Source organism: Canis lupus, chromosome 6 (genome assembly GCF_003254725.2).
Source record: "Canis lupus dingo isolate Sandy chromosome 6, ASM325472v2, whole genome shotgun sequence".
NCBI classification, from domain to species: domain Eukaryota; kingdom Metazoa; phylum Chordata; class Mammalia; order Carnivora; family Canidae; genus Canis; species Canis lupus.
Genome location: NC_064248.1, coordinates 19,333,731 through 19,477,909, shown reverse-complemented (window position 1 = coordinate 19,477,909; position 144,179 = coordinate 19,333,731). Strand labels below are relative to the sequence as shown.

At 46.7% G+C, this 144,179-nt stretch overlaps 1 protein-coding gene, 1 long non-coding RNA gene and 1 pseudogene across 5 annotated transcripts; 1 reads left to right on the top strand and 2 right to left on the bottom strand.

Moving 5' to 3' along the window:
• Positions 1–76,554: 76,554 nt before the first annotated feature.
• On the bottom strand, positions 76,555–109,108 carry LOC112640006 (uncharacterized). 4 transcript variants are annotated; one of them, XR_003123807.2, is made up of 8 exons: positions 108,931–109,108; positions 108,034–108,252; positions 107,547–107,663; positions 107,175–107,302; positions 105,955–106,059; positions 82,286–82,396; positions 80,162–80,251; positions 76,555–78,844 (listed from the first exon to the last, which is right to left on the bottom strand). It is a non-coding gene; the product is annotated as an uncharacterized LOC112640006 (long non-coding RNA). The 4 variants fall into 4 exon arrangements; XR_003123804.2 differs by having other exon boundaries at positions 82,084–82,396; positions 108,931–109,107; XR_003123805.2 differs by lacking the exon at positions 105,955–106,059 and having other exon boundaries at positions 82,084–82,396; positions 108,931–109,107.
• Positions 109,109–112,484: 3,376 nt separating this feature from the next.
• On the top strand, positions 112,485–116,293 carry C6H16orf82 (chromosome 6 C16orf82 homolog). Its single transcript, XM_025478531.1, has 2 exons — positions 112,485–112,581; positions 114,242–116,293. Exons 1-2 carry the CDS (start codon positions 112,485–112,487, stop codon positions 114,775–114,777), a joined length of 633 nt encoding a protein of 210 aa, XP_025334316.1. The 3' UTR covers positions 114,778–116,293.
• A 9,538-nt stretch (positions 116,294–125,831) lies between these two features.
• Positions 125,832–126,990, bottom strand: LOC112640005 (proliferating cell nuclear antigen-like; annotated as a pseudogene).
• Positions 126,991–144,179: the final 17,189 nt, after the last annotated feature.

Sequence of the window (144,179 nt, the reverse complement as noted above, 5' to 3'; positions counted from 1 at the left end):
TATACATAAATACTACCCATCCATTAAAAATTATGTTGTAAAAGGCAATAGCAAGGAGAAATCATCACAACTTTTGTAAGAAAGACCTGAAAGACCAGGCTACAAAGTAATATGTAGAGAATAATTTCAATATTGTAAAACAAAATTACTGAAAATATATACTTTAAAATATTAACAGCGATTTTCATAATGTGACAGGATAATGGAAGATCATTTTTATTTTCTTCTTTTTTCTGCATTGTTCTAATTTTCCGTAGAGAACATGTACTAGGCTTCTCCTGACAGGGAAAGTAGAATTTTAATGTGTTTCGGATTTTCCGCTTACTTGGCCCATCCTCTCATCTAAGGTACAGTGACTGATGGGTTGTAAGAATTGAAGCTCAAGAATCTCTGAGTTAATTTCTGTGATGCTTCCCATCCCTAAGATTACGACTGTGATACTCTATCCTTAGACGATTTCTTTCTGCAATCCACCTAAGGCGTTCACAAAGACAGATTCTTCCCATTTTCTTGTAGACTCCGTGGCCCCCCACTCGCCAAGAAGGACAAGCTACGGTCTTGAAAAATAAGGTTATTCAGCAGTCGGGTGGGGAGGTTGTGGAGGACAGAACATTGCAAGATGAGACCAGGCGAACCCTGCAGAGACCTGGAAACGATTTTTCTCTCCCAAAATATAATTAATCAATTATGTCCAAAGAAGTGGAATCAATATTTTTATAAATGAGATGTTCATACGCCAAGAAGGGATTGTTGCAATGGTCACATCATCTTTCACCTGCTAATCCAATGTAAATTATGGGCCCTTTAGCTGATGTCTTCGGCATTTGCCAACTGAACTTTTTTCCACTTTGGCATTCTGTTCACGAATTTCCAATTCTTCTACCCGGCCCCCGGCAGATGCAATGTGCCAGGGTCTCTTAATAAGCAATACACCACTAATAACGAAACCTTGTATTCACTGGCTGCCTTCCTCTCCCGGGCCTTGGTAATATCTTTGCATTGATCTTCCCAGCATCCTCTAGGACACAGGGAAATGATGTGTGATTGGGAGCACTGGCAAGGCTTAGATAAATTGCAGCTTGATTGAATCTTTTTAATGCAAGAAACATTTATTAAGTGCCTACTATGCACTGCAACTACTCCAAGCACTGGAGTCACAAAGATAAATCCCATAGTCACTGCCCTTCGGGGCTCACAATTTAGTGGAGGAGGCAGGAACGGGGATAAGTCGTGGCCTTACATCATCGGAGGCTCTGGGTTGTAGATCAGAGCATGGCATTATGGGAGCATGGAGATTGAACAATGATCTCTTCCTGTAGAGAAGAGGCTTCGTTCCCCACAGTTCTCAAGGATGAGGAACTGCTCAGCCCTCCCATAAGGGTAAGAAGGTGTTCTGGTAATAGAAGGGAAATCGAGAAAAAGGGGTATCACCTTCAAGGAATACAATTAAGGAAGGCTCCAGAAAGGTGGAAATAGTACAGAACAGGCTGCCCTCATGTACCCCCTTTATAGACATCTGTCGTTTTGCCTATTTTGCACCCACCCCTCCTTCATCTGGTATACTCTAACTTGCCTGTGGGGCTCCATCCTTTCCATCTCCCAGTCTGGTGAGGCTGATGGCATGCAACACCATCATGGATTACACAGCTTGATAGGGAACTGCCACCCTCATTCTGGTCAAGGTCAGTGCCTCAGGCAGGGGCACATGATCCAGTTTAGCTCTGGAGAAGTGAGTCTGGGATTTTTGATAAAAGGCACTGTCTCTATGTTGGTTATATATAAATAAAACTGGAGAAAAATTTTAATTACAAATGTAAAATTAAAAAGTAAGAGAAGAAACAACAAGTGTTGGCAAGGATGCAGAGAAAAAGGAACACTCGTGCACTGCTGGTGTGAATGTAAACTGGTACAGCCACTCTGGAAAACAGAGTGGAGGTTCCTCAAGAAGTAAAAAATAGAACTACCCCACTGTCCAGCAGTCATTACTAGATATTTACCCACAGGATACAAAAACACTAATTCAAAGGCATGCATGCACCTGTATGTTTATTTTCATTTTTTTTAAGATTTTATTTAGTCATTCATGAGAGGCACAGAGAGAGGCAGAAACATGGGCAGAGGGAGAAGCAGGCTCCCCACAGGGAAGCTGATGTGGGACTTGATTCTAGGATCCCGGGATCACACCCTGAGCTAAAGGCAGATGCTCAACTGCTGAGCCACCCGGTGTCCCGCACCTCTATTTATCGCAGCATTATCTACAATAGCCAAGTTACGGAAGCAGGCCAAGTGTCCATCAACAGATGAATGGATAAAGAAGAGGTGGTATATATATACATATATATATATATATATAATGGAATATTACTCAGCAGTAAAAAAGAATTAAATCTTGCCATTTGCAATAACATGGGTGGAGCTAGAAGGTATTACACTAAGCAAAATATGTCAGCCAGAGAAAGAAAAATATATGATTTCACTCATATGTGGAATTTTAAAAACAAACTAAAAAATGAGCAAAGAAAAAAAGAGAGAGAGACAAACCAAGAAACAGAGAACAGACTAATGGTCACCAGAGAGAAGGTGGGCAGGGGAATGATGGAAATAGATGATGGGGTTTGGAGGGCATTTGTCATAAGCACAGGGTGATGTATGGAAGTGATGTACACCTGAAACTAATATAACACTGTATGCTAACTACACTGAAATTAAAATAAAAACTTAGTTTTTAAAAATAGTAAAAAAAAAAAAAGTAAAAGAAAAAAGGCCTCCATCTGTGGTTACTAAGCTAGTAGATTGAAAACCTAGAGCTTGCCAGCACCTTGGGAGAGCCTGAGAAGGAACCAATACAGAAAACAATAAAGTTGAGAAGGGGACAGAATAGCAACCCTAGTGACTTCATTTTGTGAACAACAAAAACCTCTTTTGCTTCAGTTTGCTTTTTGTTTTTAATTACTTACCACTGTACAAGTATTAGTGAACTGATACACCATTCCAGGATTTTGAGAATTAGGCCTATAGAAACAAGGAAAGTCGTAAAGAGAGCCTCCGGATGACTTCAAGTGAGGAAGCTGTCACCTAGAGGTGGTAGGGGCACCAGATCACACATAAGTTAGTTGCAGGGCCTGGAAAGAATTAGGTCTTGTGATCTGGGACAAGTACCCAATGTTGTACAGCACTGTGCCCTACAGATGGTAAGAACAGCTACAGCAATAATAGTACCTAACACCACATGCCAGACACTGTTAGGAGCCCTTTACAGATGTTAACCTAAAATCCTCCGAAAGGTAGGAATCACTGAGAGAAGTAAGGAATTTGTGGAACATTTCCAACTCTCTGAGCTCACCATCCACAAGAGCAAGCTAGGATAGGGGCTAGAGGTGAACTCAAGGTCAATGCAGGATGTCCTAGGGTCCCACAGGTAGAAGGAGACCTAATGGTGATGCTGAGCATGCCTCGGGTGATCAGAGTCTCAGGACTCTATCAGAGACTCACGAGTCACTTTAGGGGGTAGAGGAAGGGGTCCATGGAGGATATCAGGCCTCTAGTCAAAATGATCTGGGCTTATATCCTAGTGAAGGAAACAAAGGCAGAATTGTAGTCAGGGGGCTAAGACTCACAAGTGATCTTAGCCACTGCTAGCTCATTGCCACGGGTAACCTTAAGTGCTGCTGCCCTGGCCCAGCCCCTGGAAATGAACTGGCTTGCCTCATTGCATTATGGGTAATCTATGCATTATGCACTGTTATTGCCCGCCGCCCATTGCAGGGCTTTGAAAACCCCTAGAAGGCCCCCATCACCCAGCTCTCATGCTGGTCAGGCTGCCTGCCTTTGCCAGCAGCTTCTTCTCCTCAACTCAACCTTCACAGGTTACCATAACAACTCATTTAGCTTTGTGTCCCAATCTGCCTCCTGCCTCTTGATTGAAAACATATTTTAAACTCACCTTTTGACACTCCAATATTCTCTTTCAGATAAGGACTTAGACATTTGCCCACTTGTCCTGTGATGGCAAAGTGAATCTCCTATATCTTTTGAAAGTGCAGAATCAATGAATGTGTAAATGAGCCTCCATGGTGTTTAGCAAGGGTCTGATACTTAATGATTCTGTAAAACATTTGTCATCTTGAATGAACTACTAGATAGAGTGGGTGGGTGGGTGGATGGATGGATAGATGGATGGATGATGGATGGATGGATGTGTAGCTGGACATTAAGTAGATGTAACCATGGGTGGATGGATGGATGACAGATGGTTGGATGGATGGAAGGGTGGGTGAATGAATAGGTAGATGGAAGGATGGGTGGATGGATGGATGTATGGATGGATGGGTGGATGGATAGGTAGATGGTAGGATAGATAGCTGGATGGGTAGACAAATGGATGGATGAATAAATAGTTGTGCGGAAGCATGAATGGATAGGTGGTGTATGGATAGATGAAAGGCAAGAATCTTTGCCATTGTTTTACTTTTTAAGATTTCTGGCAGAGTGCACCTCTTTCTCTTTTTTTCAAGAAATACACTGTATATCCTCATAGAGTTTAAAGACCAGCAAGGGAGACAGAAAAAACATAAATAATTATCCCAATAAGTAATTAATTTCAACCACATCAGTACTTAATGGAACTTCTAGGTGCTAAGGGAACATATAATAGCAGTCCAAAAAATCAACTAAGCCCTCCCCAAAGATAGTTCAGTAAGCCAAGACCCAAAGTGCCACTAGGAGCTGGCCTAGGAAAGAGGAATAAGGTTGGGGGGAAATAGGTGGGAGTTTCAAGCAAAAGTGGTTCAGGCTGAAGAGATGCCAAATAGCATGCGAGAGGCCTGAAAGAGCATGGTTTCATAGATTGAATGAAAGAACAAGGTAGCAAGAGCTGAGGGAAGCTTAAATGTCAAGAGAAGACAGTGGAAAGGTAAGTAGGACTCTAGGTCATGAAGCAATTTTAATGCCAGGTTAAGGATTTCGGACTTGCTTCTGCCTGAGACAGTGAGCAGTTGAAGGCTCTAGCATAATCAGACCATGAGCATGCTGTCTGGAATAGTAATGAAGTCAAGAGAATGGTGTCCATTGTGTTTCCTTCCATCCATTGCCTCTGACAAGGTGAGCAATGAAAGCAAGGTTTCTTGATCATTTTTGTGTTTGATTCTCATCAGCTTCACAGGGTTACAGTTTGGCCAAGGTGTAGTTGTTGATATAATCTCTGCCCTCCCTTTAAGTAAATGACTGCTGGCGTATTTGGAAGACCCTTGTTTCCATGCTCCTCAACACATTGAGTGCTTACTCTATGCTCGGCACTTACTAAAAGCTCTACATGTATTATCTCATTTAATACCCCCAGTATTTTAGGGTAATATTTGATGTGTTACCGACTTTACGGATGAGATGGTGGTTGAGAGATACCATGTCACTATGCACAGTCACACAAACCCAGGTATATTTTTAAAACAAAGGCTCTTTTAGCTAAGCTACATGGACTATGGCCTTCCCTTTGTGCCTTAAACACTGCTCAAGAGAAATAATTTTCCTAGCCACTGTTTTTGCCAGACATAGGGTTCAGAGAGCTGTTTATTAACACTGGAAAGGCATATGTCAATGGAAATGGCCTACAAGTTTCTAAAGAGGCCCTGACTCTATAGGCCTAATTTAAATTCTTTGAACTAACCATATACTCAGCCTGGGCCTGATGCCTGACCTTGTTGGATGTCACCATTTATTTGGCTGTGGTGTTTAATCAAGCCATTAATTCTCCATATGTATTTGCCCCTACTTGGACACAGAACCTTTTGCTGTAGAGAGAGTCCAATATCAGACCCCAGTCCTTATCCAAGGTAATTCTCACCCACAAATAAGGGCTGGCATTTCCCCTGCATCACTGCCCCACCTTCATATGAATGGCTGGGATGTGTCCTAACCTAATGATAAAAGTCATCAGGAGGGCTAGCCTCATGATGATGCTGCATAGACTACACCCAAACTTGTCCTGTTTATGCACCAATCTGATTTTATACACCAGGGAAGTGGCCTTCTGCTCCTACTACACTACCATAGGAATGCTGCAGAATGGAAAGGACCCCCATCTTGTCCTCCTTGGTGATGATGGTATCTCTCCTGCCAGATAAGGATTCAGCAAATATTCCCCTCATCCTCCTTGAACTCAAGTAGCAGCTGTGCCTGTAATCACTGGGAAGATCTGACACTTCCCTTCTCTAAGCTTCTCAGATGAAGATACAAGATGAGCCTTTTCCATATTCATCCACAAGTGTCTCACCAAGTAACTAGGGAAGTTAGCAGTCTCCCCATTTCAAATATCTAGAAAATAGAGCTGCATACAAGAAAATTTCACCTACCTGTGTCTACTTCCATTTTCAGCCTACAAAATTTCCTGAGCTCTCAAGGAATTGTCCAATAGTATCAATTTTCTCTGTATACCTGATGAAAACTGCAACATTTATGTTTGCTTGTCCAGCATCCATATAACACATCCTCCTTCCCCACTGCCTAGAAGGTTTTGTTTAAAATCCTACCTCTTCCACATGAATCCACAGGACCCTTGGGAAGCTTACTTCATCCCCAGCTCCAGGCATAGAGTCTAATTCATTGTCAGCCAACCATTTTCACACTTTCCTGTGCTGACTGTGGGCACATGACTTAAGTTGGCCAATCAAAGGGAATGGCTGCAGTGATACTTGGAAGAGTGGTTTTGCTCTCTTCTGCTAGATATGAAGAGAGAAGTATGTAGTCCACATGGCCACCAGCAGCTGTCAGATGAAGCCTGACCAATGGAGAACAGAAAAGAGAGACACTAAAAATGTCATTGTTTCCTGACCTAAGAAATCTCCCTATTATTGTGGCAATTGGGACTGGAGGGTTGTTGTGGGTTTTTTCTGGTTATTTGGAGGTGCCAGCATCTCACTGATAATTCTCAAACTTCTATCTCCAGCTCACAGCTGTCTCCTGAGTTCTGGACTCTCCAGATGGCATCATTCCTATCAGCATAAAACATGTTGAAATAGCTCTTGTGTCAACTGAAACTAGCTAGACTGCAGATCTCAGCTTCCTACAGGAAGACTCCTTGAAAGTGCTATCAGTACTCATCACATCCGACTCTAGATTCATTCCCTTCTACATCCTCTCCAATGGACCATCTCAAACTTTGCCTACACCAACCACCACCTCCATCTTGCCACATCTTCTGATTCCACTGCTCTGCAAGATGTGGCTCAGTTGGTCACCCTCTTCTTCCTGTAATACTTCTTTCATGATGCTTCTAAGACATCATTCTCCTGCATTTCCCCCTGCCCCAGGCCTCTCCATCTTGTCTTCTTGGTGGCTTTGTCTCCTACTTCTTAATGTGACACAAAAAGCCCCAAGCATTTCTTCTTAGATCTCTTCTCTGGCTACACTCTCTCCCAAAGTGATCTGACCAAGCCCTATGTAAATATTACCGACAAGCTGATAATTCCCAACTTCCCCTCTGAAGTCCAGACTTTTTAATCTCCACCTGGATCCTTCACACCTAATTTAACCAAAAGGGGAGCTGAGCTGACACCCACACCTGCTTCTCTGGCAGATATCCCCGTCTCAGCAAATGGCCCCTTCACTCTGCTGTTGGGGCAGAAAAGCCAAGACCCATCCTTTACTCGTCTTTTCCTTCCACCCCATGTGCCACACAACACAAAGAAAGCCCTGTTGGCTTGACCGTGAACCATGTTCTGAATCTGCCTGCTTCCCATCACCTCCACTGCTGCTTCCAAACCACCAGCAATACCTTCTATACCAGAATCTCTGCTTCCTTTCTTCTCCCAGCAGCCAGAGTAATCTTCCAAAGAGGTTAAGAAGTAAATAAATAAATAGTAATCCTATCATCCACCTACTCAAAACCATCAATGACCACCCATCGCACTCAGAATTAAAACCCATGGTTGAGGGGCTGGTGCTGCTTCCTGGTCTCTGGCCTCCCTTCAAGCCCATGGCTGCCTCACTGTCTCTCACTACCATGCCAAGGGTCTTCCTGCTGCCCTTCCTGCCATCACTCCAGACCTATTTCCATCTTGGGTCTCTCTGCCTGGAACACTTCTTTCCCAGATGTCAGCGTGGCTGGCTCCCTCCCTTCATGCAAGTCTTAACTCAGACGCCACATCCTTCAAGATGACTTAGCCAGCTCCAGCTCAGCCCCTCAAGCTCCATCCCCTCCCCCTGCCTTAGTTTCCTTCCTTGCATTTGTTGCTACCTGACATTGTGTTATAATTCACTTGTCTGCTCTCTGCCGCTGGAGTGGGAGTCCCATGAGGCAGAGACGTAATCCAATGGGACCCTTGTTATCTACAACAGAACCAGACTCATGACACACATGTTACAATATCATGGAATCAACACCCAACTTACTAAGGAGGCTCTCTGCTCAGATGAGCTAGCCCCCTGGTGACCCAAATTCAGTACGTCCCAAACTAACTCTGACTCGCCCCGTTACTGCTCTGCCCACAGCCCCTACATCCCTTCTATAATTGTGTTCATACCATTGGCCTGTGCCTTCCACTCCCGACAGCCAGCACACATGTTGCTTTGCCAGAGGGCTGCACCCAGGCTACAGGAAGCCACTTTTTCTGCACGCACAAGGGGCCAGAAGTGCTCAGGATTTGTCTCCACTAGGGGCTGTCTTTAACCAATGATTGACACATGCAAGTCTTGGACCTGCACTATTGATGGCTCTGAAATGTGACCTTCACTGTCTTCAGGTCTGAGGCTCAGTTACCCTGGACTTTGCCACCACACCATTGCTTGCCTCCTTCCCTGCCACGTCCTATTTTCCCACTTCTCTCCCATTTTTTCTTCCTTTTAGAGATTTCATTTACTTATCCATGAGAGATACACAGAGAGAGACAGAGACATAGGCAGAGGGAGAAGCAGGCTCCCTGCAGGGAACCAAATGCGAGACTCGATCCCAGGACCCCAGGATCATGACCTGAGCTAAAGGCAGATGCTCAACTGCTAAGCCACCCAGGTGTCCCTGGGAATCACTTCCTAATAAAACACTGAGTATGCATCATCTTCTCAAAAGCAGCCTCTGCTTCCCAAACCTGTTCCTTCCATTTCCCCAACTCAGGGATGAAACCTCTGTCCATTCAGTGATTCAAGCAGAAAGCCAAACCTGCTCCACCCTCCTTCTCCAACTGATCCTACCCAACACACCCCCTTTTCCTGACAGTTGTCCCTTCTCGTCCACTTGTCTCCATCCCTGCTCCCACTGCCCCCTCAGCCTGGCCCCAAACGTGTTCCTGGCTTATCAAAGCCTGATGGAATGAAAAAAACCTGCAGACTGCTCTTTCTCACCTTGCTAACCAGAGCAATCACAGCACAGCACTTAAAATTGTCCACCAGGACCAGGTCCATGAGATCACCTCCTGCTTCCTTAACTACACGACCTAACACCAACAAGTGTACTTATAGTTCATTGCAGGTGGCTTCTTTGCATTTTGTTACAATAGAGTCCTCCTCTGCTTGAAGAGAACCCGTCAAATACCTGCATTACCCAGGCACTGACTAGGCACTGGTGAGATGGTAATAAAAGGCACAGCTCTGTGGAGAACATAGACATGCAAATACTTTAAACAATTAGTTAAAATGCCACACTAGCTAATTCTGGGATCCACTTGGACCAGAACTATGTCATGTCCATCTCTAAATCCCCTCGCATCGTGCCTAAAACACAGAGGCTTATAATGAATGGATGGACTTGGCCTGGTAAGTAAAGTAGAAGTATTTCCAGAAGTGACACTTTTGCTGCGCTTTGCAAAATGACAAGGGAAGAAAAGGACTTGCCAGGTAGATGTCAGACAATGTGCAAAGGCATGGGGAAATGAAAGATTGGGGTGTTTTAAGGAAAGAGAAATTGCACCAAATATCTGGAGAATCACATGCATAATGAAGAGTAGCTAGGTTGGAATAGAACCAGGAGTGAAGGAATGTGACTACAAAGTTCATGAGTCTGGACTGAATCTTAAGATAAGACGGAGCCAGGGAAAGTTTTTGAGCTTCACTACTGGGTCAGAGCCCAGGGAAGTAAAAGTGTTAGACTGTCCCAGTCTCCTGTCATAGAAATGATTCTTTAAAATTCCACTGTTTGGGCAGCTCCGGTCGCTCAGCAGTTTAGTGCCACCTTCAGCCCAGGGCGTGATCCTGGAGATCTTGGATCAAGTCCCTCATCGGGCTCCCTGCATGGATCCTGCTTCTCCCTCTGCCTGTGTCTCTGCCTCTCTCTCTCTCTCTCTCTCTCTCTCTGTCTCTCATGAATAAATAAATAAATAAATAAAATCTTTAAAAAAATTCCACTGGTTGTTCATGCTCTTCTAGCCTAAATATCTGTACTCCGAGTTCCATGTGGGCACTGTTCTGATGGTGCCAAATCTTGCATACTTAGAAACCCATCATGGAAAGCTGTCACCAAGGTTGGCAATCACTAAGGGAAGTCATCATTTGGCCAACTGTTTAGTCCAAATGGACAAAAAATGGGATCTGCTATCAGATCATACCAAACCAAGATACTCAGCATTGGGAGACACATTTGTGCTTGTGTGTATGTGTGTGCACCCATCGACATATGCATGTGACTGTGTACTTGGTTCTGTGTGTGCCAAGGATGGGTTTGGGGTATTTGAGTGCATACGATGTGAAATTGCATGCATGTGCATTTCGCTGGGCGGGTTGAACTTTTTGAATGTGTGTGTGCTTGTGCATGAATGTTTAGTACGTGCATGTTTGCATGTGGACCTGTGCGTGTTCACATATTTGTGCCTGCGTGTGCATGTGCCCATGTTGGAGAGGCATGTCTGTATGTGCAAGTCTCCACAGGTGACATGCAGATCTTCAGCCTGGCATGTTTTGTTTGCAAGGTGCGCAGAGCCTGCTTTCTGCCAGAGCCAGCCTCGTCCCTTCCTGCTGCACGGCTCCCCATTGCTCATTAACGCAGTCTGCATTGGTTACGCCCCTGGCAATGGGCCTCTGTAGAGAGTGTTAAATATCGCAACTGTTTATTGCTTAATATTTTTCATGCTAATGGCAGACTAATTCACAGGGATTCAGGGCAGTGTATAAAACACCTTCTGCTGACTGCTCATTTCATGCCAAGGAAGGACTTGGCAACCAGCAGCCCCTGCCCCAGGCCTCTTTGACTCCACATGTGATGCCATACCACCCCCGATTTGGTCTTCCCTGAATTAATTTGCAGCCAAGCTGAGTCCACAGCAAACAGCAATATTTGCATTTCTCTGCTGAGTGGGTGGTGGGGAGAGGGAAGCTGCGGCGAAAGCCTGAGAGGTCAGCGCACTTGGCCCTGGAGAAATCAATTTTAAGAGGAGAAAATGGAGATAGTACCAGAAGAGATTCTGGAAATGACCCAGATCAAACCATGTCCATGTTTTGCTTGGCCATAATCCGGGACCATGGCCATGGCAAAAGCCTGCTTGACAATGAGTAGTAAAAAAGCATGTGCCTTTCACACAGGAAACTTGCAAGGGCCACAGCTTATTTTCTGGGCATTTACTCTTTGCTGGCAGGGCACCAAGCTTTTGTCTAAGAATTTTCTCATTGAATCTTCAACATTAACACTTCTAGGCAAATAGTCACGTCTTCTTTTCACTGATAAAGAACCTGAAGTTCCAGGCAGTTTAAATGACACTGGCAGTCAGAGCCAATCAACTAATTAATGACAAAATTAGGCGTCCGGCCCTGGGCTTCCTGACTCCATATTCCAAGCCCATTACTAATGTTCTGCACTTCAGAGATTGTACATCTGAGCCCCAAATGATCCCACAGATGTGTTCTGTTTGGCTCCGAGAGTGGGTTTTTTTTTTATACATTTGTTAATTGCCAATTGTCAAAAATTGGAAGATTTCTTATAAAAATCAAGTTCTGACCTCTCTTTAAAAATCGAATTATCTGGTGACTCTATTCCTGCTAGGCAACTACTAGCTGGAGCAGTTTCAGCTGCCTCTTCTAGATGATGGGCGTGCGCTGCTTTGCCACCCTCCTCACCACTCTCTATGATCGCATGCCCAGCCCTCTTTAGTTATTTCTATTACTGGTCCAATACTTGCCAACCCCATTACATCTTTTCTGCTGAGAAAATATCACTCCTTTTTTTTTCAAGGAGGAAAAGAATCCTATAAATGATTCTTTAGGTTCACCTTGTTGGACATTTGCTTATAGACTATTCTATGGTCAGGCCAATGTTGCCAACAAGACAGGTGGTACAAACCAGAAAAGTGGAGCGGTGGTAAGTAACTTTTCGAGGTGCAGGCAAGAGCAATTTATGAGAAAAAAATCTGCACATTTATGTATATATTTATAGCTTATGATATTTCCTACATTCAAAATGGAAAGCATATAATGAAGTCTCATGTTGATACGTAGGTATTTTAAGGACTTAGATCACCTAGTAATTAAACTGAAGTTAAAATGGCTTATGTGTGGGCCCATTTAAAAAGCAGCAACATGGGGAATCTTAATAACCTTTCACTCTGAAAAATTGAGGTAGTCCTTTGGGGAAATCAGTAGGCACCAAGTGACCAAGGGTGGCGGGGTTGGTCAGAAAACCATAACCACAGCATGGCCTCCTATCAGTCGAAGGTAAAAGATCACTGCATGGCAAGACAATGGATTTCGTGAGCTCGATCCTGATGAGCATCTTGTGAGAAAAGACCAGGTCTGCAGCCGCAGCCTCTGAGACTGAGGATATCCCCAGGGGCCTGTGGCTGGAGGCTGGGAGACCCAAATGCCCGCAGAGTCGCACTGTAACAGCCAGAGTCGCTACTCAGCCCAGCCATCGTTGTTGTGCAGAATTGTGACCCTACCGATGCCAGCTCCTCAAAAGAAGCCAGAATCCTGCTCTTTCTATGAAATCCCCAAATGGTTATATGCTAACAAATAAAGTGCTCTTTGAGGAGTCACTTGCTGATCTCTGGAAGAAATAGTAATCATCCCTACTGTGTGCCAGGCACTCTTCTCAGGGTTTTGTAGGTATTAACTCATTTAATCTTGTGAATAACCTTGTGCAATAGGCACTCTTTTTTTTTTTTTAAGATTTTATTTATTTATTCATGAGAGACACAGAGACAGAGGCAGAGGCAGAGGGAGAAGCAGGCTCCCTGCAGAGAGCCTGATGTAGGACTCAATCCCAGGACCCCGGGATCACGACCTGAGCCAAAGGCAGATGCTCAACCACCGAGCCACTCAAGTATCCCAACAGGCACTCTTATTGGCATCCCTTTCGGACAATGCAGGAAACTAAGGCACAGAGAGCTTAAGTCACATAGCTAGAAAATAGCAGAGCTGGAACAGGCATCAGAGGGCTCTGGGTCCTAGCTCTGGCTCCTAATCACTCCTCTATACTTCCCCAGTGAATGTTCCCATCACCTCTTTGAGGTACGCCTGGTAACTGCCCCCATTTCATAGCAGGAGATACTGAGGCCAGGGAGGAACAGCCCCCTGCCCGAGGTACATTCTAGACCCCTCCCTTGTTTGTACAAGGCAAGGGGGGTGTGGTGATTAGGAGTGAGGAAAAGATTGGCGAAGGGCCCAAATGTCATCTTTTTTCCTGATGAAAGAAAGGCTATCTAGCTGTCAGACCATAAGCAGCAACCTTTATGTTTACCAAGCACAAAGGGCAATTAAGTGAAAAAATAAATATTCTCGGGCCTCTGTCGATGGGCCTTGCAGGTCTGCGATCTAGGGGGCTGATTGACAGGACACATTACATTCAGGAGTGGACCGGCCGCTGGCATTTCCTTGATGCAGCACTCAGGCACCAGGGTCCCTGTCTCAAAGCACCCCTGCTGCTCTCTGGGCTCAGGGATCCCCAAGGCAGGGGTGCCATGGAGCCACAGAGGGGAGGGCAGGTGTGATGCTTGGCTGAGACAGGAGGTGACAGCCACGTTCCCGGTGAAAATAAAAATCTCAATCCCGAGGGCGCCGGGAGAGTAGGTGCACTTGGCAGTCCATCCTCTGCAGGGAGGAGAGCCTCTGGTCTTCCTTGACTCGTTGGCTAGCCTTCACTCGGGATGGTCCTCCTTGGCGTCTCAATTGTCCCATTTCACCATCAGGATGGCCTCCCCTGTTGGCACAACCAGTCCCTGTTTTTAGCACTGCTCTGCAGATGGAGCCTGTTTATCTCTCACGTTTCCTTTCTTGAGGGTGGGCATCGGGGATGTGAGACATTGGTACCCAGGGGTTGGAATTCGATTCTGTTCACAGACTCAATTGATCAATTGGGGCTGACCTCTGCCTCCATCTGGAGAGGCAACATAAAACTCAGAGTTAGAGGAGCCTGGCCTCACATTCTTGGTGTCTGCACAAATGAGTATCTGACCCCCAGCGGGCCGCCTACTGTGCTATGTTCAGCTTTCTCCTCTATAAACTGGAGGGACTCTGGTGGAGCCACAAGAAGTCAATGAGATCAAGTGTGTAAAGTGCCCAGCAGCACGCCAAGCACGTGGGGTTCTCGATAGCTGTCAGTTCCTAATCACCTAGTTACTGTTGCTGCTGCTGCTGGAAATGATGTTGATGACAACAAGAATGAAGGTGACATCCTCCAGACATCTCCTACCACAGTCTCAGAGGGAAGATGTGATCTGGTGGGTCCCTGGCACCTGCTGTTTTGTATTTTCTCAGTAAGGCAGATGGACAATAAGGCCATCTTTGGTCAGTGGGGGCATAAAGGGTCCAGATAGGGCTTGAAGAGTGGAGTTGGGGGAGCACAGGGGCCTGAGCAGGCACCAGGTCCCTTTACTGGTGCCCCTGGAGAGCCAGAGTTACTGGGGCATCACCTAAAGTGATCACTCTTCCTGGACTGTTCTTCACATGTGACATTGATGTGGATGGATATGCTACCCTGGACCAAACTGGTCACACCCAGCCCTCTGCCCTTCAAATGCTACAGACCTTCATGGTGGTGTGGAAATCCACCTAGCCGTGACCCAGCCACTTCACTGTCTTGGGTCTAAAGACCAAGAGGCAAGATTTCTATGACTCAAGAAGAAGAACATTCAGGTCCCCAAGTCTGAACATCCAGGTATGTTTTGCCTGGCTGAGCCTCCCTGGCTGAGCTGGTCCTACTGGTCATGGGATTGCTCTAGATTCAGGAGGGATGTGGGAAAGCCAGTACTTCTAAATCATGACTGTAGATTCCGTGGTGTCCTTTTGTTCTGGAAAGAAGTAATGAAAAATCTAACGTCACTGCCCAGAGTTTGCTCCAAAGAGACCATCGTGCTTAGTGATACTACAATAGAAGTCTGGAGACCTGAGTTTGAATGTCTGCCATCACCTGGATGACCAGGGCAAGTCACTTCCGTCCACTCCTTTGTGCTTGAAATGGGTAAAGGTCCCAGCTCAGACCATCTCACTAGGTTGTAGTGAAAACCAAATGAGATAAACGGGGTGCAGGACCTCTGAGATGCATAAAGTGCTGGGAAAGCACTTGCTTTATTAATAGCCTGTCTGTTCTCTCTGACAGTTTCTTAAGGAGGAGCAAGAAGCCCATTAAGGAGAACTCCTCCCCCTGCCCCAGCAGCCAAGCACAGTCCTTAAAATCCCTGTACTCATATCTAGCCAACATACAGTAACACTTAAGGAAAAAATATGATAATGATAATGAGGAGGAGACAGATGGTATGAAGAACAAGGGGTGACAGAACATAACTATCAGGATGTTTTCAGCATCAAGTAATTGACTCAAAGTGGCTTAAACAATACAATTCATAATCTTGTGCAATTGTGTAGTGGAGGAAGAGGATGGCTTTCAGGTCCAGTATGATCCAGGACTCAACAATACCACCAATGTGTTTCCCATCTTCCCACTCCACCATTTATATCGTGTGGGACTTTATGCTGCCCGCCCTCCTCAGGGACTCAAGATGGTGCCCATGGCTCTAAGCTTCACACCCAGTACATTGTCAGAGCAAAAATGGAGGAAATGCACAAAACAATGTAGGAAAAAGAAAAAGGGGCCACCTCTTCCTGTCTCCCTTTCTTTTTTTAAGATCTTATTTATTTATTCATGAGAGACACAGAGAGAGAGAGGCAGAGACATGGGCAGAAGGAAAAGCAGGCTCCCTGAGGGGAACCTGATGTGGGACTCAACCCCAGGACCCCAGGATCATGCCCTGAACCAAATGTAGATGCTCAACCACTGAACCACCCAGGTGCACCCCTGTACCCCTTTCAGGGAGTAAGATTTTACCAAGAGGAACTCCAGAACTTTCTCCTAACTGGACTCTTGCTCCCTGCCAAGGGAAAAAGAATTTCTATTGCTGGGAATACAGTCCTGTCCAGTACAATAGCCTCCAGTCATATGCAACTACTTTTTAAGTGGAAATATAATTCACATATCATTAAATAGCCCTTTAGAAATGTTTGATTTGGTGGATTTTCATATATTCACAATGTTGTGCAATGATCACTACTAATTCCAGAACATTTTCATCATCCTAAACAGAAACACTGCACTTATTCCCTCCTCCCCTTAGCTCCTGACAACCACTTGTCTACTTTCTGTACCTATGGGTTTGCCTAGAATTATATCATATGTGATCTTTCACGTCTCGCTTTTTTTTTTTTACTGGCATGATGTTTTCAAGGTCCATCAATGTTGTAGCATGAATCTGTACCTCATTTCTCTTTGTGGATGACTAATATTCTATGGTGTGGACATACCAGAGTTTCAGTGTGCTGCATTTATTGGTTGAAAGACAGACAATTGGTCTGTTTCTGTTTGGGGGCTATTATGAATCACACCTAGGAGTGGAATTGCTGGATCATATGGGTCCTCTATACTTAACTCTTGGAGGAACTGCCAGGCTGTTTTCTGAAGGGGCTATATCATTTCACATTTCCTGCTGGCGATGTAGGAGGGTTTTAATTTCTCCATATCTTTGCTGACACTTGCCTCTCTTTTTTTTATTATTGCCAGCATGTAACTTTTTAAATTTTAAATTGGTATTAATTAAACTGAAATAAAATTTAAAATTCAGTTTCTCAGTGGGACTAGCCACATTTCCAGTGCCCTATAGCCACATGTGACTACTGGCTACTTTTCCACATTGCAAAGCAAAGAGCATGGTCCTTATTGCAGGAACTTTTGTTGGATTAGCCCTAGTAAAGGCCAGTCAACATCTTCCCACTGGAGCTGGAGATCAGGTCAACTTCCCCTACTGCACTATTTCCAGCTTTTAGGGAAGGGGGAAGGAGGAAATGAACAGCAGGAGGCAACCAGTTGTCTTCTTCATTAACATTTTACATAGGCCTTCATCATGTATTTTTTAAAAATTCTGCTTGCACATCCTTCTCTACTCTCATTCTTACAACATGTATATATTATCTGCCCTATTTTGAAGATGAGGAAATTGGATCTCAAAGAAATTCAGTGCCTTGGAGAAGGTTGTAGTTAATAAGTGGAAGGACCAGGAAGAGGTCCTCTCGTGGCTTCATATATCATACAAAAGGCCACTGTTGTGGAGGTAAAGCCCTTGGTTTAGGAAAAATGAATTTAATTCTGGCCTTTCCTACCCCAACTCCCACATCACCCATCTTCCTCACAAAGCCAGCACATTCAATTCCTAAGAACTCTCTGAAAGGCATCCAATGCTCTGCAGGGGACAAACTTAGAGAACATGAGACTAGGTCACTCAACTCCAAACTCATTTATTTGTCTAAAGATCCATTCACCCAAAAACTCACCCCTGGATGTGGATGTCAAAAAGATGGCAGACTAGAAAACCCAGTCTCCTTTCCCCCATGGGAGTAACAAACAAACAACTACAGACTAATTACAATAACCTTATGGGAGCCCTAGACCAAAGATTGATAGCAACAAGTGAACACTCAATCAAAAAATAAAATAAAATAACCCAATTCAAAATGGAAGAAAATTTCATTCAATTTTTCCTCACTTACAGCAAGGTGCAGTCTAGAGGAAGGAGCTCAATCCCAGTTTCCCTCACTCAAGCCAGAAATAAAAATGGAAATTGCAACATTTCTCCCTGCCTGTGCGCTGCCCGTGGGATTGGTTTCTGTCTTACTGACTTGAACTCAGACAGGAATGGTGGAAAACTTTGGATCTCAGGTTAGACACTACAGAAGACAATGGTGGGCTCCACAGTGCATGAAAACTGAAGGGGGCTACAGACCTATGGGCACCTTAGGGCAAGAAATTATAAGCAGAGGAATATAATAGGACATCCAAAGCCCTGAGAAGAAACTAGGGTAAAACATTTTAGGAAATTAAAGCATTTAAAAGAAGCCAGGGGAAAATCAGGGGAGCAGAGGAGAGGAGGGAAGAACACAAATCGAGACACAACACATTGCCCAGAAAGAAACCTGAGAACAACTTAAGCCATCACCACAGGCTGATCTCAAGGGTCAGGAACCACTAATTAGTAAAACTCTTCATGTCAGTGTGCACAGATTGCAAAAGAGAACTTTTTTCAGATGCTCAAATTTGAGCAAAAAAACCACAAAGCTTACAAAAACCAAACAAAACAAAAAACCCACAAAAATGTGGAAATATGATTCATTCAAAGGGAAAAAATAAATATTCCGGGGCACCTGGCTGCCTCACTTGGTAGAGCATGTGACTCTTGATCTCAGGGTTGTGAGTCCAAGCCCCACACTGGGTGTAGATTTAAAACTCTAAAATAAATAATTTTTAAAAAGATAAATATCCAAAAATAGACTCTGAACGTATATATGAACACATGTATCAACTAGATCAACACTTTTAAACAACTATCTTAAATATGCTCATACACCAAGACCAAGTGGAATTTATTTCTTGAATGCAAGGATGGTTCAATATATTAAAATCCGTCATTGTGATACAGTATATTAATATATGGAGGGGAGAACCTACATGGTCATTTCAACTGATGCAGAAAAAACCTGACAAAATTCTATTTCTTTTCATGATAAAAACACTCAACAAACTAGGATTAGAAGCAAACTACCTCCATATAATAAAGTCCATCTATGAAACACTCATAGCCAACCTCATACTCAGCAGTGAAAGACTAAAGATTTTCTTCTAAGATCAAGAACAAAACAAGAATGCCATTTCCACCATTTTTACTCTGCATAGCACTGAAAGTACCAGCTAGGACAATTATGCAAGAATAAGAAATAAAATACATACAAATTGGAAAGGAAGAAGTAAAATTATCTCTGTTCACTGAGCACATGGTCTTATATATAGAAAACCCTAAAGAGGGCACACACACACACACACACACACACACACAAAAACTGTTAGAATTAATAAATGAATTCAGCAAACTTGCAGGATAAAATCAACACATAATAATCAGTTGGAATTTTGTACATGAACAGTAAATAATCTGCTAAGGAAATTTAAAAAACTTTGTTTATAATACCATCAAAAATAATAAAATAGGATAGTAGACCAAATCAAAAGTTTTAGAATTCACCAAAGATATGCTTTGTTTTTCTTTTTCATTAAATAATTTTAGGCATCACATTATAGATATTACATTTGGGGCATCTGTGTGAATAAAGGTGGGCTTTTTATTTTTTACCTTTAGAGATGTGGCAGTGATAGAAATCTTGCCTGAGACCATGAATTTTTTGTAATAGCCAGATGTCTATTCAACTCAGCACTCTAAATCTATAAACCTCAGCTATGATCCAAGCAAGATTGAATGGAAGTAATAATTGACAATATTTCACTAACCTCTATCATGTATGCACTGCCACTTCCTTTAATTTATTTTTCATGCATAATCATTCATCTATACAGTAAAAACAAATCTGTTACACAAAAATACAAATTCACTTTTCATCAAGTGGCAAATCCCATGTGTTTTTTTCTTTAAAAAGAAAAAGAGTCCTGTCTTTTTTCTAAAAAAAAAAAAAGAGAAATCATTTTCTAAATTTTATTATTTTCATTTTGTATACTACTTTATTTTACACTTTAAATTCTGACTCAATATCATATGATTATTATTATTATATTAAGTCTGTATATTTATTTTTAAAAATTTTTAGAGAAAGAGTATAGCAGCAGGAGAGGGGCAGAGGAAGTATGAAAAAGAAAATCTTAAATAGGCTCCACATTTAGGGAAGAGCCTGCCTCTGGGCTCAACCTCACAACCCTGAGGTCATGGATCATGACCTGAGCTGAATCAACTGAGCCACCCAGACACTCTTGTATATTTTTTTATCTTTAATGGCAACATGACACACAATTTTATTACACACACACACACACACACACGCACACACTTTTATAAAGATTTCTCAATTTCAATCATACGATACATCCTTAATTTCTAATTTTGTGTTATTATTGATATCAAAGTTCTAACACCATTGTAAAAACTTGGACTTAGTTTATATTCTTAGGTTATTTTCTTAGGTAAAATTGTATCTAATATGGCATTATTTGGTATAAGATATGAAAATGTATGACTCCATGAAGTATTTTATATTGCCTCCATCCCTCAAAATAGTCAAATTACACTTTTTCTATTTTAATAAATTAGAATAGTATTCATCCTTTCAAGAAAAAAGAATAAAATAGGAATAAACTTAACGAAGGAGGCAAAAGTTTTGAAAACTACAAGATGCTGAAGAAAATTAAAGAGGACACAAATAAATGGAAAGACATCCCATGTTCATGGATTGGAAGACTTAATATTATTAAGATGTAAATAATATCCAAAGTAATCTATATACTCAATACAATCCTTATTAAAATCCCAACATTTTTTGCAAATATAAAAAAAAATCCATCCTGAAGTTTGTATGAATTCACAAGAGATCTCAAATAGCCAAAGCATCTTGAAAACAAGAACAAAATTGGAAGTCTCACATTCCCTGATTTCAAGCTCACTACAAAACCACAGTAATCAAAACACTGTAGTACTGGCATAAGGACAGATATATAGACCAATAGATTAGAATAAAAAGCCCAGAAATAAACCCTCACATATACGGCCAAATTATTTCAACAAGTGTGCCATTTAAGGGAGGAAAGGGCAATCTTTTCAGTAAATGACATAGGGAAAACTGGATATCCATATTTTAAAAATAAAGAATCTGGATCCTTGCTTACACTATATACAAAAAAAAAGTGTATCATAAAACTCTTATTGAGTGGAAAAAATCAGAGAGGGTGACAAAGCATGGGAGACTCCTAACTCTGGGAAATGAACAGGGGAGGGGAGTAGAAGGGAGTTAGGCAGGAGGATGGGTGACTGACTGGGTGATGGGCACTGAGGGGAGCACTCAATGGGATGAGCACTGGGTGTTATACTATATGTTGGCAAATCGAACTCCAATAAAAAAATATGCAAAAATAATTAATAAATAAATAAATAAATAAATAAATAAATAAATAAATAAATAAAACTCTAGAAGAAAACAGAGGGAGAAATTTTCATGATATTGGATTTGGTAATGATTTCTTTCTTGCAAGTGACACCAAAACACAGGCAATAAAAGAAAAAAATAGGCAAACTGAACTTTATCAGAATTTATAACTTGGTGCATCAAAGGGCCCTATCATGAGTGAAAATACAACCCATGGGAAGCCAGAAAGGATTTGCACTTTATATATCTGGGAAATGATCGATTTCCAGAATAGGCCAAGAACTTGAAATAGACATTCTCCAAATAAGATATACAAATGGTTAACAAGCACATAAAAATGTGCCTAACATCATTAATCATTAGGAAGATGTAAATAAAAACCACCATAAGATACCATCTTACGCCCATTAGCATGGCTACAATCAAAGAATCAGAAAATAATAAGTTAGTGAGGATGTGAAGAAATTGAAAGCCTTAAGTATCACTGGTGGGAATGTAAAGTGAATAACCCTTGTGGTATTTGGTACAATGATCCTCCAAAATATTAAACCCGGAATTACCAGATGATCTAGCAATTCCACTTCTGGGTATGAACCCAAAAGAACTGAGAGCAAGGATATGAACAGATATTTAAACCTCCACATTCACAGAAACTTTATTAACCACATCCAAAACGTGAAAGTAACACAAGTGTCCACCGACAGATGAATGGTTAAACAAAATGTGGTGTATACATTCAGTGCGGTATTAGCCTTAAGAAGGAAAGTAACTGACACATGCTACCATGTAGATAGATTTTGAGGATGTTATGCTGAGTGAAATAAGATAGGCACAAAAGGACAAAAATACTGTATGCTTCCTCTTTATGAGGTTTCTACGATAATGAAATTCATAGAGCCAAAGAGTAGAATAGTGGTTTCCAGGGGCTCAAGGAAGGAGAGAAAGGGGCATGAATGTTTAATGGAGACACAGTTGAGGGTGATGAAAAGGTTCTAGAGATGGATGGTGGTGGTCATACAACACTGTGAATGCAGTTAATGCCACAGAAGTGCACACCTCAAAATGGTGAAAATAGTTAAATTTATGTTATATATATTAATCACATTTTTAAATATCTAGCCCCCTAAGAGTTCTTTTGCATCCATTCCATCATGCTATAAAGGCAAATATAAAGTACTCAAAAGCAGATAAAAGGAGAGGGAGGGAATGCACCCACATGGATTCAAGAGAATCCTGCCTTTCATAAAAGTGTAGAAAAACCAATACTCAGCAGATAAGAGAGACATTTAGATATATTGGTTTAAAATATCCTTAACATGTTGAAAAATGATGAACAAAAAGGAAACATGGGGGCAGCCCCGGTGGTGCAGCGGTTTAGCACCGCCTGCAGCCCAGGGTGTGATCCTGGAGACCCGGGATCGAGTCCCACATCAGGCTCCCTGCATGGTGCCTGCTTCTCCCTCTGCCTGTGTCTCTGCCTCTCTCTCTCTAGCTGTGTCTCTATGAATAAATAAATAAAATCTTTAAAAAAAAAAAAAAAAAGGAAACATGGGCAGATACAGATATTCCAGAGGCTGGTGTATTTTAGGCCCACTAATCATTAGAGTAATTGATCGTTAGAGAAACTGATGTCTTGTGATAGACCCCACCAGGCCCACTCTTGACGATGCTCCTGCCCAAAAGTGGGGCAGCCAGGGAATGTGGGGGAAGGAGGTGAAACATGTGCTGTGGCCAAGTCCAGTGAAAACAGCTACAGGAGGAGAGACAAAGGGTCAAGGATGTTGGACTCACCTGAACCACGGACATGGCTTCCATCTGAGTGAGGATGCTGCTAATGAGCACAAGGTGACACAACCATACTGCAGAAACAGAAGACCAGCCTGTTTTTCCCTTTGCCTGGAACCCTTACTCACCGAGGCCTTCCACACTGAGGCCACCCTGACACTTCTTACCTTCTTCTGAAAATCAGCTCAAACATGAGATTAACCCATGATCCAGGATGAGTTAGGGACCCCCCCTCCTTGCTACTGCAACAGCATTAAGGTCACTGTCATATTGTATGCCAGAGTCTGTTGCAGCTGTTAACCTAGCCCTCTCCACCCCTCTGAGCTTCTTGAGTACAGAAATAACATGCTTTTCATTCTTGCACTCCCAGTGTCTGGTACTGAGTCTGGCACCAGATACACACATGGTAAATGTTTGATGATGGAGGGACGTCTAGGTGGCTCAGCAGTTGAGTGTCTGTCTTCGACTCAGGGCGTGATCCCCTGGTCCAGGGATCAAATCCCACATCAGGCTCCCTGCACAGGCCTGCTTCTCCCTCTGACTGTCTCTGTCTCTGTATCTGTCTCTGTCTCTCTCTCATAAATAAATAAAAATCTTTTTTAAAAAATGTTTGATGATGGAATCGATGAGTAAAACAAACGTCATCTGTGTGTGTGCCTCAATACCCCCATTTGTTAACCTAGGAAAGCAGACCAGATAATAACCACTGTGGCATCCTGCGATTCTATGAATCTGTGTTTGGTTGATAGAGCCATTAACGGCGTTAGAAATGGATTGTTATTAGCTCCTGTGAGTCAGGCGGGAGGGGATGGGGATAAAAGAGGGGAAATACCCATACTTCTCTTCTTCAGACAGAACTTTTACCAAAAAGAGGAATTACTGACTCATGATCCAAAGTTTCAGGGCTGGTTTAAGGCAGGACAGAATGCAGGGGCTCAAATGGTATGGCTAGGACTCTGATTTCTCCATGTCTCAGCTCACTTCTGGATGCTGCTTAAATTCTTAGTCAAGTTCTGGCTTTGGTGGGCTAGATGGCAGCCCGAACTCTTAGGTGCCTGTCCTCCATTGTTAAAATCAGTGGGAGAGCATGATCGACACCCTCAATAATGGTTCTTGACTCTGACTGGTCTAACCTGGCTTAGGTGCCCATCTCTGAGTCAGTTGCTGAGGCCAAGGACATGCAGTGGGACTGGCAAAGGCATGGATCATGTGACTCCCCCTGAGATGTGGATTCCAGAGCCACCATGCTTGCTGGGGACAAAAAAAAAAAATGAGATGTGGCTCCTCTAATGAACCCCAGAATCTGTTGGTGCAGGATGGGGATACCATGTAGACCACCAGGTTTCTACACTCTCACTCTGGTCCCTGAGCTCTTCCTAGCCAGGATGTGGATAATAGAAATCCCATCTCCATCAGCAGTTCTGGAATTAACCTTGCTGCTCCAAATCTATCCCCCAGAAGGAGAGCAACCCCATATACCCTTGAGTTCCTAGAATCTCAAGATTTTTCTGATTGATCCCTGCACCCTCCTCCCCATGTCTGTGTTGTTAAATCCTGCTCTGGCATCAAGCCAGGAGCTTCCGATGCAACTCCCTTCTATCCCCATCTCACAGTGGCTTATTCTGATCTCCCATCTGCGTATCTGTCTGCCTGGAATGGTCCAGTCACCTAGAATAATGGTGCTGCCCCAGCTCACTTAAAGACCACTTTCTGGATTTACCCCAATGCCCAGCCCAGTTGACCTTTGGACATTAGATGTTGAGTGATGGTCACCACCCTGAAAGCCAATAAAAAGCATATTTATTTGTCCTCAATAAGCCTCACTGGTTCCTACTGCCTCCTTCTGACCAGCTGGGCCACCAGGCGACAAGAATACATAGGAGCACATTACAGCCGCATATCCGATGGGACATCCTCTGGCTTCCACTGACATTCATTCATTCAACAACATGGCTTAAGTGCCTTTTGTGTGCTAACTGCTGTGCTAAGGGCTGGGAACACAACACTGAACAAGTCTGATATGGTCCCTGCTTCCTAAGAATTTTTCAGGTTAGAGACGGAAGTGGATATTTACCAAACAACTATGCAAATGATTGTTTAATTTCAGCTGTGCCCAGTACTCGAAAAGAAAGTTACAGGTTGTAAAAGAACATACAACTTGGCTTAAAAGATCTCCCTGAGGAAATTATATGAAGCTAGAACCTTAAGGTCAAGTAGGACTTAGCCAGGCAAAGAAGAGGAAGATGAGTGAGACCGAAGAAGCAGCTTGTGTAAAGGTTCTGGGGTTGAAAGATGATGCAGATTCAGTGGCCCTGCAAGCCAGGAGAAGAGGACCAGGCTGGGAGGTGCACTTAAGTCTGTTATCTTCCAGAGATGTGAAGTTTTAAAATTTCTACATCTCCTTTCATTAGAAATGGAAAATCTCTGTAAAGCAGCCAAGACTGATTTTTTTCCCCACCCTTTCTTTCTTATTCTCATACAATTCAGACTTCAAACAGCCATTCTCCACACTGCCTCAGGGCACCTAACCTGGAGCATCCCTGAAAGTCTGCCAATTACAGCAGTCCACTTATTAATTCCTCCACCGATAGGGTATCCCTAAGAAGCAGCCAGGCGCCTGGGGGTACTGAGAAGTTGGCTCTTAAAGCACACTCTCTTCCGGGCGCTGTCCTTGTGCTGAATCCACGGGTGTGATCTTGCTGCTCCCAAGCACTTAATAATGCAAGGTCTGAACGTCTCTCCCATTTAAGGGGGAGGGAGAAAAGGTTCTGTTAAAACACACGCGCACGCACGCACACACACACACACCCTGCCACTCAAACTCTCTCCAAACATGCTGTCACAGGGGCTCTGTCCCTCTCTCTGCCGATGCGATTTGAACGCTGTCACAGCACCAGCCAGATCCCCCGCCCCGCTTGGCTGCCTCGGCGACCTCCATTATTTATGACGGGGCGTGAAATTGATTGTGGTTGAAAGATCCACACTGGAATCAAATGAACTCTTCAATTATTGCTGCACAAATAAATCTCTGTTTCCAGAGTTCCCCGAGGGAGCAGGCATCTAACCCCGGGTTCAAGGTAATAGATATTTCTAGATGGCAAAGTACAGGTGACTCTATTGTAATGATTGTCAAGTGATAAGATTCCCAGGGTCAAGCGATTCTTTCTCTTCCTTTCAGGCCCCCCTCCTTTGAACAATTCCGAAGGAAGCATATTCCAACAGTCTTCCCATTGTGCATCTACACGGCTTTTCCCCGGCTGCTGGGTGCATGACAGATCTTTCTGTGCTGCGGGCTCTGGTCATTTCCAACCCTTTTCACAGGAAATATGCAGTGAGTGTTAATGGGGTTATAGAAAGATTAATGGAGCTTTCAGGGTGTTCGGGCTTGGCTGGTATTTCTTCCACAGAAAGCCATCAGCTCAGGAAAATTTAATGATGAGACTTAACCCATTAAGACAACAAAAAGACAACTTCCACCCATCTTGGGCTTAATCTTATTTTCCTTCCTGATAATGCAGAGCCTTCCTGGAGAGGGAAGAGAAGCAGAGAGCCCAAAGGCTCTGTCAAAGGCTTACTGTGGCCCACCAAACGTGGAGCTGGGTTTTTCACAAACATCAAGTATCAAAAACTGGCCATCACGGGCTGCGTTTGGCCCACAGGGGCCTTCTGGTTGGTTCACCCAGTGTTTGGGGGAGATAAGAATTGGTCGATTTCACACACGACATCTGGCTTTCCTTGAAATGAACTGGACCACACCTGCATTGCATGTGGCCCCCCAGTGGGCAGGGACAGAGGGGTATCGCCCCCTGTAGGTAGCCAAGGGCAAACATCTTCAGAGCATCCTTAGGCCCTACTGGGCCCCAGTTCATTAATTCACCTGCCTGGACACTGAACATTTGAATGTGCGGTCCCTGACATCTCCTAGCTCATCGCCTTGTCACCACTACCAACATCTCCCCTCAGTAGCTGTGACCACATGCTGTCCCAGCACAGTACAGTGATGGCAGAGGTGAATCTGTCTCGTGTAGAGGCCTCATGACAGCTTCTGGCTTTACAGATAGACAGGATAGACAATATCTCAAGTCTAGCTAAAAAAAATAAGATAATGTAACATAAATAAAATAAAAATAATAAAATAAAGTAAATCCGTTCTTTAAGATTTATTTACTCATGAGAGATAGAGAGGCAGAGACTCAGGCAGAGAGAGAAGCGGGGTCCCTGCAGGGAGCCCAGTGTGGGACTCGATCCCAACCCCAGGATCACGCCCGGAGCAGAAGGCAGATGCTCAACCGCTAAGCCATGCAGGTGTCACAAATCCTTAATTTTTATTTCCATTGCAACATTGTATAATCCCCTCCCAATTTTGACCTCTCATGTCACTCTCATGGTCCCCATATTATGGAACAGTTTGAGGCTGCTGGGAGAAGCCAGAAGACTGGGAAGGAACTAGGTCCTTGAGACATTGGCCACCTGTGTGCCTGCCAGGGGCCCAGGGGACCAAGTAAATTATCTGCGGAGATAGAAGAACCAATGCCGTCACTGATCTTCTCCCTCAATTGAGAGGTGCAGCCCTTGCCGCTCACATCTGGGAATCTCACCACCTTCTTGTAGAATCCTGCTGTTGCATGCTATGCGGTGCCTAGTACCCAAGGAGGAGACGGTAAAGTCTCCAGCTGTGTCCAGGTGATCTTAATGTCTTATGACCAAAGAATCCACTTGAATCTCTCCCTGTGTTTATTACCAATAGAGTCGACTATTAACTGTGTCCCACAGGCCCAGTGGTTTTACTGTTGCCTTGATGTCATGCCAAGCCTCGATTTCAGAAACAAGAACATGGTGAAATCAAGTCAGTTTACGTTCCGGAAGTAAATGCACCATGAAGCCATGTACCATATCCTTCGCACAAAATTTAAATTGGCTAATATGAAGCAGACCAAGCTGGGGGTCACTCTGAGCCCTCAGGGCCCTGAAATGACCTTGTGGGGACAGTAGACCCTTTTCCTGCCGCTTGATCTTGGTCACCTACATTTCCTAGAAACCCTGGCTGAGTTCATAGCTCCACGAGACTATAAAAGAACATAGTTCTTACATCACCTTCCCCCACCTCTCTCACAGGACCTCAAAAACATTGTAGAAGGCCAGGAAGAGAAGAGATACCATAGTCCATCTCTGCATTGGGATACCCCAAGATCTCCAGCTCAAGCCCAGAATGGCCCATGAGTATCACTGCAGACACCAAGAATTTACCTGTCTCCAAACAATGAAACGTACAACCCCAAGGGTATGTTCATGACAGAAGGCAATCAGTATGTTTGCTTCCCTATGGATTTGACTAAAATATATTTAGTACAGTTGACCCATGAACAACACAGGTTTGAACCACACGGGTCCACGTACATGCACATTTTTTTTCTAGTCAATAAACCAATAGCACTGTAAATGTATTTTCTCTTCCTTACAATTTTTTTTCTATTTAACACTTCCTTCTCTCTAGCTTACTTTATTGTAAGAATATAGTATAGAATGTATATAACATATAAAATACATGTTCATCTACTATTTATGTTATTGGTAAAGCTTCTGGTCAATACTAGGCTATTAATAGTTAAGCTTAGGGGGACTCAGAAGTTACAGTGTGGGTTTTTAGCTGTGCAGGGGGTTGGCGCCCCTAACCCCCACATTGTTCCAGGGTCGACCGCGTATGCAGCACATGTTCATATTCTATAGCTTTCTCCTCCAAACCAAGAAGTTCCCACCCTCGTTCCTCTCCTACCAGCTACAAGTCTTCCCCAACATGGATGGGCAACAATGAAGGAAACTCTTCCACTGATTGTCCAACTTTTTTTATGCCTCATTCCACCTCTCCTCTCTCCAACTACTTATGAGGACATTAACACCTGTTCAGAATGCTCTTAATTATATTTCTTAATGATTTTTCTTCTGGAATTGGGTGATTTATTTCATCATCTACCACACTTCAACAAATATTCACCAACTTCTACTCCATAACATTCTGTCAGATTGTTAACTACAACACTAACTAGCTGTGTGACTGTGGGCAAGTTACTCACCTTCTCTGTACTTAATTACCTCCTGTGAAAAATGGGAATTAAAATAGTGACTGTATCAGAATGTGGTTATGAGTATTAAATATATTACCAGAACAGTGCTGAGCATACCTATACTCTTAATGTCTTATGACATTAAGACCATCTATAGGCACTTGTGTTTTTATAATCTTGCCCTGCAGACATTCCCAGTTAAGTGAGGAAGAGGTGGGACAGAGAGGAACTGGGGGAGCCTGGCATCCCCAACCCATCACTGAAGGGAGAGTGGCAGATTCTGGAAATGGCAGATCCCTATGGAAATGATACCCAAATCAAATCCTTAAAAGTGTATAGGGATTAGTCAGGGGAATAGAGCTGGGAAGTGCATTCCTGGCAGAGGGAATGGCCTCTGCAAAAGCACAGAGACTCAGAGAGGTGTGGAGCTTGGGATGGTTAATTGTGTCACCTTGACTGACCCCAGTGTGCCCATGTCAAACACTACTTCTAGGTATGCCTGTGGCAGTGTTTCTGGATGAGATTATGCATTTGAATCTCAGTAAAGTAGATGGTCCCTCCCAATGCAGGTAGGTGGGAGTCAATTCGTGAAATAGAACAAAAGGTGGAGGGAGGAAGAATTTGCTCCTTTTTTTCCTGCCTTACTGTTGAGCAGGGACATCTCATCTCATCTTCTCCTGATCTTGGACTGAGATTTACACCATTGGCTCCCCCAGTTCTCAGGCTTCCTGACTTGGACTGAATTACACTGCCAGTCTTCCTGGGTCTCCAGCTTGCAGATGACAGATTGTGGGACATCTCAGCCTCCATAAACACATGAGCCAATTCCTCATATGAAATTTCTCTCTTTCTCTTACTCTACATAGATGATAGACAGATGGATAGATAAAGATATATGATAGATAGATAGAAAGATAGATAGATAGATGACAGATGGGTAAATAGATGATGGATGCATAGACAGATGATAGATGGATGGATAGATAGATGACAGATGGGTAGATAGATAATGGATAAAGATGGATGATAGATAGATATAGATAGGTAGATAGATAGATAGATAGATAGATAGATAGATAGATAGATAGATAGAGATGGATAGATAGATGATAGATGGGTAAATAGACTTCAACAACTTCCATTTTGACCTCAAACTTTCTAGCTAAGTTTTTGTTTTTTTTTTTTTCCTGCTTATCTCTTAACTCAGGCAAAAGACTCTGCACACAAAGAATCTTGTGATGGGAACTGAAACTACCCCTTCAAGCAGTAAGGACCATCCTGAGCCAACAAGACTCCACCCATGATTGACCCTAGACAATAATTTGACTTTCACTGCCCACCTTTGTCCCACATTTTCCTTATATAAACCTGGAAGTACTTCCGGCACTTGGAGACAGTCTTTGAGATGCTAGTCCACTGTCTTCCTGGGACTGGCCTCACTGAAAAAAAAAAATGTGTTTCTTTGCCCACCCCTCAGCTCTCTGCTTTTGGATTTTGCCAGTGGTAAATGGCCAGACCTGGTCTGTTTGGGTCTCCCAGAACCAGATGTTCTTGCAGCCCTGCACCCCATCTACAGACCGACTAGAATTACAAAGTGCGACCTAGCAGAGCTAGGTTGAGGGTAATGTGGAGACAAGAGTCTGGATATCCTGCAGGGGCCAGATCATGAGGGCCTTTTCACCATGCTACATAGTTCGGCTCTACTCCTGAGGATAAGCGGGGGCTTTTGGAGGGAGCTGGACTGGTCTCTGACCTGCCTGTAGTGTGAAGAGGCTGGGAGGAAGCATGCTGGAGTCAGGAAGGCCAGGTGTCAAGCTGGGCCGGCTCCCAGGTGGAGGTGACAAGGATTGAGTAATGCAGATGTAGAGCCACTGACTTGCTCTCAGGCCTTAGCAATATTTCTACAATTCTGGCAATTTTAATTCTTTGGAAAATACTCCCTTGCAATTCCTCTCTTGTGGTCAGAAACACCAAGGAAGGGGCTGAGGCATGCTGAAAAGCAGAGGTTCAGAATCCCGGCCTGTGACTATACATATAGCGATGCCTGCTTTACAGATGGGGAAACTGAGGCACGGTCCAATAAAATGACTTGCCAGAGCTCACACAGTTGTTAAAGTGAGGAGCTCAGAGGAGAAATGCCTGATTATCTGTTCCTGCTCAAGAGTTAGCGTTGAATGAAGGTATTTCTACTGTCTTCAAGCCTCAGTGAACCCTCTCAACCATCCCGTGAGGTCTCAATAGTCTTTCTCTACCATGGATGGGAAACCTGAGGCTACAATCACAGGGAATTTTAGCATGGAGACACAAGTAATACTCTAATATTCAGGCTCACAGCCAGTGTCCATCATCCAGCGTTCAGTGTGTAGAATGCATGTGAACTCACCTAATCCTCCCCGAAACCCTCAGAAAAGAAAACCAAGGACAGAGGGTAGGTCGCTAATCTGAAGCTCCATGGCAAGTGCCAGCAGTGGGCCTTGAACCCAGGTGGTCAGACCCAGAAGCCTGTATTCTTCATGGCTCTGCTGGTGGACTTTCACATGGTGATGGAAGCAGCCGGGCCGTGAGGGCTGATCCACTCTCCTGCACAGGGTTTCCCAGCTGTGCGGACTTGGGACATCATTACCAACTTCACTGGCATGTTTTTGGCCAACCAGCCCCAAGTGGTTGGCTTGGGGTACTAGGCACTTCCCTGGAAGATTCTGAAGAGCATTCAGAGTCCAAATCACGGAGCTGGAGATGTCAGCTCAGGTAGGAAATGCCTGTCTAGCTTATAGACAAAGACAAGTGTGTCTTATATTTCAAATGTGGAACCTGAAGCCAGATGGTGATAGGATTTGCACTGGATCCCCAGGCCCGTGCACCCTCTTTATTCTACAAGCCCGTTCATTCATTTGCCTATGTGATTCCAAGCCCTCATTAGTTTGTCACAGTGCCATGCCAGTTATTCATGCTATTAGCCAATATTTCTGGTTTTCTCCCTCAAAGGACCAAATACATTGAACTTCTCCAACTCCTTCAACTTAAATGGAGCCATGGGGCATGTCCAATGGACCATGAACAGAAGTGACTCACAACTGCTGGGCAGAAGGGTTTAAGATCCAGGGTGAAATTGCCACATTTCCTTCCCCTTCCCTGGCGACTGGCAACAGCCCAAGTTCGTTGTAGGGAGCTCCATCAGTCACCCTGGATGCCAGAGTGAGAATGACATGGAGCCCAGCCCTAGCTTGACCCCTGATGGACCGACCCATAGTGTGAGCAAGACACCAACCCTTGTCCTCATAAACTACATTGTAAGGCTTCAAGCTGGCCTGCGACAACAGCCCAGCCTCTCCTGATGGACACAGCGGGTATGATGCGAGGAATACAAGATGGCGCTGCCCTCAAGGTAATCACAGACCAGTGGATGGGAAAATGAGTATACAAATAACAGTCACTCTGGTCAGACTTCAGAGGATCTATCTCAATTACTACACATTCCTACCCCAAAGCACTCACTCACTCATGTGACACACACAGCCATGGGGAGCTGGCTGGAGGGGTCATGGAGATGTGAGTGTAGTTCTCTGATGAGAAGAACGGGTTCTCCTCCAAACGCAGTTTCTTGAAAGGCCCATCATGAGAATGTGTGGCCCATCTGGAAAATTCATTATTCTCTAGCCGAGTGATATGGCCCTATTTATCCTGGAGTCAAGAATCACCCTGTGGGCAGCTGTGTAAACTCCAAGGGAAATGGGATATCGATTTGCAATCTCTTAGATACACACAGACACACACAGACACACACACACACACACACACACAGCCTCCTTCAAAGCAGTGGCTTCTAACCACTTTGTCACCAACACTTTCTTATTCTTTTATTCTTTTTCTCCTTTGGAGCCATATTTGGAAAGACATTTTCTCCAAACCAACTGGTATATGTGAAATGATAGTTTCTTCTTTCCAGCTGGGTAATATCCTCTTTTTCTGAATGTCCCAGAGTTTTAACTCACAGTCCTTATTCACTGACTCGTCATTATGATGATCAGTGTTGGTGATTCACAAACTTTAGATGCTTTATAAGCACTCTAGGGTCCCAGCCCCAGAGATTCTAACTGGCTATGTCAGAGCTGGTGCCTGGGAATCTGCATTTTGGCAAAACCACACAGGTCACTCTGGGGCTGGTAGTTGGTGAGCCAAATGGAAGAAGTGCTGGTTTTAATGCTGCTGCAGAAAGGCTTTGTGCATTCCCAACTCTGGTGGCTGCCAAGGGCCTGAAGACATCCACTGGCTCCTCTCAGCCCCGCTGGCAAGACTATGCTCAGATCCCCATCAACTCTCTGTAGTGCCACCAGGTAGGCTCCTGAATTATCTCCCTGTCTCTAGCTCCCCATCCCCAGTCCATCTCCTGGCAATAGCCACACATCCAACATGGGACTCTAACCACCAAGCCTCCTTGAGAGCCCTGTTGTCTACCACAAGCCCTCACTGAGCACTTAGGCTAGGCAGGCAAAATGCTGAGCCCTTCACATCTGATGTCATATCTAGTATCCACAAATCCCTATGACATAGGGGCTACTTTTAGTCTTACTCATAGGAAAGGAAACTGAGAAGCAGGTAGTTTCAGTAACAGTCCTTCACTTGATATTTATAAGAGGGGGCCTTGAGCACAAAACCCCCTTGCCTTCTCTTTCCGTCATGGCTCCAACCTGGCTCCATCCCATACTTGAGGAGGCTTCGTCATGCACACGTATGGACACTCCAGCTTGCACATCAAAGCTTCATCCGTGTCTCCTCAAGACCACACAGCCTTGGCCATTGCTCATCAGTGAGAATGGGCACACGAGCTGCATGGTGCATCCTCAGGGGATGGTCTTGGCAGAGGGGTTTTTGCAGGCTCCTGGAGTCGGTTAGAGGATGCTTGGACAGGAATCACTGGTGGCATGGTCTAGAATGAGGCAGCTTGGGTTCTGGGCAGGCACATCCCCTGGGCCCTACTGACTGCTCTCCCCCCACAAAGGCATAGCCAGAGGATGGCCACAGAAGGCCCTCTACGATCCTCTCTGCCAGATCCAAAGGTACTGCTGAGAAGCTGTCACAATGGCAAGGTAACCATGGGAGCCCAGCCTGAGTCCAAGGCCCATGACCTCAATTAACACTTCACTCTTCTTCCTCCCTCCATGTTCAGACAGCTTAATATGTAGTTTGCAATCTGGTCCAGGCTGCCCCGAGCAGCTTCCTGCCTGGGCCCTCCCTCTTCCATAGGCAGATCCTCCTTCTCTGTTTCAGACCCAAGCTATGATTTTCCAACTCTAAGATATGCCATGCTCTCTCATCTCCCTCTGGCTTTGTGAGCTCTGGTTCATACATTTGAAATGTCCTTCTTTTACTTTTCATCTGGACAGTTTCTATTTACTTAAAGCTCAGATCAGGGACACCTGGGTGGCTCAGCAGTTGAGCATCTGCCTTCAGCTCAGGGTGTGATTCTGGGATCTGGGATTGAGTCCCGCATCGGGCTCCCTGTGAAGAGCCTGCTTCTCCCTCTGCCTATGTCTCTGCTTCTCTCTGTGTGTCTCTTATGAATAAATAAATAAAATCTTAAAAAAAAAAGCTCAGATCAGATGTCCTCTGTAAAGCCTTCTCCACTTCTCTAGCTACCGTGGGGCAGGATTTTAACCCCTTTTTTATGATCACCATCACGCAAAACACAGATTACACTCTTCATGAACCTGAGCCCCTCTGTAACCACAGAAGCCAGCACAAAGTCTAGAATGTTCAGTGCTAAGTAAATGTTTCTTACAAGAGTCATGATAACACTGGTGGCAATCATTCTTCGCTGCTTCCTAAACCCAAATAGTTTTCAAGAGATAAAAACCTATCCCTCATGGAAAACTCAAAGAGTATATATCCTAAGCAGGAACGATGTTCATCATTAGCAACAACAACAAAAAGATAAAGTACATTTATTTGACATGAGAAAATGAAATGAAAACAGAATACTACAGGTAAGAAGAGAATGCTCACCTTTAAAACTATATACTTAAAATACATAAGTGTACTCAAATAAAAATACATAACATTATACGTACCAAAATATTAAGTGTCATTCCCCTCTGGTGCAGGGTCTCATTTATGTCCTGCTTTAATGAGCAGTTAGATTGTTTTGTATTAAGGATATTTATTTTGTCTTAAAAATAAAAGTACATTCTTAAAAGTAAGTGGCACAGAACTGGAAACCTCCCAGGAGTGCCAGATTTATTGGAAGGTGTGAGTGCCTCCCTGGGTCAGTGCTTTGAAAATGCCACTCCTCATCCTTATGCAGCAGCCCTGACCACCATCGGATGAATGGATAAAGAAAATAAGGCATCTATAGACAATGGAATATTATTTGATCATTAAAAAAGAATGAAATCTTGCCATTTGTAACAACATGGATGGATTTTGAAGGCATTACACTAAGTGAAGTAAGCCAGATAAAGACAAATACTGAATGATCTCACCTATATGTGGAATCTTTAAAAAAAAAAAAACGCTCGTAGATATAGAGAACAAATTGATAGATTGATGGCTGCCAGAGGCAAGGAGTGAGTAAAATGGGTGATGAGAGTCAAAAGGCACAAATTTTCAGTTATAAGATAAATAAGTCCTGGAATGTAATATACAGCATGGTGACCATCATTAATCATCCTGGACTAAAGATTTGGAAGTTGCTAAGAGAGGAGATCTTAAAAGTTCTTATTATGAGAGGCATCTGAGTGGCTCACTCAGTAAAACATCCGACTCTTGATTTGGGGCCAGGTCATGATCTCAGGGTTGTGAGACAGCCCCACATGGGCTCACTGTAGAGTCAGCTTGGGATTCTCTCTCCCTCTCTCTCTCTGCCCCTTCCCTCCCATTGATGATTATTTGCTCTCTTTCTTTAAAAAAAAAATTCTCATCATAAGAAAAAAAAATCTGTAACTATGTGTGGTGGTGGATGTTGACTAGATTTATTGTGGTGACCCATCTGCAATGTACACAAATATCAAATCATTATGCTCGACACCTGAAGCCAATACTATAATGAATGTTAACTCTATCTCAATAAAAAGTATATAAGCCCTCATCATTGTTCTGTTCTCCAGCTGCAATCTCATCAGTGTAGAGTAGAACGGGGTCATGTGTTTTCTATTTCTTTTAAGGCAAGTGTGAGTCATGGTTATAGTCTTACGAGCACAATGACATCATCATCATTATTGGCCGATACTGGCTTTGAGCTCCACAGCAAAATCTTCAATCCTGTTACCTGTGAATTGTCCCTTCTCCATCTCTCTCATATCCACCAGGTGAGTCAAGAATGTTTTGAACCCAAATCTTGCCCTTATGCGCACACTCGTCAGATCTCATTTGGACAGCTGTAATGTGGCTTTCCATTTTGAAACCCAGGCTGAACCACCAGGAAGCAGAAGCGCTGAGGTGTACATTTTGGGGATTATGCTAGTGAACCTGGATCCCCTCACCCCAGAAAAGCCAACACTGATTCTTTCTTTCATTAGCAATCTGTATTTGGTCAAGCACTTACCTATGGCCCCATCTGGGAGGGGGACTTACAAATAGCTGGGAACCTCTGACTATATTCCAAAGCCAGAGTAAGTGCAACATGGCTGCCTTCACTGGCCACTTACCTTTCTCTGCCTCTCCCAAGGACCCAACTGTTGATGATCACTATAGACAGCTGATTCCCGACCTTCCACCCAACACTACTTAAAGAAATCCACATTTGACTCCCAAAGAAAAGAGGAAAACAAATATTTAAGGTTCAAAATATCTGACAGTGATCCTATGGAAAGGTGATAGACCATAATGGTGAGGAGCATGAGCTTTGGAGCAAATGCTGGATTTGACTCCTGGCTCTTGTACCTGTCCAGCTATGTGACCCTTGACTACCCACAAACCTCCCTGAGCCTTCACATCCACAACTTCAGAGAAGAAATAGTAATACTATGTTAGGGGTAATTGCGAGGTCAAGAGGTTGATGACATAAACACGTCAGACACTTGTCTTAGGCTGAGTTCCTCAGGAATAGAGCCTGAGATGGGGAGGGGGGGAAATGGAATGAGGGCATAAAGAAAAGCAAGCATGTGGTCTCAACCCAAGACTTTCAGTCTGATCCCACAGGGAGCTCTGAAGCACAAATTGAACCAAAAAGCTAGTCCCAGATTGAGATAAAGAGGCCAACCTGGGTCAGTCGGTCACTAACTGCTGACAGGGGCAAATGAGAGGCTCTTATTCAGCCAGAAAAGGTGGATCCCATTTGGCCAAGCGAGGTGGCTCCTACTTGGCCAGGTGGGGTGGCTCCCATTCAGCCAGCTGATACGGCACTCATTCATCCAGGTGAAGTGGCTCCCATTCAGCCTGATGACATGGCTCACATTCAGCCAGGTGAGGTGGCTGCTATTCAGCCAGGTGACGTGGTTCCCATTAAGCCAGGAGGGGTGACTGCTATTCAGCCAAGGTGGCAGCTGTGGGCTGTTAGCAGCCAGCACTCACAGCAGCTGGAGGGGGTTTGTACAGACAGTGGAAGGTTCTTGGCAAGGCACCAAGTTCATCCACTACAAAACAGAGCCTGGCAAGTATAAGTGTTCGTTTGATGGTGGCTACTATTATTATTTTAAATTGTTCTCACAATTTTGGGCTGAGCCAGTTTCACGTCCTGTAACAAAAACCGTGACACATCTTCGGCATCTGTTTTTGGCCCCAAGACCTAAGGCAGTAAAGACCCGGTCTGCAGTGATAACATAATGACAGGAAGAAATTTTCCCTCCTCTGATGTGGAAACCAAATGCCCTGGATTGCCCAACATCAGAAACCTCAGAAAACCCTAACAGGATGTTTTGACATATATAGTTCAGGCTTCAGACAACCGCTTCCCAGTGGAGATACTAACTGTGTAAAGAAGGGAAGGGTTAGGAAGTCAAAATGACAGGACAGATCAATTTGAAAAGCTTAACGTGTAAAGCTTGCTATGCAGAGCAATTATACTGAAATGACAGTTTCTCCAAGCAAATTCTCTCGGCCCTTCTGGGGCTGCAGGAAACTGAGGTATTTTCCCCGAATCACTAGGAAAATAGCCCAGTGCCACCTGCGCCCATCACCTCTGGGGCCCAGACTTCGGCAGAGCAAACAGCTGTAAATGCAGGGTGGAGCTGCAGGCTGCAAGAAGAAGGCACCTGAGCTCTCTGTGCTCTTCTGTCCCGTGTCCATGCACCCAGGCCACCTCGGTGCCGATGACCCCTGAGCAGAAGCCCCGGTTAGGACCCTCCCATTAATTCTAGCCTCAGATATCCAAGAGTCCTACTGGATATCCAGTAGGCGTCTCAAAGTCAACATGACCAAGCAGACCTCCTGAGGTCTCCTCAGCTTCGTCCTCCCCAATTCCCCCATCTCTATATAGGGCAACTCAGTTTTCTCAATTGCTCTGGCCCCAAAGAACATCACCACCTCTCTCATTCTCTTGCACGGCACATACGTAACTGGTCAGCAAGTTCTGCTTGCTCGACCTTCAAAATACACCCAGAGTCCAACCACATCTTCTGTCATTTTCCCTTACCAGGATTCTGCAACAGACCCCCGCCTTGGGTCTCCCCATCACTGTTCCTGCTCCCCCCGAGTCTGTTCCTAACACAGTGATCACAGGAATGGAGTTAAACTCTGTTGGGTCAGGTGACACCTCTGTGCAAAGTCCTTTGATGGCTCCCCATCTCACTCAGAGTAAAAGTCGAATTCCTGGGACGCCTGGGTAGCTCAGTGGTTGAGCATTCGCCTTTGGCTCAGGTCGTGAACCCAGGATCCAGGATCGAGTCTTGCATCAGGCTCCAGCAGGGAACCTCCTTCTCCTTCTGCCTATGTCTCTGCCTCTCTCTGTGTGTCTCTCATGAATACATAAATAAATCTTTTTTAAAAAATCTGAATTCCTGACAGCGTCCCCTGGGACCCTGCATGCTCCTGTTCCCCTTTTCCCCTCTGATTTTTTGTTGTTCTATTCTTCTCCTTGTGCTCTGCATTCCAAACACACCAGACTCCATGCTCTTCTTTGACCAAGCCAACCATGTGCTCGCCTCAAAGCTTTGTCTTTGTTGTGTCCTCTGTTGGGGGTGCTCTTTCTCAGACACTGGTGTGGCTGGCTCCCTTGGAGCCACTTATAAATGCCACCTTCTCCAGGAGGTGCTCCCTGCCACCCTATTTAAAATGTGCACCCAGGGCACCGGGGTGGCTCAGTGGTTGAGCATCTACCTTTGGCCTAGGGTGTGATCCCAGGATCCCGAATCGAGTCCTACATTGGGCTCCTCGCATGGAGCCTGCTTCTCCCTCTGCCTGCGTCTCTGCCTCTCTCTGTGTCTCTCATGAATAAATAAATAAAATCTTAAAAAATAAAATAAAATGCATCCGCACCCCTGCACTGCTTCCAATCTGCCTTTTCTGCTTTGCTAATTCTGTAAATAAATAACTTGTCATCACCTCGAATACTTCCTACTTCACCTACTTACTTTGTTTCCTACCTTCCCTGCTAGACCACCAGCTCCAGGAAGGCCTGTCTCTGGATCTGTTTAAATTCACTGCTGTATCCCCAACAGCGTCCAGTAAGTAGTCAATGCTAGATAAATACTTCCTAAATAAATGGAGGAATAAACTCACTTAAACATTTCTTGCAAAATTGATTCCCTTTTCAACATGCATAAATTCATTTGTAAAGGAAATGTATATCTAGACCGTAAACGAACCTGCATCAACAGTCGTAGAGAGAAGTTATCCGGAAAAAGAAATTCAGTGCAAAGACAATGCTGATATTAAATCTAGCTAGATATTATAAATGGCCCAAGTCTCTAAGCCTGAGGCATAATCTCTTTTCTAAAAAAGGGATCAGCAAGTGTTTAAAGGCACGCTAGCACCAAACTCCGACTGTTTTTTAACTAATCAAAAGAGTCAATAAAGAATTGAAAGATAAATAGCTTTCTAACTCTTTGATTCACTGTTAACTGGTGTTGGGTCTGTGTATCATCTCCTCTACCACCTATAAATACTGAGCGTCCCACACTTCTGGAAGCAATGAAATGGATATTAATGACCTTCAATTTCCTGAGCATACATTCCTCCCACAATTTCCCCCATCTCTATATAGGACAACTTAATTTTCTCAATCGCTTGGGTCAAAAGTAGCATCATCTCCCTCATTTTCTTACATAATGCATATCCAATCTATCACCAAATCCTGTTCTCCCTACCTTCAAAATATACCCAGACTCTGACCATATATTACCAAGTGCCATATCCTTTTCTACATTGATTGGTGGGAAGGTCCTAAGGCTGGCTGCACACGGAATGTGCCCTGAAGACATTCACAGTGTGGTCGAAAGATAGAGTGTGTGTGCAACTGATGTGCATATAACAAGTTGAAAGTCATAGACTCAACAAGGAGTGCTAGATCACGTGCAATGGGGACCTGTGGCTCACTTGGTTAACGTTCAGCAAACATGTTTACCCGCATATGTGTAGCTTCCCTGTGAGAAGGAAGTGCTTCCTTGCGTGCTGCTGTCAGTGGCTTGCTTTGTCCAGTAAGATGTGAATGGAAGCAACAGTTTGTGAATTCAGAGTCAGGGCCTTCAGAAACATGGCACAATTTGGCTCGCCCTCTGAGAGTGGCCAACCTCTTTCAAGGGAAGGACATGGCTCAATTGGCCACAGCGGTCACAGCCTGAAATGCGTGGAGCAGAGCTGACCCCCAAACCTGCAGATACATGGGCAAGAAACAAATGCTTATTTTTATATGTTGCCAAGTTTTGGGATTGTTTGTTATGCAGCGTTGTTGTAGTGAGAGCTGATTAAGATAGAAACTTACAGGAAGGAGAGGCGACTTCGACTAGAAATCAGTCAGGGGTATTTCCCAGTCAGGGCGGCATTGCAGGTGGATTTCAGACCATACTCAGTGTTCACAGCAATCTCACTGGGCTGCATACCAGTAGGGTCTGAGAAGAAAATAGCCCCAGAGAAGCCTATGCCAGGGATGTGAAAATGCCTCTGAAAACCCTTATGACCTCATAGCCCATAGAGCATAAAGCCAGAAAGAAGGAAGAAAAGAAGGCTGATGAGAGTTTCCTCCTGAGTATTTGGTTGTCAGTGTTTGCTCTTAGGTGATCTGTTCCTTTGTGTATCTGAGGGGAAACTGCCTCTTCTTCCTCTGCCTGTCCTTCAGGTATAGGGTGTTGTCTTCTGTCCTCATGCTCCCCACTCTTCCCAGGAAATCTGCTGCTGCCCTCACCCTCACCCCACTCTGCAAGTCACTGTCCCCCAACACCATTTTTTCATGTCATGATCGCTCTCTGAGATGCCCTTGCTTATGGCTGTTGACCTGTTAGTTGCCTGTTGTCCACACCAAGAACATACCTTCAGAAAGTAGAACCCTCTCTTTATGGTTCACACCTGCATCTCCAGTGCCTAGAATAATACCTAGCACACAACTGGTGCTCAGTAAGTGTGTGTTAAGTGAACAGGTAGCCATAGAGAGAGGGTCCCACGAGGCTCACCAAGGCAAAGCTTAATCAAAAACTACGTGGCTCACCGTCCCTGGGTCTGTCCCTTTCTGTCCAGCCCCACTTAATATAAGGGCACATGTGAGGCATGAGGTCTGCACCAGCCCCTGGGATGGGGAGGAAGGCCGTGGAGAATTAAAGAATTCTGTACAGAACGTCCAAGTCAAAAAAATCTGTTATGACCACTGGGGTTCAACATATTACTTGCTTTTTCTTTTTAGCTGCACAATTTCACATCTCAGTGAATTTGCAGGGGGGTGTCAGAGCAGTCAACAACAGTGACTCCTGGCCTTGGCCCATCTCCCACCCACTCCCACTGCACGCCAGATTCTCAGCCTTCCCGGCTCACCCACCAGCTCCTCAAGGACACTCACCATCAATACTGGACCCCAGGGAACATTTCTTTTGCTGGTGCAGCCGGGATTTCCTCCCTGAGAGGAAAACATAAAGATTAACTAGGTGAGGAAATTTTTCCCTTGGCTCTGGAGCTGGAGACATTTGTCTCATACAGCACATATTCTCCAGGAGACAGGCTAAATTAAAATACTAATGGACTGCTGTATTTAAAATATATTTACCAATGATTAACAGCTCGGTGGGTGATATATGTTTCAATAATTTCTTATTACAACGTGGGAAAACCTCAATAAATATTCTCAGGGTAATTAGCGGGTGTTTATTTAACATTCAGCCGTGTTTTCCCCGCACGCCCAAAAGGGTGTCATTGTGACAGCCAGGCCCCTCCCATGTACAGAGGGGGACCCGGACCCGAGGAGACACCGGCCTTGACAGAAGAGAGGGCCTAGCCCTTGGGAGCCAGTCCTCCTGCAGACATGTCTGGTTTCGGCCACAGTACTGCTGAGTAGGTTTTAGAGGATTATTCATTGTTAGCATTAAAAAAGAGGGCATATAAAAGTTTTGACTTGCTGCTTTTCTGACATTTCTGAAAATCTGGATACAACAAGCTTCCCTCCAGAGCCACTCGCAGTGGGACCCGAGCGGGCAATCCTCTCCAATCTGACATCCACTGCGCCACATTTTTCATTTAAGGATCAGCCCAGGTCCCGTAGATATTTAAGTTTGCAACACTGTCACACTCTGAGCAGTCTGTCATTGGGCCGCCCCAAGGGTGATGTCCCAATTCAGTACAAATTCCATAAGCAGAGATGCTCACAGAGGAATAGGGAGAGGGGGTACCACTGCTCAGACTTCTGGGAGGTGGACAAACTGGACCAGGCCACCCAAGGCGTCTTTCTCTCTCCCCAGCCACACCCTAGAGCCTCTCTTCCCTTGACCCACAAATCAAGAAGTAGAGGGCACTGGTTGGTGTGCAGCCAAGACTCAAAGCCAAGGGTGTCTGGATCAAAACCCAGTGCCATTAATCACATCTCCATGGCCTAGAACAGCTAGATGCCTCCCTCATATCTACACACACACACACATACACGCACAAATACACGTGTATACACACATACATGCACATATACATACACACATACGCATATAGACATGAATTCATATACATTCATACATATAATACACATATACACATGTGCACGTGTGTACACATATACACACATGCATATGTATACGTACACATACATACACGTGCATACACACATATGCTCACATATACACGCACACATTCACATATGTACGTGCACATATATGTGCATGTGAATGCATACATGATACACATGTGCATACACACATGTGCGTACATACATATATGCACGCGCACACACATCCTAAACCCAGATTTTGTCCAGGGCAGCAATGTCCTCGGCTAAACCGTTATCCCAGTGCCTCCTTTGTACGAATGCCAACTGGACCCAGTTCTGACCAGTGGGTCCTAGGTGCCAATCCCTTCCCCAGTAACCAGGCCAATTCTTCCTGGGACGAAACCCTCCACCAGAGGAATGTGGGCACCCTGCTGTGTGCCACCTCCCAGCCTGACCAAAGGTCCCCATGCCATGCTCTCGCTCTTCGTTCACCTAAGCTGAGAACCCAGAGGAGTGCAGAGCCTTAAAGTGGACGAGATGTGGGTTCCTGAAAATGGAATGGAGCAGAGGCCCTGTGCTAGCCCCATACTGGCCCATAATGTGAGAAAGAAATCTTTCTGTTGCATTAAAGCCACTGGCATTTGGAAACTCTTACCACAGCCTGCCTATCCAGTCGAACATACCCATTTGTCTCTCTTACCAAAGCGAGGGGAGTAGACAGTTTTCTGAAGATCTTCTCTTCTGCCCCGTGCTGAGCTCCACAGGTGCAGCCTCCCAGTGTGGGAAAGCCATCTTCTGTCGATTCCTTGAATACGGATCCACCCGCCAAAAAGGGAGATGCAGCCGCTCCCCCACGTTAGAAGATAGAAGCATTCACCTTGGATTAGCCTTCATAGAGCCACTTTCCTGGCTAACATGGGTCAGGACCCAGGAGGCAAGCCAGAAACACTGACTCTGTTGCTCTTAGCCTCAAATTGCAAAGTCCTGAATCTCATTTCTAACCTGAAGGCTACCCTGAGCTTTCCCTCCTTCAGGGGCTAATCCTTGACCCCATTCCTCCTCTAACCAAGGAGGGATTGCCATTAAATTTCACAATCTGGGGTTGTCCCTGTGCTAACAGCTGGGTTTTCTCAACCTCTTCACTTCCAAGGAAATAAATATGCTCTGATGCACTTTGCAGGAGCATCACTATTGACCCAAGGGTGAATGTGTCTGACTTGGATGAATAACTTCATCTCTCCTTAGGGAAATCCCTGGGAACAGGCCCCATTCAGGGCAGATGGCAGGTGGCACTCCCCACCTGAGACTCATCCTGAGGGCCTCAGAACTGGAGGCAAAGACTGGAAATGCCCAGCTGGGGAAGCCCAACATCTATGCTACCTCCATGTCATCATCCCAACCCAAATGGGACCACCTCTCCCCTCTTTCATGCAGGCCAGCCCCAAAAGGGAGCAGAGTAAAAGAGGATCTAGAAGAACTCTGGTCATCAATGGGGCCCCAGAGAGGAAGTGAGAGACTAAATTCATGTCCAGGCTGTCATTCCAAGAATGGGGGGAGTCTTGTCCAGGGAATGGCACAGAACATACGCCCAGTGGATAGAAGGAGAGCGCTGCACCCTCAGTCCGTCAGACTTGTCCTACGCCACAAAGCACCCATTCAGAACTACTTGCCTTGGGCCACCTTGAATTGCTTACCAGCCTCCACCCATCCTAGCTCTCAGAAAGTGACTCGGTGATCATCTTTCTTGGTCCCTACCCAGATTCTGTCCAATTGTGGCATCACCTTCCCCCTCAGACCTAACTTAAGGTCTTCTTGCCCAGTGCTTCACTATCCTCTTCATCTGCTTTTAGCCACCCTGGAAAATATCCCAGGCCTATTCCAGCCCTGAGACCTTACAGTGCTTCCCAGAATGGATCCCAAGAGCCAGCAAATGCAAAGCCACCTCCATGATGGGTGAAGAATTCACTAATTCACCCAGCTTATCCCTGGGACCTCAGTTTCCAATGTCTCTGACAAACCAGGCCTCAGGAGAGAAGCAGACATGTCTTCTTTTAGGTATTTGCTTAACAGGACGACAAAGATTCTCAAGTGATCCTTGGCCAAAAAAACACTTTTGTAGAGACCTTGCCCTTGTAGGGTAACTCAAACAGCAAAACCTCTAAGGGACTCACCTTCCCTTCAATTGCCTTGGCCTCTATGAGGGTGAAGAGACACCCCAAGGGGATAGTGCTTTGTGCCATCAGCAAGCAGAGTGCAATCAAGCAAGAACCTGGAGACCCAAGCAAAGAAGGATTCCAGGCGAAGAGCAGCTGACCCCAGCAGGTCAGTCCTATAAGAGACAGCTTAGCTCTAGAAGTAGGTTGGATCTAGACTGTGGGGATGAACTTTAACCTCCAGAATGAGGAGTATAGACTTTTTATTTTCTGAAGGTGCTCAGAGATTTTGAACGTGTCCTACCATCCTGCTGCCCTGATCAAGAAAAGATCCTTCTAGCCCTCCCTTTCCAGAGGAAAGACCCCCAGGTCCCACCAGAACCATTCTCTGGACCTCTCATCTTCTCTAACACCAATTTGTCATGCAGAGCTCAGGAAGGGCCAGGGAGGACCAAGACCCAGGGGCCCTGGGGCACTTCATCAGCCCCAGTTTCCCTCCTGCCTGAGGACTGGAGACAGCAGAGGCTTTGGAGCCAGGTGGGTCAGGGGAGTCCCAGCACAGTGACTTCTTGGCCACATGACACCTCAGTTTCTCCATCTTTAAAATAAAATCAGCGATGTCTCTAACCCAGAAGACAGTTACAAGGGTTGGAGGAGGAAACAGATAAATGTGATCAGCGCAGATGTGTGCAAACCACCTTGACATGGGAGGCTCTGGAGAAATATCAACCTCCCTGTGTACCCCTGTCCCTGTCTCTAGGCGTTCTCCCCACATCCCACATCCTGCATCCTGCGTCCAGGCCTGCTTCAGGCCCACTGATCCCACAGCTGGGCTTCTCTGGTGCCCCTCTCAGCCCTGAGCCTCATGCTGCCATCTCTCTGGGTCATTCTGGGTCATGTTCCTGTCCCCTCAGCTGGCTCACAGCTTCCTTTCTGCCTGGTTTCATCTTGGCCCTAGAAAGTGTCTGCCTGTCCATCTGTCTCTATCACCATTCCCTCCCTCTGCTTCTCTCGTCTCTCTGTCACTGGCTTTCTTTTCATCTCTCTCTTTATATCTGTCTCTGTGTCTTCCTTGTTCTTAACCCCCTCAAATCCCTCTCTGTCCTCCTCTCTGTGTGGCTCCCGGTGGCCCCCGCCCCTACCCCCCATGCCCCTCGCCCCTCTGTGGCCTTCACAGGTCACCTCTCCGTGTGTGTGCATCTTCTTTCCCTGGATCCCTGCCCTCCCCCACTCCCCCCACCCATCCTCCACCCCTCCCTCATCACTCAAAATCCCATCTCTGGGGGAATGGAGGGGAGGAGCTCAGTGGCCAGGGCAGAAGATAGTGTATTATTTCTCTGCAGAATGGCTGTAAATCCCTGCAGAGAGAGACCTGCCTTAGCAGGTCTCGGTGGCTGGGAATGCACAAATACAGGACGGGGGCAGGGACTGGGGCACCAGGGACCCCAACCCTAGGCTGAGGGGCCTCTGTAGCTCTTTTCACATTTCCTTCCCAGCACCTTCTGCTCAGCTCAGCCCAGTCACAAATAAACAGTGTTCATGGAGCCTGTGGGGACACTGAGGCATGCACTGATCAAATATGGGACCTCGAAAAGATCCCGGCTGTTAATTTCACTCTCAGCTGTGGTCTGGGCTGCCCTCCACATTTCTGGACTCACAAAGTCTCAGGCATGCATTACCATGACTATTTACAATTTTTTATTAAGATTTTATTTATTTATTCATAAGAGACACAGAGAGGCATAGGGAGAAGCAGGCTCCATGCAGGGAGCCGGATGGGGGACTTAATCCTGAGACTCCAGGATCACGCCCTGAGCTGAATGCAGGCGCTTAACTGCTGAGCCACCCAGGCGTCCCCAAACTATTTACAAATCTAAAGCCCTATTCCCTGGAAGGATTTCCCCCCACCTGGTTCTCTAGTTTGCCCATCGCTTCTCTCTCACCAAGAACAACTGGCAACCCCTTCTCACCGTTTCTTTAACCTCCTTCTCTGCTGAGAGGAAGGCGTTGGGCTGGGTGGGTGTGTTGGGCCCAGGATTTACCCAAGGCACCTTGTGGCTGCCCGCTGTGTCACTCTGTCTGTCTGAGGCACAGTGGGCCCTGGGGCAACCAGACCACTCCTCAGAGAGATGGAAACACAACAGTTCCAAGCAGAGAGAGGGGTCACCGATCATCCACAAGTTAGATTGGGCCAACGGCAGTGCTTTTACATCTGCTTGCACTGTGTTTTCAAATCTTTTTAACTAGTCGCCAACTGTTTAAAAATTGGAAAGTTTCACATTAAGATTTACTTGTTAGGCTTCTGCTTTCAGAGCAGTCAGCCAAAACAAGGAGTCTCTCACCCCCAAAAAAGGAGAAAGCTCTGGATAAGCCACAAAATCGTCATCTTGGTTGAAACTATTAGAGCTGAGGCTGCCCCGCATTCAAGTAGCTTGAAATCTGAGGAAAGAGAGGCCACTCCAGGGACAGGGGAGGTCAGGAAGAAGGACAGGAAGCCCCTGGTTCAAGGGGAAGTGGTGGCCTCCATCCCAGTGAGACTGGGGGACTCAGCTCAGTTTAAAGAGCTGCTCAAGGTCAAATGTGGGCTCTGATCCCCAGGACTCCCTAGAAGCCCCAGAGCGAAAAGAGTTTGGCCCCACTGAGAGGCTCTTTCCCCCCAAGCTCACAGGAAGGGCAGCAGACAAGGTGGAAATGAGAAAGGAGCTTCAAGCTCAGCAGGGCAGGCCTGGAGAGAAGGACCTACACCCTGTGGGAAGGCTGGAAACACCCCCACCCCAATCCCCACCTTCCATGCTCAGATCCTCCACCCACACAGAGTGAAAGCCCTAAGGCATAGGGGGAGGGACAGCAAACCCTCTGCCTCCCAGGGCCCAAGTGAGGACCCTCTGTCCTCCTCCACCAGGGAAGGGAGCAAAGAATAACCCTTCCACCTAAGAGGGATGGGCAGTGTCAGTGTCAGCCAGAATCAGGCCAAGAATTCTCATCAGAACTGCCTTCACATGCAGAATCCCTCTCAAGCCCTGGCAGTCACAAAGCCCCCATCCCCCGCCCTTTAACTTGCTCCCCGACTGCATTTCTCAAATTTCCAACACCCTACTTTCTCTGTACCAGTGACAGGAGTACTCACTAACTGCTGTGACAACCCTAAAGTATCAGAGGGCTAACACAACCACACAATCATTTCTCCCACACATCATACAGTCTGATGCTGGTAAAGTAGCTGTTTCAAAGTCAAACAGCCAGTAAGTGGCAGAGCTGGAACAGCCCAGCCCAGAGCTCCTGCCCCTAATTACTGCATTAGTGTCAACCTCTAGTAAGGTTCTGTTGTGTTTGTTTGGTCTGGTTGGGGCGATCGGCTCTACCAGCATATGGGGCTGCATGTGATGGGGGATAGCCAGTGGTCTCCCAAATGGATGCGTGTCAAGGCCTGAGGCACCCCTACCCCAGAGCAAGGAGATGTCCTGTTTGCCCTTAAGCTTTCCAACCATGGAGCACAATGCAAAGTTTTGAGAGGCTTGCGAAACAACAAGATTTGGACAAGGGCTTGATCAGGGATGTATGCCCAAGACCATGTGCAGAAATCCCATCTTGGAGCATATTAAAGGCTGTTTGTCTCAAACCAGGAGACCCCAGCTTCAGGTGGAGCTTTCTGGAGCTACGTCACATCTTCTATAGAGTTCCTGACTCCCCACTCCTTGAGTGGACAAAGATGTATTAACGGCTAAGCTAATAGACCTGTTAGCCATGCATATGGTAGGTGCTCAATAAATACATATTTAAGAAAATCTTCCTACTGGAAACAGTGGCAAATAACTGAATAAAGGAACGAGTGATCAGCATGTAGAATATATAAGCTGCCTCTTCTCTGCAAGCCTGTGTTGAGGTGGGCTGAATGTGTCTCCAGCACCAGATAGAGACCCTCTGGCCCCAACAAACAGCTTCTAAGCACCTTTACTCCCTCAGCACATCTAAGTGGTCTTGATCAGGGATTCTAAATGAAAAGAACTCATCAAACCAAGTAGACATGAGTGACAGGTTAGTGGCAGAAGAGGGTTTTGAATATGTCAGGAGCCAGAGGCTTGCGTGTAAATCCTAAGGGCCAGATAACACTCCTTTTTCCCCATCTCCTCATTCATAAAGTGTGTGGGGGGTGGGGGGAGGGAATGACGGTATCTGCCTCATGCAGTTGCCATAAATATTAGCTGAGTTCATATTAAATGTGAGTTAAATGTTTAGAACGGTACCCAGGAAATGAAAAAATTATGCGGATGTGTTTTTGACTATCAAAAATCTGACTTCAGAAAACCTAGCTGAAAATGGCCATTTTTTTTTTTTCTGCTTGGCAATGAAATACCGTTCATTCATCCAGGGCCACAAAATGCTCCAGCTCCTGCCACAAACCTGCTTTGAGAAGCCACAGAGACAGCACAGGATAAAACATTGAGATCCCAGCTCCAAAATGTCAACTTCTGGGCAGTCTAGACAAATCCCCAGGAGTCTGCTTTCCCATCTTCATCCCAACAGACAAGAAGGTCCACCCATGGTCCCTTATGCTGCAGCCCTGAAGGAAGTATACTTCATGGGTCTTCCAGGACCTTGGAGAACTGCCCTAAAACTATAAAGTGCTGAGATCAATGCCTTTTAGGAGCCTCTAGGGAGAATACTCTGGAGTCCCCAGAAAGTCAGTGCCCCTTTCCCATCCACCACGGCAGTCTCCTTATCCACTCCATGCCTCCTCCATGAACCCAGAGCCCTGATAGGTTAAACAGCCACGGCTCCTGTGAGACCCAGAGATGCAGAGGCCATTTGTCCAGATGCATGGGGCTGAGAATCCGAGAGAGGAGAATGTCAGGCAAGATCAATAAAGCTCAGAATGGATTGGAGAAATGAGGTTTGAGATTTAGCGTACATGCTTAGCCAAAGCCCTGGAGACCAGGATGGATAACAGGTGATGAATGCCGCAGTTGGCATTGTGGCAGCCCCAGGAGAGAGGGCAGGGAAGCCAGCCAAGAGGGGGGATCAGGAGGACAATAAAGAACCTTGGGCTGGGAACAACAGGACGTGGGTTCCAGTGTGAGGTCACCACTAATTCCCCATCTCTGGACAGAGTTCAGGCTCTGGAACCAAAGCTCTAGTTTCAAATCCTGGCTCTACCGCTTACCAGCAGTGTGACATTGGGAAAAATCACTTCCCTTCTCTGGTTTTCATGTGTTTCCTCTGAAAAAGTGGGGGTTAGGCATAGTACTTGTGTCATGGGACCTTTGTGAGGATTAAATAAATCAGTAAGTGGAAAGCATTGGGAAGAGTGTCAGGTGCACAGCAAGCACCCAATAAATATTAGCTAATGTTATCAATAACAAAGAGCAGGTGGAGAGGCTGGTTGTTCTGGGAGGGATACAGCCAGCCCCGCGGACAGCTATTCCTATGCTTTCAACTTGGAATTCAAAGCACATATCACAGAATGGCTCCTAAGCGCCGGTCACTTCCTTCATCCAGTACTCAACGAAGCAAGAATCACCTGTACCAAAATTAGGTCAACGTTTGGCTCTGTCATACTCATTGAGGAAAAGCACAGTGCACACAAAATAACAGGCAGGGGACTTCATGAGTAATTCAAAATCCTTTTCCAAAATGTGGGCTCTCCACTATTTCCTGTTCACATGCTGGCTAGGGAATCTAATCTCCACACAGAAAGCAATGGTCCATGTTTCACTCACCTGCCAAATCTGTAATGGCAACTCCCTGGGATGTTAGGTGGAGGGTGATTTTAAGATGTGGTGAGGAGGAGATCTGAGATCAACTGGCAATGCCTGCCGTGGGCATTGGTGGAACAGGGGACACGTAATGCCATCCCTGGTTGAGTTTGCCTCCAAGGGGCTTCCACTTTGGAAAATCTAGGAGCTCGTGAAAGTCATCAGTGAGCTGGATGGTAAAAAGGCAGAATCAGAGAAATGGCTAACTAAGGGTCTGCTTTTTAGTGACAGGGTCCAACCGATAGAGCCATCTCTGGGATGAAGTCCCTTCTCCTACGGCCAAAGGGATCTATGAAATCATCTCAGCACAGAGAAAGTGGATGACGGATCTGCCACTTACATGCTGTGTGATTTTGAGCAAGCCCTTTCCTCTCTGAGCCTCAGTTTCTGCATCTATAAGATGAAATGGATAGAATTTAAAATTTAAGGAAGGGGTCAGATACTTATACTATTAGTATACTTGCTTCTGATGACACAGGAGAATGGGTTGGATTGGGGTGACATTGCCCTGAAGAGGGAGCCAAGTGTCCACAGGGGGACACGAAAACTGGGGACATTGCAGGAGCTCTGTGGCTGTAATCAACATGCCCAATGGTCTATTTGAATTGCCTGGATTTCTCAGAGGTGTCTGCAGTATGATACATCCAAAGTGAAGTTCTGATTCACAATATCTGCCAAAACTACTCCTACCACATATAAGTCAAGGTAACCATTTCTCACCCAGATATTCAATCCAAAGACCTGGAGAGAACCTTTGATTGCTCTCTCTGTCACAACTGCCCATCAGCAAACCCTCCTGGGTCTACCTCCAAGGATAGCCTGAAGCTACCTCTCTGCCTTCTGTCCCACACCTGGGGTCTCCTAGTCTTCTCTCCTACTCCTCTTCCTACAATCTCTTCTTCCCACAGACCCACAACGGTCTTACTCTGATCGTGCCACCCTTGTTTAAAATCCCCCTGGTGAATTCTATTACACTCAGGGTAAAATAATTTAAATCTCCGACTATGGACTGCAAAACCATGCCGCCCACCTCACCAGGTAGTATTTAGCTCCTAGGAGAAGAAACATTTCTCGGGAGAAAAATAGAATCTCTATGGACAGGAGAAAGGCCTGGCATTTCGTGACTTTTTCAAAATATTTTCAATAGCAACTTGAAGGCTGTTTTGCTCATCTGACATTTATCTTCATTTGGCGTGGGAATGGTTGAAAGACATGGAGGGTGGGGGCGGGGGAGGGCATTGCTTATGAATGTTGGGTGGCGGCAAAAGAAACCTCTTAGGAATCCATCACAGACAGTAGCTGTGGCCACTCGGCTTGATGAAATCTGCCCCATCTGCTTTGATTTATTCAGCCGGGCTGCCCCCTGGTAGCTTGATTCATTTGAAGGATAATTATCCACTGTGTTATAAACGCCAGTCCCTTGTCCCCAGGACGTTGGTGTCAAGGAGGTTAGACAAGTGACAAGTGACAAAGCATGTCCGATCATTGCTCACACCCGGGAGAGGTGGCTAGCTGTGGTCGGGTCACTGGGCCCTGGGCATGTGCGCAGGGCTCGGCTCTGTCTACCTGTGCTGCTGATGGCAGTCCTTCTCCTGGCTCCCGCACTTCAGAAGTGCACACCTCGTGTCCAGTCTGCTCCTCCCCAAAGTGACATCTTCCAGGGCGGTGCTGTGGAAGGTGCTCAGGCCCATGCAGCACAAGCCCACCTGGGGGTAGCAGGTCACTGTTGCCGGGTTTGTGCCCAATGTTCTGTTTGTCTCTCAAGATTCACTCTACCTGTTTCTACCTTCTCTGGGCCCAGGAGGCTAACTTCTAGCCTCAGTTACATCCTCAGTTAGCCTGCAACTTCTAGCCTCAGTTGCATCAGTTAGCTCCTTCGCAATCCAGCTTTAGGCTTAGTGTGGTGCCGATAGTTGCTGAGAGATCAGGAGGGAGAGGTCAGAGAGTTCCTTCTTCCCAGGAGGCCACAGATTGAAGTAGTTTTGCTTCTTCTAATCAAACCCACAGGTCCTCTGGGTGGCTCTCCTGCTTGCCTCCAGCTCCTTCTGGACTCTGCCCTGTCAGGCCAACAGGTGGTGATGGCTCCGCTTGCTGCTAGACTCAGAGAACATTGCCATCTTGGGCTGCTTGCTCTTAACCTTGCCCAGGCCACTGTATGGAGTCCCTTCTATAAACTGCCCTCAAGTGCCTCTTGTAGTGTACAGTGTGCTTCCTGGCAGCACTTGGAGTAACACTGGGCTGTACCTTGAAGGCCCATGACTCCTCTGCTCAAGGATACAGGATGTCTTGGAGCAAGACATTTTCCAACAAATCTTTACCAAGCCATGCCATTTACGGGCACTGTGCGGAGCTGCTGTGATGTAGCCACAAATAAACACAAGAGGAAAGCTCCTTGTCCAGAAGGGAGACTGGTGAGTAGTCAAGGAGCCAAGGGCTACAGAGGAGGAGGAGGAGGAGGAGGAGACAACTACTAGATGAGAGCTGAAAGTAGATTTGGAAGAGTCTCAGGCAGAGGGAAGCCACAGGTGGCGCTGGAGGTGAGAGTATAATCTGGAAATCTAGAAGTCAGTCCAGCTGCAGAGTGAGACTGCAGATGCTGGGATTCAAGTGATACTAACTGTACTCAAGCTAGTTTAAAATGGAAGGAGAAACTATTTGGTTCATGCAACTGGGAAGTTCAACATAGAACTGACTCCAGGTATAGCTGGATCCAGGGCTTCAAATAAAATTGTCCTCTCTAGCATCAAATGCACCTGGGTTGTAGCCCACCTCTGACCATGAATAACTGTGCAACCTTAGACAAGTAACTCAAACTCTCTGAGCTCAAACTCTCAGAGAATAAGAAATGGGTCATAAGGTCTTTGTGAGAATAAGTTAGAGAAACCACTTAGCACTGTGGCTGTAGCTTTAATACTGATCATTGTTGTATTGCTATTGGTGGCATTATTTTAGAGGAACACTGAGCCATGACCACCCAGTCCCCCTCCTACCAAATGCTTGTATTTCTGACTCTTGCTTCTTTACTGAAGCTGTAGATTGGTGGGATCAGGAGGAAATATTTATTTAAACCAGAGACTCTCCACTGGTTGCACACTTAGAATTACCCAGGGAGCTTTGTGAATCCTTATACCCAGATGGGAAGTGGGACCCAAGCCTCAGAGTGTAAGTCCTTGAGGTGTCCAGGGTGCGCTGAGAATTGTTATTGACATGTTGTTCCTGCCGGCCGATTTGCATATATAAATCATCAAAGCCTTCAACAGATTTTGGAGACAGATGTGAATCTGCCCTCATTTACTCTAGAAGGAAACTGAGGCACAGAGTGGAGAAGAGACATAACGGATAGACTTAGTGATTGTCATTTCAGAAACAAGGACGCTAAAGCCTGCCCCAACAGTGGCTATGTGATGGAACACATGGCATTTGTGCAGGAATCACATGGTGGCCACCATCCAGGTGGCCAGGAGCTCCCTGTTGGTAACAGCAGCTTCAGTGGAGGCACATGGCATTACAAGAGCTCCCAGGGATTTCCACTGTGCAGCCCAGGGAGGAAAACAAAGAGCTGGCTTTCATCTGCCTTTGCCCTGGAACCCGAGCCAGGCCAGGCCCTCCCTGCTCTGTGTGTCAGTTTTGAAATCTAGCCAAGTGAAAGGGTATATGCAATGGAGGATTCTGGAACAGGAAAAAGAACATTAGTAATGAAATCTACATAAAGTCTATAGGTTATTTAATAATAACATCCCAAGGTTAACATCTGTTTTGATAAACACACCACGGTAAGATAAGACGTGAACATCACAACCACATCCCCCAGGAAATCATGCTGAAGCCCCCAACCCCCTGCACCTCAGAATGTGACTGTATTTGGAGGTGGGGTCATCGAGGAGGTGATTCGACTAAACTGAGGTATTAGGGTGGCCCTAACCCCATTTGACTGGCATCCTTACAAGAAGAGAAGAGGACACAGGGAAAGACATTAGGGATGTGCACTCTCTGAGAGAAGGCCATCACAGGCCACGGGGAGGGGCCTCGGGAGAAACCAACCCGGCCAGCACCCTGTTCTTGGACTTCCAGCCTCCAGAAGCCTGAGAACACAAATCCCTGCTCTTCACGTCCCCTCAGGCTGTGGTACCTCATCTGGCAGGCTGGCAGACTAGTACAGCTTCCTAGGCATCCTCCTGCCCACGAGGGCTCCTGAAGGAAAGGGGAGAAAAAGAGGAAGAGGAGGGGTCAGGAGGAAGAGAGGGAAGAAGCAGAGAAGGAGATGAAGGCAATGAAAGGGAAACAAGAGAAGTTTCCAGAAAAAAAAGAAGAGGAGCCCTGTGTTTGAGTCCCGCCCAGGACCAGCTATACAGGTCATGAAAACATTGACAACCTTCCCTAATAGTTGGTGAACAGCTGCCCCAAGTGGCCCCCAGCCAGCCTGTTCCCAACAAGACCCTCCAGCTCTCCTCCAATCCACAGGGCTTCCTGACACAGTCTTCCAGCCGCCGTTGTCCTGGGAGGACGGAGACATTCAGGCCAGTAATAAATATTGAGATCCTAATCCTGTCCCCTTACTCCTTACCCATAACTCCATGTGGCCTCAGGTAGCCTGACTTCCTGGTCCCCTGTTTCTTCATTTCTAAAATCTTAGACTTTTTTCTGAGAGTTCAGAGAATTTGCACAGGGAAAGGTCTCAGTACTGGTGGCTGAGGGGGTCCTATCTCTACTGCCTATTAGGAGTCTTGACTGTAGTTGTGGTCACTAGGGGACAGTTACAGTTGACAACTTACCTGTGCCTCCTGGCTGCTGTGTTGCTGACACACCTGTCATAACCAGGAGGAGCTGGGGTAAGGAGTGGTCTCTTGGGTGGACAGACCAGCCCTACGGACAGTGTGCCTGGACCCCACAAGAGCATATCCACTGACCTCACCCAGCACCACCAGGGTCTAGGGACCTCAGGTTCCAGCGAGGCTCCCCAAGGGGGCCTGATGATGTGATGGGGACTCACTCTGGGAGTCGCAGGGCTGGATTTGGTAGGCTGAGGTCAAGCCAGAATAAAGAACACAGGCCAGGAAAGCTGAGACCTTGGCCAAGAATGGGGAGACAGATGTTTAGGGGAAGCCAGCTGGAGTTCCTCAGATCCTCAAGATTGGGTGTTGGGGCTGCAGGGCTGGGCCAGCCCCCTTTCTTGATAATGACTTACAAGCACCTACTAGGTGCAGGTGCTGAGCTAGCTGGTCTGCAGTCACGAGTAGCTCAACCTCATCTCAGTCGGGTCTTGCCAAAGCCCTGTAAACCAAAGTCCATTTCACAGACACAGAAAATTGAGGATGTGGAATAAACATTAACTTGTTCAAGGCCAAGTAGAATACATGATGTAATCCAAAAGGTGACATCCTGTTCAATAAATGTTTAGACACCATCAAAAAAAAAAAAGTCAAGTAGAAAAGCCAAGATGGAGATCCAAGTCTCTGTGACTCCTACACCCATGCTGCCCCATGAAATTCTAAAATCTTCCTTCACTGGGGCTGGTCTGCTTCAAGGTATGGGCTGCCCACTGGGTAGCTGGGCAGGAGCAGGCCAGGCAGGGTGAGGCTGGTGGCCCTGGTGTCTGTGCCCACACCTGGAGGCTGGTTGTCCATCTCTCCCAGGGTCTCAGACCAGATGGGAGGAGGGGGAGGAAAACCAGTGAGTGGCCACATATATGGGGCCCTGACCGCTGGCGACAGGTGGGGTAACAAACACCATGGCAGTGTGACCATGTCAACAGTAATCGCTTCCGCCACACTGCTTGCTGGGCTGCAACATGACTAACAGGGCTGCAGGTGGTGTGACAAGTCGGAGAATGAAGATTGAGAAGCACAGTGGAGGAAGCTCAGTGCCCAGAAGTAATTACTTCCTGAAGTGAGAGAAGAAGAGAAGTCACGCCCACACACTGTAGCTGGAACACATACCACCCCTCCTCCTCCTCCTCATCCACAGGCACCTCTTACAGCCTGGGGGTGCCTGAGCCCCTGCCATTCTTTGAGGCTCCTGACATATTAAAAAATAAAAGAATGCCCCCAAAAAACCTCACAAGTCATGGCACATCTCTAGTGAACATATTAACATTTTAAAACCCTCAGGAGAAAAAAAAAAGGCAAAGCAATGTAATTATACTTTTCATAAGATAATTATGGGAGTTCTAAAATATTATCAATTCCGTGTTCCCTATGGGCAGTGGGGTCCGGGTTTGGGACAGAAATTTAAAGTTTGAGAATAAATGGCTTCTTTCGAACCTGTTGGTGGATCTCTGAACATAATGGTATGTAAGTCTTATTTGGATGTGATGTCAGGAATCTAAACTATGTGTACATGTGTGTACATTTGTGACTCTACACACACGCATGCGCAGCACTTGTACGCCAGGTAGGGCACACGATAGAGCTTTGTCGACAGTCATGCATTTAACTCTCAAAAACCTTAGGAGTAGGTACTGCTATCAACCCTATTTTCCAGATGAGGATACGGAGGCAAAGAAGGGCTGATGACTTGCCCAAGGTTACACAGCTACTGAGTGGCACAGCTGGGATTTGAGCTGGGGGCATCTGGCTAGAGAGTGCGTGTTTGTAACCACCACGATAGATGCATCTCTAAGTCTTCGGAAAAGGTGGAGTGTGGGCCACAGGGACCTCCTGATCTTCCTCCTCCACCAGAGGAACACAGAGGTCCTGCAGGTCAAAACTATTCCCCCAGAATAAAGGGGAAAGGAGGGAAAATGAGTGGGAGATATCAGAAAGGGAGACAGAACATGAGAGACTCCTAACTCTGGGAAACGAACAAGAGGTGGTGGAAAGGGAGGTGGGCAGGGGGTGGGGGTGATGGGCACTGAGGGGAGGGCACTTGATGGGATGAGCACTGGGTGTTATGCTAAATGTTGGCAAATTGAACTATAAATCAATCAATCAATCAAACCAAAACTATTCCCCCAGAGCATGGCTGCATTATTTTGGCATGTCCATCAGCAGCAGACCCTGCAACACCTGTCTGCCCTCCTCAGCTGAGCACTGCCCGGTCCCTAGGCCTGGAGACAGTGCATCTCAAGCTTCACCAGGGCTCCCCACTCCTGCAATATGCCCCTCACCCCAAAAGCTCTGGCTGTTTGCTTCCAGGGGATTCACCGTGCTGAACCAAGAACCGTGCATTCCTGTTCACCCACTGGATCCGTCTTTTGACATTAGCACTGACAAAAACTAATGGGGGCTGGGGCGCCTGGTTAGCTCAGTCGGAAGAGCATGCAATTCTTAATCTCTGGGTCATGAATTCAGCCCCATGTTGGGCACAGAGATTACGTACATAAACTAACAAACTTAAAAAGGAAAAAAAGAACTAATCAGGTCTGTGACAGCGCCTCCCAGCTTGGGCTCCACTCACAGGGTCCCCACTGGCCTCCCCACCTTTCTTCACATGCCTAGCTCAAATACCTTCCCCAGAGAGCTCTTTCTCCCCTGGTTATGTTCACTATCATCCTGTTTAATTTTCTCCATGATACTGAATCTAAAATGTCCCAATCTATTCAATTACCTCTTGGCACACTGACAGTCAGTCTCCATCCAGCAGAAGTTAAATTCAAACGTAAAAAAGCTACATCCCTAGCACCTAATGGTTGGCACATTCTGTTTCTTGAGGGCTCGATAAATGTTTGTTGAAGAAGAGAAGACTGAGGACCCAGCCTCAGCAACATTTCCGGGGAAGAGGAGGAGATGGTTATTCTATAAGTTAACATTCTCCAACAAGTTGTAAGTTACCATGTGGATACAACTATTATTAAGACCTCGGCACAAAAAGCTGGTAGAGCAATCAGTATGGACATAGGAGTGGGTCTGCTTCACACAGATTGAACTAGAAGCGGTCAGACTATGAGAGAGTGGTCCATTTGCTCACTCCCCACCAAATAATAGCCTAAGCCCAGGTCCCTGCTGTCTCCCGCTATCCTCAGGCTGGCCCAGGCTGGACTTTTGCCCACATACCCAGCAGTGGGAGGGCACCAAAGAGCAAAGGGAAGGGAGGGCCACCACTTTTGCTGCTCCAAAAGAGTCGTAGGAGAGGAAGCTGCTCTCCCCTGAACACCTAATGTGTGCCAGGCTTTTTAGTTCAGAGGTCTGTGTCTTCAGGACCTCGGGGTTTTATCTCCATAACAATTATAATGCCTGTTGTACAGATGAGAAAAGCAAGCTCAGAGAGACCCTATAATGCACCCAATGTTCACAGCAAAGGAGATGAGTGACTCAGGCCTGCCTGGTGCCCCAAAGCTTCATCACGTGGCAGGGACGGGTGCAGGCTGGTTTAGTGCTCCCTTCTTGCTATGTGATTGTATTCATTTCCTATCTCTGCTAGAACAATTACCACAAACTGAATGACTTCAAACACAATATTGTTATTTTATAGTTCTGCAGGTCTGAAGTCCTGAAACAGAGGTGGCTGTATTCCCACGGGAGGTCCTAGAAGAGCCTCTTGCTCTGCCTCTTTCTTATAAGGATCCTGGGATGACACTGGACCCAGCAGATAGTCCAGGATAATTTCCCATCTCAAAATCCTTAATCTCAACACAAAATCCTTCATGTGTTCCCAGGGTTAGGATGTGTGCACCTGTGGAGGACCATCATGCCATCTGCCACAATGACTTGGAAGATCTGTCCCCCCGATCCCCATCATGGAGAGGAGGGCAAATGTTGATCCTATAATATGAGAAAAAGTATCTGCGCCCGAGAGTCAGATGAAGTGCTGAGGGCAGCTACGGGGGGAGCCTCGTGCGGTGCTTACACGGTGTGTGCAAGGGGCGAAGGGCCAGTCCAAGCTCTCTCTACCTCTCTATGGTTAACTCACCCAACGGCCAGAACGGCTTTCTCAGGTAAGCCCTGTCTTTACACCGCTTTATAGACGAGGGGAACTGAGGTGCAAAGCAGCCAAGCGTCTTGCCCAACCCAGCTGGTAAGTGGTGGGGCTGAGCTTCCAACCCAGGCCCAGCATCTTGAGCACTCTGCCTTGCAGCAGGACCCTCAGCCAGGTCCTGGCTCCTCCTCCCCACCACCGCCACCTGCATACAGCATCCAACTTTTAGGAACTCCTTCCTGACATGACTCAGCTTCCGTTTCTTGAGGACTTATGATGTGCCAGGCTCTGGGGCTCTAAAGTCCCTTGAGCGCATTCTCTCCGAATCCTCAAACAATCCTGGATAGAGACCTCCCTGCTTTGTAGTGCCAGGATAATAAGAGGACCAGAGGGGTGAAAGGGGTGAGAAAGACAAAATCGAACCCTTGAACTTTCAAATCCAGGCTGTTACCACCACGGAGCCCTCTACAGCTGGGGATGGTGGCAGGGTGGGAGGAGGATGCCAAGCCTCCAGACAGGCCCCCTCCCCCCAGTCCAGCGGGTCTGTGGAGCCATCACCTCCCTGCCCAGAGCCCGCTTTGCCCTTCAGCAGTGGCCCAGGGGCGGGGGAGGCAGCGTCAATAATGTATGACATCCGAGAGATAAAGCGTGTCCATAAATGCTGCTGGCAGAAGCTCATCAATGGTGCATGGGGGTTTTATGTTTCCCAGCTCGGATGAAGGCAGTTCCTGCCTTGCCTTGGGCCAGCATAAAGATGTGACCTGCAAAGGTTACATTTATCTCCAGAGACAGTCCCCCACCCCGGGCGCTGGGGCTGGCACTGCCAGTGACATGTCAGCAGCATCCCCCCTATGTCCTCCTCCCACCCAGCTCAGCGGAGCCCAGCTCAGGGCCATGGGAGTTGCTCCAGCTGGGTCCTACACCACCCCCTCCCGTGATTTAAATCTCTGCCCAAGAGGCTTCAGTCTCTGAGGTGGAGCCCCGTGACTCTAGATTTAAGGATCCCTCGGGGACTGAATGGGGATCCTTGGACATTCAGAATGCAGGTCCTAACCCATACTTACCTTCATTTATTCATTCACTTCTTCATTTGTTCATTCCCCAAAAATGCATCGAGCAACTGCTTGGTGCCAGACCCTGCTCTAGGTGCTGGCAAGGAATGGCAACCAAGACAGAGACTTCCTCTTAGAGAACATTCGAGAAATGAAGTACACAGCATGAAGAGCTTCGTGCCGATTCCCATATGTGGCATTGAGGAGCAGAGATGGGGCACCCCCATTCAAGGTCACAGTTTGAGTCACAGAGCTGGTTGTTTTCTTTTAAAGTTTCCTGACTTGAAACCCCCATAATGGATGACAGCCATGTCTGGAAACCAGAAAGATGCCTTGAATGTAAATCTCAGGAGGGGACATCTGAACTCGGCAAGAGTCCTGGCCCATAGTAGGTGCTCAAGAAAATATTTACAGAAGGAAGGGTCCAAGGAAGGGAAAGAGGGAAGAAGGGAGGAGGCTTAATTTCAGAGGTGATCATGTTTTCTGCTGAAAGAGACAGCGAAGCTGACAGTTTTATTGTTCAATTGTTTCGTATGGATTTTGAATAAAAAATAAATTGGCTTCTTTTAAAGAGGACAATCCTGAAAGCCTGGGAGACTGGTGGTGAATCATGCATGACTCCCTTTGGCTTTCTTCTGGCAGTGGGAACTCCCTGTTTGCAGCCACAAGGTCTTAATGCTCAATGGGGGTGGGATGACCCCCTGCCTGCCCTTCCCCAGGCCTGGCCCTGGGGCCCCAGGGGAAGGAAAACAGTCTCCTGGGGGAGCTCCTCTACCTCTTCTTGCTGCTTCACTGTTTGCAAGTAAGAGCCTGTTGAGTGCATGGTGCCTCTGACTATGTGATCTGCCTCAGACCAGGTACCTGCTACCTCCAACCCACTCTGGGATGGGCAAGTCTCTTTCTCATCCGTAAAATGGGAATAAGAGAATGTGCCTCCCAGGACTTCTATAAGGATTAAATGAGATACCCGTGGCATGTGTGGCACAGATCCAGCCTTAAATTAGGTCCAAAGCACGAGTTAAAGGGTTCTCAGAGGTGTGAAGGCGACTCTCTTCACCAAGGAGAGAATAAGAAGGATTAAGTTGTTTTTAAAAAAATTCAATAGAATAAATTTAAAGATCTAATTGGCTTTATTTGGTGATTCATGAATTGGGTGGCATCCCATCTAGCAGGTAGGAAGGAGCCCTGAAGATGAGCTGGACAGGCTGGCAGGCTTTAGTAAGCAGAAGGAGGTGGGGCGAGAAAGTTGTTCTGGCGAAGAGCTGATTGTTCCAAGTCAGGTCACCTTCCTTTGGGGGATCACGGGGCCTATCAGGGGAATACCCCCTAGTGCTGACTGTAAAATTCGAGACTGACCCCTTAGGGGTACACTCCCGAGAGAGGCTTAAAGTTTAGTTGGTTAGGGATTAAGTCTGATTGGGTGATGTGAGTTTAGCACGAGTGACTTCATTTTGGGCACAACGTCCCTTTTTTTTTTTTAACAAAATAAAGGAATGAAAGTTGGTTGGGGGCAAACCTGGAGAAACTGGCTCAACTTGAAAACAGGCAGGCGACGGAAGCCTTTCCCATAAAGACCCATTTGTCTTTTGTGAGGGAGGGAGGTCAAAAGGGAGCCTCTAAGAAAGGGCAAAGAGTAGAAGGAGAAACCCAGAAATCAGTTAGGATTCTTTTCGCTGTCCTTTGGAGAAATCAACTTAAAACAATTTCTTTGAGGGGAATGGATTGACTCAGGTAACTTTGAGGTCCGGCTTCAAGCATAGCTGTATCCAGATACCAAAGAGTGGTGTCAGGAAGTGTCTCAGTGCTGTTGTTACACTTGGGCAAGCTTCTCCCCTCCCAATGTAGCTGCAGTGGGCAGCTCCAGTGTAAAGAGAACCTCTTTTCCAATAGGTCCAGCAGAAGTCCCAGTGCTGGCTTTAACTGGCCCATCTCAGCTCGTATGCCCATCCCTGAACCAATCACTGTAGCCAGGATGGGTGGCACATGCTAACTGTTCAAGTATGGGTCACTCATCAACTTTGAGGCTAGAAGATCGCAGCAGCCCCCCACCCCGGGAACCAGTAGGATCAAGAGTGGAAAGGACAATTTCCCACAGGAAGATCAGGGTACTGTTTCAGAAGATGGAGACCTGGCCGCTGGGCAGGCAACAATGGCAGAAGGCTTCTGGGGATGCAGTGGGGATGGTTTGCTTGGTCCTGACTCGATCCCACCACTACCTGCTTTCATTTCCATCTCGAGCCATATAACACCAGCTCTGACCTGGGGGATCCAAGCTGCTCGCCCACCTCCCATCCACGTGTGGAGGAGTCACTCATCAGTCTCCCCTTCTGTGTCTGGAAGACAAGTTCCCCCATTGCCCATCACATAGCCAATGGCTTATATAAACTAATTCAATGCTTGTCACCCCTGCCCCCATTGTTAATCTTGGGCCCTCTGGCTTCATCTGGTTTAGCTCTGGGACTGTGCTTCTGAAGCTCTTCTTGCTCTTCCCTCCACTTCAGACTGAAGCTGGTTCTTCAGACTGGATGATGTTTGACCTTGGCATTCTCTAAAATGTGACCTGGACTCTCCCCTATGGCACTTCCTGACCACATGGAAAATCATTTCTCCCAAACAGGCACGGAGACCCCAGGTCTACCAGACATGACACCCTCACCCACTCCCAGAGAGGAAGAGCTCCTGTGAGATAACAGAAAACATATAGATTGGTCTCTGCCCTGGTTCCAGACACAGAGCTCCTAAAACTCTTGGAATTTCCTATGACAAAGGGCATTAAAGGTGTCTTTTGTTATGTTTGTGAGGTGGCTTTTGAACCTCACCTAAGGATAGGGGTTGGTTGCCAGGACAATCAATCCTGTGACTAGGGGGCTGGAACTTTTAGGCATAGCCCCTGCTTCCTGGGAGCCCAGAAAAACTGGAGGTTGAAATGATCACCAATGGCCAATGATTTAATCAAGTGACTATACAATGAAGCTTCCATGAAAATCCAAAAAGACTGGCTCAGAGAGCTTCAAGGTTGGTGACCATGTGGAGATTTGGGGAGATTGGTCCTCCTGAGGAGGGCATGGAACCTATGTCCCTTCTCCCATGCCTTGCCCTATGTGTCCCTTCCATCTGGCTGTTCCTGAGTTACATCCTTAAAATATATATATATTTTTTTAATTTATTTGAGAGAGAGAGAACATAAGTCAGGTGAGGGGCAGAGGGAGAAGCAGGTTCCCCGCTGAGCAGGGAGCACAATGAGGGGCTCAATCCCAGGACTCAGGGATCATCACCTGAGCCGAAGGCAGACCCTTAATCAATTGGGCCACCCAGGTGCCCCCAAAGTTATATGCCCTTTTATTTTATTTTTAAAATTGATTGATTGATTTCAGTGAGAGAGTGAGAAGGCGGGAAGGGAAGGGGAAGAGGGAGAGAAAACCTCAAGGAGATTTGGTGCTGAGCAGGGAGCCCAACATGGGGCACATTCTCATGACCCTGAGATCAGACCTGAGTCAAAATCAAGAGTCAGGTGCTTAACTGACTGAGCCACCCAGGCACCCCAAGTTATATTCTTTTATAATAATCCCTTAACGTATGGGATCTGATGCTATTTCCAAATGGTGTCAGAATTGAGTTGGATTGTCAGTCACCCAGCTAGTGTCCCGAGAATTGCTTGTTGGAGGTATGGGGCACTCCCTACATATGGTGAAACTGGTTCCCAGATCTATGTTAGCCCCTGGTGACCAGAATAAGTTCAGCTGCTCCCAGACTCCAGGAAACACACTTAAACAGAGACAGCTCTAAGTCATTACTTTTTGCCTTTTTCCCTTTGCCACTTGAGACATCCTCACCCAACTATAGAAATGTTTCTGACAGGCATATGTATTCATTACAATAAAGCTAGGTGATGGAACAAATAAACCTCAAAACTTCAGTGGCTCACTATACACTGAACTTTTTTCTCCCAAATGTGCATGTTCCCAGCCAATTGCTGACATTGCTTTCAGGGAATCAGCAACCCAGGCTCCTTCCACCTTGTGGCTCCATTTTGTGGCTCCAGCACCCCTTTGGTCCTCAGAGCCTTCTACATCTCCCTAGACAGTGAGTTCAACTTACTTCCTAGAGGTCCCAGACCAAAAGTGACCATTAATGGGTCCGCTCACATTCCATTGGTGACTCTAGTCATGTGATCACACTTGGGAGCAAGGGAGACTTGGAAATGAAGCAGCTGTGGTGACAGTCCCCACATTAGGGAACAAACAATTCTGCAAGGTATCTGGCTATCTCTGCCACAGCGTAATCTTATCATTTTATCATTAGTTGCTAACCGCAGGTAAATTGCTTTTTAAATTGATTTATGTTGTGTGGAGTCTCCATGTATTAACATCCACATTTCGGTTCCTCAGTTATGATCACTGTGTTAACCAAAAATGTGTGGCCTGCAGCAAATCAGGGCATTGCCAAGTTTCAACTTGTTGGAAGCTTGTTGAGATTCAGAATGGTTAGATCCTGAGGCATAGCCACAGGAAAGGATTCTCACAGTGATGCTGGGTCATAAGGGATTTAGATTTTACATGGCACACAAGAGGCTTTATTTGACATAAGTCAGCATCCATAATATCCCTTTAAAACTCCCCAAACCCAGTCTCCCCCTTAGAAAATCTGGTAAAAAGTGACATTTTTTAGTATATTTACACAGACTGCCCAGTGGGGATGAAGCAAGATTGTGCCCACACATAATGATCAGACAATGCCAATTGGATCTACCTCCTATTCAGTCTGTGACCTTGAACATATTACCCAGCCACTTTGAGCTTCTGGTTCCTCATCTGAAAGATTAGAATAACAATATTACCTATCTCCCAAGAGTATTGTGATCACCCAGTGCCTTTACAGTGTTTGGCACAGGGCCTGCCACATAGCAAGCATTCAATAACTATTAGCTGTTACTGAGCTTCACCTTAGGAAGGAGTAATGTCTACTGATTTAAACTCCCTGGCTTTGGAACACGTTGGTTCAGGATGTGTTGGAGGATGCACCTTTTGGGAGCACTAGGTGATTCGATTTTGGAAGTCCTGGAGTGAGAAAGGCCAGGGGGCCCTGAGGCTGCCAGTGGCCCACTCTAAGGAGCCCAATCACCTGGCAGTGCGAAATGGTCATCTTGACCTCAGTGGGGTCTGTACTAGCCTTCGCGTGAGGACAGGGCAGGGACAAGACTCTGCAGGACCCGAACTAAGCACTGAGCCTATAGGCCACGTAGGAGAAGAACCATCGTAACTTATGCACCTGTGCCAGCCCCTTCTGACCACACACAATTGTGCAGGGGTGCGTGCACACACATGCACACACACATACACACATGCTACAAGCCCTGTTGTATCAGCTGCACTTCTGGAAATTTTCCCACAGGAAATCACTGGATTGGTGCACAAATATTTATGAAGAGGGATACTGATAAGGATGGAAAACTGGAAACAACCTAGCTATCCAACAACAGGGGATCCATTATACAACATTATACAACAAATGGGAAGCCCACAGCATCCATTAAAAAGGATGGGGCAGATTTCTATTGAGATGGGAAAACATTCCTGATGCCTCATTTAGTGGAAAATCAGACTGAAATAAGCTTCCTGATTAAAAAAGCACAGAGCCTCTGCCATGTACCAAGAACTATACCAAAGACTTTACATATATTAACCCACTTTAATCCTCACACTAACCCCGAGACCCAGAAACTGCATGATGATAACGCCTACCAGTGAAAAGCAGAGTCTAGGTCCCTGATGGGTTCTTTGAGCTGTGCACTAGCCCCAGAATGCCTATATAGTTTCCTTGTTCCAAATAAACAGACAAACCCCAACCTCCCTAAGCCAGAGTCAGTGAGGTTTTCTGTTCATTGCAGCCAGACACAATCCTAATTCATACAATCTGTCAATGGCAAGGATGGGATCTAACCACGCCCTGCAAAGGTGGCAGTACAGAGTCAAAAGTAGAGAACATGTGAGATCAGACTTCTCTCCGGGCTGCACTGATCCACTGGATTCTTCTCCAGGCAGATGATCCCTGCTCTCCTCATTGCCTGGCACAAACACCTGTCGTGGCCATCACTGGCTCCAGCTGGGCCAGCTGGGCTGCCCCCATGATTAGGCAGCGGAGCCCAGGGGAGCCAGGATGCTCCCCAGGGTCACTCCTCCCTGAGCTCATGGCTCAGGCAGGTTCATCTCCGGAAAGACACTTTGCATCTCTTCTGCTCATTGCAATTCAGTCACGTCAGAGCAGCCCACAGGACCTGAATGCAATTTTCTCATTGAATTATGCTAAATCCTTCAGGGAAGGAGGCGAAATTATTTAAAACCTATAAAAACTAAAGCAACATTCTGGCTCTATATTTTAACTTTCTGATCATTATTTAGAGTTAACCTTTTCTGCTGCTAAATCACAAACCCATTTTGCTGTATATCAGGCAGCATGGGCCATAAGGCATGGAAAAAAAAAAATATCCAGGCAAAGAGTATACCTGGGGATTGCTTCCTGGGCTCAGGCAGATAATAGAAATCGAGGTGGCATTTTGCTCTTACAAATCAAAAGTATCAGGAGGTGATTCATTGAAGCAGCAGAAAAATGAATTGTAGCCGCGTTGTTATAAATATTAGAGCAATAGATTAGGGCTGAGGTGTGTTTCTGTGGAATAATACACTGACTGGCCAGACGAAAAGTCACGGAGCAGGCAGGTGAGGGACTGAATCCGGTGCCTGGGATCTCGGGAAATCATTTCTTCCCTCTGAGCCTCAATCGCCTCATATATAAAACGACAAATATATCTATAACTCATTCAATTATGAAGTTAGTACTGGTTTTTATCACCATTTCTGAAGTGGACAAAACAAGGCACAGAGATGCCCCGTGACTTGCCTCTGCAGGGAAAAGTGGCCCGATATCCGGCTGTGGCTTCAGGGACAGAACTGCTCTGCAGGGTAAGTAAAAATAATGAACATAAATTGCTCAAGACAGTGCTCATTAGCATGTTGTGGTGCTCAATAAATGCTGGATAAACAATTTGTATAAATTTGTTTTTATAGGGGCACCTGGGTGGCTCAGTTAAGTGTCTGACTCTTGATTTCGGCTTGGGTCATGATCTCACGGGTCATAGGATGGAGCCCCATGTCAGGCTCTGAGCTCAGTGCTGAGTCTCCCTCTGCCCCTCCTTCCGGTGGCTCGTGTGTGTGTGTGTGTGTGTGTGTGCACTCTCTCAAATGCATAAATTTTTTTTAGAATTGTATTTGTAATCAAATACATATGTTTGTATAAGGAAGTTGTGCCAATAATCTTATCAGTAGATAAGCCTAATTCCCATTTATCATATGTCCAGAGCACCTACAGCAAAACCCCCAAATCAGTCAGATGCCCCTTATTTGATGTTCTTATAGCACCCTGTATTTTTCCTTTGTGGCATTTTAATGCAATTAATTATTCGTGTGATCAGCTGGTTCATACGCAACTTCTGCTCCAGCCCCATGAGTCCCAAAATCATGGCAACAGGTGTCTCCCACTCACATCCACAGCATCTAGCACAGCACCCAGTATGAGTATTCATTCACCCATTCGACAATGTCAGTCAGGTGTTTGCCATCTGCCAGGCAGCGTTCTAGGCACTGGAAACAAGCCCCCCCCCCCCCTCCTTGAGTCCAGAGAGGGCATCCAGACAGTAAGTAAGCAAACTAGTGAGGACTTGGTATATCAGTGCTGGCCTAGCCCGTCTGGGCTGCAACCAGAAAATATTGTTGACTTAGTGGTTTAAAGAACAAACATTTACTTGTCATCACTCTGGAGGCTGGGTGTCCAAGCTCAAAGTACCAGCAGATCTGGTGTCTTCGGAGCCCCCTCTGCCTGGTTTGCAAATGACTATCTTTTCAGTGTATCCCCCACACGGCAGAGAGCAAGAAGGAGAGAGACCCTATGTCTCCTCCTCTGTGTATAAGGGCATTAATCCCACGATGAAGACCCCACCCTCACGGCCTAACTACTTCCCAAAGGCCTCACCTCTTAATACCATCCCATTGAAGGTTAATATCTCAACATACAAATCTGTGGGGATATGACATTCTGTTATAACAAGGGGTGGAAGTGAGGGAAGAACCACACCAGGGTGGGGAAGGGGCATTATTTTATGGAGCATGCAGAGAAGTTCTCTATTAGTAAGATGGATGGGATGGGGTGTGAAAATTTCTGTGGAAAGAGCTTTTCAGGCAGAGGCAAATGCCAAATGGAAAGGCCCTGAGGTGGAAACATGCTTGGATGCTGGCGTCGAGTGGGTCTAGTTCTGGGAGTGAAGATGATGAGGACATGGGGCACAGATGGGGGTGGTTAACAGATGGATGAGCATGTGAAAGAAGTGACAAGAGACAGGGACGATCCCCATGTTCTTCTCCACATTCCCAGACAAACATCAAGTGACCTACACAACTCGGGGTTCGTCAACTTGGCAACACTGATGAGCTCCAAGCAGCTAACACAAAATCTCACGGTCTCTGGACTAACAAAGAGGGGCGGGGCATGGCCACAGTCTCCCAGTTTCCAAAAGGCTGTCATTGAATTGGTTTGGGATCATTCCAGGGGCAAGGCTGGGACCATGGAGGCAGAAGACAGGGACAAATATTCAAAAGTCACAGTAGCCAGATATCTTTTTCTGGAAAGATGTGATAGACATGCTGTCCCCTTTCCTTCAGTGAAGCACAAGCAGAACCCTGGATATGGTTCAGACGACAAACCTCAGAAGCCTGTAAGGTAGAGATAAGGACTAGTCAGAAAACTTGGGACCCAAGGGGAAACACGAGGGTGAGTTTGTTGGGTTTTCCTTCCCTCTCACCCCACCCTGCACAGATCTCTTCCTTGCTTGGAACCTGAGAATGCAGCAATCTGGAAAAACCAACAACCACAAACAAAAATAAGCACTGACAAAAGCCTAATCTGTCCAGTTAGAAGACAAGGGAAGGGGCAGCCTAGCACAACAGGAAACTTCCAGGCAGTAACCAGGCTACTGCAGCCAAACACTACAGAACAAAAACCCGTGGCCATACCACCACCCACACCAGCAAATACCAAGGGGAGAGCCCACCTCTCCATGCTTGTGAGGCAGTAACAAGCCTCTGATCTCACACCAAGCCTCCCATTGGAGTGAGATCAGAGAAGTCAGAACAGGGAACAACCAAGCTGCTAAGTCGACCTCAGTATTCTACTTTCTAAAATATTGTTGAAGATAAAGCACACTCATTAAGCATAGCATTTGTGCCTAAATTAAAATTGCTACAATATAAGCAAGGTACATCTGCCTGGTGACTGAACAACAACAACAACAAAAAATACTAATATCTGATAGTAAACAGCAGAAAGAACCCAAAGATCCCAAGCAATCAGGAGGCTAAGGTGATTGGTTCAGGGATATGCATACAGGCCACACAGTCCAGGAACAGGTCAAAGACTTTCCTTCCAGCTTTAGAGCAGAAGTTTTATGCCGCTCCAGGGAAAGAAAGTCAGTCTGAGATGGAACCAACACGGAGAAAACAGAGCTCAGTGAGGGAGAGAGACTGAATTGAGTGACAGCCTTTAGGACCTGGATCAAGCCAAATCTGAAGCTATTCTGTCTCTTCTACTACCTGAATTAACAAACTCCTTTTACATTTAAGTTGCTTTGGCTTCTTTGTTTTTTGCATCTGGCAACCAAGGTCCTAACTGACAGAAACAGGTGTTACATGAGCTCCTCACGCACTGCAGATGTGCAAGCAGAGGTGGAATGGTAGTCTGGGTAGGATATGATAGCAGCATTTCAGCCTTAACAGGAGGTTGGACAACAGGTCCTCTCTAAGGTACTTGCCTATTCAAGGGACCTTCTTGGTGAAGTTCTAGGACTCTTTGTTAAGTAGTTAGGCCTAATGCCAAAATTAACCAGAAGGATGAATCAGCCCAGTGATCACTGGCTTATCTAGGCCCTTCTCTGAGATCCTGTCTGGTGACTCCTCACTATGCACTGCAACGTCCTGTGTGATCTGGCCATTGCTCATCTCTCTGACCTCACCTCATCCCACTCTACCCAAAACTCCCTCTCCTCCTCATCACTCCTTAAACAGAAGCATGTTCCTACCTCAGGGCCTTTGCACATGTTCCCTCTGCCTGAAATGTTCCTCCTCCAGACCTTTCCATGGCTAGTTCCTTCTCAGCTCAGCTCAGAAGAGGTCCCCTCTTCAGAGAAGTTCAGTCATCCCTGATTGTCAAATCTAAATTGCTTACCCCTACCCTTGTGCCAGGGACTCTCTGAACCATTCCCATGTCTTATTTCTTTCATAGCATTTTTAGTCTGAAATTACCTGAAATTTCTCTTGTTAATTATCTACATCTCCCAGATAGAATGTAATCTCCATGAGAGCTATGACTCCATCTGTTGCGTTCACTGATATATCCTTGGAGTACTGATTACTGCCTGGTAGAAGGAACCAAGTAAAGAAAGAAGCAATAGAGAGAAAATAGAAACAAGGGACAGATACCAAAAGCTAGGATCGGGAACTGCCATCCACGAGGACTTTCTATCCCCTGGAGACCCCCTAAGCAACCTCCAGGGATTCCAAGGTCCCTGGTGGCCACGCAGGGAATCAGCTCATCAGCACGCTTAACATCCCCATTCCCTCTCTTATTTTTCTGCTCCCTCATTCCTGCTTCCTGGAATCACCTCCTCAACTGAGTAACTGCACCCAAATCTTTGTCTAAGGCCCTGTGTTCAAGGCCACCTAAATGAAGACAGACTTAGCCAGTTCCACCCAAATACATGTAGAAATGTTCATCACAGCCTTGCTCATGGCAACTTGGGACAGGAGCTAAGGTAGGTGCCCAACACCAAGGGAACAGATACTATGAGGGAGTCAGATGTTGTAAAATAAAGGAAAAGCCACAGGGGAAGGTTCTGATACATAAAGTTAAAGGAAAATATAATGGGATATTGCTGTCATAATTAAAAAAAGAAAACAGGGGCTTAGGCAGTTAAGCATCTGACTCTTGGTTTTGGCTCAGGTCATGATCTCGGGGTCATGAGATTAAGCTCTACATTGGGCTTCACAGTCAGCATTGAGTCTGCTTCAGATTCTCTCCTTCCCTCTCCTTTGCCCCTCCTTCCTCCTGCTCTCTTTCTGTCTCTAAATATATGAATAAAATCTTAAAAAAAAAAAGAGGGGTGCCTGGGTGGCTTCATCAGTCAAGGGTCTGCCTTTGACTCAGGTCATGATCACAGGGTCCTAGTCAAGCATCAGGCTCCCTGCTCAGTGGGAGCCTGCTTCTCCCTCTGCCCCTCCCCACACTGTGTTCTCTCTCCTGAACACACACACTCTCAGTCTCTCTCTCTCTCTCAATAAAATCTTAAACACACAGACACAAACACACACACACACACATACTGACTTAAAACCAGCATGATATATTTCTCCAAAATACATACTTATTTAAGAACACATTTAAAATGCATTAGAGTGGCTGCCTCTGGGGGAGCAGTGACATGGAACAAGAAATAGGAGAAAACGTCTATGGCACTTCAACATACATTGTGTGTCAGCACCACGCAACCTGAGAAGTGTGGTTTATTCACTTCGGTTCAACTGAGGTCCAAAAATACAAATAAAAAATCATGTCACCCCAAATCCATCCTCTCTTCACCTAAACAGCTTCCATTCATAACAGCTTCAGAGCCCAGGGCATGACCTACCCGACTCAGACAGCATCTTCACTATGTGCCCCCAAGAGCGTCCAGCACCTCTCCCTCTGCACATCCATGCCCAGGACCATTTCCCATTTATTCTCGTCATTCCTAGTCCGTCTCTGTCTCCTCCATTCCATTCTGGCTTTAGGACAGCAACAAATACATTTCCTCTCTCCCTTCTTGCCCCACCCCCTGCTTATATCCCAACACCTGATGTAGCATTTGGTACTCTGCAGATTGCAGACTGCATGGCTGAGTGAGTCAAGACGTTCATGAGAAATCCAGTCTTCAGAGCCATATGCATGCACACCAGAGTCACACTGGCTTGTGTCACACAGATCAGACAACATGTACACTCAGAAAGCACATCACAGAGCCAGGCCACACGACACACACTAATGACATGGAAGCACACATCAAATGTGCCCAGATGTGCACACACGCAGAGGCCTGCACCCCACAAAGGCACAGGGCTCCAGCTTCCATTCACTGCCAACTAACTCCAGCCTGACCCCTGCTCCCGCATCACCTGGACCTTCCCCGGAAGCATCCACACACACCCCTCCCTGGGCAATGGAAAGCCCCCACTTCCAAAGGCAAACTGCATTTTTTATCCACTGGTTTTTCCCTGTTAAAATGTCTTGTCCAGCTCAGGCCCATACCCAGATTTGCTCTGGAAGTCCCATACTTCCCTCATGAGAATGTGCCCACAAAGCTTCCAGCTTAGCTGGCAAAACGAATCAAGCTGCCTCCAGCCCGCCCACCCCTTCAAAGCCTGGCCTCTCGGGGGTGGGATGGGGGGGCAGATTTGGCAGGATAAACAGATAAAAGGCAGACTGCTTTGTCCTTTCAGAAAACAAAAACAAAGGGAGCAGTCAAGGAAGGGAAAGCAGATAACACTAGAGGCGTCTAGAGAAAGGTTTTCACGAAAACCATGGTCCAGAGAACTGTATGCTCTCCTGCCCTCGGAAAAAGAACCCGTGTGCTGTTATTGGAGGTAACCAAAGTTTTAATTAGAGCCCAAACCCTGAAGAGTAGGTCCCAAGAAGGCAGGAGCTGATCTGCTTGGCATTGCATGGGGCCTGAAAACACAAAGGGCACTCAGTGAATATCTGTGTTTTGGACAATCAGAAGCAGACAAGACAAAAGCCTGTGGGCACACACACCTTGTCATCAGCATTAAGTAAATGTCAACTATGATAAAGCAAGGGCTTTATATTTGTTATCTCATTTAATCTTCACAACTCTGTGTGAAGGATCAGAGAAGTTTATTCACTTGTCAGAGAACACACAGCTAGCAGGAAGCAGGTGCCAGTTTGGAAACCAGATCTTTTATTCATTCATTCATTCATTCATTCATTCATTTGGTTTTTTTTTTTTTTGCTTCTAATACTTGCTGAGCACCGACTATGTTTCAGGCTCTGTGGTGGCTCATAGAACAAAATATTGAACAAAAAAGAATATTCCTTAAGGCCGTCTTCAGAATGGGAAAAGATGTTTACAAATGATATATCTGATAAAGGGTTAGTATCCAAAATCTATAAATAACTTCTCAAACTCAACACCCAAAAGACAAATAATATAGTTAAGAAATGGGCAGAAGACATGAATATACATATTTCCAAAGAAGACAAACAAATCGCTAACAGATACAGGAAAAGATGTGCAACATCACTCAGCATCGGAGAAATACAAATCAAAGCCACTGTGAGATACTACCTCACACCTGTCCAAATGGCTAAAATTAACACCACGGGAAACAAGTGTGGGTGAGGATGTGAAGAAAGGAGAACCCTCTTACACTGTTGTGGGAATGCAAACTGGTGCAGCCACTCTGGAGAACAGTATGGAGCTTCCTCAAAAAATTAAAAATAGAACTACCCTAAGACTCAGCAATGGCACTACTAGGTATTTGCCCAAAGGATAAAAATGCAGTGATCTGAAGCGGTACTTGCTCCCCAGTGTTTATAGCAGCAATGTCCACAATAGGCAAAACATGGAAAGAGTCCAGATGTCCATCAACTGATGAATGGATAAAGAAAATGTGATACACACAACACACAATGGAATATTATTCAGCCATAAAGAAGAATGAAATCGTGCCATATGCGGTTGACATGAATGGAGCTAAAGTATATTATGCTAAGCAAAATAAATCAGCCAGAGAAAGACAAATACCGCATGATCTCACTCATATGTGGAATTTAAGAAACAAAACAAATGAACACAGGGGAAAAAAGAGAGAGAAACCATAAAATGGATTCTTAACTATAGAGAACAAACTGAGGGTTGCTGAAGGGGAGGTGGGTGAGGGTACAGGTTAAATGAGTGATGGTGATTAAGGAGGGCACTTGTGATGAGCACTGTGTAAAAATATACATATATGTATATATATTCCCCTGTGATCTAAATGAAAGTGGTATTTAAAGAACTGGAAATATGTGAAAAGAGTTACTAAAATTTAGTAGGTAGACCAGAGGTATTTGGGGATTGACTGTATATAGAGGAGGACAAGTATGAAGTGACAATGTGGCGGGGGTAACTTGTCCTATTATTGTTATTATTACTAGCAAATATGTAACACTTGCTATGTGTCAGGTACTGTCCTGTGTTAACTCATTTACTGAGTTAATTTACTCTCGGGAAGCCTCTCGGCCTATACCACTGTTGTGCCAACACACAGAAAAATAAGGCTGAGTGACTTGCCCAAGGCCACCAGCTTGGTAAGTGCTGTGGCTGCAGATCCCACGTGCCACATAGCCATGGATAACACTACATACACTCAGAGAACTTCTCTTTCCCAATCCCAGATCTGTCTACCCCAGATAGGTTGAGAAGGAGCGAAAGGAAGGCAAGCCAATGGGAATCATCCTTGCCTATTTTCTCTGCTCCAGCAAAGTGTCCAAGACATCCCAGGATCCAGGACACCTGAGGTTGGCCTTGATCTGGCCTAGATGCAGACCACCACTATTTTTGCTGTCTGCTTAAGGGTTTAAGGCGATGGCTACTTCCAGGCAGGACAAAGTGGAAGGTCTTGGAGTTAATGTGCTTAACTCCTTGGGGAAGCTCCATGGTGCTAACCCATAACTACTTGTCCCTGAGACTAAAATTGCCATCAAGAGTTACAGATAGAGAGCAGCCCCGATGGCCCAGTGGTTTAGCGCCTGCCTTCGGCCCAGGGCCTGATCCTGGAGACCTGGGATCGAGTCCCACGTTGGGCTCCCTGAATGGAGCCTGCTTCTCCCTCTGCCTGTGTCTCTGCCTGTGTGTGTGTGTGTGTGTCTGTCATGAATAAATAAATAAAATCTTTTTTTAAAAAAAGTTACAGACAGAAACAATCCCTTTACTTATTAATAACACTGCTTTCACTAACCAATGTCATTCACATTGATACTCAAAGTATGGTTCTGAGATCTTGTTAGAAATGCAGAATCTAGGCCCCACTCCAGACCTACTCAAGTGGAATCTGCATTTTAAACAAGATTCCCAAGTGACTGTCCGCACATCAAAGTTTGAGAAACACTAGTCTAGGCCACACTTTGGACCTCAGGCTCAATCCAGGGATTTGACACCATCCTCAGAGAAATCCCATCTCATTATCCATTAGCCTCACTACGCTTGAATATTCAAACTATTTCCCCAATACACCATTCAAACAATTTGGCCTATTTGTGAATAAAGTGTTGACAGCAATCAAGACCACCCAATGGTCTCTCTAAACCCTCCTGTGGAGTATGTCAGGTTTTTTTACATTTCCGCTGAAGAAATTCCTTATATCTTCCAGGATGAGAGACAAGAGAGCATTCAAAGAAGAGGAAATTGCGTTCAGTGATATGAAACCAATCCAGTGAATGTGTGCCCAATGGTCTTTCCAACAGTCACCCATGATCTTTGAAAAAGAAATAAGATGGTGGAGGTAGAAAGCAGACAGGCTGTGTGGGAACAAAGCAGAGAATGCAGAGCCCTTTTCCAGAAGCAAAAGTGACCAGGCAAGGTTGAAAAAAGAAGTAGTGATAGGGTCATTTGAGACCTCTTGCCATTGCTTTTTTATTCTTATGTTTGTTTTTTAAGATGGAGAGACTTGAGGATCCCTGAGAGTGGATTGGACAACCCCTATGAAGACCAATGTGGTTTCAGCTGGAAGCATTATAAGTGCATGTGCTCAGGCACCAAGCAATTATACTTCCAGGAATGCATACAACAGAGGTGCCCGGCACGTGTGAGAAATGATGTGTATGCCCCAACATAGGCACAGCAGCCTCCTCTGAACCTGTGGAAGATTGGACAACCCAAGTGTCCATCAGTAGGGTACTGGTTCCATCAACTATGGAAAATCCATCTAATGTGATGCCATATGGCCGTAAAAGGGCTGGGGAACTTCTTTGTGTGCTGATATGAAATGATCTCCCAAGACACACGAAGTGAAGAAAGGGAAGATACCCAACAGTGTGTAATGGGATCACAAACGTAAGGACTGGTTTGTGTGCCGAAGGTTCTCTGGAGACATACATGGCAAGTTTGGGAGTCTCCTGGAGGGAAATTGGGTTGTAATGACAGGGTAAGAGGAGGACTTGCACTTTTGAACCTTCTGCTTCTATCTCTATATTAATCAACTATTGCTGTAAAGTCAAAGATCACAAAATCTCAGACTGGGCTTCGCCAGGCTGGACTGTGGGCTACAGGTTGGATATGGGTGGTGGGCTGGGTCTGCTCCACACATCTCTGTCTCCTGGCTCCCTAGGCATGATGACAAATAAAGAACAAAAGGAAAAAAAAAAAAAGGACAGCACACACACAGCTACTCTCGAGACTTATGCTCAGAACTGACTTGTCACTTCTGCCAAAGCGAGCCCCAGAGTCAAAGGGCAGAGATGCACACTCTATCCCCAGGGCAAGGAGCTTCTGAGGTGCCTGGCAAAGGGCACAGGCATAGGAAGAGGTCCCACAAAGATATATTACCTGTCCAAAAATATGTATTTTTTAAATGGCAAAAGATGATATGTAGGCAAAGGCACACACACACACACTCTAGTACCAATGAAGAGGAACCAACAGAGAGAGTAGAGGGGCCTGACCACACCCAAGAAGAGATCCTCTAGAAGTAGAGGCCTGAGAGGGGGAGCGGATGCATCCAGAGCCCGGCTGGAGAGCATGGGGCAGCCCAAAGGACATCATGAGGAAGAATGCATGAAGGAATGGGTATAGGCACAGGAAAGCTCATTCTCCACGCAGCAGCCAGTGTGCCCTTTTAGAAGTATCAACTAGATCATATGACTTTCCTGCTCAAGACCCTCTACTGTCCCTAGAGAAAACCCAGAGTTCTCACTACTGTCTTCAAGGCACAGTGCAGTCTGCTCCTGCCCCTCTGATCTCTTCTCCCCCACTCTCCTCACTGACTGTGCTCTGGCCACACAGGCCCCCTTTATTCCAGCCCCAGGGCCTTTGCACTGGCTGCTTCCTTCCTTAGAACACCCTTCCCCAGCTCTTCTCAAGGTTGGCCTTTCAGTGGTGTTCAGAGCTCACTGTCATAGTCACATCTCTGTAAATGGACTTTCCCAGAGTGAGCACACACGTGTACACAACCAGGCATGCCTCTCTCTCTTCTCTGTTCCATTGTCTTTCCAGCACTCATCACTGCCTGAATCACCATGTAAATGAATTCACTTGCTCACTTGTTCATTATGGCCCCCTCCATTCACACACAAGCTGTATGGTGTCAAGGACTCTATCCTACTCATCACTGAGCAGCAGCATCTAACACAGTGCCAGGAACACAGTAGGTGCTCATTTAAAAAAATAAATTAAGTATGAATGAATGAAAGGCGGTAGGAAGTTGAAAGACTCTCCTGACAATTTCTATCATCTCTATGAGCTAGGAGATCAGATCATTTGCTAGGAGGGAGGGAGATGTCATCTGTTACAGGGAAAGAGAAGCTAAAGAGGTCATTGGGCGTATCTAGGAAATATGAAGGATGCAGCTGAGGCTGGAGACTGTGAGATTGTAGCCACATCGTTCAAACAGCATCTGTGGGTTCTTCTCCCTGCCTGTACAATGAAAAATAAGAAGGAAAGTCTGAGATCCTGCAATCAGATCTCCAGGAAGATACATGATAGATGGATTGCTGTCATGACTCCAGTCATCTCTGCCTCCTTCTATCCACGCCCTTTGGCACTGCCCTCCCACTGGACACTGAGATTGACCCCTGGACTTGCTTTGGCCAATAGGATTCCAGCAAACTCGGCACAAGCTGAGAATTTTTTAAATGTTTGTATATTTTGATTCCCTCTCTTGCCGCTCTGCTTCTGCCATGACAACATGTCCAGCCTAGCTAAGGCCATCCTAGATCAACCAGTCCCCAGCGGATCCACCAGCTGACTGGAGATGCATGAGCTCCGACCCCTGCCCAGGACGGCCAACCTCACCAACTGGCCCACAGACTCATAAGGAGCCATAGAGGGTTGTTGTTTTAAGTCATAAACTTTGGGTCGGTTTGTTGTGTGGCATTATAAGGACAATATGTAACTGATAGAGGGTACGGCATAAGGACAAGGCCATGAAGTAACTAAGACTATTGGCCAAGTGAGTGGATGACCCTAAGTAATGTCATACCACCACTTTCTACTGTATCACTCAGAGAAGGTCACCCAAAGGCTTAGAAAAGACTGGCCCCAAGTGTTTGAGGCTGGTGGAAAACTCTATGAATACAGAGTTCAGTTCAGGCAGATCTCCCCAACTATGGTCCATAAACCCCAGGTTTGGCTGGTGAGAGAACAGACAACAAAGGCTCTGGACAATGTGACAGGAAGACAGTTGGGACATCATCCCATCTAATCCCAGCAGCAACCTCAGGTGGTAGATGTTTTGTCCCCATTGTACAGATGGAGTAACTGAGGCTCAGAAGGAGATGCTGCTCGCCTGGAGTCCCACAGTTCTTGAGTGGGAAAGCAGGCATTGGCCAGTCCAGGCGGCTTCCAGCACACGGGCTCCTGAGACAGAAGGCCCATGGAGCAGGACACCCCCAGCCCTGTCCTCTCTCCATGCCACTTCCTAGCACCCAGCCCCACTCTTCCTTGCCCTAACTGGTCTGCTGAGCATTCAGCCTGGTAGACCATCCCCTCTGTTTAAAATCTCTTCGACAGATGGAAGGAAACTTGGCAATTACCTCTGCACACAGCTTTAAGTACACATACCGGCCAATCTTTACAGATTTAATTGTCTATAAAATTACTCTGTGTGCAATTCCCATATGGATCTTCAGGGCCTGGCCTGCTTCTCAGCCAGTGCTCTCTCCCAGGCGGGGGCACAGCTCCTGATTAGGAGCCATCAGCTCTGTGGGGTCAACACAAAATGAGGCTGCTTACCACATGTGTGACTCCGAGGGGTGACAGACCAACCTGGGGTCTCGGTTTCCTCATCTGTGAATGGCAATAGCCACAGTATTTGCCACAGGGCTGGAAAAGTGAAAAGCAACACAGGTAAAACTCTTAGTACTGTGCCTCACACAGTGCAGCAGCTACTACATTTAAAGATCTTAACCCATGCTTTCCCCTTCTATCTTCTGGAGCCCTTTGTCTCTGCATTCCTCAGCCCTGCTACTTAGGTACGCATGCACAGACTCAGGGGACAGGTGGCTCTGAGGAAGAAATGAGATGCAAGAAATGAGAGAGGCTTTAAAGCTTCCAAACACTGAGCCCTGCCAAATTCAAGGTATAAGGTTCATACCATAAGGAGCAGACTGGAAAAGGAAGAAATGAAGAGCCAGGGTACCAGTGAGGAGCCATCCATCCTCCAGAAGATAACAGAAAACTGAGCTCGAGCTAGCTAAAACCTCAGCGGGACTTCAATGGTCCAGGTGATGGACGAGGCCAGCAGGAGAGCTGTGTCAGAGGTGGCAGCATCATCCCAGATGGCCAACTGCCCTCCCTGTCGTCGAGGGGAGCTGCTCCAAACCAAGGCTGGAACCTTCCATGGAGACAAGGCAGCTATTGGGAGGCTTCCAGGACGGCCTTCTCACAAGGAGGCAGGCAGGCATCATGTCCAGGTAGCTTCTCCCACAACCCTCCAGCCAACATCTCTCATCTCATTGGTCCAAAACGGGTCACCTGTCCACCCCTGAACCAATCCCTGGGGGAATGGCTCCCAATCTGTATGAGATTGGATAAATCCAAGGAGAGCTCATCCCTGGGACTGTGGGTCTCTCCCCTCCAATCACTGAGGGGCTACTGGGGTCAAAGTGGAGCTTTTTAATTAGTGAGTTTATGTAAAAAAGTTTACGCTACAGGGCCTAGACTAGAAAAAAAAAAAAGAGCTTACTAGATATTATATTATCCATCCTAAATTACCCCTACTCTGAACAACTTTTGTGGGACACACTTTATTCATTCACTAGTTCTTTATAAGGAAGTTCCTGTGGGGCTTTCATGGTCAAGGCAGCTGTCATTGTCTCTTCTAGAAGACGGCACCCAGAAGGCAACACAGCTCTCCAGGAGGTCTGACCAGCACAGAGCATTGGGGACCTATCATCTCTGGTCATGATAACAACAGGTAGCTAACATGATTGAGGGGTACATTGATCTACATAAGAGCCCTCTGACAGTAAGCCCTATTAATTGCCCCCATTTTACAGAAGATGAAACAGAGGCACAGAAAGTAGCAGTAACTTGCCCAAGATTACACAGCTAATCAGTAGAAGACTGGGATTTAATCCAAATAGGCTTGTTCAAGCTTGTATGCTCTACTGCCTCTCCTTCTGTGGTGCCACGGAAGTTCACAGAAGACTTGACAGGAGTAGTCATTCATTCGTTTGGCAAACACTTATTGACTGTGGCATGCCAGACCATCTATGATACATTTACAATTCATTCATCCACTTTTTCAACAAGCATTTCTGAATGCCTGCTCTGTACCAAGCACTGTATTTAGTGCCAGGAGACACAGGGGTAAAGAGCCCTGACCTAGCCCTCACCTTCATGAAATGCACAATCTACATTTTCTTGCTGGTAGTGCCGAGCACACAGTCAGCTAAAAGCTCAGGACTGTCATGTAGAGTTGTACGGCGTGCACACTGCACAATGGCACCCAGCAGATGGGGTGAATGAGGGCTGAAATCCTCACCTCACCAAATCGTGTGCTCTGGCACTCAGCGGAATCCATCCCCAAAGGCATTTTTTCTGTCAAGAAAGTTGCCTTGGACCTGCCAAGCCATGGTCTAGCAGTGCCACATCCACCCAGCAGGGGGCTCTTGCTCTAATTTACACAAACGCAATATGTAGAATAACCTGACCTTGTCAAAGCTGCTCCCACTCCCACCTTCTGTCTTAGCAAGTCAGGGTTTTGCTTGAGTTGGTTGCTTGTTTTCCGGAAGACCTGCTGCTAAACTATGCCTTTGGTTCCACTATGTGTCCGTTAGAGCATGTTTGACTTGAACCCATGACTTAACATGTGCTGCATTTCATCTCCAAAGAGCTGGTCCTCTCGCGGCGTACCCGGTTGTGAACTCTTCTTCATGAGGTTTTGCATCTTAAGATGCCCATCACTCACTCAGGAGCCTCAGGGCGAACCAGGAACACCCACTTCGGAGGTACAAAACTCTTCCCCTGAGAGGGAGACAGAACATAAAGACTCCTAACTCTGGGAAACGAACTAGGGGTGGTGGAAGGGGAGGAGGGTGGGGGGTGGGGGTGAATGGGTGATGGGCACTGAGGGGGGCACTTGACGGGATGAGCACTGGGTGTTATTCTGTATGTTGGCAAATTGAACACCAATAAAAAATAAATTTATTATTAAAAAACTCTTCCCCTATAACTACAATTGAGTATCCATCAGCCCAGAGAATCCCAGGCCTGTCTACGTCCACCCCAATCCCAAGCAGAGTTGAAGCAGCAGAGACCAGTGTTGCCACTGGATGCAAGCACTGCCCAGGGCCCCATGGCAGGGGCTGTCAACCCTGCACATGTCTGCTTTCAGCTGCCTTCACCATTTCCAGGCACCCCGGCTCCTGACGTGCTTCATCCCGACAGCCAGCACCTGCCCTGTTCTCAGGAGGCCCGCCTGCAGGCTGCTGGAACCACTCTGTCTGCATGCATGAAGGGCCAGAAGTGGCTGGGGGCTATATCCCACCTGCCCCTCGGAAGCCCTTAACCAATGACTTGTGGTGGGGGAATAAATACTCTCCTGGCTGGCTCCAGTGAGAAGGTGTCACCCACATGTCTCTAGGGCCGCCCTGTGGAACTGAGCCTGAGGTCCACTGCGTGGGGTGGACCTTGCCTGACCACTTTGGCCCCGGCCTTCTACCTTTCTGTGTCATTTCTCTCCCCTTCTGACTTTCCCTGGGAATGCTTCCCAGTAAAAATCTTAACACACAAAGCTTCGTCTGGGGATATGATTCAGGGAAATTGAACCTAGAAATGGCCCAGGCCATGCATGCTGGGCCCCCCTTTGTCCCTGCCCCTTTCAAAGCTTGCTCCAGAATTTCAGGAGATGTATGTCAAGTACCACTTGGGGCCAGGCCTGAGCCATTTACCTAAATCCGATGGTCCCCTATGGAATCGATTGCTCACATTTTTTCCCCAGACCTCCATGAAAAATGATTTGCAAAGCTCTCTCTCTCCTTCCTCTCTCTCTCTCTCCCTCTTTTTCTTTCTCTCTCTCTCTCTCTCTCTCTCTCTCTCTCTCTCTCTCTCTCTCTCGTTAAAGTTGGGTGATGGTGTTCAAGGACTCCCCGAGATGTTTCTCTAACTGACAGCTTTATGGGACAATAGCCACTGATGTTATATGTGTCCTCAGATAGGCAGGTCTTTTTATACTGTGTGTGTCCCCATAAAAATGATTGGTTTTAAGTTGTTATTCTAATATTGCTGTGATTGTAACATTGGAGCCGACAGTCTCCAAAGGAGATGCGTATCGAAGCCTGATGAATAGAAGTGGGGAGCTTCCATCTGTCTGTGCAGGCAGCAGGATGAGGCTGATAGGCCACTGTCCACCGGTGGGCCGGGGTTCGAAGCTGGTTATTTTGAGGTTGTTATAAAGATGATGATTAATAAGTGATAGCATCATAAATAATCAAAACTGCCTCCCAGACTGGATCCACCCAGAAGTGGCTCACTGTGGCCAGAGAAGGAGGGAGATGAACAGCATCCAGAAGAAGTGCAGAGAGAAAAACACAGATACACACAGAAGGACATGCTGGGGGTGGGGGAGGGACGAAGCAATGAGTTCAGAAAGAGGCAGGGACACAGGGACACGGGGGAATAGTGGGAATAGGGACACAGGGAGACCCGTGGACAAAAGCCCAGGGCTGACACAGGGACACAGAGCACCCCAGACACAGCAGACACACACACAGAGGCAGAGACACTAGCAGACTTGGAGACAAGAAACAGATGAGACGTCGAGGCAGAGAAGCAAGGTCAGCACAGACGGGGAGATGGGGGCAGAGGTGAAAGAAGCGGAGAACAGTGAGCAGGAGGAAGCGACACAGGGTGATGGATCAGAAGGCATGGGGAAGCCACGCTGACAGGCAGAAGTAGGCAGCAGATTTCAGAGGTGGCGGAGGAGGGGAGGAGGGAAAGCAGACTGCAGGCAAACGGGGCGGGCGGCAGGGGAGCTCCCTGGCCAGGCAGAGTGGGGACAGCCTGAGGGTTGGAGTCAGGCAGCCTGGCCCCAAGCCTGGTTGTACCACCTCGGGCATGCTACTCAGCCTTTCTGTGCCTCAGTTTCCCCATCTGTAACCTGGGGCACCCACTCAGCCCTCACCAGTGGTCCCCAAGCCCCTCAGCACGCCTCTGGGACCCCTCTTCTGTGGGGTTCACGCCCTCGTGTGAAACCCTGAGGACCTTCGTGGACCCCAGGGCTGGTAACCAGCTTCTACCAAACTAGATATGGCAAACCTGCTGGGATGTCACTTCTGAAATTCGGTCACCAAGGCCTGGACTAATCCCATCCCCGGAGCTCTGACTGCAGCAGAGAAGACCACCCTATGTAGCCCTAGGGAGAGGCCCCGTGGCAAGGACCCGAAGCTGCCAGCAGCCACAGGAGTGAGCTCAGGTGGGGATCCCAGACTGTGGCCCTGGAGGCACCCTCAGCTCAGTTGGACTCTGATTCCTGACCCACAAACTAAGGTGCTTGTTGTTTGCAGCCTCTGCGGTGGGTGGAAGGGGCAGTAATTTGTTCTGCAGCCACCAGTAGCTGACGTAGACTTTGGTACCTAGGAGCGGAGTTCCGCTGTAACAGGCGTGTGGGAATGGCCGGTGGGGGCGGGGGGACAAGCAGAAGGCGGGTGCTGAGCGGGCACTGCGGGGTGTGTTGGAGGGAGCCTACGTTGCCTTGGACGGGCCTCGGAAGTCTGGACAGGGAGGACACAGCGAGGGGTCAGGAGGACATGAGCATGGGATCGGAAGGGGTCACAGAACACCGGGCAGCATCCCTGCCCGGGGGAACACGGAAAGTGGGAAGTGGGCCCATGACCGGGGTGCTGGGCAGAGCTTCAGAAGGGGCCCCCGGCTTCCCCCTGCTGCTCTAGTGAAGTGCCACAGCGCCTTCTCTCACGGTGCCCCGCACGACGGGCCTGCCAATGACGTCCCTGCCTATTGCTGCCATCACGATTCACCACAAACTTAGCGGCTTAAAGGATGCAAATTTATTACCTCTGGTTCTGGAGATCAGAGGCTAACATGGGTCTCACTGGGCTAACATCACGGCCTCGGCAGGCGTGCACTCTCTGGGGGAGAATCCGCTTCCTCCAAGTCCTTGCCTTTGAGGTTCCTAGAGTCGACCTGCTCTTGGTGGCGCAGCAGCTTCCAGTGCCTCTCTCTCTGACCTCTCCACCTCCCATCATCACATCGTCCCTAACTCTGCCACCCACCATCCTGCCTCCTCCTGGAAGGACCTTGTGACTGCACCCGGCCCGCCCAGATACTCAGGATGATCTCCCCAACTCAAGGTCCTCAGCTCAATGACGCCTGCCTTCCTGCCACATGAGGAAACACAGATTGGAATATGGATGTCCTGGCGGGGGCAGGGGGCTGTCACTCTGTCTGGTACACCCATCTTCGAGCATTTACCCTGGTTGAGACCTTACCCAGAATCCAGTCGTAGAGACTGTGCACACAGAGCTCGACACAGCCTCTTACTAACATGTCACATAACCTTTCCAAGCAGTTTCCTCATCCGGAGGCCAGAATGCTAGCTCCTACAGGCTTTGCCCTTTGTCAGTTATGTTTGCCCGGGGATCACCAGTGCCTAGGAGAGTCTGGCATCACATCCGGGGCCTAATAGAGACTTACTAAATAAGAAACAGTACCTACTGCATAAGGCCGTCATGAGGATTTCAAAAGATCAATGACACCGAGTGCACAGCGCCAGGACTGAGGGCAGGGGCCTCCACCTGTCAGCCTGGATCATTACTAGCTGGGGCAGGGAGAGACCAACAGACAGCAGACAGATGGACCAACAGAGGCCTCCAAGCAGCAGAAGGTGGAGCAGAAACAGTGGAGAAGGTGAGGGAAAGAAGCAGGAGACCAGCTCACCTGGTCTCTCACATCATCCACTCAGCAAGGTGACTGCCTGGAGGCAGAGTCAGCAAGTCAGGAATAATTTGTTCAGATAAGACCCCCATCCTAGAAGCAGGAAGGGGCAAGCAGAGACAGAGATCTCCTGCAGGGCTTGATACTGGGGAGGGAGAGGCTGAAAGGCTGTCAGCTAGAGGCAAAAAGAGAGAAGCTTCTAGGTCCTAGATTTGCCCCATATGAAAGATCCTATGATTTGTGAACACTCACTAGGTACACTGGGTGTTGTGCTATGTGCCTGCTATATACATAAAATCTCCTTTATTCCTCTCAACAACCCTGTGGGGTGGGAAGTACTCTTATCACTGCCCTTTCACAGATGAGGACAGGAAAGACAGAAATGTTAAGTAACCTGGCCAAGGTCACACAGCCAATAAGTGCTGGAGGGATATTCAATCCTAGGCAGATTGGCTCCAGAAACCTTGCTTGGACTTCACAAGGAACTGCATTGCTGTCACAAGGTGACACAACATTGCTGTTCCTTGTGAAGCCCAGAAGTTCTTAACCCACAGCTCATAAAAAGCTTTCAATAGGTTCACATCCTCCAAAGTTACATATAAAATCACAGTGACCTGCAGAGGTGTACCTGCACATATGCCTATACCTGGGGCAGCAGTCTACATCTTGTATCAGATTCTCTGAGAGAATAAACCTCTGAGAGGTTTATTGCTCAAAGAAAGGTCACACACTGATCTAATGTAGCTCACTTCTCCTCATACCCATTTTACAGAAGAAGAAACTGTTCCCCGAAGAGATCATGCCTGGCCCAAGATCATTTAGCAAATGAGTCTTGGAACCCCTGGGCCATGTCCAGGACTCTCCCTCCCCAGAGCTCCCCAGGGGATGGGGAGGTGACCTCTCTGGGCCCCGCCCATTATCCTGTGCTGATGGATGCAGTGGGACACCATATTCAACCCCAAATCCCTATCCCTATGCTGCCCATCACCGCCCAACAAAGAACCCACTGGGTTCCTTCAACAGAATACTCAGGTTGAGGAAGTGGGGGCAGGGCTCAGGAATAAAGGGGGTGGGGGCTCCTGGGTTCACCCTCCCACCGCCAGATGAAGAAACTAGCTCAGGGATGAGAGCTAAATTGATCATGAACTGATCATCTTAACCTCACAAGTGACCAGCTGAACCCAGTCAGAAAAATATCACCAGGACTTTGCCTTGCCGAGACCACCTCCTCCTCAGGTCCCCCAAGTGTTTTGTTTTGTTTTTTAAGATTTATTTATTTACTTATTTATTTGTTTGTGAGAGAGAGAGAGAGAACACAGAGGGAGAGGGAGAAGCAGACCCCTACTGGGCAGGGAATCCAACATGGGGCTCAATCCCAGGACCCCAGGATCAAGACCTAAGCCAAAAGCAGATGCTTAACTGACTGAGCCACCCAGGTGCCCCTTACCCCACTGTTTCTAAGCCAAGCTAGGGAACTGCTGAAGGAAATGAGGTCTTGGAGTTAGCCAAGGGCCAAATCATGTGGGGTCCTGTAGACCATGGTAAGGAGTTCAGATTGTATTCCCAGCACCACGGGAAGCCATGGGAGTATTATCAGCAGAGTGTCCTAGGTGCACTTATGTTTTAATGGATGTCTTTCTGTTGGATGGTAAATAGACTGGAGGGGAGAAGAGGTGGAGTCAGGAACACTAGCTAGAAGGCTATTGCAGTGTCCACATGAACCAAGGATGGGAGAGGGGAGAGGGGTGGTACACCCAGAAGATGCTGAGCAGACAAGATCACAGGTCCACTGGTCTCACTGTATCTCCGTGTATTGGTTAGCGGCTGCCAGGAGAGTGTTGTGTAACAAGCCTCACTTATACCAGTGGCTTAATATGATCACTTCTCTCACTCACAGGGTTGCAGGTTGCCCACAGAAGCTCTGCTCCTTGCATCTCAGACTGAGGCCCAAACTCAAGGGCATGTGACTGGGTGAGGAAAGCTTCTCCCATGTCATAAGGCAGAAGCTCCCAGAGTGGCAAACAGAATCCCTGCTGCTGCTTAAGGCCTGGGCTCAGAACTCCCATGTGGTCCCATCAACTTACAATCTAGTGACCAAAACAAGCCAAGCCTTTGAGCAAGCCTGACATGGAGGGGCGGGGTGGGAATATCTTCTGAACAACCAACTAATCCACCACCATCCTGCAGATACTCCTTGGTGCTCTAGCTACTCTCCACTCCTCACTATCCTGCTCCAGGTGGTCCCTTCCCGAAGCAACCAGACCTTCCTGCTCAGGGAGTACCAAATGCTAAGCACTTCTGTGATATATGCTTTCTGTAGAGTATCTGTCTTAATCCTCACAGCCATTCTAGGAAGAAAGGACATTGGTCTTTCTCCATTTTACAGATGAGAAACAGGTTCAGAATGGTGACACAGTTCATCCAAGTAAGCCAGGAAGTATCAGAACCCTAAAGGCCAACTCCAGAGTCTGGCATCTTAACTAACCATGCTCTTTGCCTCCCTAGACCTGAGGCACAAGTTGGGATTCACCTTGGATGATCCAGAGTCCACACACCCCAGAAGGGGAAGTGTGGCTTTCAGCTGACTGCATTTAGGCAAATCACTTCCCACTCAGCCTCCTCACCTGTGAGATGGACACACGCACACTTTGCTTACATAGATGTGAAGGTTAGAGCCTAGGTATGCCACACACCTAGCACATGGTAGGCTCTCCACGGAAGTAGGAGACAGTCCCCCACAGGCAGTATGTGCCAGGGAGGCAAAGATCTCCTTCCAGATAACTATGTCTGTTGCCTCTACACCCTGCTCTCTGCTCGCCACCTCTCCAAAAACGTCACAGTTGACCCACAGCTGGAGAGGACTGTGCCAACAGTCAACAGTGCCCATTTTCTGAGACCCTTGTCTGTTAAGCAGACAGAGAAACAGCCAGCGGAGCATTTCAAGTCCATTTGACAAATGCAATTAATTTTTTCTGCATTAAATTGTCTTTTCCTGACTGTCCATATGAACACCCAGGTAGGCAGAAAGAGAAAGGGACAGAATGAAAGGCTATTAATGGCACTCCTTGGCCAGTGATGGGGTGTTCTGAGGGTAAACTCCAAGCAGTCCCCTCTTTGCACTGGAAACCAGGCTGGGGCCCATCAACGTGGCACTTGGGCTGAGGAAATTTCAGGGCTCTCACGTGCATGGGCATGTCCACGGGGATGCAGTGGCACGTATTGGCCCACCTGCCCACGGTTCTCTGAGCTTCCCCCTGCATCTGTAGGGAAGTATCAGATCCTACGGCTATGGCATCCTACTCTGTGCCTCAAGTGCTCAAGCTGCAGGCACATCTCCGATCGAGGTCCTGAGCCAGGCCTGATCACATTGGAAGTGCATCTCACGGTGGACAGAGATAGAAGGAGACTTGCTGCCCCAGAATCTCAGAAAACGGGCACTGTTGACTGTTGACTCGGTCCTCTCCAGCTGTGGGCCAACTGTGACGTTTTTGGAGAGGTGGCGAGCAGAGAGCAGGGTGTAGAGGAACAGACATAGTTATCTGGAAGGAGACCCTTGCCTCCCTGGCACATACTGCCTGTGGGGGACTGTCTCCTACTTCCGTGGAGAGCCTACCATGTGCTAGGTGGGTGGCATACCTAGGCTCTAACCTTCACATCTATGTAAGGAAAGTGTGCATGTCTCCATCTCACAGGTGAGATGTGCCTGGAGGAGGCTCCGACAGCTTACACCCAGGGCCCCCACCTCTCTAAACCCTGGCCTAATCCACCAAGCTGTGCTTCTCTCTGAGGAGCTGCCCAGGATCCTTTTCTGGCACCTCCTTGGCCATTCCCTGGCTTTCTCAACACAGCTATGCCATGAGCCACTCATGATTCCCAAAACCAGCAAGACTGGAATGATCCCCAAAACCAGCAAGCCTACCAACAAATCTCTTCCCCAGAAACAGTCCTCTGCCCAGAGCCATGTCGTACCACATGACCCTGATAGGCACACCCACAAGCCAACTGAAGTGGGTTACTTGGGACTCTGTGCACTCAGGTGAAATCCTGGGCTCCAAAGACAGACCTCCTACTCAAACTGGCTGAAGCAAAATGCAAGTGTATGAGTTCATGGGGACAAAAATCCTAGGAGAGTAGAGCTGAGGCTTAAGCTGAATCCAGAGGCTCAAAAAACAAAAATTTATCAAGACTCCATCTTAACTCTGCTTCCCCCTAGATCGGCTTTATTCTTCAGTGTCGTGGATGACCTCTAGCACTGCTTGGCTATCCTACCACCATTGCAACTGAGCACAAAAAGAATGTCTCTCTCCCAAAAGTCTCTCTCCCAAAAGTCCTAGCAAAAGCTCCAAGGTGAGGACCTTACCTAGCTCATCCTTACCTAGCTTATATGACCATCCTAGAAAACAAAATCACAGTGGCCAGGGGCTAGAAGGTGGTGACTGACTATGCCTGGGTCACAGGCTCACTCCTGGAGCTGGGGCATGGGGGGAGGGGAAGAGTCCTGCCTCAGTCGCATGGACTCAGGGACGAGGGGTCAGGGAGGCATTCTCCAATAGCAAATCAAGGAGCTGCTACTAGAAGAGTGGGTAGATGCTGAACAGACCCCAACAGACATTCTGGATGTCTCTCAGGGACGGGGACTCCACATCCATCAATGCAGGCTCATCGCGTGGATAGAGATATAAGACAGGAATCTGTAAGGCAATGATCCGTCCACAGAGAGCAGGAAAAATGAAAAAGGAAGTAGGGAGCAAAGAGACAAGAAACCAAGTCCTCCCTAGCTCAGTGAATATTTCCAACTCCTCAGTCCCTTGTGAGGCTAGACTGCTAACATTCCCATTAAGTCCAGGAGGAAAGAGATTGTGGCCAGCACATGTTTTTCTTCAAGGAGCAACAATCCCTTTCCCTTTGTGGAAGCACTTCTGCCCCTCCTGGTTCATGGGGTTCAACTTAGGCTGGCCCTCCCTCCGTCCCACCAAAGCCAACAGGGAACACATGACCCAGCCTAGCCAACCATCTCACTCCATGTCTCTTCTGGGGGAGTGATTGGTTCAGAGACAGGCACACGAGCAAAGTCAAGCCCCTAGGACTCCATTTCTAGGACCTTTGTTGGAATCTCTGGGGCAAGGATGGTCTCTCTAGGAAGGACGGCTGGGATGAGGGCTGGTGTCACCTTAAAGCCATGAGGGAGCCTGAAGGAGAAGCCAGCAGAGAGGGAACCAGACGAGGCAGGTGGAAACATATTCTGAAGACATTGCTCAAGCTTCTAGATCCAGCTATGCCTGCAGACAGACTCCATCCCCTGGAGCTTTTGGCTATGCAGAGCAATGAATACCCCTTTCTTGCTTCATACTTTAAAATTGGACTCTCTGGCACTGGTAATCCAGAGGGTGCTGATTAATGGACTCTCCCTCAGGCCAACCTCCTCCCTTCAGTACCTACTGTTCGCTTAGTTACCCAGGAGGAAGCAAATAGAAATCAGATGGAGCAGTAGGAGCCTGAGGAAGGTGTCTCCCAGGAGATCCTCAGTGGCAGGTCCTAAGTGCCACCAGCTTATCTATAAGATCCAACCTAACCCATCCCAGACAAATCTGCCCGAGATACAACATGGCCCTACAGCTCTGCCTGGCCCATCCGGTGGGCTTTGGAGAGAAATCTCCCACCCATGGCCCTGGACAAAGCCTCCCTGGGCCTGGTACTCAGGTCTCCTTTTTTCAATCACTCCATGAGTGAGGACAGGGTTAAGACCCTAGGGCACTGCCTGATTCCTGTCTCTTTGTAGAGGAGTTACAGAAGGATAGTGGTCCCAGGTTCTCCTCCTGCTGGTGCCATGTGACATTCCATAGACAACCCAAACCCAGCTCATGGTCGGCCTGACTCATGGGCCCAGCAGCCATCTGAACTCTGCTCCTGCTGCATTCCTCGCTCCCCATGGGAGCTCTGGGAACCAGACTGCTAGAGTAAACGAGAGTGTCTGTTGTGCCCTTCGTTGAGGTAGCAAGGTGAATGTGATGCAAAGAGCACAAGCTTTTTTTTTTTTCCACATATTTTTTTATTGGAGTTCAATTGGCCAACATATAGTAACACCCAGTGCTCATCCCGTTAAGTGCCCCCCCTCAGTACAAGCTTTGAAGTCAGATCTGGGACTCCAGGCAAGTCATTCACTCTCCCTGACACTTAGCTCCCTCATTTGTGAAATGGAGAAGTGATGTCTATCTTGTAGGAGTATGTAAGGAATAAGTGGGAGAAACACACCTAGCCCAGGGCCTTGTGTAGAGTGGGCTCTGAGTAAATTCATGTTGCATAGAAGGAAGGAAGGCAGGATAGAAGGAAGAAGTGCAGGAGGGAGAGAGGGACCAAACTAGCATTAGATTTAGCATATTACAGATGCTCAGCCCTCTCTCATCCCCTCCTACTCTATCTCCCATTTTGCCCCCTAACAACCCAACCACTTCCTATAGTATTCCCCGATATTGTCTGGTCCAGTCCTGACTCCACACTTGTAGCCATCAGCCCTTGTCATAGATTACTCTGCAGCCACACCCCCCAGCTCACCTACCAGAGCCACAGCTATACTGCTGCCAGAGAGAAAGTGAAGCATCCAGCCTGGTGGTTCCAAGCCACAAGAATCCCAGAGCAAACCTTCAGATGCAGCTTTGCCATAGGCCTTCTCCTTGTCCATCCTGGAAATCTGGAGCAGATCAGCTGCACGTGCAGCCTGGCACATCTCTTGAGCACCACCCACCTGAGACATCAGGCAGCAGGAGCAGGTGCTTCTGTTTACAGAACACCTATTTTATGCCAGGTTGCAAACTGGTACAAACTCACTCCAGCCCACAGATGTGTTCTGTTTGGCCTGACAGGTGTTTAAATATTTGAATAATTTACCAATATCTAAATAACAGAAAATCCGACATCAAAATCTCTTTTAACACAATCTAGACATCTGGACCCACATAGCTGGGTATGACTGGCATGGACTCCCATTTTCCAGTCTCTGCTACAGGGGTCCTTTCAAGCATTTGGGGTAGGATTTCTGATATAATAATAATAAATTCCAACATATAAATTAGAAAGGAAGAAATGAAACTAACTCCCTGTTTGCAGATGACATAATTATCCATGTGGAAAATTCTAAGGAATCTATACACATTTTCTCTCTCTCTCTCTCTCTCTCTCTCTCTCTTTCTCTCTTTCTAAGAACTTAAAAATGAGTTCAGCAAGGTCATGGGTTTATAAGACCAACATACAAAGATCAATTGCATCTCTATATACTAGCAATAAACAAGTAGAATCTGAAATTAAATACCATCTACAATTGCTTAGAAAAATAAAACACTACGCATAAATCCAGCAAAATATTATGAGGATTCTATGCTGAAAACTACAAAATGTTGATGAAAGAAATCAAAGAAGATCTAAATAAATGGAGAAATATACCGTGTTCATGGATTGGAAGACTCAACATAGTAAAGATATCCACTCTCCCCAAGTTGATATACAGGTTTAGCATAATTCCTATCAAAATCTCAGCAAGATTTTTTTTGTAGATATAAGCAAGCTTATTCTAAAATGCATACGAAAAGGCAAAGAAAGTAGAATTTGAACATTTTGAAAAAGAACAAAGTAGGAGGAGCCATACTCCCCATTTTCAAGACTTACTATACAGAAATCAAGACAGTGTGTGATTACTAGAGGGACAGACGGAGAGATCAATGGAATAGAAAATCCAGAAATAGCCACACGCAAGTATGGCCAACTGGTTTTTGACAAAGATGCAAAAGCAGTTCAATGGAGGAAGGATGGTTTTTTTCAATAAATGGAGCAGGAGCATTTGGATAGTCATAATGAAAAATAACATTATATTTCTCATTCATTTGGGGAATATAAATAATAGTGAAAGGGAATAGAAGGGAAGGGAGAAGAAATGTGTGGGAAATATCAGAAAGGGAGACAGAACATAAAGACTCCTAACTCTGGGAAACGAACTAGGGGTGGTGGACGGGGAGGAGGGCGGGGGGTGGGGGTGAATGGGTGACGAGCACTGAGGGGGGCACTTGACGGGATGAGCACTGGGTGTTATTCTGTATGTTGGCAAATTGAAAACCAATAAAAAATAAATTTATTATTAAAAAAAGAAAAATAATAATGAATTTAATGATAGAAGGGATTGCTCTGTTGCTCTGGTTTTTTTTTTTTAAGATTTATTTATTTATTTATTTATTTGAGAGAGAGATAGCATGGGGGTGGGGGCAAAGGGAGAGACAGTCTCAAGTAGACTTGGTACCGAGCATGGAGCCCTAAATGGGGCTTGATCTCACAACCCCAAGATCACAACCTGAGCCGAAACCGAGAGTCAGACACTTAACTGACTGAGCCATCCAGGCCCACCTCACTCTGTTTTGTACACAGCTCTATGCCAGGCACCTGGAGGAGTATTTGACACATAGTAAGTCCTTACTATTTGCCAAATGATGAATAGTTATAAAAGCACTGTATTCCAGGGACAGGTGTTGTTATCTCTGTATGATAACTTTGGAGGGATATGTGAAGCACCGAGAGATCAGAAAACTTGTCCTATAACTCACCGCATATAAGAGGTAGAGCCAATACAGAACATTCATGATTTAATGTGATCCTCCATTGATCCCCTACTGCCCCCTTTCTGCCAATGGAAGAAAAGTTCACAGAGAAGGCATAGATTTTAGAAGCCGCACAGCTAGCAGGAGTGGGAATTTTAGCAGAGCCAAAATTCAATCAAGAATCTGTCTGACACCAGGACACCTGCCACTACTTTCCAAAGCCTTTCCGGGTGCGGTTTCTCAGACCACCACGCCGAGCCGTGCTGTCCCTCTGCGCAAACCCCGCCTTTCCCAGTCTGCGCTCAGAGCCTGTTGGCATATGTGGCTTAAACACCAGGGCTCCCAGTGGGGCGCAGTTCACGGAGCCAGCTCATTTATTCATTAATTTGCTTTCCATATTTCCAAACAGAAAGCAGCCGTTCCAGGCAAGGCAAATCAATACTGTGCTCCGTGATTCATCTTCATTCGTACCACATCCCTGCGTGCTATCCCCGGCGCTTTTCACCCAGCCTCCTCCTGATGGGTTCCTAGATGCTGACGAATAGGATTCTCGGAGGCAGCCACGCCACATTAGCAGATTAAATCATTAATATCTGCATCGGTCATTTTTACGAGCCTCCCTTACCCCAAACTCCTCACCACCCTCGTGTTGAGTACCCTGTTAGTGATACGGCAGGCACGGTAAAGATGAAATTGCCACTCCTGAGATTTTATTGGCTGCAAGCTTGGAGTTATTGATTTTTTCCTTCCCCTGCTTTTCTGAAATCAGGTGCCCTGCCCAGAGTTGCAGAAATTATTGAGATGGGGGATGAATATGGACTTGATGGTGCCACCGGCTCTGTTTGCCACCGACTTTTCTGGTCTTCCCACAAAGGGGGAAAAGGTGGTCTCTTCACATTCCTTCTGTAGATCCAGTTCAAAGTTGACCATTTACTCTTTGCTGACCCCTGCTAAGCATTGTCCAAGCAATGCTCACTGGGCCTCCCAGCACCCCGAAGAGGGGGAAATTACCATTAGCTCTTTCTCTGGGGTTCTGGAATCTCCCTCAGATTACAGGGACTTGAAATCAGGTGTGTCTAATTCGGGTGGCTGTGCTCTTGACAGCACCCACCCTGCCCTGCTCCAAGAGAAGCCACAGGTACAAAGAGAATAGATGTTCAGTGGGATGGATGGAATGTTTGTGTCCTCCCCATCCCCAAATTCATGTGTCAAAGCCCTAAGCCCTAACATGATGGTATTGGAAAGCTGGGCCTTGGGGTGGTCATTAGGACAGATGGATCATGAAAATTAGAGACAACGAATGAGATCAGTGTCCTTTTTATTTTTTTCTGTTTGAGTTTTCTTTTTTTTTAATAATAAATTTGTTTTTGATGGTGTTCAATTTGCCAACATACAGAATAACACCCAGTGCTCATACCATCAAGTGCCCCCCTCAGTGCCCGTCACCCATTCACCCCCACCCCCTGCCCTCCTCCCTTCCACCACCCCTAGTTTGTTTCCCAGAGTTAGGAGTCTTTATGTTCTGAGACATAAACATTTCTGATATTTCCTACCCACTTCTTCTCCCTTCCCTTCTATTCCCTTTCACTATTATTTATATTCCCCAAATGAATGAGACCATATAATGTTTGTCCTTCTCCGATTGACTTATTTCACTCAGCATAATACCCTCCAGGTCCATCCACGTTGAAGCAAATGGTAGATCAGTGTCCTTATAAGAAGAAGAAGCCACCAGAGCATGTGCTCTCCATCCCCCTCTCCCCAGCTACATGAGGACGCTGTGAGAAGCTGGCCATCTGCAAGCCAGGAGGCGAGCCTCCCCAAGAACCTGACTATGCTGCCACCTTGAGCTTGGACTTCCCAGCTGCCAAAACTGGGAGAAACAAATCGGTGTTGAAGCCACTCAGTCTACGGAATTTTGTTATAGCAGTAAGAGGAGACTAAGACATCATCAGAAGCGCCACTCTGTGAGGGAGTGAGGCGACAGGTCAGCCCAGGGAGGCAGGAAGGTCAAGGGGCAAGATGCTGGAAAATCAGAGTGCCCTGTGGGTCTGCAAGCGCTCCCTTCCACTGCCCTGATGCGAGTCCACCCACATGAACTTTCTCAACCCTCAAAGCAGGAGAGAATTGAATGCATTCCCTCTTAAGTTCCAGAAGGTTTAACTTTATCTCCGAAGGAGCAGACAATAAATATTTTAGGATTTGCGGGCCATCCAGCTCTTTGACAATGTCTCGGGCTCTGCCACTGTAGCACAAAAGTGGCCACAGACAATAGGTAGATGAATGGGCATGGCTGCATTCCCATCACATTTTATTCACAAAAAGAGGCAGCAGACCAGATGTAGCCTGCGGGCCATAACCTCCTGTCCTGGAGGATGGGGTTTTTAGGAGCAAGAGTGGTGTGATTTCTAGACCCGTGATGTTGACCTGCCTTGCATCATGCAGTGGGACCATGAAGTAGGACCTGTCAGCACGAGGAGGGGAGGAGCAACGTGGCCAGATGAGATGCAAAACCTCTTTTGTGGAGTGGAAGCCAAGCCAGAGTCAGCCAGGGTAACAGAGCAGAAAACAAGTCTCATGGTAATAATAAAATAAAAACCCTAAGTCCTTACAGCAGTCTGCAGAGTGCTCGTGATATTCTCTCCTGAGCACTAGCCTCTGGTCTCCTCTCCTGCCACCCTCCTCCCTGTCTGTGCAGGCTGGTATTGGCCACACTGGCCTCCTTGCTCTTCCTCAAACATCCAAGCTTGCTCTCACCTCAGGGTCTTTGCACTTGCTGTTCCCTCTGCCTGGACCACAACCACTGGGCTAGGCTGCTGGAGGATCAGACATAGGGAACACTGAGAAGCTGTCTCAGCTGAGGCCATGCTAGACTGGCTAGCCCCGGGCCAACCTACCAGCTGAACATGAATGAGTCTGTTCAAGGTCAGCCACACCTGGTCCAGACCAGAATGACACAACCAAACTGTGGACATAAGAAATAACAAGTGTTCACAGCTTTTTGCCATGTCTTCATTTTGGAGCTCCTCCTTACACACCAATAGCTAACTAGCACAGAGCCCATGCCGCCAACTTGCTGTACCAATAATACGAGCATTGGTCCTCCAAGTTATTCATCAGGAACATGAAAGCATCATAAAAATTTTACTCCTTCCCTTACTTGACTTTCAGCAATATTCAGCAGTGCAGTTCACCCCCTTTTTCTGAAACTTCTTCCCCTTGGCTTTTATGACACCAGAGTCATGTGGTTCTCTGGCTTCTTCTCTCCATTCCCTGTTTGATCTGACTCCAGAGTTGGAACTCACTGCCTTTCACCAATGGTTGGCTAACTAGATTCTCAGGAGCTCTGGGGTTTGGTGGGTACAAAGCATCAGGGAACAAGGAAAAGCTAAGCAGAGTCAGCACCCTGTACTTTTGGTTTATCTCCTTGACTGCATGTGTTCCCCCAGGAGTCAGGAGCCCTTATTTCCTCTCCTTATCCACAGCCTTCATCCAGAACCATGCACTTCAACTAATCTTGAACTTGGCTATCAACCTCTTATTGACTTCCCTGGTTCCCAACCCTGGTTCCTGTCCAAGGCCTTCTGCTTAGCCCTTGAATTTGAGACTCTCTGTACCACCACCACCTTTCATCTCTGTCCTCTGACTTCTTTCCAAAATCTCCAGCCAGACACACCAGTTAGACAAGGCCTCTTCAGACTGATCTGTTCCTCTGACTGACATGGCTCCTCTCAGATCCAGGACCCAGTGGTTGACAAATGGTTCACCCTACCCTGTGAGTGGGCCTGGTGTGGGGGGGGGGGTCCATGGTGATGTTTAATACTCATTAATAACTTGGCAGCTGATTTAGTCTTCCTCTCCATCCCCAAGCCCTTCGGGACTTTGACATCCAGTGTGAATGAACCAGTTTCCATTTTCACCTCCTTGGAGGTAAAGTCCAATGGATCTCCCTTTCTATCTGCTTCAGCGATCCACATCCATGATTATGATGTGCTCAAGCTTGAGCTTGAACTCCAACCTCCTCCTTATAAACCACAACTTCCTATCATTTCAGCCAAGTCCTCCACTTATATTCGTATTCATAACCCCTTCCATCTCTTCCTGGCCCACTCTCCATCACTGATCTCCTCTCTTCCTCTCTTCCTTCCATTCAGTCATGACAAACTATTTTCAGTCTGGAAAAAATGAAATCCCTCAGTAGCAGATGCTTTGGTACCCTACCCATATCCCTTCAGTTTTTATTGTTGGCATTAAGTCGTCGATCCAACGTCCAATACCATCACCCTTGTCTTTTCACACAAGAACTTTATCTGGTTGCCAGAGCCCATGCTCCTCATGCACCTGTCAGGCCACCTGCCTGGGAACTGAGGCTTCCTCAACCCATGAGGTTCAGCCCTCAACCAATGACTGATGAGAACTGGAGGATAAATACCCCAGCTCCCTCACCATTCAGACAATAATTCAGTGCATGTTCTGTACCGTCTTCCAGAGTTACCCAGTGAGATTAAGCTCCATTTTCTCTCAGTGATTACTTGTTCACTGGACACACCCTTTATTGACTTCCTTACCTTTTATGTCTCACTTCTTCACTCCCCTACTAGTGTTTCCTGGGATCACCTCCAAAATAAACTTCTTACACTTAATCCTGTCTTGTGTCTGCTCAATCCAACATCTCCTCTGGGTGCTACTGGATCTCTTGCTTCTCTGTCTCGGATCAGCATGTATATATACTCATCTCTCTGCCATTTAATCTGCAATGCATTCCAGTCTGGTTTCCACCCTCAGTGTCTCATCAAAACTGTTTTTTCTTGAATGTATAGAACTGCCTTCCATTTTATTTGGCCCCAGTACAACTTTCCACGTGTTGCCCCACTCTTCTTAGAATTCTCTCTTCTTGGCTTCATGACATCACCCTCTCCACCATTCTCCATCAAGTTCTTTCTCAGCTCCTCGAAACTTCAACTACCCTCTAAACGTTGAGATTCCTAAAGACTCCACCACTCTTCACTTTCTTCTCTTATTGTGAGGTTACACACTCTCCTTGGATGACACCTTCCAATAGGAATCACAGTTGACTTCCCAGTTGCTCTGTCCACATAGGGCACAATTCCAAGTGTCAGACCTCAGCTCCAACTACCAATCAAATCCCTCCACAATGTCCTGAACACAAATCATCCTTTCCTTACCCCTCCCTGATTAATGTCACAACTACCCACCCAGTCACCCAAGTCACTTGGAGCCATCCTAAACTGCTTCCCCTCCTTCACCCAGGGTGCACGTTTCACCACCCAATCCTGTCACTACACAACCCAACCCCTCCTGAATATCTCCCTTCTCCATGCCCAGGTCATGATCCCCTAGGCCCAGGCCACATCATCTCCTGTTCAGGTCACTGTCATAGCCTCTTTACCAGCTTCTCTGGCTCCAGTGATTCCAGCCCCACCCATCATCTACACTGCTGGCAGAGTAATTCCTTCTGAAGTACAAATATGAGCTCCTTCTTCCCTTGCCTTCAACCCTTCAGTGATGTCAGTGCTCACAAGTAAGGTTCAAACCCCTTCACAGGTTTCCAGCTCCCTCCAGGATCTAGCCCCTGCCTACCTCTCCAGCCTCACCTCCCACTGCTTTGCATGCTTTAGCCTAGTGACTCCCAACCCTGACTGAACACTACCATCACCTGAAGAGCTTTAAAAAAGTTGCCAAAGCCTGACCCTACCCCCCAGAAACTGATTGACATGGTCAGAGATGAGGTGCAGGCATTGGTATTTTTCAAAGCCTCCACATGATTCTAACATGCACCCAGAGCTGAGAAGCAGTGTCCTAACCACAATGAATGGCTTAAAGTTCTCCACACTTCCTGTATTCTCCCAAGCCTTTTGCCCATCTGCATCATCTTCCTCTCTCTCTGCTTCACATGGCTGACACCTACTTATCCCTTAAAGCTCAGCTCCAGGGAAGCTTCCTGACCTCTAGGTTCCCAGTCTGAGCTAGGAGCTGTCCTCTGAGCTCTCACAGTACCCTCTGCTTTAGCCTGTCCACATTGAGTATTTACTACATTGAGTATGAACTGTCTCCAGCACCCCATCACCCCAACACCAGGACTTAGCAGTTAGTAGACTATTAGTAGACTCAAAACATGTTGGTTGAATAAATTTATGAATGGGCCCCATTCCCTTCTGGCCATTGGGACAGGAAATTTATTTTCATTTCACTCTTCCCTCGTCCTCTCCTAGTTCGATGCCAAAGCATATAGCACATGCTCAGTAAATATTTGTCAAGTGGATTTGTCAAGTGAACCAGTGAGTATAAGACACAAGAGACAAGCATCCACCCTGTCCTCATTTTCACAGGAGAGCTCTGGGGAGCAGAGACAAATCAGACTGAACTTCCTACAGTTTTACTAAAATGAAATTTGCCAAAGACGTCCTGAAAAATGGATTTAATTAGGTCCGTTAATAGGGGAGTCATTGGTAGCTAAGATTTAAAGCTGAGGCTGGAAAAGGTATCGATGATTTTACCATTTTAAATTATATAGGAGGTTATTTCTTACTCCCACCTTAATTAGAAAAATGCATCTCGATGGAATCTCAGATTTGGAGGGAAATAAAGCCAAAGGTAGAGGCAAGATCTGATACTTCATCAAAATGGAGCATCAGGTATCACAGCAGACCTCAAACTGACTCCGCCTAGGTGCTCAACCTGGGCGAAGGGGCTTCATGGCACTGCAGAGCCGGGTCTCATTACACTAATGATTGTCAGTACAACCTGATGTGGCTTTTAATTGCAAGAAACATCCAGGAGAGGGACAGGTGCAGTGGTCTCTAATGACAGCAGGAAATTCCACATTGGTTTTCAGAGCCTCATGGGTTTCCTGCATTCCATTCTTCCATTAGGCAGTCCTAGAGGTCTGAGTTCTCACTGGTTCCGCAATCAAATCCTGGAAGGGACACGCCCTTACTCTTGAGCTTACCACCAGCAGAAATACTCAGTCACTCCCAGATTATGGAGCTGAGTAAAAGCAGCTCAGTGTGGGACTCTGGCTTTCTTTCTTCAGATGCAAAGAACTTTGAATTCCCTTTGGAAGACTTCCCTGGGGATCCAGGAAATGTCTTGATACATAATAGGGCATCATTCATTCTACAAATCTTTACTAAATTTAAGTAGGTGACAGGTGCTGTTCTAGGGCAGAACTGGGACTAGAGTAAGGCAAGTGAGGTACTCAACTCAAGTGAAAAATTTAAGAGAGTGATTAAAAAAAACCCTCAGCAATCAGGATAACCAGTATTTTATGCAACATTATTAAAAATAAAAAATGAATGCAAAAGTATCTATAATGAACAAAATAGCAAAATTGATCAAAACTCTCCCTCACATCAGTGCCAGGATGAGTGGGAGACAAACAATGAACCAAGTAACCGAGTCAAATACACAGGGCTGGTGAACGGTCTTAGGGAGGCAAAGAGCAGACAAGGGGTAATTCCATTATCAACATCTCAAAACCCCCTCCCCACCCCAAGCTCTCTACTACCCAGTGTAGAAGAAGGAACAGGGACTCCTGGGTCACTCCAAGGAGGGCTCCCAGTCCCGTGACCCACTTGCACTAGGTCTTAGGGGAAGTCACTTGCTTTCTGGGCTTCCTTCTTGCACTCCATTATCTCACGCATGGAAAAGCAGAAGTTTGTAACAACAAAGACATTTGTGAGCAGTCACTCTACAGGGAGCCCAGTGTCAAGCCCATCATGTCCATTCCCTCTTGTCGCCCTCACCTCAGGGCAGCAACAGTGGGGATTTCTATCATGTGGCCCGTTGACACCTGACGCTGAGCAGCCTGACCACGGGAGAGTGATGGTTCGAGGTTCTCCAGGCCAAGTTCACAGCTGTAACGCTGGGCACCTCAGACGGAAGCCAGGTCCTGTGCCTAAGTGACCCGGAGCAAGTCTCTGGATCTTTTGGAGCCTTGCTGTCCTCATCCACAAACTGGGGATACTCGGGCAGCTCCCCTCCCAGGACTACTGAAGCCAGGCATCTGGCATGGGGTGGGTGCCCCTCAAGGCTGAGTGCCCCTCGGCCCTGCCCCTGCCCGGGCTGCAGTGCCCGTCTCCAGGGCGACGGGGCAGCATCAGCAGGTGAAGTTCAAATGCAGCCCATTTCCTCTTTTCCTGACAGCCTATTTCATGGATCACAGAGACGCAAGCACAGCTGCTTATTCAAGGAGGAAAGAATGAATTCATTTTCATTCCTTAATACCCGATGTGACCTATTCTCGGTTGATCTCTCCTTTCCAAGGCTGCAGCCCTTCCCGCGGACTTTCAATTTGGCCAGAAACAGAAAATGGGCAGTAATGACAGAGGATCCTTCCCAGAGAATGCTGGGAGCCGAATCACCACCGTGCTGGTAGTAAGTCCAAATGAAAGATATTATGTCACCTCGTTTGAATTAACAGATGCACTATAGTCCTCGACCATTAAAAATGAACCAATCTGCTGGAATGCTTCCAAGTGCTCAGTGTTCAGTGCCCCTAGAAGGTGCTCAGCTCTAGCGGGGCTTTCTATCCTCATTTTCTGCCAATAATTCCTCCTTTCTGCGAACGTGGAGGAATAATTTGATGAAAATGAAGCTGGCCCTTCAGTGGTGGCCCCTTTCCAAGGACAGCCCCGGCTGTGCTAACTTGGGGCCAACCCCTTGCTGGTGCACTCTGCCTGTGAGCCACCCAATGTTGGGCAGGGGGGCTGTTAATTGAGAAGAACCAGGGAGCCAGAGGGCAGGCAGCCAGGGCCCATCTTCAGACTAGGTGATGTTTTCTCCTCCAGGAGTTCAGGGGGCTCCCCATCTGTACCCCAAAAGCCCAGGGAGAGAGGCAGTTGGCAGCATTGCCTCCCTTTACCATTAGGGAAACCGAGGCACCAGAATCCAGCATGCCCAGAGGCAATGGCTCCGTGCCAGTGCCATCTGCCACTCCCTATATCCCTGGGCATGCAGCCACACACACTTTCTACACCCATCCTCCCATGATATAAGTGGCCTCTCCCTCAAGCTCTGCCCTACTTGCTTCATGGCTCAGGCACTGCTTCTCCTGCAAACCTGTAATTCCTGGGTGCCTCTCACAGTAGACTGGGATCCAGAAGACTGGGTCAAATCCCAGCTCTGCTATATGCCAGCCATGTGGCCTTAGGACATCTCCTTCTCCCCTGAGACTCAGTTTCCTTATCTGTAACTTGGGACTTCATAAGCCCGGGCTGCTCCCCAAAGCTTCCTCCATCCTGACACCCCACTCCAGCAACCAGAATCCCACCCAACACGCATTCAAATCCCTCTGGCTTTAGGACACAGCACCTGCTTAAGGTATAACGCCCCCCGCCCCGCCCTGTCATTTCATTCACCCCCGATATGAGCAAGTCTACCTTGCCTTCTGTTGATGACAAAGAGGTTTTTTTAACAGAACAGAATAAGAACAGTAATTAAACATAATGAACTCTCCAAGTATCCATCACTGCTCTAGATGCTTTACCTTTACCCATTCAGCAAAACTTTCTGGAACACAAGAGCCTCTTGCAGGCTCTGGGAACTCAGCAGTGTCCGAACACACACTCCCTGACCTCAAGAATATCAAGAGCATTTACTGGCCCTCTTGCATGAAAGAGGAACCCAGGCTGAGGAGGTTTGGATAACTTGATCAGGTGGCACAGCGTGTAGGAGACAGGGCCTGGGTGGAATCCATGTCTGTGTGACCCCAGAGCCCACACCACAGAGCCCTCGCCAGAGCCACCACACCAGCAAGGACTTGTGGGTAGTTCAGAGCCTGGGGGCTGGCATGCCAGGGCATCTGAGAACAGACTTCCCACCACCTTACATCTCGCCAGACAGTTATCGAGCCTGAGCGTGCCTGAGAATATCTGAGGAGGAATCTCTTCACAAAACTGTGGGCCTGACAGATCAAATAGGTTTTCTGGGGTCATTTCGACTATATGTGACTTCAGGTTAGGATGGCCAACTCGTCCCAGGTTTCTCAGTACTGTTGAGTTTAAAACAGAAAGTCCCACATCCCAGAAACCCTCTCAGTAAAGTGCTGAATGGAGACATTGATTCGCACAGACTGGTTACTGCACTGTGTTCTGTGCTCAGTGGCCTCTGCTAGCCAGAGAGGGGACCCCCCCCCACTCCCTACCTGGTGCAGGGGACCCTGCTGTCTCCTTGATGGTCTCCTGAGACCCACTCCAGTCGGTACTTATGTGCCACCTGAGGCTGACGAGGCAAACATCCGCCTGGCATCCAGCTCTGGGGGTGCTGACCTCTCCATGTCCTGCAGCCTGAAGCCCCCAGAGAATGAGGCACGGCATCCTCTAAGAAGGCTTTCAGGCCCAAATCGTGGCCCTGCTATCCAAGATTCTGGTGGCCAGGGCCTATTTTACCTCATCTCTCTGGGCTTCCATTTCCAAGCAGGTCCTACCACGACCTTGGAGGCGTACAAGGGAGCATAAGGAGTACTGATACTTAGTGCTTCCTGAGTGCTGACTTGCCTCGCAGAATCATCACTACAACCTACGGAACAATCACCCTGCAGACAAGACAACTCTGGCAGACATGCTCCCATCCATGTCCTCTTGACCCTCTGGGGTCAGCCTCAGGTACAGACAGTGCTGAGTGACGGCTTCTTATCCAAGCACTGCGTCTGCCACCCTCCTCCCTCTGTCCCTCTCTGCCTCAGGGCTTCCTCAGGCACCCCAGAGGCTTGCTCAGGGAGCCAATGGCTAAACCTCCAGGCTGAGCCTGAGATGTGCTCCACGCAGCATCTGATGGACCCAGAAACAGAGACCCAAGCCTACTGGCACCTTCCTCTATGACACCGCCTTCACTGGCTTTCCTTCCTTCCTTCTCTGTCTTGCTGCCCCATCTCTTCACGGGGCTTCCTGGGACCACTTCCCAAATGGACTACTGGATCCAAGTCCATGCCTTAGGGCTGCTTTGGAGGGAACTCAAACCAAGGCAGGAAGGTTAGGTCACTTGCCCAGGATCACAGCTGATAAGCGGCACATCTTGGATTTGAACTCCCACCTCTGGCTTCAGACACTGAGTGCTCGGTTCAGGTGCTGTACAGTTCTCACGTTTGTTCTTGGGAATATGCGTGTGCCCCTCTTCATCCTTAGGCAGCCTCTCCCCCTTCACACCAAGAACACAAGACAATTTTTTTGCCACAGATCCCAGGAACTGGGTGAAGAGCCCTGGGCTTTCAGTGCCCCCAGCCTCCCCCCATTTCCTGCCCCCACCCCCCACCCCACCCATGTGGGGCAACTCTGTGACCTCATCTTCGGCTAAAGCTGAACATTCTGAATGGCCATGTTTTATGACCAAGTAATGCACGCTGAAGATATCCCAGTGGTTCGGCCCATCCCTAAGCTGAACCTCACAGAAACATTCAGATAGACGATGAGGCCCAGGGGTTGGGGAGAGGTGTCTGCTCTATTCATTATGTGCAATTAAAACAAGCTGAAGCTTTCACAGTCTGTTTGGGAGGAGACTTCTCAGAAATCCGTAAGGGAAATATCATGTGAGAGACACACACAGAGGCACGCTTATTGTGAGGGAAAAGGGGGAAATGACCTAAATGTTCAACAGTTAGAATGGATGAATTATGACACTCATCAATAGGATACTCTATGGTAGTGAAAATGAACTTAAGCCACGCAGGTAGCACAGATGAATCACACACAATATTGAACATAAATTGTAGGGATCCCTGGGTGGCGCAGCGGTTTGGCGCCTGCCTTTGGCCCAGGGCGCGATCCTGGAGACCCGGGATCAAATCCCACATCAGACTCCCGGTGCATGGAGCCTGCTTCTCCCTCTGCCTGTGTCTCTGCCTCTCTCTCTCTCTCTCTCTCTCTCTCTCTCTCTCTGTGACTATCATAAATAAATTTAAAAAATTAAAAAAAATAAAATAAATAAATTGTTGAAGCGTACCTAAAGAATGCCATTTATATCAAGATTGATAGCATGTAGAACAATTCCATGTTGGTTCAGGGGTACATCCTTTTCAGTGCACACCAAGTTCAATGGTGAGCATGAGATTCTGGATTGCCACAGAGAAATGCCATGGGGAGCAGTAAATGGGTTTGGAGTTTATCAGTATTGTCTTCTTTCTTGAGTGATGAGCACAAGGATGACAAGGATGTTTTCATCCTATTCTTCCCTTTTCATTTTTGTATGTCTTAAATAATTTTAACAGCTTGGGGAGGGGGGAATCAATCATGTGACCCACCCAGAGGAAGAATTACCTTTCTTCCTGGCAGATCACCTCTCCAGGCCATGGTTAAGCTGGCTCTCCCTGTCTTGCTCTCCAGAGAAAGTAGAAAAGTCCAAGATCCTGCCATCGGGAATCCACCGTTCAAGGGCCAAGTTGCACCTGAGTAGGGAGATGCCCACCATGTCAGGCCCCCAGAAATGCCTCCCCCTCTCCCCATGACAAGCACTGCCCAGCAGCCAAGTCAGATAGTCGGGAGCTGGGCTTTGGGGCAGATGGAGAATGGAGTGAGGTGAAATGAGACCATGCACGCCAACATCCAGCTCAGTGCCCAATGTGCAACATGTCCTCCCTCTGTGGTCCTTCTACGGCCCTAGCACTGGTCCAGGGAGGTCCCTGTGCTTACCTGCCTGCGCTGACTCTGTCTCTTGGTGGAGCACTCATCTCACTGTCCAGGGAGCACATGACTGTAAAGGCAATAAATGCAGGTCTTCATCCACATGGAGCCAGATGATGGGGGCTCCTGGAAAGAGAACAAGGCATCTATCAGAGGATCACAGGGGAGGCTCTGGGATAAGAGCCCTCTGCGTGAAGAACCTCAGGGGAGAGTGGATGCTCCTGGAGGGTGATGCTGAGGGCCAGAGGGTTTTGTGGTTTCAAAAGTGTGCACATTTACTACACTTAGATGTGTCTTCATGTGGCTATACTTACCTATGTATATATACATACAGATATATATTATGAATTCATCTACACATATTCCTATGTATTCATATATAAACACATATACTGTGAATGTATTTGCACACATATACATCCGTACTTACATATATATTCATATATGTGTTTATATATACTTGTGTATGCATTTATGTATTTTTTCACAACAACACCTATATTCCATCTTGAAGTAGAAGGTTCCATGAGTGCTGGGCAGCAGCGATGTGTGCTGGAAGCTCTGGGCAGACCCTGTCCAGGTGCTTCCTGTCCTCAGAGCGTCCCTCCGGGGAGTGCTTTAACCAGTGTTGCTCCATTTCCCAGGCCAGGAAGCTGGGGTTCAGAGAGGTTAGGTTGGCCACAGGATGCCGCAGATGGAGGACACGGGATGTGATCTGCAGGATGCCAGAGCCCCAAGATGGAGAGGGATGTTCTGCTATTCACAGAGCCCTGTCCAGGCTACCCTCCCATCCACTTCCTGCCCCAGGGGCCTGTGGCCCCAACCCACACTTGGACTGTGGGGTCTACCAGGGAGAGACTTCTTCCTGGCTGTCTCTGGAGGGTCTCACAGGGCACTTTGCATTTATTTCCTCGCAGTTCATGTTTGTGGAGGATGTAACCTTCACCATTCATTTGGGACATCTTTAAGCATGACTCTAAAGTGGGGAAGCTGAGACTCAAGCTCATGTTCATCTGACTTCTAAGTCACTAGGCTCTGCCCCTGTCTGGGTCATTACCAAGCTACACATCACTCCATGTGCTTCAGAAGGAAGCTGAGCTGTTTCTAGAAGACCATCTTGCCCCATAATCCAGAGGCTCCTGGACTCCACACCTGGCCTTGACCCTGCTTTTCCTCTAACCCCCACATCCCGTCCCTCAATGAGCCCTGATACTTGCCTTTCAAATACACCCCAGATCCCAGCACTGCTGCCCAGCTCTCCTACCGCTCTGGTCTGGGCCCTTCCTGTTGTTCCTGGGACTCCTGTGCTATAGCCTGACTAGCTCTCAGACGCACCATGCCTGTCCCAACTACCCCACCACCACCACAGCAGCCTGTTCAAACTCCAGTTCACCTATCAATGCTGAAAAGTCTCCACTGTCTTCCAACTCACTGGAGCCACAGATCCCAGCCTCCCCATGGCTGCCTCTATGACCTCTTCTCCTGGGGCCAGCTGGCTCTGCCTGAGGGACAGTGGCCCGGGATGGTCACAGGCACATAAAGACACATACATCACACACATGTACACACACAGCCTCAATCTCTGTCCTTGTGCCCCTGCTCTACTTGCCTTCTCACATTTATGATCACACAACAGATACTTGTTTACATCTGTCTACCCATCTCTGAGGTCAGAGCCTCACCCACTGCCTGACACAGAGCAGGCACTCAGTAAGTATTGGTGGAAGGGAAGGAGAAACAGGATGTCAGGAAATATTTGTTGAATGAATGAATGAAAATCAGAAAAACATCTGAGTTAGAAGTCATCCCAGTGTGTCATACTCAGAGAACTAATGCCTGACTTAGCCAGGGCTTCTGCTGGAATATTAGGGATAAATATAAAGGGGGTTGCATTTCTGGGCTACTGAAGCTCTTTCTCATCCCCATCAGGGCACACGGATGCTGAGATGCTGAGGGTAGACGCTGGGGCAGGAAGGCAGCCCAGAAGCCCCGGCAGACACCTTCAGAAATAAAGCTCAGTCCAATGAAATGCATTGGCAGTGTCTGAGCACGTGGCACATAGGTGTGTAAAGCTCACTCTGCTGTGGTAACAAATCCCCCATCTTGGTGGCTTAGCACAGACATCTCTTCTTGCCCACTGACATTACAAATACATTTGGTGGGGCGCAGGGGTTCTCTATGTACACAGCTACTCGGGGACTCAGGCTCCAGCCATTGGGAGGCCCCGCCATGTTCGGTGCTTGGCTTCCCAGGGCCCTGCAGAAAGGGAAGAGAGGGCAGCCTGGGTGGCTCAGCAGTTTGGCATTGCCTTTGGCCCAGGGCATGATCCTGGACACCCGGGATCAAGTCCCATGTCAGGTTCCCTGCATGGAGCCTGCTTCTCCTTCTGCCTGTCTCTCTCTCTCTCTCTCTCTCTCTCTCTCATGAATAAATAAAAAAAGAAGAAGAAGAAGAAGAAGAAGAAGAAGAAGAAGAAGAAGAAGAAGAAGAAGAAGAAGAAGAAGAAGAAAGAAGAAGAAAGGGGAGAGAGAGGCAGATGTACATGAGGTGTTTCTATCTCAGGCCTAGAAGGGTGACATGTGTTTCTACAGGCCTAGGAGAAATGGGATGGTTTGCTGAACACAGAGCATTGTCTGTCATATCAGGAAAGGGCCAGTCTCCAGAATGTACAGATCACGGGGTCTGTCACCAGGTTTCCTGTCTGAGCCTTGCCCGGGATGCAGGCTGAGGTCCTGTGGGTCCATCATCTGTATGAAGTATCTGAAAGTCTTGAGGGAAAGGGAATTTGGAGAAAGAGGTTGGAATGTGTGTGTGGGCACAGGAGAGGTTTCGAGGTGGGGCAAACAGCAAGAAAGACTGGAAATCAGAGAGGTAGCTGATACCTGGCCCACAGAAAGAGAAAGGGCCTTGTGGAGAAGCACCCTCCAACCCACTTCTCCCCTGACATGGGAGTGTTGAGGCTCTGGGACCATGCACTTAGAAGGGTGCTGCTCTGTTTGGCCCTCAAGCACTTGCTCCCTGAGGGTATCTTGAAACAGCGTCTCGGCAGGTCAGCTCTGGTCTGACCCCTAGCCTGGACAGGGACAAGGGCACCGCCCTCAGGTGGCTTCAGGTGTACATAGGAATGAGAGGACTGGACCCAAGAATGAAAAGCTCACCTAATATGCCTTCCCAAGACTTCACAAGCAACCAAGAGAGACTTCCAGAAGGAGAGTGTTGGGTCAAGCCACAGCTATTTTTTTTAATTTATTTTTTATTGGTGTTCAATTTACTAACATACAGAATAACCCCCAGTGCCGTCACCCATTCACTCCCACCCTCCACCCTCCTCCCCTTCTACCACCCCTAGTTCGTTTCCCAGAGTTAGCAGTCTTTACGTTCTGTCTCCCTTTCTGATATTTCCCACACATTTCTTCTCCCTTCCCTTATATTCCCTTTCACTATTATTTACATTCCCCAAATGAATGAGAACATATAATGTTTGTGCTTCTCCGACTGACTTACTTCACTCAGCATAATACCCTCCAGTTCCATCCACGTTGAAGCAAATGGTGGGTATTTGTCATTTCTAATAGCTGAGGAATATTCCATTGTATACATAAACCACATCTTCTTTATCCATTCATCTTTCGATGGACACCGAGGCTCCTTCCACAGTTTGGCTATTGTGGCCATTGCTGCTATAAACATCGGGGTGCAGGTGTCCCGGCGTTTCATTGCATCTGTATCTTTGGGGTAAATCCCCAACAGTGCAATTGCTGGGTCGTAGGGCAGGTCTATTTTTAACTGCTTGAGGAACCTCCACACAGTTTTCCAGAGTGGCTGCACCAGTTCACATTCCCACCAACAGTGTAAGAGGGTTCCCTTTTCTCCGCATCCTCTCCAACATTTGTGGTTTCCTGCCTTGTTAATTTTCCCCATTCTCACTGGTGTGAGGTGGTATCTCATTGTGGTTTTGATTTGTATTTCCCTGATGGCAAGTGATGCAGAGCATTTTCTCATATGCATGTTGGCCATGTCTATGTCTTCCTCTGTGAGATTTCTCTTCATGTCTTCTGCCCATTTCATGACTGGATTGTTTGTTTCTTTGGTGTTGAGTTTAATAAGTTCTTTATAGATCTTGGAAACTAGCCCTTTATCTGATATGTCATTTGCAAATATCTTCTCCCATTCTGTAGGTTGTCTTTGAGTTTTGTTGACTGTATCCTTTGCTGTGCAAAAGCTTCTTATCTTGATGAAGTCCCAATAGTTCATTTTTGCTTTTGTTTCTTTTGCCTTCGTGGATGTATCTTGCAAGAAGTTACTATGGCCGAGTTCAAAAAGGGTGTTGCCTGTGTTCTCCTCTAGGATTTTGATGGAATCTTGTCTCACATTTAGATCTTTCATCCATTTTGAGTTTATCTTTGTGTATGGTGCAAGGGAGTGGTCTAGTTTCATTCTTCTGCATGTGGATGTCCAATTTTCCCAGCACCATTTATTGAAGAGACTGTCTTTCTTCCAATGGATAGTCTTTCCTCCTTTATCGAATATTAGTTGACCATAAAGTTCAGGGTCCAAGCCACAGCTATTGACACAGTCCGGCCATATCCATGGGCTACTACTGACTCTGGTGTTACATAAGCCAGAGAGTAGGGGTGGGGTTCTGGTCTCGGCACAAACCCCCAGGTGTTCACTCCACTCCCCTGGCCCACTGTGCACTGTGACTGGGGTAGGTGGGATGGGGACAGGAGTGAGTCACAGTATACTCCCCATTAATTCCCAGCACTGGGGCACCTGCCCTGCTTTGTATTCATGTAGGGGCAGAGCCAGTCCTGAGCCTCAGCCTACGTGCCTGGTGCCCAACCCTGCCTCTCTCCTGCCAGCCCCCTAAAGCTAGACCTGGTCCCTGCTTCTCACAACAGTTCAGTCCCACCACACTACCTCCTCTGGCATCACTGCTAAGCCACCATGTCTGTCCCTTCCCTTCTGACCCCTAGCAGCTATGAGAAGCCCCTCATATCTCCCAGAAGGATCAGGATTTCCACAGCAAAAGAGATGCCTCCGTGTACAGCAGAGGGAAGCTGAATGGCCCCAGGCAACAGGAAAGGAATTCATAATAAAGACGACAGTGATAATTAACACAGACGCACTGATGACTGCCAAGGGGCTGAGTGGCACACTCTCCAAGGAGGGCCTTCCTCCTCCCCACACACTGCATCCCAAACAGAGCCAGCCAGCCCTCTCTAGACCTATACAGTCAGGCTAAGCACCAGGGCCAGCTGTCTCCCAAATGCTAAGACAACAGTTCAGTTGTTATGCTTCTTGCTCTTTTGCGGATCATGGCTACCCTTAAGAATCTGACAAAAGCTGTGACTCCTTCCTGGTGGGAAAGCATATATGTAGCTCATCACAAATTCTGCTTACAATTTCAATGAATTCCCCAAGCCCTTAAAACCCAACTATGAACCCTTTAGGGGACAATGAATTTTATTTTGACTCATCCAGTAATTCAGCAGAAATCTATTCAGCATCTACTAATAAGTACCCTGTCAGGTGTTCTCATCTACAATGCTACTTAGCCAGAGTAGCACACAGAATCACCAACGAGAAGCACACCAGGCAGAACCTAGCCTCCTGGCACGGTAGTGCTCCGTGCTGGCTGCACATTGGAATCACCTAGAGAGCATTTTAAAATTCTGGTGCAAAGCCTCACCCAGATCAATTAACTCAGAACCTCTGTAAGTGGGATTCAGGCATTTGTGGACCATCCTGATGTAGAGCCAGGGTAGAGAACCATGGTCCTAGAAAATCCAAACGTGTTTTTTAAAAGTTCCCTAGGTGGTTGGGATGCACACCCCAGAGCAGTTCATTCATTCATCCATTCAGCAAATGTCTAATGAGCATCTACTATGTGTCAGGCAGTATGCTGGGCATCGGAGTCACAGCAGACAATAAGAGATCAAAATCTTTGCCCTCACTAAGATATCTAGCAGAGGGAACTGGCAGGATGTAACCGACACATAAAAAGACTTGCAAACTGTGTTTGATGCCACGAGGCACATAAATTAGGAAGTGACACAAAAAAATTATAGAGGGACCTTGTTGTAGAGGCCAGGGAAACTTCCTGGGGGACACTTGAGGTGAAGCTTGAAGGCCAAGGGGCTGAGGGAAGAGCATTCCAGGTGGTAGGAATAGCCAGTGCAAAGGCCCTATAGCCAGCCAGAGCTCAGAATAAGAAAACAGCCAGTGTGACCCCCATCGAGGTGAGGAAGGAGTAGGGTGTGATGTGGGACCAGGCTGAGAGAGAGGAGCCAGACAAGCCGGGGCCTTGGAGGTCTGGCACAGAGTATAGGATAAACTCCTGACTGTCATATTCTCTCTGTCCTCCCAAAGTTCTCAGCATGGAACAAGAGGCTCGGAAGAAGTGGCATCCTAAAGAAATACAGCTCAGAAGGGGCTCAGCTGGGATGCACACCCAGGCCTCCTGACATGACAAAGCCGAGGTCATAGGCCTTGCATGCAGTGTCCCCAGCAAGGTGGTTCTCGCCACACTCTCTGGCCCTAAGCCCCTTCCTGCCCACCTCCAGCCCCAGCCACTGATGTAACTGGTGCCAGGTCAGCATTGTTCTCCCTCCCACCCCACCCCGCCTCATAAACCCATCACCATGGGAACCGGGCCAGCCAATCAGAACACTCCCCTTTGAAAGGCCACCCTATAAATTGAGCCTCCTCTCCCCAGATAAGCCAGACACACCACTCACAGGCCTCCCAGGGCCTCCTCCCCCTGGATAAACCAGATCAGTTGCCCCCCACCTTCCTCCAGGGTAGAAACGGGGAGTCTGCTGCCTGGAATGCTCAGGGCCAAGCTCCAAGCCTCTTGCCCCCCAGCGTAGAGTCCCAGCCACCCACTTGGCCACACCATGACACAGGAGCAACTCAGAAGCCCCTGAGAGTTTCAGGGGGTAGCCTAAGAAACCCATGGAGCAGTGAGAGCGGCTTGCTGAGCCTGCAACAGTCCAGCTTGGGGAAATGCAGTGACAGTGACATCAGCCTGTTGAGCAGCGGATATGCAGGGGATGAGGAGAACAGTGAGGTCAGCCTGTTGGGCAGCACTCCAATCTTGAGGTTGCAGAGAAGGCTCCTCACCCAGGCCGGCAGCGCCCTGACCAGCCAGCTGTGCGCTGTTTACTCGCCCAGCCAGATAGGGAACCGGCTAGCCAGCCAAGCCCACAGCGTCAAGCAGACTGGAGGGGAAAAGTGAGACCAGCCTGCCCAGCAGCAGGGACAGCAGCCTGACCAGCATGAGCTTCATCAGCCTGGGCAGCAGTGCCCTAAACTACCGGGTGAGTAGTGGGCTGCTCAGCTCCGTCAGCAGCCTTCCCACCAGCCAGGCCAGCAGCTGCCAGAACATCCCAGTGGACGGCAATGTGCAAAGTGGTGTGCAAAGTAACACCAGTCCTCAGGAGGACAAGGCTGGGGGCAAGGTCAAAGCTGGCGACCAGGTTGCCAAGGGGGAGCAGCCTGCCCAGATGTGTATGCCTTTATGAGCAGGCCCACTGGCCACCAGGTTCTTGAAAAATACAGACGTGAGGACCCAGCCAACCTAGACTTCACCCAGAGTGGTTATTGCCAATACAAATGCCTTTAAAAAAGTATACACTGACAGTTCGGAACCATGGAGAAGCCTCATTTGTAGCAGGGTCCCGTGTAGCGAGAACTATTGATGATGAGCACCATCCACACTGACAATCAGCAATCGACGGTGAGACCATCTCTACTGAGAAGCACTGTTGAGGACATCTGTATGAAGAGCCATCGATGCTAGGCCTACGTGCATCAACCTCCCTTGGCCATACCATTGTGAGCCCCAGTGACCAACCATCCCTGACAGAAACCATCAATGACAAAACCATCTGTATTGAGAAACATCGAGGTGGGACCACCGGTGCCAAAACTCATTGGTGGGGACAATTGTGATCAGCAGCAAACCAACTCTATTTAGAACCATCTGAAGTTAGAAACTCCCATGAAGAAACCATGCTAAGCGATGAACACCATCTATAACCAATAGCAACCGTGATCAGCTCCGAAGAAGCAAGCACCAGCCACAGCCGGAACTGTCCATGTCGAGAGCCAGCTGAAGGAAGCACCAACCGCGGGGAACCGCAGCCTTGGGGTTGCTGGATCCCTGTCAAGCTCGGTCAGATGTGCTGCCCACAAGAGCCAGCAGCATTCGGAGAGGACACTCATGACGGCTGTGTTCCAGGAACCCCATCCCTGAAGAGCATCCTCCAAGAGAGCTTTTCCCTTTCATTTTGAGCAGTGTTTCCAGGTAGCTTCAGCCCAGAAACTTCCCAGAAGCAAACGCTCCCCAGTGCCCCTTATCTATCTCTATGTGCATCTCAGAGGAGGAAGAGACAAGAAGGGAGGCCAGAGATCGTCTTTGTGGAGACGGTTGGACAGTGCTTCCTATGGCAAGACAATGCCATGATCAATCCTAAATGGTGACAGAAACCAACCCAGCCAAGAATGGCCGGGATGAGTCAGCTCTGGACCATTTAGCGAACGTGTCCTAGTTGGGTGGGAAGACTGAGGCCTCTGTCTGCCCTTTCTCAGGACAATGAAACCCTTCCCTGGGGGCTGACCACACAGACCCTGGGGAGTGAGGGTGTCCACTGAGGACTGGAAGTCAGAACAGTCAACAAAAACGTCCACTAGGTTCCAGAAAGAAAGCAGAGGGGGCACCAAAGACAATAAAAGGTGTCTGGAGAGGCTGAGTGTGTGTATGTGTGTGTGTTCCCGGCCGAGTCAGCAGCGAATTGCAAACACACCAAAGAACTATGTTGAGAGGAGGGCTTAGCTGCCAGCTTTGCTACCTTCCAGCTGGTGATCTGGGGCAAAATGCTTAACATTTATGAGCTTGGTTTCCTCACCTAGAATATGGGAACAATAACCCCTATTTCATGCATAGGTAGGATGGTTATGTGAAAATGTATATTAAGTATCTTCTATGCCGTACTAAATGTTTAGACCCTTCCCTTTCCTCGTTTATAAAATGGGCATGGCAGTTTCTGCCTTGCTTCACTCACAGGCACACAAGGATCAGGACTGCTAACATGGACAATGTATTGACCAAAACAAAAAAAACAAAAAACAAAACAAAACAAAACAAACACAAAAAGCAATAGAACCATAGCATCTGCTTAGAAGTCAGGATGGATCGGCAGATGGTTCGATAGGTTTCAGCCATCAACCCAGCTCTCTCGGTTGGAGAGCACCACGTGTCCTCCTCGTCTAGGCCAAGTCGTTCAGCAGGAGCAGAGCACTCATGACCTAGGCAGACCAGAGAAGCTCCCGGCAGGCTCTGGGGCTGCCTCACCTCCTCACATCCCCATCGCTGCCCTGCTCTCCTTTCTCAGAGGTGGGCAGAGGGTGCACAGAGGCAAAGCTGTAGGGACAGCAAAGCTGAGCACTGCACACTGGAGCCCTCAGCCTGGAGGCCACAGACTCCTTGGACATAGCGTGGCCAAAACGAGCTCACCACCTTCCCCTGACCGCTGCCTCCTGCATCCCTTCTCAGCAAACGGCATCATCCCCCTCCATTGTTCAAGCAGGGACCCTTGTCACAATGGAGCCTGCCCCTGCCTCAGCCCCTGGTCCCATCAGTCCCTAGCATCTCCCCTCCCCCACTGCTGACCCCCTAATCCAGGCTGTCCTCTTCCCTGCCCCCCAGACCAGTGGTTCCCAGCCCCAGCTGCACAGCAGGACCACCTTGGGAACAATTACAAGATACAGATGCCCGGGCATCAGAAGTGTTTAAAGCTCCCCAGGTGATGATAATGTGTAGCCAGGGCTGGGAAGCACCGTTGCCCTTGCTCTATTCCCCCTCAAATGCCCTTTAGCCCCCTGGAGCCTAAAACTGACATAGGTATGGAGCTCTGGCACACTGGAGAACATGCACCCTGTCTAAACACAAGCCAGAAATCCAGAATTCTATGTAAAATCTCCTGATTTTTCAATATTAGTCACTAATTCTAATTCTTTTCAAAAAGAGGGAGGAGTCAATGAACATTTCTGAAGGTAGTTGCAGGACCACACACTCAAAGGCTTCTGCTCCTGAACAGAGAACGCAGAGATCTTTCTGACACAAAAATCTACCTATATTCCTTAACTGCTTAAAAACTTATGAATCCTCCTACTGTCCAAAGGGTCTGACACAGCATTCAAGGATCTTCAACAAACTGACCTAAATACATTTCCCTTCCTGGACTCCTGCTACTTCCTTCAAAACCTCGATATATACCACCTCAAACCTGTTGGAATTCACACGCAGTAAATTTACCCTTTTTTGCATACGGTTCTATGATTTTTGACAAGCATGCACATGATGGTCAGGCATCTGCCACCACACCCTGAATACCAAATAAGTTTCATCACACCCCCAAAATCTCCCTCTTGCCCCTTTTGGCCAGTTCCTCCCACCCCAGCACTGCTGACCAGTTTCCTGTCCATATGGTTTTCCAGAATGTCACACACGTGGAATCACACAGTACATAGGAGCCTTATAAGCCTGCCACCTTCACTTAGCCATTTAAACAGCCACATTGTCTGTTTAGTGCTGAATAATGTTCCACAGTCCATCAGTTCTCTGGTTGAGAGGCATTTGGGTTGTTTCCCAATCGAGGAGGTTACGAAGCGAGTAATAAACATTAACGTACAGGTTTCTGTATGAACATAAGTTTAGCATTTCATTTGGGTGAATACCCACAGGTGGGACTGCTGGCTGGTACGTAAGTGCGTACCACATTGTAAGAACCTGTCAAGTCACTTTCTGAAAGTAGCTTTACTTACAGTTGTCAGCACTTTGTCTTTGTCAGGGTTTGGGTTTTTCATTTTGCTCTCAGTCTCTATTCATTGTCTTAACAATAAGGAGTAGTTTGTCTCAGTCTCCCATTATTAACTCAGTTTTATACATGGGGAAACTGAGGCACACAGAGGCCAATTCTGTGTACATGTGTGGTGGGGCTGGGATTTGAACCCAGGCAGTCTAGCCCCAGAGTCCATGATCTTAACCATTAATTGCTCTACCTTGCCCTCCTTGCTTTGGGCATTTAGGGCCATGGCATACCCAGGCGACAGGCCTCCCCCACATGCAGAGCCCCCAGCCAGCTGTGCTTCGAGCCCCTTAAGCATGGCAGCTCTCATTGTATGTGTCTGCCTCCCTGACAGGTGTCACTCCCTTACTCTTCCTTTATCATCAATGCCCCTTGCTCATCAGTGGCAACAATGGTTGCAAAATGAATGAATGAATGGTAGAGACAGTGAGTGAAGGATAAACAGCCGAATCAGAAGAAGAAAGCTGGGTCCTCCAAGGTCTGCACTCTAGCAACTACATCCCACTGTCCGAAAACAAATGTGGCTCAGGATTCAAAAATTAAACACCGTTCCATGTGCACGCCTGCACCCTCGGCACAGCTCCAGCCTTCTCTCACTGTCTGCCCAGCAGCTATGTCTCAACTCAGCTCTCTCCCACCCCAGCACGGGGGACACAGCAAGCACTTGAAGCAAGGACCATTTTTCAAGTGGGTATGGTGATTTTTTCTTTCCTGTCCACTAGCTTGGCGTTCAGGGTGCAGCGGGGTTGGAATGATGGGTTGGCTGCAGGCGCTGGCTCCTGAATTATTAACTGGGCGGGGAGAGAGTTGCTTACAAATGCTGTCCATCCAGCAGCCCAGGCAACTCACAGACTTCAAACAGTCCTGGAGCAGGGAGGCGGGAAGGGGAGGGCCTCGCTCGGCTGGTGGGCCTCACACACTGACCAGATCTGAAGCCTCCCTTCCTGAGCACTCCCTTGGCCTCCATCTCCCGGCCCAGCCTGGAAGAAGTTTATTTTTCTTGAGTTTTTCACACCATGGGGCCTGCCCTGTTGGAGTCAAGCACTGGACCTCTCCTCCCCTGTCCACTGCAAAACTGTGAGCGAAATGAATTGAGTCTAGTGATTAAGGTTCATTCTGAGCCAGGAGCCTGGTGGGTAAGCCAGACTCTTAGTCTGTGGCTCATTGTGGGGAGAGAGCAGAGCAGGGTGTCTAGAAACAGAGCCTGAGATGGGGGTTCTTGTAAGGTTTATGGAAAGGGTGTTCCAAGGAGAAGCACAGTAAGAGACACAGGATGGGGCTGGAGATTGGCCTCAGACAGACCCCGTGGGGGGCTCTGGAGCATCTACTGAAGCTTGGAGTAGGTCCTACCATCAGCCAAAGGGAGGCAGGCCCTTTGTACCTCCACACCCTCACCAAACATAACCTCCTGGGTGGAACAGCTCCAGTCCAAACAGGCAACTCTCCAGAGAAGGGAAAGCTGTGAGCCATTAGTGGCCATGTGGGGCCGGCGGTCCAAACTGGTACAGTGTCTCCAAAGAGTGATCAGGACCCCAGCTCCTCTGGATCTCCATTCCACCCTCCATAGGATGAAGTCTGCATCCTCATGGTCCAATGTGGCTGCCCAAACTCCACCAATACATCTCCATTCAACACATCAAGGAGAGCAGGGGGAAGAAGGAGAGAAGAAAGGCTTGACCTTCTTTTGTGAGGAGACTCCCCAAAAGTCTCATACAACACAGCTACATGGAGCTGAGGAAGTCCAGTCTTTATTCTAGGAAGCAATGTGTAGGAATAAAAACTGGCTTTCTGTTACTAATAATGGCGGAAGGAACAGATATTAGGTAAGTACTGCCTCCCATCCATTCTCCCCTCAGAAGCTAAAGGGATCTTTTTAAACCTCTAAAAAGAATCACTCTTTTACCTAAAATCTTCATGGTAGTGGGCAAAAATGACCCTAATGTTTAGCAACTCCTTGCATGGAGAGGAAGAGTCTACTTTTTCATCCCCTCAACCTGGGCTGATCTCGTGATTTGCTCTGACCAACAGGAAGTGATGCTCTGCACTTTTGGGTCTAGGCCCTAGGAGGCCTGTGGCTTTTGTTCACACACTTTACACTCTCCAACCATCCTATCACCAGGCCTGGGCTACCCTGTCACCTGAGGAGAGTCTCCAGCAACCCCCCCCCCCGCCATCCTTACCGAGGCCATCATAAACCAGCCAGCCCCACATGACCCACCAGCTGAGCACAGACGCTTGAACAAGTCCACCTACGATTAGCCGGGCCTGACTCAGACCAGAGGAGCCACCAACTGAGCCCAGAACAAATTTTTGCCCTACAGGCCAGCCCCAGCTAAATAAGATGTAGTTGCTTAAAATTATTACGTTTGGGGATAGTTTGTTACACAGCCAAAGCTAACTGATAATGCTCTGCTGACCTTCCCCTGCTCTCAGGGTAAAGAACAAAATTCCCGCCACCACCATCAAGGGTCTGACCTTTGCTCACCATTCCAGCCTCATCACAAAACTCATTCCTCTCTGTGAGGCCTTCAGTTCCACAGACCCACCGACCCAGGACCTTTGCAGCAGCAAGTCCTCTATCTAGAATATGCTCTGCCCCTTCACCTGGTTACTGACTACTCTTCCTGCAGAGCTCAGCTCCCATGTCACTTCCCTGGGGAAGGCTGTCCTGCTCCCACCACCCCACCAGTCTCCCCAGGACACACTCTCAGGCCACCACGTCCCTCTCTTTTACAGCACGTAGTGCTGGTTGTCACTTACACTTCCTTGTGTGATTCTGGGATTAAAATCTGCCTCGCCTATAAGTCTCCCACTCCATAGGAGCAGGGACTGGGTCGATTTTGCTCACTGCTGTGTCCTTGGAGCCTAGAATAATTGCTTTTCACAGTGGGTGTATCATTGTGTCTCCAGCATCTTTAGAAGCATGCTCTGCACACAGTAGGTGCTCAATACCTACTTCACAATGAATGGGTTGAATCAGCATTGCTGGGGAAACTGGTCAAACCTTGGTTGTAATATTAGTTCTCAAAATATGAAAGGTGACAATACGGGAAGCAACAGAGGTTGAAAGTCGCACATTCATCAAGTTTGTCAAGGTCATAAATGTGACTGTTGACAAGAGTTACCTTGTGGGCTCATCTGAGTCTCTCCTCAATGGATGTCAGTTGGACTTTGTGAAAACTTGCCTAGAATCCTTTTCTTCCTGATGAAAATCCTTCGCTTCCATATCACATTAACCCCAGTGTGGGCACAGGGTGGCCTCAAGCCAATCCTAGACTGGGCAGTGATTTTGAGGACAGACTCTGGATGCAGAATCCCTGGGCACCAGTCTTCACTCCGACACATGCAAGGAACATGTGCCTTCACCTTCTGGATCCTCAGGGTCATCCATCATCATCATCTGTAAAAGGGATGAAAGCAGGTCCTCCAAGGGATGGTAAAGGGTAAACTCATTTGTGTAAAGCCCTGTGGGGCCCGGCGCACACAGTAGGCCCTCAATAAACCTCAATGACAGTTGTCATTGCAATGAGCCCAAGGGCCTGCGTGACTCTCCTCACAGGCAGCTCCCTCCCCACTCAAGCTGCACTGCTGTCACTTGGCTGCTCTTTCTGCCCAGCCCCTCCCTGCCCTGGCCCCAGGTACCCACCCACGGCCTGGCACAATGCGGATGGAGGTGAATGCTTGCTGAAGACAGGAGAAACTGAAGAGGGATGAATGAATGAATGAATGAATGAATGAACTCCGCATTCACTGGCTAAGGCGTCCGCCAGGCGGCAGGGAAGCAGGGCAGAACAGGGCACCACTTCCACCTGCAAGTTGCTCCGAGCTGGGGCCAGAAATCAGAAGTGCCCGCCCACAGATGTCACTTAAGGACCCGAATTGCTGGCTCCCTGAGACCGGCAGCCCCAGCCTCCATCCCCACCTGCCAGCACACCCTGAGGCTGACCACCTCTGCTCCAAACTCATTTCTGGCTTGGTCCATGTAGAGTTTACAACACTGGGTGAACTGTGCAGAGAGTTTAGCAGCACAGCAGAGCAGAGGATAGAGCCCGAGAGGGCAGGGGCCTCACTCAGCCTGCAGCCAGGGGAACAAAGAAGCAGGGCACAGACTCTGTTCCCACACAGGACCATGCAGGCGACAATGGGTAGGTCAGTCCCCTTCCTTGGCTTTAGTTTGCCCTGAAGGTACGTGAAGGAGCTCTAGCAGACAAATGGCTTTTATGCATTTTTTTAAAAGTCCTTGAATCCATTCCTCCTGCAACCCAAATGAAAGTAGACACATGCACAGGTATGAGCAGAGCTCATTTGGGAGAAGGCTGGGCAGCCAGGCAGGGCTTGAGCCAACTAGACCTCTACATCCCACACGTGTCCCCTTGGTGGGAACCCAGGCCACAGGAATCTGGGAAGAACAACAGAAAAGATGGTTCTGACATTTGGGACTCTGAAGTCCCCCAGGGCTCAAACCCACAAGGGTCAGGCCAGACGAGTAACAGGCATGAGTGCCCCATGAGCCAGATTTACTGGTCAGAGCATCTTAGACTGTACTCCTTCAAGCCGACCCATGTGGTGTACACATCAAACAATGATTTTCTTACTTCCATCAAGAAATGTGTGCTCTCGGGGCACCTGGGTGGCTCAGTGGTTGAGCATCTGCCTTGGGCTCAGGCAGTGATCCTGGGGTCCTGGGATTGAGTCTCACATCGGGCTCCCCACGGGGAACCTGTTTCTCTCTCTGCCTATGTCTCTGCCTGTCTCTCAAGAATAAATAAATAAAATCTTTAGAAAAAAAAGAAATATGTGCTCATTTTTCTTGAAATATGTGGCTCTTTTTGTCATCTCTCGTTTTTCTGTGTTTGATGGAGAGGTGGATACCAAGAAATAGTTTACATTCTTCCTCACTTTGTAGGAGAAAACCAGCATTGCAACTGGCAGAGAGTGATGGAAGCCACTCCCCAGAACAGGGAGGTGACAGGGAGTAGAGGGGACCATCCACAGGGCAGAGGCCGCTCAGTGTCCGCCAGTGGCTGCCTTGAAGGAAGGGGATCACCATGTCTGCTACCTCTAGAAAATAAGAATCTCAGACTTTTTTATGAGAAATCTGATTTTTAAATATTGATTTTTTTCCCCCAAACAAAACACTGCTCCAACAAAACATACCACAGTTCCGGATTTGCCGCAGGAGCCACCAGTTTGAGACTTCCACTCTAAGTCTGGTCTAGGAAGCCAGTGTTCCTTGGGGACTGACTGCCTTCCTACCCTGAACTTGGCAAGATCAAGTCTGAGCTAACTCTGCAACTGGGGGGCATGGCAGGGGGATGTCCATCTTGGGAACCCAAACAAATTCCCTCCGCCTGCCACAGAGATCAGATGTAATGTATGAACTGAGACAGGAACGCAGCTTGAGATTGGATGGACCATAGAAACAGGAAGAATAAATTTTTTCAAAAATAGTGACAGGCAATCTGTTTGATCAGGCTGAGAAGGGTTTACACCAACAGTCTGAGGGTTTACACCAAAAAACACGCACCGCCAAGTGCTCTGCCCGCCACTCCCAGGATCTTTCTAAAACAAATCAATGGAGTTCCCAGCACCCTGCTTACACCTTTGCTGGCTCTCCCTTGCCCTCAGAATCAAGTCCAGGCAAGTGCCTTAACTTGACCTTAATGCCTTACAGGGTCCAGCCTCTTATCCGGGCCCCTCCCCTACATGCCCCATGTCCCCTTGCTGTCCCCACGAAAGTACTTTTCCTTCTCTCTCTACTGGAGATTTACACAAATTTCCTCTCTAACCTGGAATACCCTCCTCCTTCCCTTCTTTTCCTACCCAACTCTCTCCATAGGACTCAGGTCAGGTGTTGCCTCCTCCAGAAAGCCTTCCCTGATCACACCTCAGGCTGAATTTAGATGTCACTCCTGCACCCACTACCTCTGCTTCACTCTATCTTTGTCCAGGTCACTGTGAATTCCATTTCCCTGTGCAGTTTCTCCACTGGGGAAACAAAACCCCCTATGTTTAGCACCCAGCAGGCACTCAGCAAACCTGTGAAGGAAGGAAGGAGGGAGACCTGAAATGGAATAAACCTGATCCTGTAAATGCTTTGGGAGATTGCTCTTTCTGGGAATGGAGGCCTCCAGTGGGTACTCAAAGTCCCTTGCATCACTTGGACCTCAAAGAATCCTAGTCTGTTCAAGGTTGGTAGGACTGCTTCTCAGAGAAGGACACAATTTATCTGTGGTTGCACAGCAACATGTGGGCAAAACTGCAATGCAAATTCAAATCAGAACTCTGTTGTGTTGTTGCCTTTTATTTACTTCCCCAGTTGCCCCTTTCCCCTCTGCCAAGGGCTCAGGGAAAAGTCAAGGTGATGGAGCCAGTGGCGGGGGTGGGGAGCACAGACACAGAAGGTATTTTCTCTTCTAGATCTTTGTGGGCATTAACTCTGTGAATTATTCATCAGAAAATCTGCTTGAGGTAGTGTCTTAGTCTTAATTTTCAATTCCCCTAATGCTGGCCAATTCTGTGCTGAAAACCTTTCAATTATTAATGTTTCTAAAACAATATTTGTTTTCTCGGCATCTAGCAACAACCAAGGCCTCCTACGAGTGATCCTGCCCCTAAAATTCCCACAGAGAGGTTTGTCTTGCTGAGGAAGCATTTCAGAGGGGTCAGGAGTGTGTCAGGGCACCGGCACCGCAGCCAGACAAAGACCATTAAGCCCATGCAGAGACAGGTATCAGGAACTCCCAGAACAAAAGAAACGATAAAAATAGCAAAATTTTTTATGATTACTATGTACTGGCATCTTATGCGCCAAGGGTAAAGCTAAACAATTTACTTCTACTTATTTAACTCTTGGTTTGCTTTTGAAATTCAAATAACTCCTTTAAATTGAAAACAAGTCTTAAAACTGCACATAGAGTCAAACCCCTTCTGTTCTAAAAATCCTGAGGAGTATTTCTAGGTAAGGCGGAAGTATTTCCAGATGAACAAGACTAGATCTGCTTAGACTTGATTCTCTAACCAAATTATAGAGAATGGGAGGAAAAAATGGTTATTTACAGAAAACTATTATCTGCACATGTACTCAGAGGCACACACTCAGTTGCGGAAGACACTGAAGTATATATAGGGGCACCTGGGTGGCTCAGCCGATTAAGCGTCTGCCTTCGCCCCAGGTCATGATCCCAGGGTCCTGAGATCCAGCCCCTCATTGGGCTCTGCTTGACGAGGAGACTGCTTCTCCCTCTCCCTCTGCTCCTCCCCCTCCCTCTGCTTCTCCCCCTGCTCATGCTCTCTCTCATTCTCTCACTCACTCTCTCTCTCTCAAATGAATGAATGCAATCTTTTTTAAAAAGTATATGCTAGCATCTCAGAAGCAATCCTCAGAGAGCTTAGCTTATTTTCTTGGATTTTAAGAGGCCTAAGATCCTTCTTCATCCTCGATCTTGGGAGCCAGATAGTGCATCCCTTGTCTGGCACCAGCAATCTGATGCCCTACAACAAGGGGTCCGTGCGCAGCATATTGAGTGTTATCACAGGGGAGGGTGGGGCCACTTCTGTGAAGAAGTTCAGGGACCTCCGTGAAAAGTTAGCTGTACTTGGCTCACTCGTCTCTATGGTGACAGCCTCTTCCTCTCTACCAACATCACAACTTAATATTTCTGTTCCCAGGTTTCTGCCCTTGGAGAAAATCTCACTAGGTCTTTTGCACAACTGGTTACACCAGGGTCCCCAGGATGACTGAGATCTCGGCGTACAGGTGCATATTGAGCAGAAGACATCTTTCCTGTACAGCTTCACTCGGATTCTGGAATTCGAAGTTCAGCATCTAAATCCATTAACTTTGGGATGCCTGGGTGGCTCAGCGGTTGAGCACCTGCCTTTGGCTCAGCATGATCCTGGGGTCCTGGGATTGAGTCCCACATTAGGATCCCCTGCAGGGAGTCTGTTTCTCCCTCTGCCTATGTCTTTGCCTCTCTGTGTGTGTCTCAAATTAATAAATAAATAAAATCTTTAAAAATTAAATAAATAAATCCATTAACTTCATGTCATAGGCTGAAAACTTTTCTTTCTTTCTTTTTTTTTTTTTTTTTTTTTTTGGTAAAGCTTTTACTTATTTGAGAAAGAGAGCACAAGCAGGGGGAGGCGCAGAGTCAGAGCAGGGCCCTGATGTGGGGCTGTATCCCAGGACCCTGAGATCATGACCTGAGCTGAAGGGAGACACTTAACCAGGAGCCCCTGAAACCTTTTCTTGAAATGGAGCTTCCAATACCAGTGCCAAGGTGTCTGCATCAGCCTCAGCTCTTAGCATAATGATGTCTTCATTGCCCACACAGTTTTATATGTTGCACAGAGTGGTGGGGTTCATGCCCATGGCCAAGTCACTGTCACAGCCTGACGTGTGGAAGGAAACCTTGGGACCGCAGGATGAGCTACGCCAGGGAGGCATGGGACGAGTCAACGCTGGGCAGGTTCATGCTGCTCAAGCTGATGTCCCAGCTGGCCTCGATGCTGAGGTCCTTAAGAGACTCCAGCACCTTCTTCAGGATGGAGCCCTGGACTAGGCACACTTGGAACATGGTGGCCGAGTCACAAGGATGAGGCTATGGGTGGAGAAAAGGAGGAAGGGGTAGCCAGCTGAGGTGTCACAGGATGACAGCAAACGGGGAACCCAGTGCTGAGATCCTGTGACCCAGGAAGGTCACAACCTACTTATGTAACTTACAAAAACTCACTGCAGTAAGGCTCATCAGTCCCATTTTATGATGAGGAAAAAGACCCAGAGAGACACAGTCTTTGCCTGTGCTTCCTCAGCTCCTCAATGAGGAGAACAGAAGTTGGACCCAAGTCTATGTGACTTCACAGCCAGTACACTCTCCACCTCGACAGTATGGCACCACCAGGGATTTTAGTTGCATACAAGGAAGAACTTTCTGGAAGTAAATGATGTTATTCTCAAAGAGCACTTGGAATAAGCCGTGGCTGGGAGATACGAACGGGAAGAAATTCTGAATGGAGAAGCTGTATCAGGGACAACATCTGTATTTCTGGCTTGGGCAACTGGGTAGGTGACTATGCCATTCCTCAGATGAGGAAGATCCCAAGGCAGATATGGAGGAGGCAGGGAGGATGGTGGACTTAGTCCCAGACAAGCCAAGTATTAATTGCCAGGGGAGCACCCAATGTAGCTGTTAGAAACCGTGGTGGCCCACTGTGCTAGATCGGGGCCCCTGGACACAGATTGGGAGGCAGGCTCAGTGGGACGGATGGAGTTCTCTGCGGGGAGAGGCACCAGAAGGAAGTGAGGAAGGCAGGATCTGGTGGAGGGACAAGCTGGCCTATGGTGTGGTTACAAGTGAGGCTGCTGACTGTCCCACACTGAGCTCTGGAGCTGAATGGCTCCTCAGAGTTGCCCTGAATAGAAACAAAGGGACCAGACCTTCACACACCCAGCCAGCCTATTACTGGCCATGGCTGCCTCTGGGAGGGGCATCCACTCGGGTGAGGTCAAGCGGAGATTTGGGATTTTTGTTCAGGGCATTGGCCCGGAAGATTGATCTAGGTGATATCCCTGCCCCCTTTCCAGTGTGCGTCCAGTTGTGGCTCCAAGGAAGGCTGTAGACTGTGACCATGAGTATTAGACACCCTAGCTCTCATAACCTCACCTGTGTCCCATAAGCACTGACACTCTAGCATGCTCCCTGCATCCCAGCCCTGCCTGCTGTGTCCATGGAGCAGCTCTTTCTAATCTATTTTTTATAAAAAGAGCTGGATTTTCCACTGATGCAAATATGCAAAGCAATTAGAGTTGCATGTTACCACCATTCTTGTTTAGTGGCCAATCTCTAAGGCATTTGGGGTGATCTCCTCTTCACCAGGGCCATAGACATGCACTCAGGGCCTTCTAGGGTCAGGGGCTGTCTCCCAAGAGCTGGACAAGTTCACTTCTGCAAGGATCTCTCACCCTTCATACCTGATTCATTAGCAAGCCCTGCTGGATCTATCTCCAAAGTCCATCCAAGATGCCATTGCTCACAGCCTCCTCTCCCAGCCTGGTCCAAGCCACCAGAATCTGTCACCCGACTCACTGCAGCAGCCCCTCTGGTCTCTGTACTTCCAGCCAACTCTGGCCCCTCCATAGTGTCTTCTCAGCATGGCAGCTAGACTGACATGTTAAACCACTTTGCTACATTCCCCCTCTGCTCTAACTCCTCTTTGCTCTTCCACCTCTCTGATAAAAAGTCCATATGGTGGCCTTTCTGAGCTCATTTCTACTTCCCTCCTGCTTATTCATGATGCTCTGTCACATTCGCGTCCCCAGGACTCCTGTCTCAGGGCCTTTGCACTTGCTGTTCCCCCACCCCAGGGTACTTCCTTTTTTTTTTAAGATTTTATTTCTTTGACAGAGAGAGCTCAAGAGAGCAAAAGCAGAGGGAGAGGAGTAGCAAACTCCCCATGGAGCAGGGAGCTGGATGAGCAACTTGATCCCAGGACCCTGAGATCATGACCTGAGCCAAAGGCAGACACTAAACCAACTGAGCCACTCAGGCGTCCCCATCCTGGGATACTTTTTATATCCTTACTTCTTTCAGATCACACAAATATCACCTTCTCAGAGGGGGGCGGGGCAAGATGGTGGAAGAGTAGGGTCCCCAAGTCACCTCTCCCCACCAACTTACCTAGATAACTTTCAAATCATCCTGAAAACCTACGAATTCAACCTGAAATTTAAAGAGAGAACAGCTGGAACGCTAAAAAGAGAAGAGTTTGCGCTTCTAACAAGTACAACTAGTTTTTAGCCACTCTGCACTGACAAAAATGACTAGAAAGAAGAACTCACCACAAAAGAAAGAATCAGAAATAGTACTCTTTCCCACAGAATTACAAAATTTGGATTACAATTTGATGTCAGAAAGCCAATTCAGAAGCACAATTATAAAGCTACTGGTGGCTCTGGAAAAAAGCATAAAGGATTCAAGAGACTTCATGACTGCAGAATTTAGATCTAATCAGGCCGAAATTAAAAATCAATTAAATGAGATGCAATCCAAACTGGAGGTCCTAACGACAAGGGTTAACAAGGTAGAAGAACGAGTGAGTGACATAGAAGACAAGTTGACAGCAAGTAAGGAAGCTGAGGAAAAAAGCGAAAAACAATTAAAAGACCATGAGGAAAGGTTAAGGGAAATAAATGACAGCCTCAGAAGGAAAAATCTACGTTTAACTGGGATTCCAGAGGGCGCTGAGAGGGACAGAGGACCAGAAAGTGCATTTCAACAAATCATAGCTGAGAACTTCCCTAACTTGGGGAGGGAAACAAGGCATTCAGATCCAGGAGATAGAGAGATGCCCCCCTAAAATCAATAAAAATCTGTTCAACACCTCAACATTTAATAGTGAAACTTGCAAATTCCAAAGATAAAGAGAAAATCCTTAAAGCAGCAAGAGACAAGAGATCCCTAACTTATATGAGGAGAAATATTAGATTAACAGCAGACCTCTCCACGGAGACCTGGCAGGCCAGAAAGGGCTGGCAGGATATATTCAGGGTCCTAAATGAGAAGAACATGCAACCAAGAATACTCTATCCAGCAAGGCTCTCATTCAGAATAGAAGGAGAGATAAAGAGCTTCCAAGATAGGCAGAAACTGAAAGAATATGTGACCACCAAACCAGCTCTGCAAGAAATATTAAGGGGGACTCTGTAAAAGAAAGAGGAAGCCCAAAGAAACAGTCCACAAAAACAGGAACTGAATAGGTATTATGATGACACTAAATTCATATCTTTCAATAGTAACTCTGAATGTGAATGGGCTTAATGATCCCATCAAAAGACACAGGGTTTCAGACTGAATAAAAAAGCAAGACCCATCTATCTGCTGTCTACAAGAGACTCATTTTTGACCTAAGAACACCTACACCTTGAAAATAAAAGGTTGGAGAACCAACTTACCATACAAATGGTCCTCAAAAGAAAGCAGGGGTAGCAATCCTCATATCAGATAAATTAAAGTTTATCCCAAAGAATGTAGTAAAAGATGAAGAGGGACACTATATCATACTTAAAGGATCTATCCAACAAGAGGACCTAACAATCATGAATATTTATGCACCTAATGTGGGAGCTGCCAAGTATATCAATCAATTAATAACCAAAGTAAAGACATACTTAGATAATAATACACTTATACTAGGAGACTTCAACACGGTGCTTTCTATAAATGATAGATTTTCTAAGCTCAACATCTCCAAAGAAACAAGAGCTTTAAATGATACACTGGATGGATTTTACAGATATTTACAGAACTTTACATGCAAACACAACTGAATACACATTCTTCTCAAGTGCACATGGAACTTTCTCCAGAATATACCACATACTGGGTCACAAATCAGGTCTTAGCTGATACCAAAAGACTGGGATTGTCCCCTGCTATTTTCAGACCATAATGTTATGAAACTAGAACTAAATCACAAGAAGAAATTTGGAAGAAATTCAAACACATGGAGGTTAAAGACCATCTTGCTAAAAGATGAATGGGTCAACCAGAAAATTAGAGAAGAAATAAAAAGATGCATGGAAACTAACAAGAATGAAGATACACCCGTTCAAAATCTTTGGGATACAGCTAAAGCAGTCCTGAGAGGGAAATACATCGCAATACAAGCATCCATCCAAAAACTGGAAAAAATTCAAATACAAAAGCTAACCTTGCACCTAAAGGAACGGGAGAAAGAACAGCAAATAAAACCTACACCCAGCAGAAGAAGAGTTAATAAAGATTCGAGCAGAACTCAATGAAATAGAGACCAGAAGAACTGTGGAATAGATCAACGAAACCAGGAGTTGGTTCTTTGAAAGAATTAATAAAATAGGGATCCCTGGGTGGCGCAGCGGTTTGGCACCTGCCTTTGGCCCAGAGCATGATCCTGGAGACCCGGGATCAAATCCCACATCGGGCTCCCGGTGCATGGAGCCTGCTTCTCCCTCTGCCTGTGTCTCTGCCTCTCTCTCTCTCTCTCTCTCTCTCTCTCTCTGTGATTATCATAAATAAATTTAAAAAATTAAAAAAAAGAATTAATAAGATAGATAAACCATTAGCCAGCCTTATTAAAACAAAAGAGAAAAGACTCAAATTAATAAAATCACAAATGAAAAAGGAGAAATCACCACCAATACCAAGGACATACAAACGATTTAAAAACATATCATGATATGTTTTATGGCAGCTACATGCCAATAAATTAGGCAATCTAGAAGAAATGGATGCATTTCTGGAAAACCACAAACTACTAAAACTGGAACAGGAAGAAACAGAAAACCTGAACAGGCCGATAACCAGGGAGGAAACTGAAGCAGTCATCAAAAACCTCCCAAGACACAAAAGTCCAGGACCAGATGGCTTCCCAGGGGAATTCTATCAAACGTTTAAAGATGAAACAATACCTATTCTACTAAAGCTTTTCTGAAAGATAGAAAGAGATGGAATACTTCCAAACTTGTTCTATGAATCCAGCATCACCTTAGTTCCAAAACCAAACAAAGACCCCACGAAAAAGGAGAATTACAGACCAATATCCCTGATGAACACGGATGCAAAAATACTCAACAAGATACTAGCCAATAGGATCCAACAGTACATGAAGAAGATTATTCACCATAACCAAGTGGGATTTATCCCTGGGATGCAAAGCTGGTTCAACACTTGTAAAGCAATCAGTGTGATAGATCATATCAACAAGAGAAAAATACAAGAACCATATGATCCTCTCATTAGATGCAGAGAAAGCATTTGACAAAATACAGCATCCGTTCCTGATCAAAACTCTTCAGAGTGTAGGGATAGAGGGAACATTCCTCAGCATCTTAAAAGCCATCTATGAAAAGCCCACAGCAAATATCATTCTCAATGGGGAAATACTGGGAGCCTTTCCCCTAAGATCAGGAATGCGACAGGGATGTCCACTCTCACCACTGCTATTCAACATAGTACTAGAAGTCCTAGCCTCAGCCATCAGGCAACAAAAAGAAATAAAGGGCATTCAAATTGGCAAAGAAGAAGTCAAACTCTCCCTCTTCCCAGATGACACAATACTGTACATAGAAAACCCAAAGACTCCACCCCAAGATTGCTAGAACTCATACAGCAATTTGGCAGTGTGGCAGGATACAAAATCAATGCCCAGAAATCAGTGGCATTTCTATACACTAACAATGAGACTGAAGAAAGAGAAATTAAGGAGTCAATCCCATTTACAATTGCACCCAAAAGCATAAGATACCTAGGAATAAACCTTACCAAAGAGGTAAAAGATCTATACCCTAAAAACTACAGAACACTTCTGAAAGAAATTGAGGAAGACGCAAAGAGATGGAAAGGTATTCCATGCTCATGAATTGGAAGAATATTGTGAAAATGTCAATGTTACCCAGGGCAATTTACACATTTAATGCAATCCGTATCAAAATAGCATGGCCTTTCTTCAGAGAGTTGGAACAAGTAATCTTAAGATTTGTGTGGAATCAGAAAAGACCCCGAATAGCCAGGGGAATATTAAAAAAGAAAACCAGAGCCAGGGGCATCACAATGCCAGATTTCAGGTTGTACTACAAAGCTGTGACCATCAAGACAGTGTGGTACTGGCACAAAAACAGACACATAGATCAATGGAACAGAATAGAAAATAGAAATGGGCCCTCATCTCTATGATCAATTAATATTCAACAAAGCAGGAAAGACCATCCACTGGAAAAATGACAGTCTCTTCAATAAATGGTGTTGGGAAAATTGGACAGCCATGTGCAGAAGAATGAAACTAGACCATTCTCTTATACTATACACAAAGATAAACTCAAAATGGATGAAATATCTAAATGTGAGACAAGAATCCATCAAAATCCTAGAGGATAACACAGGCAACACCCTTTATGAACTTGGCCACAGCGACTTCTTGCAAGATACATCTATGAAGGCAAGGGAAACAAAAGCAAAAATGAATTATTGGGACTTAAGATAAAAAGCTTCTGCACAGCAAAAGAAACAGTCAACAAAAATAAAAGACAACCCACAGAATGGTTGAAGATATTTGCAAATGACATATCAGATAAAGGGCTAGTTTCCAAGATCTGTAAAGAACTTATTAAACTCAACAGCAAAGAAACAAAAAAACCCAATGATGAAATGGGCAAAAGACATGAACAGAAATCTCACAGAGGAAGACACAGACATGGCCAACAATGAGAAACATTGTTTCAGAGCACATGAGAAAATGCTCTGCATCATTTGCCATCAGGGAAATACAAATCAAAACCACAATGAGATACCACCTCACACCAGTGAGAATGGTGAAAATTAACAAGACAGGAAACCACAAATGTTGGAGAGGATGTGGAGAAAGGGGAACCCTCTTGCACTGTTGGTGAGAATGTGAACTGGTGCAGTCATTCTGGAAAACTGTGTGGAGGTTCCTCAGAGTTAAAAATAGAGCTGCCCTATAACCCAGGAATGGCACTGCTGGGGATTTACCCCAAAGATACAGATGCAGATACTCGAAAAACCGAGCTCCCTGCACCACCTCTCAGTATTTATAGCAGCAATGTCCACAATAGCCAAACTGTGGAAGGAACCTTGGTATCCATCAAAAGATGAATGGATAAAGGAGATGTGGTCTATATATACAATGGAATATTACTCAGTCATTAGAAATGACAAATACCCACCATTTGCTTCGACGTGGATGGAACTGGAGGGTATTGTGCTGAGTGAAGTAAGTCAATCGGAGAAGGACAAACATTACATGGTCTCATTCATTCAGAGCATGTAAAAAATAGTGAAAGGGAATAAAGGGGAAAAGAGAGAAAATGAGTGGGAAATATCAGTGAGGGTGATGGAACATGAGAGACTCCTAACTCTGGGAAATGAACACGGGGTGGTGGAAGGGAGGTGGGAGGGGGATTGGGGTGACTGGGTGATGGGCACTGAGGGGGACACTTGACGGGATGAGCCCTGGGTGATATGCTGTATGTTGGCAAATTGAATTCCAATACAAACAATAATTTTAAAAATAAATAAAAAATAAAAAAGTATCACCTTCTCAAAGAGGCCCTCCCTGACCACTCTGTTTTATTTTTTTTAAGATTTTATTTTTAAGTAATCTCTACCTCCAGCGTGGGGCTTGAACTCACAACCCAAAATCAAGAGTCGTGCGCTCCACCGACTAAGCCAGCCAGGGCCCCAGTGACCACTCTATGTTAAACTACATCCTTTCACTTCTTCCATCCTGTAGCCCTGGTTCAGTTTCTCCTCTTCCTGAAGTGACATCTGACATCTAGAATTTCCTCATTTATTTTATCCATTGTGGTCTTTCCCACTAACTGTGCAGGCACAGAGATTTAGGATTTTTGTTCAGTGACTAGAATGCTACCTCGTGCTAATTAGTGGGAGAGCTCAATAGGTGTTGATTACAGAATTGCAGAAATAAGTAACAGGTCGTGCTCAGCCCTTGTCTTAGTCTCAGGCTCAGGCTGCCATAACAAAATACCACAGAGTGGTTGGCTTAAAAGCAGAAATGTACTTTCTCACCGTTCTGGATACTGGAAGTCTGAGATCAGGGTGCTGGCATAGCCAGTTCTGGTGAGAGCCCTCTTCCTGGCCCACAGACGGCCACCTTCTTGCTGTGTGTTCACATGGCCTTTTCTTGGTGGGTGCTCACAGTGCTCTTGCTCTTTCTGTAAAGCCACTAATCCTATCAGATTAAGGTTCCATGCTTATGACTTCATTTTATGCCTTCCAGAAGCCTTATCTCCAAATACAGTCATATTGGATTTAGGGCTTCAACATATGCATTTGCAGGGCTGGGATCCAATTCAGTCCACAGCAGCTCTAATCTCTTTTCTCTTCGTATCATCCCTCAGAGGTGGGTATTATCCTCACTTTACAGATGATGAAAGTAAATCTCCAAGAAGCCATATGCCCAAGCCAAGAGCACCCAGCTCAGAAGCGGCAGAGGAAGGGTTCAAAACAGCATTGGTTTCTCTCCATCCTGCCACATCCCCTGGCACCTGCTGTTCCCTCTGCTGGGAATGCTCTTCCCATGGCCAGCGCCCTCTCCAGCCCAATGATCACCTTCTCAAAGGGACCCTGCCTATATGTAGCAGCTACCTCCTGCTTATCACCTATTGTCACTTTGTTCCCTTCATTTCCTTCACTTCCCATGGGACATTCTGAAGCTACCTTCTGCCTACCTGTCCCAGTATAGGCAAAATGGTGGAGACCCAGGAAAGGCGCTGTTTGGAAGGCAAGGAAGTCACTAGAGACAACCTCAGGCTTAAGGCAACAGTGACCTCTCAAGGGATGCTCACAAATGCATAGAAGAATCAATTTGCCAAATGATCAATTTACAAGGTAATTAATTCCCTAAATCTTTGTTTCTGTTCTATTTATGAACTTTTAGCAATTTGTGTCACCAGTTTTGGCAGCCTTTGAGGATTTTTCAAAGTCCTACTGTAGCCAGAAAGAGCAGCTATCCCTGCATCGGCCCCAAGTGCTTCTGCCCTCAAAACAGCTGAAAATGTGCTCCCTGGGCTGTTATGGCCACATCCCTGGAGCAGGGCACCAGAGGGAAGAGGCCTGTTGACCAACACTCAGGCAGCTAGACTCACAAACACATGGTCCCCCAGCCAAAGGACCACTTGCCATCCCAGGTGGGGTGGTTTAAAAGGCCACATGTACCAGAACTCGAACCAGGGTAAGGCAACTGAGGCATTTGCCTCATGAATAATATTTAGGGGGCTCAAAAAAACCTTCAAAAATCACAATGAACATTTTTAAAAAGATTTATGTATTTATTTATTTATTTAAGAAAGAGAGAGCACAAGCAGGGGGAGAGGCTGGGGGAGAAAGATAATCAGATTCCCCAATAAGCAGAGAGCCCAATGCAGCTTGATCCTAGAGCCCTGAGATCATGACCTGAGCCAAAATCAAAAATCAGATGCTTAACCAACTGAGCCACCCAGGGGTCCCTCATAACAAACATTTTTTTTTTTAGATTTTATTCATTTATTTGACAAAGAGATAGAGAGAGCCAGAGAGTACAAGTTGGAGGAGGGGCAGAGGAGGAGGGAGGATGAGGCTCCTCACTAAGTAGGGAGCCTGATGTGGGGCTCAGTCCTGGGGTCCTGGGATCATAACCTGAGCCGAAGGCAGACACTTAACAAACTGAGCTACTTGGTGCCCCCATAACAAACATTTTAATGCATTATTTCCAAAAATCAAAATTAATGCAAAAATTATATGAGGAACAAAATAAACATTTTTGATGAAGATAAGGCCAGTCACAGTGCTGCGGCAAGCCATACCAGAGCATAAGACAAAAGGAAAAGTCAATAATACTGAGATGATCTTTATTTAAAATGTTTGAATTCTGTTCATCCTGGATATTGTTTTGCAATAACTTTGATTTTTAAAAATATACATTGAGGGCGGCCCGGGTGGCTCAGCGGTTTAGCACTGCCTTCAGCCCAGGGTGTGATCCTGTAGTCCTGGCATCAAGTCCCACACGGGCTCCCTGCATAGAGCCTGCTTCTCCCTCTGCCTGTGTCTCTGCCTCTGTGTGTGTGTGTGTGTGTGTGTGTGTGTGTGTGTGTGTGTGTCTCATGAATAAAAAATAAAATCTTTTTTAAAAAATAAAATAAAAATAAAAATACACATTGAAATATTATCAACATATGCTTCCAGGAAGATGGAGTAGGTATCCTTTTCCCTATTCCTCCTACTTAGCTCTATTGAAAAGCCCCAGCCATTTTATATAAAACAATCTTGAGACTCAGAAAGGTGGAAAAGAGGAGGCAGAATGGCTAAGGACATTGGAACCCAAGGCGCAACATGACAGTGAGTTCTCTGGGTTTGCCTCATATATCCCAGACTTAGGGCTGAAGAAGCCAAGAATGCAGAAACATCATCAGTCACAGACCAAAAGCCCCAACAGAAGATGGTTCTTTCTAGCCAAAGGAATGTAAAAGGGTTAGCTAACAAGGCAGAAAATGTGTGGACAATAACCACTCTAGTGCATCCAAGCACCACAGAAAAGTTCTAGGCCTGCCCCCCACCCCATGCCAGCAAGGCTTATTGGAGAGCCTAGACTGCTACACTCAACAGGCTGGAACAAGACGCCAAAGTCTTCCAAGGTCCAGTGGGGAAACTTACCCCACAAGGGGGTGAAGAGCTCTGCATCACATCAGTATCAATGGAGACCATGTGGAGAATCTGAACTTCAACCAGACAGTAATTAGACACCTCTCATTACCCCTGAGTCAGACATTTCACTACTGGCCAATAATAATGATGACACCATGCCCATGGTGTCATGAAGGCCAAGTGGGCACCAAAGATGAGGCACTTCAAACATTCTCATCTAGCAAGACATCCATGGAGATCTAGTGAGGAGGTGGACTCCCAACTCTTCCCAGAAGTAACAAGGAGACTCCCACATGAGTATCAACAGATGTCAAATGGGTAACCTGAACTCCTATCCCCACCTGGCAGTAATGAGGTTAGGACCCTCTCACCCCCTGTCAGAGAAATGTCAGAGGAAGCCAGCTAAAACAGAAGGTTTAAATAAGATTCAGATTCTCAGAACATAATACAAAAATGTCCAGGGTTCAATCAAAAATCACTTGTAGAAGTACCTGCCTGGCTCAGTCAGTAGAGCATGTAACTCTTGATCTCAGGATTGTGAGTTCAAGCCCCAAGTTGGGCATAGAGCCTACTTTAAGGACAACCACTTATCATACCAAGAAAGAGCTCAACTTGAAAGAAAAAAAAGACAATCAATAGATGCCAATACTGATATGACAGACATGTATGATTATCCAACAAAGATTTTGGAGCAGTAATCACAAAAATGCTTCCAAGAGCAATTTTTAAAAATCACTTAAAATGAAGGAGTAAATAGAAAGTCTTGGCAAAGAAATAAAGTCTTAGAGAAGATACAGAATATATAAGGAGAACCAATTGGAAATTCTAGAACTGAAAATACTATAAATGAAAGAACTCAATGGGTGGGCTCAACTGCAGAAAAGAGGAAATTGAGGAAAGAATCAGTGAACTTGCAGACAGAACAATAGAAATTATCCAATCTGAACAACAGAGAGAAAACAGACTTTATAAACTTGAATAGGGATGCTGGCTGGCTCAGTCAGTGGAGCATGCCACTCTTGATCTCAGGATCGTTGAGTTTGAGCCTTGCATTGGGTATAGAGATTACTTAAATAAAATAAAATCTTAAAAAATAAGTAACATTGAAAAGAGCCTCAAGAATCTCTGGGATTGTAACAAAGCTCTAACACTGGAGTCCCAGAAGAGGAGAAAGAGGGTGGGACTGAAAAGGGCTTAGAGATGTGAAACTTAACAAAATTGACAAAGGACAGAAACCCACAGATGCGTGAAGCTCAGCAAAATATGATAAAACCAAAGAAATCCACACAAAAACTTATCATATTGAACTTCTAAAAACCAAAGAAAAAGAAAAAAATGGAAGTCAGTGAGAGAAACTATACTTAACCTATGGAGAAAACAATTTGAAAGACCGTGGATTTCTCATCAGAAGCCACAAAGGATAGGAGAGAGTAGCATTTTTTCAAGTGCCATAAGAAAAGAACTATCAACCCAAAATTCTAAATTCAGCAAAAATATCCTTCAGGAATGAGGGGAAATCAAGACATCCTCAGATAAAGGAAAACTAAAAGCATTTGTCACCAGCTGGCCTACTTTAAAAGAACAATGAAAGCAAATTCTTTAAACAGAAGGAAATGATTAAAGAAGGAACCATGGAATGTCAAGGAGGAAGAAAGAACAATAAAGAGTAAATAAAAGAGATATGAGTAAATGCAGTATGTTTACACCTCCCCTTGAGTTTTCTCAATTCTGTTTGATGGTTTATTCAAAAAACTATAATGCTATCTGATGTGTTTCTAAATGTATGTAGAAGAAATATTTAAAATAATATTGTAAAGAGATGTAAAGAAAGGAAAAGCTTCTATACTTCACTTAAACTGATGAATACTGGCGCTGGTAGACTGTTTAAAATAATGTATATATAATGTATCCAGGAAAACCACTAAAAAAAGGCATACAATATAAACTCAAAAACACTATAAATTAATCAAAATGGAACTCTAAAAATTATTCAAGTAACCCACAGGAAGGCAAGTAAAAGAAAACAGAGAACAAACATAAAACAAAAAAAAAAAAATAAAAAGGCAAACTTAACCCCTAAAATTACATTAAATATAAGTAGTCAAAAATACATCAATTAAAAGACTGAGATTGGCAGAGTGGCCTAACTACATGCTCTTTACAAGAAGCTCCCTTCAAATGTAACAATATATGTAGATTAAAAATAAAAAGATGGTGGGGCACCTGGGTGGTGCAGTTGGTTAAGCATCGACTCTTGGCTTCAGCTCAAGTCATGATCTCAGCATCCTGAGATCAATCCCCACATCAGGCTCCATGCTCAGTGCAGCATCTGCTTGAGTTTCTCTCTCCCTATCCCTCTGTGCCCCCACAAATAAATAAATATTTTTTAAAAAAGTAAAAGGTTGGAGAGATATGTATCCTGAAAACCTAACCAAGAAAACAAGATATATTAATGTCAGATAAAATAGACTCCAAAGCAAAAATAATTATCAGAGACAGAAAGGAACACCATATAAAGATAAAAAAAAATCCATTTACCAAGAAGACGTTATAATCCCAAATTTGTATGTAGCAAACAATAGAGCTGCAAAATATGTGCAGCAAAAACTGACAGAACTGAAAGAAGAAAGAGACAAATACATAAACACAGCTGGAGATATCAACACCTCTCTTAACAACTCATAAAACAATGGTCAGAAAATCAGGAAAGATATAGAAGAACTCAACACCATCAACCAGCAGGATTTAGTTGACATTTACGGAACACTCCACCCAATATCAGCATAATACATATTCTTTTCAAGGGCTCACAAAACATATATCCAAACAGACTGCATCCTAGAATAGAAAACAAACTTCAATAAATTTAAAAGAATTTAAATCATATAGTATGTGTTCTCTATCAAACTAGAAATGGATAACTGAAAGAGAACAATAAAACCTCCAATATTTCGAAGCTAACCAATACACTTTTAAATAACTTATGAGTCAAAGGGGAAGTTTCAAGGGAAATTAAAAATACATCAAAATGAAAAAAAATACATCGAAATGAATGAAAATGAAAATACAACATAACCAAATTTTTGGACACAGATAAATGTTGACATAGAATTTATAGCTGAAATAAATGCTTACATGAGAAAAGAGTAAAACTCTCAAATAATAATCTCAGCTACCATCTCAAGAACCTAGAAAAAAATAAGCCTACAAGAAAGCAGAAGAAAGATAAAAACAAAAATCAGCAAAACTAAAAATAGAAAAACAGTAGAAAAAAAATCAATGAAACAGAAATCTGGTTCTTTGAAAAAAATCAATAAATTGACAAATTTCTTGGAAGACTGACAAAAACAAAAAGGAGGAAGACACAAAAAAAAAAAAAAAAAAGGAGGAAGACACAAATTCTGATATCAGGAATGAAGCAGAGATATTACTACAGACCCCGCAGGCATCCAAAGGACAATAATAAAGGAATACTACAAACAACATACACAATCTACACACACACATTTGATAACTTAAATGAAATGAACCAGCTCCTTGAAAAACACAAATGACCCCAACTCACCCAATATGAAACCAGTAATTTGGATAGTCCTCTAACTGGTAAGAAAAGTGAATCTGTCATTTGAAACTCGCAAAAGTCTCCAGGCCCGGAGGGTTTCACTGGAGAATTCTATCAAATATTTAAAGAAAAGTAACAATTCTACAGAATCTCTTCCAGAAAATAGAAGAGGCTGGCACTTCCAATTCACTTTATGAAGCTACTATTTCACTGATGCTACAGACCCATAGCGAAGATGTGACAGGAAAGGGAGATGAACTGTATGCCAAGGAACAAATGAGCCCTGTAGGCCCCTGGATCCAGCTCAGTCCCACTGGGGACCAGCAGAGGAACCAAACAGAACTGCTCCAGGAGACAGAGTTGGCCCACTGGAGGACAGGGAACCTGAGGAACTCCCATCCCCCCTGGACGAAGTAGCTCCCCCAGGTGTGGTAGCTCCCCTGTGCATCTGGGTGGTATGTGCACACAGCTCAGTGACCTTTGGAAGCTTTGGAGCAGCGCTGTCTCATAGGACTTTTACAATGATGGAAGTATTCTGTTATCTCTACAGTCTGATTTGGTACCCACTCACCCCATGTGGCTACTTAGCACTTGAAATATAGCTAATATGACTGAGAAATTCAATTTTTACTTAATTTTAATGACCTTAAATTTACATAGTCAGAGGTGCCTGGGTGGCTCAGGAGGTTAATCATCATGATCCTAGGGTCCTGGGATTGAGCTCCACTTTGAGCTCCCTGCTCAGTGAGGAGTCCACGTCTCCTTCTCCTTCTGCTGCTCCCCCTTCTTGTGTTCTCTCACTCACATGCTCTCTCTCTCTCTCAAATAAATAAAATCTTTTTAAAAAATTAAAAATTACATAGTCAGATGTGGTCACAGCTGCTATATAGCACAGTGCACTCACAATATAGGCGCTAGCGGGAGCAGAGCTGTCTGCCGTCGCTGTACTGAATGTGTCCACCACAGAGGGAGAATCAACAGAACCTGGTATCAGATTAGGAATAGGGGGTGAGTGGCTCCAAGCAGGGTGTGCTGGAGAGGGCCATAGGTTATACAGGTGACATTTTGCGGGACTGAGCTAACCAGTGCCATGGGGCACAGTTTGGACCCTTACATCTGCTGCCAGCAAAGGTCCAGAAGAGCAGCAAATGGTCCCCTTACTACTCTTCCAAGACTAAGCCTCCTTTGCAAATGGTAAAGCAACTAATTCTGTAGGAGGCAGTTTAAGATGAGAAATATTAGTGTATTTGGGGTTTCTCATTTGTTTCACAGTGTTCTAAAAGTGAACATAATTACAGCAGCATTTCTTTCAGAAAAGCAAAGGTCCCCACCTGAAGAAAGTGATTCAGGGATTCAGGTAGACCATGTTGATGACACACTTAGCAGTACTCTTGTAGTGCCTACCTGCTGACACATTATCATTTTTTTCTTGATAGTCAGACATACTCAGTTGTTACTCAGTCTGACTCCTCTGAAACTGTTGCCAACAGCCCAATTAAATAGTTAGCTAAATATATTAGTGGCACATTCCTGTGTATTTTGGCCCTAATGAGGTTTATAGGAAATGCATTTTCCAGACTGCAAGGGCTCCAAAGGTGGAAACTGCTGGTGGTTTGGTTCTCCTTGGCCACAGGCACTGGCCCCAGGCCAGCCATCCCTGAGAAAGAGCCTCTTGATAAACCAAGGTGCCAGAGCTACAGCAAAGGGAGTTAGGGAGCTGGCTCAGTTTCCCTGGGGGGAATAATCAGTCTTTGGTCTGCTATAGCTGCTACAACACCAGAGACTGAGTGGCTTTAACATGGAAATGTATTTTCTAGAAGTTCTGAGGGCTAGAAGTCTGAGATCAAAAAGATCCAAGTGTCAGAAAGTATGGTTGCATGCCTACCCAAGGCTAGTCTTGTACAGATGCATTCTTCTAAACAGTGGTGATCCAAATCTTCTCTTTAGAAGGATAGTTATTTAGTCAGACATCTCAAGCTTATGCGACTAATGTTTACTGAGCACCTACTATCTCCCAGACACTGAGCTCAGTGTTGCAGCTCTTGTGGTAAACAAGAGCCTCCTGCTCTCAGAGTCTAGAAGGTCCAAGAGAAAGCACTGGATACCGTGTGAATACATCAGAGCATCACCAGTCAGGACCTGGAGAGCCCTAGAAGGCTTCTCCAAGGAAGTAACATTCCAGCTGAGTGACAATAAATGATTACAGGTCATTTCTCCAGGTGAAGGAAGTAAAGATGGTAGTGGGGGGCTGTGTTCCCCAGCAGTGGGACCTTGAGGTAAGAGACCAGGGCACATCAGAAGTATAGAAAGGGGGGCGCCTAGGTGGCTCAGCGGTTGAGCATCTGCCTTCAGCCCAGGGCATGATCCTGGGGTCCCAGGATTGAGTCAGACATCGGGTCCCTGCATGGAGCCTGCTTCTCTCTCTGCCTATGTCTCTGCCTCTCTCTCTCTCTCTCTCTCTCTCTCTCTCTCTCTCTCTGTGTGTGTGTGTCTCTCATGAATAAATAAATAAAATCTTAAAAAAAAAAAGAAGTATAGAAAGGTCACCACATCTAGAGCAAAGTCCTTCCTTCTCAGCCCACAAAGGCACCAGGGCTTCGTAGGCACCCACCCCTTTAGCCACAAGAGGTTAAGACAACTAGAATGAGCAGTGTCCTCTCACATCAGAGAGGTTGATGGAATCTTCCCAGACAGGACCTTGCTAATCTGAACCTGCGGGTGGCCTCTTGAAGCCTATGGTGACTCTCAAAACACCTGCTTTGAAGGGCGAGTGTGGTCTGCTGATTGACTTTTATAAAGCCAAGGAAGAGGCAGCACTTTGACGTGACCACATCTTCAGTGGCATCCCACAACTCCAAGATGCAGTCCTGAGTTGGGAAGTTCCTATACAGTACAGTGAGAAAGATCTGGGCACTGGAATCGGAAGGACCCAGATTTGAGTCCTGCTTCTGCCTCTTCTGGAAGTATGACTTAGGAAAGTTGCTCACCGTTCTGAGCCTCAGCTTCTCCA

Excerpts from the sequence above, each read along its gene's own strand:
- C6H16orf82 (XM_025478531.1), top strand. The coding sequence starts at position 112,485 with ATGTCTGTCCCTTCCCTTCTGACCCCTAGCAGCTATGAGAAGCCCCTC. Across the intron at positions 112,582-114,241 it reads AGCAAAAGAGATGCCTCCGT|CCTCCTCTCCCCAGATAAGC; the intron begins GTACAGCAGAGG and ends CTATAAATTGAG.